Source organism: Haemaphysalis longicornis, unplaced genomic scaffold (assembly GCF_048455015.1).
Source record: "Haemaphysalis longicornis isolate Haplotype H1 unplaced genomic scaffold, Haemaphysalis longicornis Haplotype H1 scaffold_1, whole genome shotgun sequence".
NCBI lineage: Eukaryota > Metazoa > Arthropoda > Arachnida > Ixodida > Ixodidae > Haemaphysalis > Haemaphysalis longicornis.
Window position 1 is genome coordinate 131851456 of NW_027526203.1, and position 128062 is coordinate 131979517.

General features: G+C 47.9%; 2 protein-coding genes across 2 annotated transcripts; both read right to left on the reverse strand.

Moving 5' to 3' along the window:
- Positions 1-17548: 17548 nt before the first annotated feature.
- Positions 17549-103735, reverse strand: LOC144165950 (protein obstructor-E-like). The gene is made up of 5 exons (XM_077695641.1): positions 103577-103735; positions 30785-31000; positions 27449-27634; positions 20068-20269; positions 17549-17805 (listed from the first exon to the last, which is right to left on the reverse strand). The coding sequence occupies exons 1-5, from the start codon at positions 103629-103631 to the stop codon at positions 17775-17777; spliced, it is 690 nt and encodes a 229-aa protein (XP_077551767.1). The 5' UTR covers positions 103632-103735; the 3' UTR covers positions 17549-17774.
- A 3199-nt stretch (positions 103736-106934) lies between these two features.
- On the reverse strand, positions 106935-112728 carry LOC144151500 (uncharacterized). Its single transcript, XM_077682606.1, has 3 exons — positions 112687-112728; positions 110478-112165; positions 106935-106968 (listed from the first exon to the last, which is right to left on the reverse strand). Exons 1-3 carry the CDS (start codon positions 112726-112728, stop codon positions 106935-106937), a joined length of 1764 nt encoding a protein of 587 aa, XP_077538732.1.
- Between the last annotated feature and the right edge of the window lie 15334 nt (positions 112729-128062).

Here is a 128062-nt window from a genome sequence, read left to right on the forward strand (position 1 = left end):
CCCGTAAGAGCACGTCCTACCACCCCCAGACTAATGGCCTGACCGAAAGGTTTAACCGCACACTTGGCGATATGATCGCCATGTACGTCTCCTCGGACCACTCTAACTGGGACCTCGTTCTTCCTTTCGTGACGTATGCTTATAATACGGCCACGCAGGCGACCACAGGATTCTCGCCGTTCTTTTTACTCTATGGTCGTGAGCCCTCCTGTATGCTGGATACAGTACTTCCGTACCGACCTGACGCCTCCGAGTACGCACCACTGCCTGACATCGCTCGACACGCCGAGGAATGTCGCCAGCTAGCCCGACCATTTACATCGGAAGAGCAGCAACGCCAAAAGGTGCGTCACGATGACTCCATTACAGCTCCAATATTTACGAAAGGTTCACAAGTCATACTTTCAGTACCGTGCCCGGCTCCCGGTCTTTCGTCGAAATTTCTTTCTCAATACCAAGGGCCTTACCGAGTACTGGAACAAACATCACCTGTGAACTATGTTGTTGAACCCGTAACGTCCACCTCGGACCGCCGACGTCGTGGTCGCGAGACGGTTCACGTCCAGAGGCTGAAGCCATACTATGACCCGCTCATCTTGTGCTCCCCGTAGGTCGCGAGGATGGCTCCTCTTTCCACCGGGGGTATTGTAGTAAGCATGTTGCGCCCATGAGAACTGTGATGAGCATCAGCCAACACGGGCGAATGCTGCGCCGTGCTGCGCCGGATGCCGCCTGAGGAAGAGGACGCGCTCGTTCAGTGTCAGTCTCGCGAAAAGCTGGTCGTTTTGGTTCACCCCGTCTGCATCGACGCCTCGTTCGTGAATAAACAAGTCCAGCCTTCTACCGGAACGCCGACTATTTCCTTTACAATGTATATATATATATATATATATATATATATATATATATATATATATATATATATAGGAAATGAGGGGCTCGTTGAAAATAACACAGAAATAAGGGTTGGCAGTCGAGAAAACCTCGGAAAGCAAAGGGGAGGATGTGGTAGATCATTGAAACAGATTAAGAATTTGGAAAGAAAGAAAGAAAGTGAAGAAAAAATGCCCGCCAGGTGGGATCCGAACCCACGACCTCCAGAATACCGGTCTGGTGCGATAACCACTACGCTACCGGCGGGGCGATTTTCCCATTCACTTTCTGGGGTATTTATGTTAGGTATGTTTGTTTCCTGTGCTTGGGGGTGGTAGCCAGCGCCATTCGGACTAATCGGGGTGAAGGGGACCTTCTTTTTAACCCCCGGGTCGTGACTCGAGTGTCTACGACATGTCCAGAGTGGTCGACCAGCTTTGAACCCTCTTAAGCTCCCTTTGGCAACAAGACTGCCAGAACAGAGGCCCTCGCTATGCATGTAGCGAATCAGAATAGGAAATGAGGGGCTCGTTGAAAATAACACAGAAATAAGGGTTGGCAGTCGAGAAAACCTCGGAAAGCAAAGGGGAGGATGTGGTAGATCATTGAAACAGATTAAGAATTTGGAAAGAAAGAAAGAAAGTGAAGAAAAAATGCCCGCCAGGTGGGATCCGAACCCACGACCTCCAGAATACCGGTCTGGTGCGATAACCACTACGCTACCGGCGGGGCGATTTTCCCATTCACTTTCTGGGGTATTTATGTTAGGTATGTTTGTTTCCTGTGCTTGGGGGTGGTAGCCAGCGCCATTCGGACTAATCGGGGTGAAGGGGACCTTCTTTTTAACCCCCGGGTCGTGACTCGAGTGTCTACGACATGTCCAGAGTGGTCGACCAGCTTTGAACCCTCTTAAGCTCCCTTTGGCAACAAGACTGCCAGAACAGAGGCCCTCGCTATGCATGTAGCGAATCAGAATAGGAAATGAGGGGCTCGTTGAAAATAACACAGAAATAAGGGTTGGCAGTCGAGAAAACCTCGGAAAGCAAAGGGGAGGATGTGGTAGATCATTGAAACAGATTAAGAATTTGGAAAGAAAGAAAGAAAGTGAAGAAAAAATGCCCGCCAGGTGGGATCCGAACCCACGACCTCCAGAATACCGGTCTGGTGCGATAACCACTACGCTACCGGCGGGGCGATTTTCCCATTCACTTTCTGGGGTATTTATGTTAGGTATGTTTGTTTCCTGTGCTTGGGGGTGGTAGCCAGCGCCATTCGGACTAATCGGGGTGAAGGGGACCTTCTTTTTAACCCCCGGGTCGTGACTCGAGTGTCTACGACATGTCCAGAGTGGTCGACCAGCTTTGAACCCTCTTAAGCTCCCTTTGGCAACAAGACTGCCAGAACAGAGGCCCTCGCTATGCATGTAGCGAATCAGAATAGGAAATGAGGGGCTCGTTGAAAATAACACAGAAATAAGGGTTGGCAGTCGAGAAAACCTCGGAAAGCAAAGGGGAGGATGTGGTAGATCATTGAAACAGATTAAGAATTTGGAAAGAAAGAAAGACAGTGAAGAAAAAAAAAAGTGAAGAAAAAATGCCCGCCAGGTGGGATCCGAACCCACGACCTCCAGAATACCGGTCTGGTGCGATAACCACTACGCTACCGGCGGGGCGATTTTCCCATTCACTTTCTGGGGTATTTATGTTAGGTATGTTTGTTTCCTGTGCTTGGGGGTGGTAGCCAGCGCCATTCGGACTAATCGGGGTGAAGGGGACCTTCTTTTTAACCCCGGGTCGTGACTCGAGTGTCTACGACATGTCCAGAGTGGTCGACCAGCTTTGAACCCTCTTAAGCTCCCTTTGGCAACAAGACTGCCAGAACAGAGGCCCTCGCTATGCATGTAGCGAATCAGAATAGGAAATGAGGGGCTCGTTGAAAATAACACAGAAATAAGGGTTGGCAGTCGAGAAAACCTCGGAAAGCAAAGGGGAGGATGTGGTAGATCATTGAAACAGATTAAGAATTTGGAAAGAAAGAAAGAAAGTGAAGAAAAAATGCCCGCCAGGTGGGATCCGAACCCACGACCTCCAGAATACCGGTCTGGTGCGATAACCACTACGCTACCGGCGGGGCGATTTTCCCATTCACTTTCTGGGGTATTTATGTTAGGTATGTTTGTTTCCTGTGCTTGGGGGTGGTAGCCAGCGCCATTCGGACTAATCGGGGTGAAGGGGACCTTCTTTTTAACCCCCGGGTCGTGACTCGAGTGTCTACGACATGTCCAGAGTGGTCGACCAGCTTTGAACCCTCTTAAGCTCCCTTTGGCAACAAGACTGCCAGAACAGAGGCCCTCGCTATGCATGTAGCGAATCAGAATAGGAAATGAGGGGCTCGTTGAAAATAACACAGAAATAAGGGTTGGCAGTCGAGAAAACCTCGGAAAGCAAAGGGGAGGATGTGGTAGATCATTGAAACAGATTAAGAATTTGGAAAGAAAGAAAGAAAGTGAAGAAAAAATGCCCGCCAGGTGGGATCCGAACCCACGACCCAGGAGGTCGTGGGACCCAGGAGGTCGTGGGTTCGGATCCCACCTGGCGGGCATTTTTTCTTCACTTTCTTTCTTTCTTTCCAAATTCTTAATCTGTTTCAATGATCTACCACATCCTCCCCTTTGCTTTCCGAGGTTTTCTCGACTGCCAACCCTTATTTCTGTGTTATTTTCAACGAGCCCCTCATTTCCTATTCTGATTCGCTACATGCATAGCGAGGGCCTCTGTTCTGGCAGTCTTGTTGCCAAAGGGAGCTTAAGAGGGTTCAAAGCTGGTCGACCACTCTGGACATGTCGTAGACACTCGAGTCACGACCCGGGGGTTAAAAAGAAGGTCCCCTTCACCCCGATTAGTCCGAATGGCGCTGGCTACCACCCCCAAGCACAGGAAACAAACATACCTAACATAAATACCCCAGAAAGTGAATGGGAAAATCGCCCCGCCGGTAGCGTAGTGGTTATCGCACCAGACCGGTATTCTGGAGGTCGTGGGTTCGGATCCCACCTGGCGGGCATTTTTTCTTCACTTTCTTTCTTTCTTTCCAAATTCTTAATCTGTTTCAATGATCTACCACATCCTCCCCTTTGCTTTCCGAGGTTTTCTCGACTGCCAACCCTTATTTCTGTGTTATTTTCAACGAGCCCCTCATTTCCTATTCTGATTCGCTACATGCATAGCGAGGGCCTCTGTTCTGGCAGTCTTGTTGCCAAAGGGAGCTTAAGAGGGTTCAAAGCTGGTCGACCACTCTGGACATGTCGTAGACACTCGAGTCACGACCCGGGGGTTAAAAAGAAGGTCCCCTTCACCCCGATTAGTCCGAATGGCGCTGGCTACCACCCCCAAGCACAGGAAACAAACATACCTAACATAAATACCCCAGAAAGTGAATGGGAAAATCGCCCCGCCGGTAGCGTAGTGGTTATCGCACCAGACCGGTATTCTGGAGGTCGTGGGTTCGGATCCCACCTGGCGGGCATTTTTTCTTCACTTTCTTTCTTTCTTTCCAAATTCTTAATTTGTTTCAATGATCTACCACATCCTCCCCTTTGCTTTCCGAGGTTTTCTCGACTGCCAACCCTTATTTCTGTGTTATTTTCAACGAGCCCCTCATTTCCTATTCTGATTCGCTACATGCATAGCGAGGGCCTCTGTTCTGGCAGTCTTGTTGCCAAAGGGAGCTTAAGAGGGTTCAAAGCTGGTCGACCACTCTGGACATGTCGTAGACACTCGAGTCACGACCCGGGGTTAAAAAGAAGGTCCCCTTCACCCCGATTAGTCCGAATGGCGCTGGCTACCACCCCCAAGCACAGGAAACAAACATACCTAACATAAATACCCCAGAAAGTGAATGGGAAAATCGCCCCGCCGGTAGCGTAGTGGTTATCGCACCAGACCGGTATTCTGGAGGTCGTGGGTTCGGATCCCACCTGGCGGGCATTTTTTCTTCACTTTCTTTCTTTCTTTCCAAATTCTTAATCTGTTTCAATGATCTACCACATCCTCCCCTTTGCTTTCCGAGGTTTTCTCGACTGCCAACCCTTATTTCTGTGTTATTTTCAACGAGCCCCTCATTTCCTATTCTGATTCGCTACATGCATAGCGAGGGCCTCTGTTCTGGCAGTCTTGTTGCCAAAGGGAGCTTAAGAGGGTTCAAAGCTGGTCGACCACTCTGGACATGTCGTAGACACTCGAGTCACGACCCGGGGGTTAAAAAGAAGGTCCCCTTCACCCCGATTAGTCCGAATGGCGCTGGCTACCACCCCCAAGCACAGGAAACAAACATACCTAACATAAATACCCCAGAAAGTGAATGGGAAAATCGCCCCGCCGGTAGCGTAGTGGTTATCGCACCAGACCGGTATTCTGGAGGTCGTGGGTTCGGATCCCACCTGGCGGGCATTTTTTCTTCACTTTCTTTCTTTCTTTCCAAATTCTTAATCTGTTTCAATGATCTACCACATCCTCCCCTTTGCTTTCCGAGGTTTTCTCGACTGCCAACCCTTATTTCTGTGTTATTTTCAACGAGCCCCTCATTTCCTATTCTGATTCGCTACATGCATAGCGAGGGCCTCTGTTCTGGCAGTCTTGTTGCCAAAGGGAGCTTAAGAGGGTTCAAAGCTGGTCGACCACTCTGGACATGTCGTAGACACTCGAGTCACGACCCGGGGGTTAAAAAGAAGGTCCCCTTCACCCCGATTAGTCCGAATGGCGCTGGCTACCACCCCCAAGCACAGGAAACAAACATACCTAACATAAATACCCCAGAAAGTGAATGGGAAAATCGCCCCGCCGGTAGCGTAGTGGTTATCGCACCAGACCGGTATTCTGGAGGTCGTGGGTTCGGATCCCACCTGGCGGGCATTTTTTCTTCACTTTCTTTCTTTCTTTCCAAATTCTTAATTTGTTTCAATGATCTACCACATCCTCCCCTTTGCTTTCCGAGGTTTTCTCGACTGCCAACCCTTATTTCTGTGTTATTTTCAACGAGCCCCTCATTTCCTATTCTGATTCGCTACATGCATAGCGAGGGCCTCTGTTCTGGCAGTCTTGTTGCCAAAGGGAGCTTAAGAGGGTTCAAAGCTGGTCGACCACTCTGGACATGTCGTAGACACTCGAGTCACGACCCGGGGGTTAAAAAGAAGGTCCCCTTCACCCCGATTAGTCCGAATGGCGCTGGCTACCACCCCCAAGCACAGGAAACAAACATACCTAACATAAATACCCCAGAAAGTGAATGGGAAAATCGCCCCGCCGGTAGCGTAGTGGTTATCGCACCAGACCGGTATTCTGGAGGTCGTGGGTTCGGATCCCACCTGGCGGGCATTTTTTCTTCACTTTCTTTCTTTCTTTCCAAATTCTTAATCTGTTTCAATGATCTACCACATCCTCCCCTTTGCTTTCCGAGGTTTTCTCGACTGCCAACCCTTATTTCTGTGTTATTTTCAACGAGCCCCTCATTTCCTATTCTGATTCGCTACATGCATAGCGAGGGCCTCTGTTCTGGCAGTCTTGTTGCCAAAGGGAGCTTAAGAGGGTTCAAAGCTGGTCGACCACTCTGGACATGTCGTAGACACTCGAGTCACGACCCGGGGGTTAAAAAGAAGGTCCCCTTCACCCCGATTAGTCCGAATGGCGCTGGCTACCACCCCCAAGCACAGGAAACAAACATACCTAACATAAATACCCCAGAAAGTGAATGGGAAAATCGCCCCGCCGGTAGCGTAGTGGTTATCGCACCAGACCGGTATTCTGGAGGTCGTGGGTTCGGATCCCACCTGGCGGGCATTTTTTCTTCACTTTCTTTCTTTCTTTCCAAATTCTTAATCTGTTTCAATGATCTACCACATCCTCCCCTTTGCTTTCCGAGGTTTTCTCGACTGCCAACCCTTATTTCTGTGTTATATATATATATATATATATATATATATATATATATATATATATATATATAGATTCGTGTTCACTCCTATCCTTTTCTCGTTTTTTTTTTCTTTTTCTTACTCTCTTTTTTATAACTTTGGAAACATTTTCTAAATCTCCGTCACAATCTTACAATTAAGTAATGTTGCTTAGTGCCGGTGCTGTTTCAGCAATAACTTCTGTTTACCTTCTTCCCAAACCACGTGTTCAAAAATTGGTTGGGAGATTTGGACGTTTGGATATGGCGCGTAACCCGGAAAATAAGCAATACAATCCTGGGGTCTGCGTTATTCCTCGAGCGCACATATCTTTGTCGCTGTTATCACTATTCGCCCCCGCGGACTGGTTACATTTTTGACGGCTTGCAAATCTATTTTTCCCTCCCTTGCACCTACAGTCGTCTTCTCAGCCCAGCTACCGAACCATCGGGGTTTATTTTCTCCGTTTTCCCCTCCATCCCCTTCAGCAGATTGCGTTCTGGTTTGGCTGTTTCCTCCCTCCCCCCCATCACCCACTCAGCGGAAGGGAGACACCGATGACGCACGGGTTGTCGCTGAGCTGCAAAGTGGCAGCTCTTAACAAAGACCTGAAAACTCGGCCTAGCGCCCCGTTCTCGGAAGGCGTCCGTCCGGCGAGGGAACGTGGAATGGTGGCGGACCGTTTCCTTCTGCACGACCACAAAACGTCCTTTAATTGCCTCATCTCCGGAACGGGCCCATAAACGGGCTGTAAAATGTCTTCTCCGCAGTTTCCGAACATATGGCGGGACACTCGCTTTCAATCAACGGAAACGCGATCCCTCCGAGCGTCTGGGCGTTTGCATAGTGACGGCTAGTGGCGGAAGATATATTGCCTTCTCACCTTTGTTCTACAACCCCACTTTCGGACGCTGTTCAGCTTTTCGCGTTTCCGCCACCACTCGAATTCCTGTTCAGTGCTCTTTCTTCTTCCTTTCTTCCTTTTAAATGCGAATGCATTTCTTAGTCGAGCCAATGTAGGCGCCGTGCGGCGTCCACGCGCCCGCAGGTGTTATCTCTCCGCTCTCACCCCCTCTCCCATAGCAACAGCTGCGAGCGCGCGCGCTCCTCCTCTCCCCTAGCAACCGGAGCAGGTGGTGCGGGCGGATCAGCGGCGAGTGAGTGGAGAGGAGGAGCGCGCTCGGGCGTGTGAGGGCGCTCGCATCGCGGGAGCTCGCCGGAGCTCCCGCGTGTGTGGGAGAGTGTAGGCGAGGGTAGGCGCGGTGCTTCGGTGCTTCTCCTCTCGACGCTCGCCCCACTCTCCCACGCCCGCATGCTTCTCAAAGACCCTTTGACTGTGCACTTTACCGACCACAAGGCAGTGATCGTGGCCGTCAAGTACAACGACAACACAAACAGGTGTTAAATAAATGGTTACGCTACAAATCACCGTCTCCTCATTAATTATAAATTCCGCGCACTCTCGCGCAAAAGAAATGCTTTCGCATTTCCTCACGATTCCCTTCGGGGAGGTGGGGTGAATTTTTTTTTCCCCAACTATCTTGGCGTCTCTCTCTTCGTTGTTCATTTTTTGTTCATTTTTGTTCATTCTTCTAATAAGGAAGATTCCTGCTTCGTGTTTGTGTTATTCACGTATGTGTCTGTGTGGGATCGTTGGCCATTCGTAAAGCCGCTTCCGAAGGGACTGTAGAAGACTTGTCTGTAGAAGACTTGTCTCGAAGTCGAAACGTCGAAACAAACCCTCCGCTGTTGCTGTTACCGAGGTTTCTTACTTTGTATATATATATATATATATATATATATATATATATATATATATATATATACATGATTCCTTATAGCAGCGGAATATAGTAAAAAAAACTATATACATCTATATACAAACAATATCCACGATGTGACACACATAATTTCGCCAATATACATAACACCCTTGTGTGTTTCCACACCCATTCAGAGGAATGTGCACGCAAAATAGTGGTCGCACATATTCGTCACTTGAAAAAACTCCCTTAAGGCAAGGAAGGCTTTCATTTGGTTGCGTACATTTTCCCACGGACCCAACAGTTTCGGCAAAGATAGGGGTGTCCGAGAAAGCAGGCTAAGCTTGTCACTTAATTTTTTTCCGTTCGGTCGCATATAGAGGGCACTCAAGCAGGACATGATTCACATCTTCAGTTTGGTGCCTACAAGCACAGCAGGTGTCATCAGCGAATCTAATACGGTAAAGGAATTTCTTGGTGTAGCCCACGTCAAGACGAAGGCGATGTAATAACGTGTCGACCGAATGACCGAGATGAGACGCACACGGGTATGCAAGGTACGGGTCCACTTGGTGTAACAGCGATGAATCATACAGGTCGTGTGATCCTTAAAAAAGATATGATCCTAGACAAAAATAGGTGAAATCCATTGCAAGCAGTACAATCAAACTACGATTTTAGGTCTGAAGGAACTCATAAAATTCCATGCTGCACATCATGTTCCAATTCCTTGCAGAATGTGGTGTTTTCAAACTCCCAACTGTTTTCACCTACATGCACCAATGTTAGCCCGATTTCAATGCCTTTCTCTGTCCACGCAAGCTAGAAAGTGTCTCGTAAACTTCACGACATCTGTCCACCTGGTCATGTCGTACAACTAATCATGGTTTTTTTAGTCCCTCGTTTGAACAGCTGTTTCACACTTGCTCCAGGATCATATGTTGTTTCCGTCAACATGTTTCTAGGATTGTTGTAAGGCACTCACTAAAAGTGTAAAATTGTGTTAGTAAAGGGATCACGAGCTGCAACTTCTTTTCCAACTAACAGTGCTAACAAAATACTGCAACATTTGAAGCGCATGAAACACGTAGCCAATATTGTGAAAATGGTTTTTTTCACAAGCTCCCACATAGTTACAATCCCAAGTGCGTTCACACACCGCTCTTTACAGCCGATATTGCAATCAATTCAAAAGCCTGTCATCCCCCCCCCCCCCCCCTTAGAGCTGGTGATCAGGTCCCGCTGACCGTGCTGTTGATGGTTCATGCAGCACTTATCAGGCAAAGGTCTGCAAAACACGACAGGTTGGGACAAGGGCAGTACGTAAAGCCCGCTTATATCGAACAGCGCAAGGATTGTAAAATAGTTCGATATATAGCAAAAATTCGATATAGAAAATTAAGAAAAAAAAACCTACATGAGAGCAATCCTGCTGACGGAGTCACGAGCTAACGCTGAGCTCTTACCACCCTGCAGTTCACTATTGATACGGCACTTTCTCGGAAAGAAAACAATCATTTATTTGGGCGGAAGAACTGCGTGAGTGTAGCCTGCTTCTTGGAGCGCAACTCGTTTCTGGTGACTGCCTGCTCCACGGTATCCAAACAGTCGACAAGCACAAGACCGCTGCCCTCAATGACACTGCAGTATCGCCGTAGCAGGGCCACGGCAGCGACGGCTTCGCTCATGCTCGGAAGCGGTAAGGAGTCCTCGGCGTCTTCGACAGAGCGGAGACAAGCATGGATACAGGCGAATAACGGCGAAGCCAGCGAACCGAGTAAGTGCGGACTTGAAGATCGGTGACACTGCAGCCCGCAGCACCCAATGCGTCGCTTTCGGCGCCAACGGCAGCATGCGTGGAGCTGGTCCACTCTGCCAACTCTGCCACGGCCGGTTTAGACGCGCCCGAGCTCGCGCGGGAGTCGCAAGCGGCACCCGCGCCACCGCTGCGCACCGATGTATTGCGGTAAAGCCTGCCGCATGCCTATGGAGAGCGAAAAATTCGGCGCGGGAGAGTTCGATACATCCATTGTGAGCAAAATCGCGTTCGATATAAAAAGTTTGTAATGCATGTAATTTTACCAGAATTATACAAGGGTTCGATATAGGCGATAATTCGATATATCCGTGTCCGATATAAGCGGGCTTTACTGTATACCTAAGCGACGCCACATACTTTTATACAGGCGCTGCACATACAGGATGAGAATCCACGCACACCACGGTATCAACATCATCGGCGTCAACGAGTACTGTGCAGCATTATCAAAGAAGGCATGAACACAGCTACAGCGAATAAAGCACCTAAATCTTTTCCAGCCGTGAGCGGTGTGCAGCATTCATAAGCAGAATGATAAAAAAACACTATCGCCATTAACAATGGCCCAAACGAAACCCAGACAATCAGACGGCCTCGTACTCGAGCGAAGCTGCGGCGCATAGAAGAAGACGCCTCCGACCGGATGTTCTTGCAGACGTCACCGAGAAGCGAGGCATCATGGACAGTCACGCTCGCGTGGTGTGAGTATGCGGGCGAAACGAGGGAGAATCGCGTGGGCGAAAACGCAATGTTTTGATTTGCAACAACTCCATCAATACTCCATGTGCAGCTTTCTCGCTCATGGCAGTCCTTTAAACAGTAATAACTCTGCAATTTTTTAGCGAAATGAAAAGTTCTTTCGCACAGCTAATAATTGGGGTGAATACTTGCTTTGTGCACAGTTTCAAGTCGCGCACATTGCGCGACTGGGTTCCTGAGCCATGGGAACTATTCCATAGAAATGCACGGGGAGTTAGATTTGACAGCGAATTACACAAAAAAATATTCAGAAACCTGAAATATTCTTTTAGCGTTTTAATCTTCACGTTGACTTCTAGCTTTAGCCAAATATCATTTTCCTAAAGTGGTTTTTCTAGGTTCCCGAGAGGTTGTAATTTTGAGCGAGAAAGCTGGGTATGATCACTTCAACAAAATTTCTTCAGGAGGTGACTATTAGCATTTTTATTTACATGAAAATGCGAACAACCATATATCGGCAAAATCTCTTTTAGTGCCCCTTTTTAACTACCCCACTTCCGCACAACCCCCCCCCCCCCCCCCCCCCCACACACACACACACACACACCACCGGAACTCCCTGCCTGGGCCACTTGCGCTAATTTACGCGTCGAGTCTTTGACCCGCAACATGAACCCTGATCGACACTGCTCGTTGGACACTGCACGTTCAAGCCCTCTCCAAACGACTTCATTTTCTGCTACCTCCCGGTTACATCTTTTGCTTTACTGACGCCAGCGACATCCCCTCAAACTCAACAGGCATGGCTTTATTTCTCCAACTCTCTTCTTTAGACACTTCCACAATTTCCTTTCTTTCCCCACCTGATTCAACCTGCATCGAAGAATACGCCATTGCCCTTGCAATAGAGCACGCTACTCTCACTGTCCCTACAAACACACCAGTATACATTTTCTCCGACCGCAACCGTCGTCAGTTTCGCTCGCCATGAGACCCCCATACACCACTGACTTCGTCATTGCGATTCATGCTTCGAATCCTCTGTAATGTTTCACACTTGTTTGGGTTCCTGGCCACGCTGGCATGTCGGGAAACCCCTAGCAAACGCGCTGACCCGAGTACCTTTCCCGGTCCGCCCATGTCCTGGCCAACCTACCACCCGCCGACGGTTCGCACTCAGCACCGCGCTTCGGATCGTTATCACTTACACGTCCACTGCCTATCACGCACCCTGTTCCCACCACCCAGTTCCGGTCTAACACGTGAGGCAGTGGGCCTCATTCGACAGGCCCAAACCTCATCATTCCCTTCCGATCACATTCTTCTTCACCGCATCTATCGGCGCTCTCGTCATCGTTCCTGCCCCACCTGTTCTTCCGACCCATCTCTCTCTCATTCTTATTGGGAATGCACCCCACCATCTCTTGCCCCATGCCTCGCCTCGATCCCTTTCTGGGAGCTCTGGCTGTCTCCTCCGCCGACAGTCAACATTCAGGCTTCCCAGAAAGCTCTCTATGAACATATGAACCTGATCCGCACGAAAATTCTCCAGTACTACGTGGACTCGGTTAATTACTTACTGAAATGAGAGCCTGCACTTAGGCCCTGCGGACAATATAGTTTTTTCCCTCTCTCTCTCAACGGGATGAACATCTTAAAATAGTGCTACTTGGATGCATAAATCGGGCGGATCATTGGCTATGTTGACCTTGGATAACGGTTATCCGCCGGGTGACACAGATGACGTGCCACTCGCGACACACACTTGCATTCATGGTTTTGGACTTTCGGAAGCCTGGAAAATGCCCTTTGGGTAATCGTCTCTAGGGAGGCCCCCCAAAACCTGCGACTTGAAGCGATTCACTACGTGCACGAGTGCAGGTTCACTGCCATAGCTATCGTGACCGACTGCCTTGGGGCTGACGCGGTGATGGCCAAGCTTCTGTGTTGTTGAATGTATGAACTAACTTTTGACGACCTCAAGACACATTTCCCCAACCGGGTGGATGACCGACCGGACAATTTTATGGTATTCGACGCCTGCCATGGCATCAAGCTGCTCAGGAATTTAAATATTGACACGGGGCGCTTCCTCAGCGCCACCTACGAGGCAAACAAGACATTTGCTTAATTAGGCACGTAATTCATACTGCAGAGGTATTGTAAACGTAGGTCAGTGGGTGCGAGTGCCTTTGTGCCAATCACTTCCACCACATGAATTATTTTAATGAAGGCCCACTGGTTTGCGACGTGGTTTCAGGACACCTAAGCCCTTACAATTTCCGCTTTCATTTATTTCAAGATAATCACATATTTTGATAGTTCCCGCACGAGTATTATGGTTTAAATGTGCCAGAAGTAGCAATACATTAACTGTGGCCCTACTGTGCAGAGCTGTTATACGGGTCTGTATGACAAATAAATGCACATACCGCCACAGGTACTATACCGCTCAGCGGGTCATCCACATTCCTAGGGTGAACTGGCCATGCATTTTCAAAGTTACAAATAATAACCAAATCTACCGCGGTGATTGGATCAATATCTGTTTATTTGCTCAATTGAACAGGCGGATATCGCTCTCTATACCAGGGGATGCAAGAACTGTCTTCACATTAAACGATATAGGGTGCTGCTTTCGGGAAATTCTTGTGATTTGCAAGATGAAATTCAAGGTATATATAGCAACAATGCATGTAGCTTTCTCCTGTGCAGACCTCGAAAAAGCCGTCACGGCAAAGTGTGAGTTGCAATGCGAGAGCTTGGTAAATATTAAGCACAGCTGCCGGCATGCATACCTCCGTTTCAATAGGTCTTTATACTGGGCCCCGTCGATTATCAGTCCCGGACCATCCCTGGACTGCCCGGAACGCTATCCGGCGCTCGGTATCCTGTATACTTTTAAGGAACCTCCGGTACGAAGGTAGTCCTGGGGCTTTCCGCGGACTGCACTGGTAAACCAACTATGTCCACTGTTACCTCAATATGAAAGGAATGCAGACAGTGGGTCGTTTTGATTTGGATCGAAGGAAAACAGACTTCTTCACGTTCGAACCAATCAACGTATGCTTGTAAGCTCAGTTTCAAACGACTGAAAACACGTATACAACTAGCCGTGGAAACGTCGCTCGAACACAAAAAACTGATGGTCTACGACATTGAAACAAATGGAACCATCATGGCAATCAAAGGGATATTGTTATTATAAGCACAGAAAGCTGAAGGTAAGAAAATTGCGAGAACTTGTATTGAGACAACGTTGATCACTTGAAAAGTTGTGCCACTCATATATTCGTTCTAACGTTAGGGCAACTAACAGCCCGAGACATGTAAAAGTTTCAACTCCTTTTACCTCCGTTGGAAGAGGTAGCTCGACGGCTCTGAATATTTACATTGGCCGGAGCTTATTCGCAAAAACATGCAATGCCAGACGGAGCTTACTTCACATGGCATTCGCGTCCACGGGTGTCCATCGAGACAGTACTGACGAGTGGCAGGAAAAGCTGACGTCACGCTGCTTCGACTTGCGCATGGCTAACGTAATGCTATGTTCAGACTAACGACGCAAAATCCATATGGTGAGCTATGAACATAAAAAAAAAAACTGCGTATCACGCAGTTCGGTTGACTAGAACTTGATATGACGTCATTCCTTAAATTTGGTACGACAGTTGCGGGAGCAGTCTGAACCTGGCATTAGGCGTCATCACGCGCTGTTTCACTGAACACGTCGTGAATTGGCTATCATACCTCTACCACAGATCAATGCTACCAGTAAAGAGGAGGGGCGATATTGGCGTTTTGGCGCTTTCGGCTACCTCGGGGACATAGCAATACATAGTGAAGAATGCAAGCCCAAGAGGACGCTTAAGAATCCAATAGACATGTCAAGCCAGCAGCTCTGATCTCCCAATAACCCCTACGCCGACATGGATTCGCAGGCGCAGTTTCCTCTACTAAAAAACTCTATGGTGCTAGCTACCGCCACCGCCACCTAGGCCGCCGGCTTGGCGCATGCGCTATCCGCTGCCGGGTTGCCACCTGACCACGTGACTCACCACACGCCTGGCTGCCTTCTCTGGCCGTTTTTTTCTGGGTGTTGAGCGGCAGTGGGAGCCTTTGAGCCATCTTTGGCAAGCGATGTCTGACAACCCCGTGCATATTGCCCGGCAAGCTGCTTCACCAGAGAGTGTCCTGAATGCCGACCACGCGAAGGTAGAGTCGGAAACTGAGGAAGAGAGAGCCATTCGGCTCGAAAAAACGCCGGAAGCGGGACCACAACAAAAATAACAGCCGTCACACCTGGCTCAACGATGCGTTTATACCTAGGTATAAAACGTACACCTAAATCAAACGTTAACCAAGTGAAACTAAGACTTAACCAGGCTAAACCAAGCTTTCGCTTTCTGTATCCAGGGTTAGCCGAGCAAAGCCGCACCATTTTTTTCATTTGAAGGGACCCTGCAACACTTTTGGATAAGAGCTTTCACTCTTTTCTTCGCGTCTGAAACCAGTATACGAAAGATATTTATCGCCAGAACGGAGCGGCCCTGCGTGAGTTGCTTGTCGCACCAGATACACCTTTCATTTCTGCTTTGTTTCTGTGGCTTTTTTTGTTTAACTTGCTATGAAAAGCGTTCATTGCTGCAACTTAAGGAAAACCGGCCAACAGCCGCTATATGGCTTGTGACGTAATCCGAGCCGTCGAAAAACCTCAAGACCGGGAAAGTGAGAAAAAGAAAGGACGCTCGCCGCCGAGTCTGTACACAAAGCAGCCGCGTCGGCGGATTGCCTCGAAATCGCGTCATCCCTATTTCATATTTGCCGCGCTTTCGAGGCGCTTTTTCAAAGAAAGTGCTACGAGTTGTGCCGCGCCTCCACCAGATGGCGCCACGGGTCCCGCGACCGAGAGAAGACGCAGTGAAACATCCCCCTCGCGAGGGGCACGATCAAATGCAGAGCATTTCCGGGGGCGCACGACGTTATGTAGTTTGCGTTACGTTAATGTTGTTGCACTTGTGGCAACTGCTGACGAGAGAGCGCTCGTCAGCAGTAATTTGAATGAGTCAACGATATAAGGCGCGTTCGTATCGTCCCATTCCGTGTCGGCTTTGTGGCGCAGTGGGTAGAGCACCATGTACATTGCGTTCCGCCCGCAGGGTCGAGGGATCGAAACCGGGCGCCGGATAGTTTTTTTTTATATATATATAGTAGGGAGGGGTGCGGTGCGGACTACGGACGTCAACGCGGGTGACATCGTGAGTTACTGAAATGCTCTGCATTTAAAAATCTTTTGAGCGAGTGTACAAGTCATGTGATGGGCACACAGCAGTAATTTTTGGCGGAGGTACCTTGCGACCCGCTAATCTAAGTACTGGGTGTGTTGGGTGACTACGTCCTGCCAGCATTTAGGTGATGATGAATAAACTTTATTGGAGAGCAGGTGCTGATGTTAGGGCACCCGCCCGGTGGGAGGCTTCCTTAGTCTGGGATGGCTTGGGCTATGCTGGCCATCCGTGCCCTCCCCACCAATCGTCGCTGGTGTGGAAGGTCGGAGCTGGTCAGCAGCTCCACCCACTGCTCATAGGTAGGGTTGGGGTTAGGGGTGAGTGAAGGGGATTGCTTGCACCCCCATACAATGTGGTACAGGGTGCCTGGTTGGGGGCAGGATTTGCACAATTTGCAAACCCTAAATTTGCAGCATTTAGGATTTTAAAAAAGTTGAAAAAAGTGTTGCAAGGCCCCATTGACCCATGAGGAAGATGTCTGCTTACCGAGATGAATCAGCAAAGTGGAAAATAATTTGGCCTTAATTGGCGAGTTGATATGAGCACATACAAGATTTCGTTTTTACCCTGGGTTTCGATTGGGAGTTTTCTGTGCGGAAGCTACACATGGGCTGTTAGTGTCTTTGTTATGAAGGTGGGCTACAGAGGGCTAGTTGGGGATATTCAAAGTGCGTTGTTGTTTTGGTACGTGGGCGTGTTTGTTATTTCCGGACACCGGCACGGCCGGGAGATGACACTCGGGTTCTCGTGCACAGAAGGATGACGCCACAGTTGTAACTTCTAACAAGTTGATACCGTTCTGATCAGCGCTTTCTGCGGTTGTTCCGTAAGGAGTGCATTAAAAATATTCCAAGACAGGCTACCAATATACGGTGCCACGTTTGGTGCACCGCAATCTGCTCACTGATTGAGCAACAGCTTTGGGGGACTTCTCTAATGGAGGTACAGAATTAGTAGTCACTCTATTTCTGGTCACTCTAAAACCATTTCTAGTAACTCCAATTAAAACTGTTCCTCGGACACAGGAGTAATAATTGTTGCGAAAGATAAAAAAATTGCTGTGCCTTATCTTTTCGAGCGGGCCTTAAAATTGGACGTCGCGCTGTCCGTACGACATGAGAGCTGTACAATAACGTAAAGGAAAACTTCAATATGCGAAAATCGGTTTTTTATTTGTCAAAGTGTCTCCCACATGCGGGCCGTTCTGTGTACACAAGTTCCACAGAAGCGGGTATAAATATATTAAAGATTATTCTCTGGAAATTTCAAGCATTTTCTTCTACGACTGGATTTTTCGAATTGCATGCAGTACAGTGGGAGAGTTTCTCAAGAAAACGGACAGCGTGGTTGCACGTGTTGCTCTCCGCAGTGAAGATCGCTGTGACCTACTTCTTGTGATGAGCCAGAACGATGGGGCTGCGAGTGAGAAAAAGGAAAAGGAGTACTTTAGAAACGTGCAACTGCGGCCACCATTGCCGAGCAATGTTATTCGTGGAGAGCGGCAGCGCGGAAGCATTCTAAATGCGGGTAAAGGTGAAGTTCAAAAATTATCTTTTTTTTTTTTTTACACAGCGTATAAATTCCCCTCTCTGCTTGCTTCGATGCAGGCGACATCCCAAAAGCATTTCAAGGACAGAGCCGCACATTTATTTTCTATGCTTATCATCAGCCGGCAACTTCACCTCGACGTCATATCCTTTCTACCTCTTATGCTATAATCGCCGTATTCTTTATTTTGGAAAGTTAATGAGCCCTAGCTCTTTCCTCCATCGCATGGCGCCAAGATAACGACAATTCAAACTACATATACTAGTCCTGAAATTAGTTTGTTTATTCGTTGGTTACATTTATTACAGCAGATACCTAGACACTAACACGGCGTTATTGTATGGACGCTGAAAACTTGAACGTTTTCAAAGAATCTTAAAATTTCAACACACTGCGACAGGAAAAAGAAATGTAAAACAGTGGAGTATAAGCAACTGATTTATGTGGCATAACAGCAAAATCACCACTTTACTATGCAGGAGATCCCAATTATAAATTCCGTTAGGAAAGATGTGAGTGCCAGCTCGTGCGGCTGCCGGACAAGCGTTGCTGAGGTCGCGTAATTAGACGCCATTTACTGGGTCTACACAGGGCAAAGTTCGTTTCTGTTCACATTTTATGCCTTAAGTTGGTTGTAGTGGCGCTAGCGTTGGCTTCGACCACTTTGCCTAGATATGCTGCGCAAGGCACTTGGGTGTGATAGCGTCAGTTCTGACAACTGCTGGACACCGCGCCTGCGAAGTGACGTGTGTGAAGCGACATGGGGAGAACGAAGCTCGCTGAGCCCGCGCGGCGACTGCTGACATCCCGTATCCCTCATTTCCACGTCGCAGTATCATTATCGGCGAGCCCACCACCGCGACTCCTCATTTCGACATTCCAGTTGCTCGCTGCGCCATCCCTGCAGCTCACGGCAGGCGCCGCTTTTTCTCGGTGGCAGTGATGACGGCCTCCCGCAGACGCTTGATAAGCGCAGCCGGTAACGGACGCCTGGCGCCACCAAAAAATCCCTGAATGACCCAATGGCGATCTCGCATTAACAAGAATATTTTCATAAGTCATGCGGCCCTTGCACGGCCCCAATTTCATTGTGTTTTCCCGCCTAAAGCGCTCGTCTCTGTGCACGTATTTCCAGGTCCTCGTTTGAGTGCTGTTTTCGCCGTATTATGGGTAATCGGCTAGCCCAAGTTGCAACCTTAGTTAGATGCAACGAGATTCCTTTGGGTACATTTTTTAGCTAAATATTTTAACCTCTTGACCGAGGGCTTTTCGCCTCACGATCTTCTACACTCGACCATAGCCCAGCCGATTCACCTTCCGATCAGCCGTGTAAACGATATGTCAACTGTGTAGGCGAGCCGTATGTTGGTGGGCTACGGATTAATTTCGAACGCTGAAATCTGGGCACACGTGCGCTCCGAATTTTCTCCTTCATCTGGAAAGGAAAACAGTTAACGTAGCGTCCGGGAGCGGAGCCGCAATGTCATTGGGCTCAGCAGCAGCACAACAGCGCCTGAGACACTGCGCGATCAGTGCGGAGGGTGGCGGGCACGAAGGGCACGGCGCCAGGTTATCCTGGGCCGCAGTGCAGGCCCACCACGCATGACCGTCGGCGAGCTCCCCGGCATCTTCTGGCTCAGCAGTCTATTGCTGAGGCAGACTGGAAAACTTCGCGTCTTCGATGTTTCCAGGAAGGGTGCATCTCTCACTGAAATGTTACGACGAGTGAAACCACCTGAAACATGTGGCCGACGTTGGGAAAGGCCTGTTGTACCTGACAAGTCCCAGCCGAGCCCTTACCTGTGGGCAGGTTTAGGGCATCGCTGATTGCACCAGTGGCGTAAAAGGTAAGCACACCCTTCGTGAAAGCTTAAATGCGAGATATTGCAAGTGACGTTCCAAAAACACGATGTGCCCTGTGTTTTGCTGAGCCAAGTTTCACAAATGAAACTACTTCTTTTGGTGCACTCAAGGGAGGATTACAGTGCGGTATACGGGGCACAGAAAGCGAAATAACAGCCGTATGCGCGCGAGACTACTTCATAAGTACTTGCAATGATGAAAAATATTTCAATTTTCTGGAGCGCTCCCCTTGTTTTCTGTTTTGCGAGCATTTGGTAGTGTACGTACCAGTCGGGCACGTTGGAGGCGTCCTCGCAGGTGTAGCTGTAGTGGCTGAATGCCTTTCCGTATCCGCAGCTGATGAGCCGGGGCTTGTCGTTGACGCAGGTGATGAGGCGCGTGCAGTCAGCCGGGTGCGGGTAGCGTGGGTACGGGTAGAACTTGGCGCCAGGTCCGGTCACCTTGTCGGGGCACCGGAAGCCCACGATGGCTGCACGAGTATTTTCTCGCATCACGGTCCAACTCACAGTGCGGCCAGCACCACTTTTGCTGCTTCTGGAGCAGCTAAGCTCTACTAACCGTTCCCGAGCAAGCTACATCAGGGGGCGCTAAACAGGCGAACATTGTTTTCGCCACTCGAAAGCCACGAAGAGAAAAATAACTTATTCAGCTATTTTTCTCATTGGAACATATAAGGGCGCAACACTTCTTAGTTTCATTTTTTTATAATAAACAAACAAGTTTACAATAACACGCAACAGCACGTTCCTCGCTGTAGGAAAGACTAGAAGGCTCTTGTTTCGGCGACTACTTTTAGCTCCGATTTCTCTGGCTTCATTAAGGTTTCCCACCATATTTCCCGCCATCCTTTTCCTTTGCCTGTTACATCAACCTGACATAAAGCCAGCCGGTTTGCTTGATGAACTCTCTATTTATTCGCAGCGATACTAGCTAAGGCATCGTGCTGCTGAGCCCAAGGACAAGGGTTCACTCCCCGACCGCGGCGGCCACTTTTCTGATGGAGACGAAAAGCGAAAACGCGCGTCTGTTCAAGATTTCGGCGCGCGTTCAAGATCCCCATGTGGTCAAAATTAATCCGAAACCCTCCACTACGGCGCGCCTCATCGCCTGTGAAGCGTCGGCGCGTTGAACCTCCTAATAAATCAATCAGCTCCACCCAGTGTGAAATCTTCTAGAGCAGCGGGGCTATGGTTCTCTAGCGTCGGCTCGAACGTCAACGGGCAGTTGCCCGATAACAGCAGTGCCGTCTCCGCGCAAATTCTATTGTTCCCGCAAGGGAATAAGCAGCTAAACGTCAGCAGCCACACGTTCCATCCTCTCTTCCTCACCTGGACGCAGTGGTCTCAAGCCCTTGCGAGACCACTGCGTCCTCTACCGGGGCGCCTGGCAACCGGTTTCTGTGAGGCCGCCGGCGGCGAGACTACGGCGCCCTCTATCGCTGTGTCTGGAAACCTGCTCCTACCCCTCAGTGACGCACGACTTACTGCAGACAGACGAACAGGCTTGACCATCGGGTGGCCACTTTATCATGTCATGTTTGAATGGAAGCATCGCTCTGCCTGCTGATGTTCGCTAAAGGCTTCTTTAGCAGAGTTTATTGGCGCAAGGGCACCTATGACCAAAAGGGCCAGTGCTACCGTCGGATAAAAATGTGTTAAAGGTTGTATTACTTCAAAGCAGCCACATTAAATTAAAGGTACGAATAAAGTGTCACTATGGGTAGAAAGCACGAGGAAAGGTAAGAGTAATGCGTAAAATAAATTAAAATTAAATGTTCATATAATTACAGTGGTCAAAGGACCACTTGAAGTAGTTGGTTCTGCTCTATGAAGATTACGAGGAGTGATTTCAGCAAATGGTGTGTAGGGCTATAAAAAATAAAAAGCGTTGCTAACAACCATTGCAACGGGTGTCAGATGGGTAGCTTCTGCTCCCTTTTAAAATAATCCTGCTTCAAAAAATGACGTCTTCAGGGAATTCTACAACTCTAGTACGCAAACATTTAAGACTATCGGGTAGAAAATTTACAGTGTTTGTTGGGATATGCTTACTCTATATTTCCGCGAAATCTCGCCTACTGTCTGGTTTTATAGCTGAACACTAAATATAAAACATGCATGACTGAGAGACCCTGTCAACATCGAATGAAGTTCGGTAGCTGGTCTTTGAAGGTGATCAGCTACCTTTTCCTATTCTTAGAGCTAAAAAATAAGAACCATTGATGCAGATGGAATAACCATACGACTCGTTCAGTTTGTTCAAGATGTAGTTTTTCCTTGCGTAACACACATATTTAATCGCTATTTACCCCAAGACGTCTTTTCGCAACGAATGCAACTAGGAAAAGTTAAGGTCTTTTTACAAAGGGAGTTCAAAATCATTGGGCAGCATCAAACCTTCTTCGATACTAACAGTTGTTTCTAGACGCTTGGAAAAGATTATTCTGTCTAGGTTGTTACACTTTTGAGATGAGCATGGGGTACTGACAACAGCACAATTTGGTTTTCAGAAACAGCGCTCACGGGGCATTCTCTGTGAGAGCAGAAGTAATTTATCCTAAAGGCACTTGATAAACGGGGACTAGCACTTTACATAATCGTTGACTTTACAGAAGGATTTGATTATTTGAATCGCACGTTGTAAATAATAAAGCTGGAAGCCTATGGTTTTCGCGGAATACAGTTATCACTCATATCATCATACCTAAGCTGCAGACAACAGTATGCTCATATTGCCGCGAACTATACGCTCTGATTGGTTTATTCGTGTGTTATGTTGCTAGCGTCTGGCCGCGTCCAGATTTCCTATCTTAGAAGTGTGGCGCACCTTTTCGTCACGTTATTTTGTATGCGGCGCAGGCTATCTTTTCTGTTAGGGAGAGGGTATCGTCTGTCGTCAGCAGGTAGAATGCTCGCCTTTGGTCGTCAATGTTCTCGATGAAATTGGATAGTATCTGGAAGGATTAACCCCGAAAGATAAACGCTCGAAAAACAAACTCCGCTGCATTCGATTCTTCGACGCAGTCTGCGCACGTCACTTCGTTGACTCTGATGATGAGTTGCTAGGTGGGATTGGCCAGTCGACTAACAGTTACGAGAGAACGATGACTCCTGTGCTCACAATACAGACGATAGCCATTTTCTTGATTTTTGGATTGACTGTTATTATTTATTACTTTCAGATGTACAGAAATCAAGAGGTCCCTTGTACAACTCGAGGAATGGACTGTATTTGAAATAAACCCGAATAAGACGAGGACCATAATATTCCACCCAAAAAGCACAAATGTATACGTTGATAAAAACATTTTTGAAAAATTTGCCCCCCCCCCCCCCCTGCAGTTTAGATGCAAAGACTGAGGAAACAGCGGAGGTGGTGGTCTTCACTAGCTTTAACTTAATTGGCTTTTTTTAGGTCTGCTCCTTTCTTAAGAGGAAGATTGTTAAAAAGCGAAGCTTTTCCATGTAAACTGCGTTATATCAAAGAACACAATCCACCCTCCTCAAGTCCAAATCCAAACTGCCAAAGTCCAGAGCCAAATTCCACTTCAACTCAGCCAAAGTCCAAAGCAAAACACCCGTACTTAGAACCTAAAGGAAATGCTGAGCACCGAGCGTAATGGTAGCGCACGGTAAAGAAAAAAATGATTGCTCAATCGCATAGACTACGGTTTCATAACGCCAGGGAGACATGTTCGATTCTGACCACGGGAAGTGTTTTTTTTCTGTCTTTTCATTTCGCTTACAAGTTATTGTTCCCCGGGGCTGCTGTTTCCTTTGCAGAATTTGATTGATTGATTGATTGATTGATTGATTGATTGATTGATTGATTGATTGATTGATTGATTGATTGATTGATTGATTGATTGATTGATTGATTGATTGATTGATTGATTGATTGATTGATTGATTGTAGCGTTTAACGCACCGGCGCAACGCAGGCGATGAGGCGCGCCGTAGTGGAGGGTTCCGGATTAATTTTTATCACCTGGGGGTCTTTAACGTGCGCTGAAATCTCGTATAAACGGGCGTGTTTGCTTTTCGCCTCCATCAGAAAAGCGACCGCCGCTGCCAGGAATCGAACCCGCATCCTTGTGCTCAGCAGCACAACGCCTGAGCCACTGGGCCACCGCAGCGAGTCTTCGCAGAATTTCAAGCAAAAAAGCAGAATAGAAAAAAATGATCAGCCAAAAAATCGATTGTACGGCTAGAATTCATGATTTTTATTTCAATCCTACGAAATTTCAAACACCAACTTCAGTAAAAAACAACAAGTGTGCATGAAGTGTACAAGTTGACATCTCCCGTTGCCGGAGCATTGCCGGTAAACTGCCGGCAACTTTTCTCTGGAGCTAATCTGCCGGCTGCCGGCAAAATAGCACCGACGAAATTGTGCCGGCAGAATAATCACGTGGTCTCTGGGCCAGCCAATAAGAAAAAAAAACTGCCGACAAAATATCCATATCAAAATTACTCTTGCGGCAGCTACGACAGCTTCCTCATAGCCAAAGTGGTAGGTACTGTAATATTGCTATAGTTGTTCTGATCCCTATTCAGCTGCATGCAGGGAGCGCGTTAAGTGCTGGGTTGGGGTAAGCCTTTGCTGTTCACGGGTGTTGGGTAGCGGTAAGTCTTTGCTGTTCACGGGTTGATGACAACACTGCGGGCGACAGTATACACAACACACGCTGTATTCTACTTTGGAAAACGTGGCCTCACAGCCTGATATAGTCCGAGTGTTTGCGCTGTATATATGATATTGTTTTTGTTCATTTTTTTTTTGTGATGCAAGTATGCTGTCCAAGAGTTCCACAGGCTACAGCTGATTTGGTCTTTGATGCGTCAGTGAAGAATTTAGCGACATTGTACTCGTTTAGGAGGTATAAGATTTTAACTGCCAACGCTGATCCTTTCCTGCGTGTGTGTCAAAATTAGCTGTAGCAAATGTAAATTTATGCACCTATATTCTAGGGGTGACATTTATTGTTTTTAAATTGTTATGGACAGTCTGGAGCGATGGAGTTGATCATCACTAAAAACGGCTGAGCTGAGGAAGGTCGATCATTCTTGCATGATTCTTGAGATGCCTTCTGTTAGGGGGTGACACTGGGTCTCAAGCTGCGATGTAAGCTACAGGGCGTACGTAACACCAACAGAAGTGCGCTGCTACTCTGAACACCAATAATCGGATTCAGTATAAAGGATCACCAATAGTTTAATAGTCCCTGTCGCCGACCTGATGGTTGATGCATCGGATCAAGCGTTTTCAAGGGTGTTAAAAGATTACCAGTATATTCCCCCCGTAATCTATAACAAAATTAAGGCTTTCGTATAAATCTAGTAAACACGTCTTGTGAGGCGCCATTTCGATTGATTTTAAGGTTTAGCGCGCCTACGATACACAGGCGATCAGGCGCGCGGTAGTGGAGGGATTCGGATCAATTTTGACCACCTGGGGATGCTTAACGGGCGCCGAAATCTGGGCTTTTTTGCTTTCCGCCACCATCAGAAAAACGACCGCCATTTCCGGGATTTGAACCCGCGTCCATGTACTCATCAGCACAGCGCCATAGCCACTGAGCCACCGCGGCGGGTGCAAGGCTCCATTTTGTGACCATTAATATATTAAGCACACAAAGAGCACACCTAGACTTCAAATATTTCTTTGAAACGAGAGCCTCGAGTCAAAGATCGGGCCGAGAAACTTCTGTTCACTCTTGATACTGTAGTTATGTCATTTTAGGTAGATTTCTGTTTCGTGAACAATGCGTCTTTGAACTTGAATCCGGTCTCGTCTACCCCTTTGTAGGGCATGTTCACTCATGCTGGATCTCGTGTTCGCCCGATCTGAAACCGATGTGCACATCGCCAACATACACAGACTAGGAAATGGTCGGCGTAAGTGCACTACGTAAGGAGATTATTATTACGATAAAAAAATGTGCAGCTCAGCCCAGCTCCCTGCGGTACATCTGCCTTTTGTGTAAACGGCTTTGACACACTGCTACTTTTTTCTCCAAGAAATGTACATTCATAAACGTAGCGTCAGATGGTTTTTAGCATATCTTCTTGAAGGTTAAGGGAACAAATGTCTGCTAGTATACCAAGCTGCCAGGTGGCATCATATGCTTTCTTATGTCAAAGAATACCGACGAAAGGTACTGTTTATCTGTAAACGCATATGTTTTTTGGTAATCCAAGCGGACAAGTTGGTCAAGTGTCAATATTTGTTCTGGAGGTCACACTGGGAAGGATCTAGGAGCCGGTTAGCATCTAAGAAATTCATTTATATGCGGTTCACCATTTTTTTTCTAATACCTCTCCGAGACAACTTGTTAGCGTTTATAGGTCTTTAGCTTGAGGGTACACATTGATATTTTTTTTCTTCAACATTAGAAAAAAAATTCCCCCGCATTTCCCCGAGGGGGAGAATGTGAAAGTGCGAATGCACGGTTGTCGGCCCGCTTCCGGCGCTTGCGCTCGGCCCCCGCAGCCCACCGCCTTCTCTTCCATCTCTTCCATCGGGTTTGTAGTATCACGTGTACACCACGCAGTTATCAAGCCGCTATAACGCCGCTGAGTCGCCAACGCACGCCGCTGACGACGTAGTTTGAATGCGTTAAAGATATAAGGCGCGTTACTCACTCTGATATCAGCGTGGCTTCCGTGGCTTAGTCGGTAGCGCGTCGCGCTGCGGCCGCAAAGTCCTCGGATCGAAACCTGGCGCCGGATGCTATTTCTTTTTTAAATGTAGAGGAGCACTGCGGACGCCAACGCCGCCGACGCCGCCGCCGCCGCCGCCGCCGGCGGTGGATGGTTTGGGGTCGCTTATAAAGAGCATTCGCTCTTAAAAATGGCCTGTTTCAGTCTTGCGGGGCTGTATGCACTGTTCCACATTTTATTTAAGAGGGATTGTAATGCAATTTGTGCTTCTTGGTGTTAGTTTTTAACCATTTGATACTGAATATTATTGGCCCAGGTGCGGCTTTATCGAAAGGGTTCGGGCAAGCTTTGAATTCAGCGATGAAAGATCAGTGTTATATGATTGCTTATGATAACATTTCTTCGTATTTTTTGTCTTGTTTTGTTTGTACTTCAAGAATTCGCTAGAGTAGTGCGCTGCACTTGATGCAGATTTGAAGAATGCTATCAATTGCATCTGGGCGCCTGACAGACCAGATTATCGCCGACGTAGTCAACTAGTGTGCGGGGCCGGGTTGGCTGCCCTTGCAGTCTGCGTATCCTGTTCCATACCTATTTTTGGCGAGTCTTAGAATATATGTCTTAAGTTTACTTCTGACAGCTTTCTTTTTTGGTATTCGCTTCGCCTTCTCGACTGCGATTGGGTGTGTTTCAAGTTTATGTGGCTCTCAGCTGTACGAGAGGTACGGAAAAAGGCACCATGCTGATTTTGTTTCTCCCTAGCACTTTGGCCGAATGCCGCCTTAATAAACGATCGATCGCTTTTTTATCCTGATCATTTATTTTTGGCCCCAAACTTATACGATGTGATAACACGTCTGGCATGGTCATAACAAGTTTGGAATTGCCTCGCTTTCATGACCAGCTCGTAAAAGCTCTGATATTCTTGTCCGTCATGACAGGTGGAACATTGTTATGTGTTCTGCGTAAGGAGGAGAAGAGCGCACCTTCCGAATCGCACCCGTCGACCAGGTCAGGCCAGTTACATGAGTGGGTGGCGTCGTCGTAGGCGAGACCCGGCTCGCAGTTGGTCAGGTTGGCCAAGCCCCACTCGCACTTGAAGTATTGCAGGCAGCTGCCGCTCGGGAAAATGCCGAACTGCCAGGGACAGTCAGGCGAAGGAATGGGGCCGGCTGCACGAACATGAGACGCACGATACACTCACGATGAGCACAGGCTCTAAATGGCTGCGCGGAGGCTGGGTGAGCCTACAGTTAATTTCAATGTTGCCTTCAGGAGCGTTCCCGAACGAGCATTCCCCGTGCCCTCATGATCCCGCCTGCGTTCCCGTTTTATTGCTTGTTCGCAGAAGAGCACTCCCGAGCACAGATTGGCAACCGCCACCATAGGCTCTGAAAAATGCACCGCGAAAAACTGCAGGACATCCAAACAACCTACGAAAGCATCCCAGGTGCGAGGACGGGTACTGCACCGGCTTTCCAAGTTGCGGCAACAGCGAACGCCACGGGTCACGAACTCGTCAACAGTCTATCCAAAGGTATCCCTAAGGATGCAATATGCTGGAGCTCGGCGGGGCATCTTTCACCATGCGAGAATTTACACATCAGGTTGCTTTATTTTGAATTTAGTTTTTACATACAACTACTTATACTACTAGGAATACTCCTATTAATACTACGTTTACTATTAACAATCAATCGTTCATTCGCACCCGAGTTACATCCGATACGGTTCGGCTTGGTACAAATAAACAAACAGGACATTTCAACAGACCCTTCAGCATAGTCAATGCACAGACTGCATAGACTGAAAGACGACACAATGTCCCCAAAAAACTTAAAGAACTCAGCCAAAGAGATCAAGACGGTGATGTATACACTACAGCCGACAGCCAGAAGTTCTAAATACACTCCTTAAAGCTGATTTCAGGAGTGCGAACAAAAATTGTTAACATGGATATCCTACAACATGAGCAGCAAAACAACTGGCTAACTCTTAGTACAGAAAAACAAATTCTGTTCTCAAGAACAATGAAATAAAATTGCCAGCCCTTTTGTCGGTCCTTGGAAAAGCACGAAGCGCTTTATGGTAACTGAACAGGTTGCAGATGCTCTTAAATACGTATTTTGGACGCCGTAGTACTCCTTCCCGTCTCGCTCGTTCAGATGGCCGACGCTACTTCAGCTTGGTTTTTCCGGTAAAATGACGTTCTCGTTTGATTTTCCTTGCATCCAACCGTGCTTTTTGTGTCCGCAGCTTAATAGCCATTCGCGATGGGGGAAATCAGCATCACCGAGTTGGTCCCCCATCTGTCTTACGATTGCAGAATCTTTCTTGTCGTCTTATCGTTTCGCGGCGTAGCAGCCCCGTAACAGGGTTTGCTCCAATCGGTATCCCGGCAGCATAACACCAGCTTGGAGAATGCTTGGACGCTGCTTCCTTCCATGGCCCTCACGAAGTGGTAGCGCCGCGGCACCCGCTAAGGGTACGAACAAAGCAATGCATTTGTTAGTACGTCTATTAAGCCTTGCTCGCTTTTGTGTCAAGACTGCTGCAGGCAGACACTGAAATATAAGCTGTGTCCGAATCGACGAAAACGTAGTCCTTCTTGTGTGCGCGTCTGTGAAACATTCACTCAGTGTGTTTGGCGTTTCTTTCAACTGCTGACAGCACTTTTGTGAGAAGTCAAGACGCGTCTTGCGCGCTGCTGTAGAGTTCATGTGCAGGCTGTTTATAAGAGAGGAATCCCCACTTCCTCTTTGATCTGGAAAAGGAAGTCCTGGATCTGGAGGTGGGACCTAAAGAGGAACATTATTTGAGGCCAAAACTCTGCATGCTGCAACAGTATGTCCTGTTTTTGAGCTGTTTATTTTTTATATGCACCAACCAGCGCAACTACAAACCCGACTAAAGTAAGCAACCTTGTTACCAACGAAGGCATTGACTCCTTAGTTAGCCTAGTCCGTGCGACGTGCGTCCAGGGCAATTTACATGTTCATGCATCACTCTCATGAATTCGGTTTTGGAGTAATAGTCAGGAACGCTGTGAAAGCCTTCCTTGACAGAGTCGACGGTTGAGGGTACGTATTCTGTGGCAGAGCAAGTAGGCTCGCCAACCTTAGCAAGTATCAGTGCCTTTAAGGCCAGTATGTTGTTTTGGGTTGGTTGATACGGTGTCTTCATACGTTTGAATCGGCTTAAAAGTTCGGGGCTCGAAGAACGTTGTTTCGAAGCGAGGTATCACTCAGACGGGCCATATTAAATTCCTCACGTGCATGGGGCATAACTGTGATGCCCTCCGGGGCACCTAGATCGTTCCTGTGAGCTTTGAAAAGAGCGCTCACGTTCACGAGGAGATCGTGGAGGAGATAGATCAGGAACGCTTCTTTTCAGCATGATGATGCGGAACTAAGGTTGAGGTATCTCGCTGGAGCTTCCCTATGTACAGCTCTTCCCTACGTGTGCTGGTAACAGAGTGGCTCGCCTAGGGTGGTGTGATGGGACAAAATAGGGTTAACTTAAATTAAAGTAAATATGCACGGACAAGGAAATGGGCTGTGGTGGTGAGAGCAGCTGGCCGCCGTCGATATCCACTGCTATCCACTGCTTCCTCCCGTCCCGTTTATGGCCAGGGAGACCGACCGGGCTGCCACATTGCCAAGTCCTAGCGAGCCGGATTGGCAGTCATCAGCTATAAATAACCCCCTCCCCTTTCTCCTCGGACCTGATGAGGTGTCGGCACGCAAAGCCAGACAGTTTCGGGTCCCTTTCTCCTCTCCTCCCCCCACCCCTCAAAACCTCGAAAGAAAGAAAGAAAGTAGCCCGAAAACCGGTGGGACTCGTTTACAACTAGGTCCAGCTTGCAAGCTTCAACTGGAAAACAAAAGAAACAAACACCGGTTGAAGTGGCCGCTACGAAATGAAATTGACGGAGTCGATGGGAGGTGCGTTCGAGCCGTGTGTCCCCGTAGCGGCCTCCATCAGCTGACCTTCGCATCTTGGAGAGTACGGATGGTAAATGCAGGAGCTTTGTTCAAAAACACCCCCGCGACAGAAAAGTAACGCTGTCGCTTCACGTATACTAATAGACAACCGTAGATGCGCTTTGTAAATTTCCCCTAGACCAAATAATGAACAGCGGTAAATGCACCCTTTATTTCAAATGATCATGCTTCGACGGAAATCTGTAACTTATGCCACTTACCCTTCGGACGCCTGCAGCACACTTAATAATGCTTGTTACGTTAACAAAGAGTATCTGGTAATTTTAATCACAGTTCTCGTGCTGTTAAAATACGAAGGTAGGTAGATACGGCTCTCACGTTTGTCCAGCCTTTCACCGCAGTCTATGCGCCAGTTGTAGTTGCAGAAGTCGTAGATACCGCCGTTAGGGTCGAAAAGCAGGCCGTTGGGGCAGACCTCCTCGGTGACGGTGCCGTTCTCGCAGCGCGTATAGCGGTCGCAGGCCGTCGGGTGGGGCCAGGCCAGCAGGCCGGGGTCGGGACAGTGGCGGGGCTCCACCACCAGGGGCACCGCTCCTGCAACAGCGCTTGGTCAGCGGATGGGGCTGCAAGAAAATGGCTCGCACATTGACACCGGACGCTATTCGTGACGCTCAAGCTCCGCGTGGCTAATAACTATTGGGATCATTCAGAGAAAATGCACCACCATTCGAGGAGAATATAACAATATTCTCACAAGGCCGCTATAATATGTATAATATAATCAGCCGAGGACATTATAACATGAAGAATATAATATAATAAGGCCGCTGTGGTCTCTTTAGCAAGTACAGGCGCATAATCTACATATTACACATTCAAATGGCGCCCAAGTCATTGTTATAGTTTTCGCCGTGAAGAGAAAAGGGAAAACAGAAGGCAGCCCCGCTCTGTTCTCCGAAAAATAATACAAGTCACAGCGTAAATTGCGGAACCACATACGAGCCGGTTACCGGCAGTCTTGGGTGACGCAACGGAAATAGTCAGCAGAAGGTGACCAGAGCAGTCCTGGTTTGTTTTGCTTTTGGTTGTTTTGTTTTCTTGACCTGCTTCGGATCACGGGTGTTAGGTTGGATTCCATTCGCAAATCCTGAGCGGTCGCAGAGGTTCGCCGCACGTCGCGCTGCTCCCTCGAAGAGCATGGTCTCCAAAAGGGCTTTGTGAGCGCACACGCTCCTACCGGAGCAATGTGCCGAGGCGTGACGAGACCGAAAAGTTTTCCGGTAGCGTGTACTTAGGGCACTTGAAACGCGTCTGCCTCCCTGCTAGCATTTTCTACTTTCTCGGTCTAGACGTTGCCCAACACTGCCCATTACGAAGGTTTATTTAGCGTTTTCAGAAGCAGAAGAAAAAAACAAAAAAAAACGGCGAAGGCATGTTTGTACGCCATCGTCGTCGGAGCTGAGATCCACAATGCTTGATTCCGAGTTTTAACTGCTTGAATCGGACACGCTTTCCTCAATAGCAAGAGCGCGAGAGGGCACGCAGCATGAATGAATGAATCGCTTTATTGAGCAGGAGGCCGTAGGCCCTGGTTGGGGATTGGGTCAGGAGAAAAAAAAAAGTTTACATTTAAAAGATCACTGTTCAATGTTCAAGTCATGGCTATAGCCCTAGCTCCTTTCACATCTGTGTCCGGGCACATAGATTAGAAACACGCATCACACTGCCTTGAACAGGCCACTCACAATCGCGTAGTTCGCCACACACTCAAGCGCGGAGGGGTCCGATCTAAGTAGGTCGAGGTGATCTTGCTCTGAAGATGGCGGGGTGAATTTCTGGATGAGTGTATCACGTCCTTTGGGGAAGGCAGGACACCTCCAGATTAGGTGACACAAGTTCGGAATGGTGTCCGTGTCACAAAACGGGCAGAAGGCCGACCAAGTGACGTTTGGAAAGTGCCATTTCCTAAGAATGTCCGGGGTGTGGGCCACGTTCGCGTGGGCTTTGTTTGCGAAAATTTCGGCCGATCTTGACAGTCCGCTTATGAGGGATAAGAAGCCAGGCGGAGACGCATCGTGTAGTCGCCTACGGCTCTCAGTGTGCAGTTGGCGACGCTGTTGGGGCCAGGTATTGGAGGGTTGCTCTTCGTGCGAGTGTGGGTCAGTGGGAGGTGAAAGAGACTGAAGACTCTCCCGGGCAGCGTCGTGTGCCTCCTGATTCCCAACAGCACTGGTGGAATGGCCAGGTGTCCAAGCCAATCTAATTTCCAAGTTTTTCTTCTGTAGCGTTTTAATTAGTGAAAGAATCTGATTAGCAACGCCATTGCGACTGTACGACTTGTTCAGTTCTTGAAGGGCCACGTGGGAGTCGGTGATGATCCTAAAGCGAGTGGTACTATGAGCAGTGAGTTGGGGTTCCTGCTCCTGAAGTCTTCGAAGGGCGCCGAAGATACCAAGCAATTCCGCTTCTTCCACTAGCCCGAAATGATTAAATACACGATTTGATCCATTGAGAAGCGGAAGGTCTGGGCATCCTTTTTCTTTTTGTGACGCTGCGCGCACTTGCCGGAGCAGATGCGTATGGCGGTTAGAAAGGGAGAGCAGAGCGGAAGCCGACGGCGACAACCTCACGAGAGAAAAAACGCGTCCAGCGAGTTCCAGCCCAATGCCCGACTTTGGGAGCGTAAGTTTTCTTTCCGGGAAGCGACCTTGGCCGCGACAGTGCCCTCAATGTGCCGTTGGAAGTTGATTCTGTTACTCCCAATCGGCCATTGGAACGTGTTTGCTCCAAACGTAGCAAAAACGTTGCTCAAAAGGCGCTCCCGGTGTGTCATTAGAATTTAACATTAATTTCCTTGTCAACAGCGGTGGCAGCCAGTAAACTATTTTAAAACCAGCTGTTTTCGGCCAGCCGTGTTTTTACTGCGAAGCAGTATATCTCTACTAGCCAAGGGTTCTGTCACAACCGTCGGCGTCATAGAAAACTCCTGCGAACAAATAAGAGCCAGAAAAAAAAGAAAGAAATTACTGGGACCGCCAGGAATCGAACCTGGACCCGAATAGAGTAACACAGTGACAGCCCGTCGTCATCTTATCGACTAAGCTACGTTTACACGAGGGCACGGGAGAAACAGATGGCACACTCAATAACCACAGCGGCGGGTCTACAACCTGCGTCATTCAAAGCCCTCGTGTGAAGTGCAAACCCCATAATGTATGATAACGGCGTTCGCGTGATTTGTATTAGCAGCGAACGGAACAGGGTCTGGGGAAAATGAGGTCGGGGAGGGCGCTCTCTGGCGGCGACGCATTAAACAGGAGGGAAGGGGAGGCAGTGAGAGAGCCATGGCCGCGCGTGCCGCCTTCCCTTCCCTTTCCTTCCCTTTCGCAAGACGGTACTCTCCGTTTTCTCTCCGTTTTCGCTGCTGTTTTCGGTCGTCTCTGGTTTCACTCTTTGTAGAGCTAAGTGGGGGATTTGAAGTGACCTAACATGGGTAATCGTTGCGGGTGTCGTTTACAGCTTCGCAGTCCCTCCACCTTCACAGCGTGGATGGGAGCCAATTTTTTTAACTGCTGAGCTAGCTAGTTTGCGCTGTGCAGTGCTTCGGGGTGTGAAAAAGTTACGTATAACTGAGACATAAAAATTTGCAGTGCACGTTCTTTTTTGAAAGGAACATGTTTCTGCCTGTAGGTAAGGTCCTTATTTCTTCATTTTGATGACCATTGCGCATTGTTGTGCATAGGGAGGGGTTCATATGGTGTTTATAGCTTGCAGTACCACCATCAGTATGGGATGGAGGCGAAAGCGAAAATGCCAGTGTGTTCGAGATCTCCGCGAAAGTTAAAAGGGGCCCTGAAAGGCGTTTTGACTACCCTAAATGAACTAGCGAAATCGTTAAGTTGACTGGTCAACGTTGTCTGTGCCAGTAGAACATTTTTACGTGCAGCGGAAAGCTCATACCTTCGTTGTAAAGTTTGTTGTCCCGTTCCCACCCTTTCCTGCGTGTTTTTGGGCTCCGCCTATCTTCTTCTACGTACGTCATCAAGTCTACCATGCGCGTCACGAAGAAGGAATCTGCAATTGGACGACTTTTTCTCGTACTTCCGGCGAAAAGAAGCGTCGTCTTCTCAGCTTCGACGGGTCGCGGCGGCGCCTATGGTTAGCGCTTCCGCAGCATGCTTAACGCAATCGTGTTCGTCTATATTTATTTTTTATTACTCCATTATCACGCTTCTCGTTAAGGCGCGTTGGCTGGGCCGACACGGCGATGACACGACGACGGCGACGCCGACTTCCAAGTTGGCAACCACCTTGTCACACGACGCCAACGTCGGCACGAACACGTTGGCCGATCGAATGTCCGCGATGCGTGACTGGCTCGCCGACTGAAGACGCCGCCGACGACCGATCCGCCAAACGGTCGTCGGGAATCGATCGAAAACTACACCCCTACAACAATAGTGCCATTATGAATGCGGCTCTGTTCTGTTAGTTCCTAGAGTGGAAAAACATAGTCAGGCAGATGAAGTTCGTAGAGCTCAACACATGCGATCCGTATTTCGGCTTACGACGTTCCATCCATTCGCTTTGGCAAGAATTCGTTCCCCGTACTGCCTATTCGTGAACGACCAGCAACGCTTGTAGAAAACATAAGCTCAGTTAATAGCAGCAGATGAGTTAAAATGGTTTATTAGGTAATAAGGAATGAATATCCACCAAAGTTTTTAGCGTAAAGCGTAATACAGGAGGAGTACGACGAGCACAATTCCCCCAGGGCGAAATCGCAGTCGCAGCCGGAACAGTGCTGTTGCCGCAGGTCAGCTATGATAGGAGCTTTACGGAACCTTACTGCGCAACTGTTATTCAAGAAATGTTCAGGTAACCAGGCAGAAATCCTCGAAAGTATGTACAAAACAATAATGTGACACAAAGGGTGGGTATCAGTGTAGTATACAGGTTATATCTGCGTCGTCAGCTGTTATTTTGCGGCGCAGTGGACTAATGCCTCTCGCCCGCTCAATCAAAGCCGCTGGTTCAAATCCCGGCAGGCTGTCGCTTTTCTTTCTGCCTTTTTAAGTGGCATGGTTTGCGAATCGTATTAGCGAATGGAAAAGAAGAATTTTTCGTTGAAGTGGGGAACTACCATGTAAAGCGTCAATGCATAGTGTAAGTCATAGGTACGCTTCGTTCAGCTTTTAGCTATGTTTTGTATATATAAAAGGCGATTGTACTTTCAGAGGACGAAATACTGAAGCGGGTATTTTGTAAAATTGGCATGTCTTTAAATAGAGTAATCATAGTTTCCTCCCATCCACTTATACAAGACACAAGGTAGGCTAGGGGGAGGAGACAGAGGGGGAATAAAGTGTCACGGCCAGCCACCAAACCCTCCATGTATCCCAATTGGCAGTCCTGAGCGCGTAAAAAACGAACGAACAGCATTTATAGAGATAAAAGTGGCTTCAGGCCATCAGGAGAAAAAGTGAGGGTGGAATAATTGTTTTCGTGCAATTATATGCACAGTCCAACAAAAAGGCAGGTGCGCGCTGCCCCACAACTCACACCACTCTTCCGAGACCACTCGTAATATATCTGATCCGATAGGTATATTACCGATCCTATCGGGATAACGGAATGGAATCGGCATAACCGATCGTGATAATGGAATGGAATACAACTGCCTGTGTACGTGCGGGCATGGCGTCACCACAACACAACGAAGCGCTACATTGGTGCTAACGAGCGGCCAATTAAGCAATATATAAACCGACGTCGGTTCTGAAAGCCCGTACGTGCTCCCTCTTACAAATTTTGAGGCGATTCTTAGGCATTCGCTTAGATATTTTAGACTCCCGTATGTCCCGCCCCCTTCCTTCCATCACCTTTTCCGGCCGTGAGCGGAGCGCATGATTCATTAGCAAAATGATAAAGAATGGCCCAAACAAAACGCAGAAAGTCGGACGGTCCATCCCAGAGCGAGGCTGCGGCGCAGAATATCGCAGTAGCAGACGACGCCCTCAACCGCTTGTTCTTGCAGACGTGACCGAGAAGCGAGGCATCATGGCCAGTCACGCCCGCGCGGTGCGAGGAGGTGGACGAAACGAGGGTGAATCGCGGCACGGGCGAAAATGCGATGTTTTTATTTGCAATACCTCAACTAATTCTGAACGCTTTAACGAAATTCTTGAAGGAGGTGGTTACTAGGAAATTGTTTTACCTGAAAATGCGAACACCCATGTATCGGCAAAAGCTTTTTCACGTCACCTTTCAGATCCCCGGGTGGTCGAAATTACTCCTAAACCCTCCACTACGGCGCTGCTTCATCCCCTGTGTTGCGTCGCCGCATTAAACGTAATAATAAATCAACGAATCAGTAAGGGAGACGGGATGGCAAAGAATGGAAGCGCTAAGACAACAAGGACAAGCGACTAGACACACACAAGCTGCTGCCTTCCAATACTGTTATTAGCAGAAATCTTCATATCTATAAATGAAAACTCGCCAACGTCATCATGCGTATTTATTTCCGTCCCACTTGATTAAGAAAAGCACCTTCTTTCTTTGATAGGGCCACAGAGGCAGACATAACACACTGGTCTTCCGCGTTCGCTGTCAAAAGACCCTCCAATATATCTCGCGTGAGCTGACTCTTGTGTTTGAATACAGTTGTCGAACAGTGGTTTGCAACCATGTTGCTTGCAGTTTGACGCCAGCCATTACCCCGTGCTGTTATTTACATCATTGCTGAGCTTTCAGAGGCGTTCGTTGAGGCACCGCTCAGTTTGGACCACGACCGGCTTTTTTTGTAAAGGCGGCCGTGATTTGGGCTTTGTACAGTCTTCGTCAAAATTTTGTAGGCCAAGCTGGAAACGCACAGGCTGCAAAAAATTGAATGTACAGACTTACGTCCCGCGCGAGGCTGAAACGTTTTATGCGGGATAGCTAGAGAAAATACCTTTCTTTCTTACTGACTTAAAACATTTTTCTCACAATTAAAGGTAAAGCCCATTCTTTGAAGTCTTTGTAACCGAGAAGGCTTAGGATTGGCCCACAAAGTTTGACAACGGGTGTACCTTTTCCCACACTCTTACGGAGGGCTGTGCACGATGCCTTCTGCGCATGCAACCAAGCTATTTTTGTGCGTTTTGTTGCACGAAGGTCTAGTAGATAGTCTATGGTTTGTCAATCTGCACAGCGCGCTCAGTTTTTTAGGTGCAGAAAACACACCCTTGCCCTCAACCGCGAAGCTTCTTTTTCAAATTGTGGGACAGTTTGTGTACATATGGTATGACCGCCGTCTTTCGCCTTTCAGTGGGGGCTGCCTCAATCTTGCTTTTACCACCTTTTTTCACTTCCTTGAGCAGTGTTTCAGCTGCCAAAACTAACAAATGTTTGGTATAGCCAGCTTCAGACAAACGTATAACCAGATTTTCAAATCTCTCGTCCATCAAATGGGGGCAATATTTATTTCAGGCATTCTTGAAGCATAGATTTACGATTCCTCTTTTCACCAGCTTTGAATGCGCCGAGCAGAAGGGGAGGAGCGGGTTATTTGTTCGTGGTTCGCAACACCAGCAGAGGTGTTTATCTTTACATACAAGGCATATATCCAAAAAACTGTATTGACAATTATCGGGAGGTTCATGTGTTAGTTGAAGCGGTGCGATGCACGGCCTCTTTTGTAAGCACATTACAAGCCTCTGTCTCAAGCGTCTCACAGTTGCAGTTAGGCGCAATTAAAAAAAATCATCCACGAACCTAAAGATCTCAGCAAGCGGTGTCCACTCAATATTAATAAAAAATGATAATAATAATACTAATAATATTAATAATTATTATAATAATCATAATTTCATCTTTCATCTTAAGTGTACAATACGGGTCTGGCTGTACCGTACTACCGGGGCTGCCAGCCGATAAAGAAGGCGGATTTACTGTTTTTTCTACCGCGACGCTTAACTCGAACGCGTGCGAGGCAGCGTCTGCAGTGAACTGTAATGCGGAACAACGTTCCTAAAACTAGTTCCTTTTGGGAGGAACGGAGGAACGTCACCGTTTCGTTAACGGTCGGTGCAACTGAAACGGTAACTCGTTAGGTTTACGAAGGAACGGCAGAGGGGACGGCGTTCCTTCGGTAAGCATTCCGTCCATAGGATTTGCCTGTTTTTGATGCCAAGTCTCTAGGGCGCTGAAGCTGGTACAAAAAGCCGCAGGCCGCTACTGTGTATCGCTTCCTATAACCTGTCCAATTTTCCCGCCGTTCCACCGGACGTGCTTCCTCTCACGTCAAAGGTAGCAGAATGACCACGCAGAGGGCCGCAGACTACCGGGCAGGCTGCACCGGGTGAGCACGGCCTTGTCGCTGCGGCTGCAGATGCCAATGAGACAGGTGCTTCGGCGCCGCTTTGATTCGTCTTCCGCTGCGACCTCTTCTTTTGTACAACCATGAACACAAAATCTTGGAGGGCGCGTAAGCTTCGTTTTCAATAGTGGAACACGAATGCGGAGCAGGAGCAGACGTGGATGAATGAATCGGTCGGGATTGCCGGTTTAGGCACCTCGAAGGACAACGCGAACTCGTTGTCGCCAGTTGCTTAATCCCAAGGTTTACGCAAGCATTGATCCCAGATAGAGCTGGCCGCGGTGACCAAACCAGCCAGCGCCTATTTGGCCATCTCTTCCACCCCCGAAGATTTCTTCTCGCTCGGGCACTCAACTCTTCCAGCCGAGGCACAGGATGAGCTGTCGCGGTGCCTGCTGGTACGAGTTGACTACCCGCTGTCGCAGATAAAGAACTTCGAGGGTCTGAACCAACTTTTCCTCAAGTACAACACGGCAGTACCCTCAAGCGCTTCGGTGGAACGGCTCTTCAACACTGCGAGTGAAGTGTTGACGAAAAAACAGGTTCGTCTGTCCGACTCCAACATGAAGATGCAACTCTTACTGAGTTGACAATATGAATTCTGGGCACTTTTTCCCACTCATACTCTAAATTTTATCACCAGCGTTCATTAGATGCCTATGTATTGTTTCTTTCGATGCGGATTTTGGGCAAGAAATTTATTTCTGTTCGTGCATGTGAGTAACTTTCTATTTGCCCATTTGAAGAGCAGTATGCTGACTGCGCATTTGAAGACAGAAGTGGGAAGTGCCATGTGGGTTTGTGGTAGACTAGCACCAAAGTGGCAGTTAGACATGTCTGGAGTATGTCCGGTTCTCCGTGAAATAATTCGTGTTAGAGCGTTTCCTTGGATACTTTTCATCTTAAGATAATCTGCTGCTGACGGTGTTCATATTCGTATAACATACGTAGTTCGACGTCAGTTTTATATTGCGCGTTTTATTTAGCTGGCACTACATTCCAATTAAAAAAATCAAATGTAACGTTAACGTAACGACACGTTCTAATGTTCGAAGTGACTGGAACGCGCCCCTTTCGCATGAAAACAACTTGTAACGGGAATGCATTTCAAAATTGGGAAGGTACGAGGAACGAGCATTCGTTGCTGCTTTAGAGGAACGTATACAACACTGACGCAGTATATAAACCCCACAAATAAGTATGCTTGTCCGCTGTAAGATGTGCGTGGATAAACTTTGCAATTCGCTAAACCTCACCAGTGCGGCCAAAGTGACAGATAAGCGTAAGCGGGCTACCTTTAAGTCTTCTTTAGCGCCAAGACTCACAAGGTTGACGTCCCTTTAAGGGCAATCGGTTCAAAGAACGAAACGTTGCTAAAACCACTTTCCTCGTTTTTGCAAGAAAAGTTTAGTATCTTGCTTGTAACTGACCCATACACCCTTAAAATCTCTGAACAGGCTTTCAAATTTTTCACGCCACTTTCGAACGAAGGATTCAACGCCTTTTGCAACGACATAAAGGACATGTATTTGAAGAAGGCATTGCTCACTACGACCCATTACGTTTCATCGCGTATGCATCATCCCCCCAATGTGGGCGCTACCTTTTGTCGCAGTGATTTATTCTGTTTCATTCCAAAAACGTTATGAGAGGAACCACCTTTTAGCATCATTGGTTGATACTAACAGTTTCTAAGAATTCAAAAAGCAGTGTGCGCGCCTTTGGTGTGGAGGCTACCGATTATTTCCCTGCTTTGAATTGTTGTAATTGTGCAGGTATATTTAGGGTTTTTGTACGGTTTGAAGTGACTGGCTGTAGTATTGCTTGTTATCAAAAGTTGTTTCCTTTTCTGCTTTCGTTGTGTAAGAAATTGGTAACGCCACTCTCTTTCTTGCTTGTAACTCGTGTCTCTAAAAAAGTGTTAAACATCGCTCTTTGTTAAAAATGCAGGTTGTACCACTACCCTCCTCACAGCCCTTTGTGCCATGAAGTTAAATAAATAAGAATAAATGAATAAATAAATAAATAAACAAATAAATATAAATAAATGCTGATGCATTCTCGAACCACTTCAAGATTTTTTTTTACCGTCGAGTTTCTGGCGTTGCTTTTTCCAGGCCAGTCTTCACCCACACACAATGCTTGCAAAAAACCAGGTGTAGGGCATTAAGGCCTATGAACAAGTTATATGCATATCGGTACAGACGGTCATACTACTAGCGCTATGGAATATGTTCATATAGCAGTATTCTCACAACATATGAACTATTTAGCAGAGTCGAGGCCAAATAAAGGTGCCTAATTGAAACTATCAGCTGTATAGTGTTTAACAAACCCACAGCATCTGAACCCCTAAGGCTGACTCCTCACAGTACCTCCGTGCGGACCAGTCACCGTTCAGGTGGTGACAAATTTGCAGCATACCATCACGCGTCGCTTTCCACGTGTAGCCTTCAAAGTGCCTTGGTACCCCAAATCACTGCGGACAGGTGCAATACGAGATGGCGTGAAATGCAAGCATCGGTGGCCTTGTTGCTCGGAAAGGAAAACGGTCGCGCAAGGAGACCGTCCGATGTGCTGCGATGGAATGGCCGTCAAGCAGCAGTGCGGGAAAGAAGGCGAAACGGCTGAAATGCATTCATTCGCTGTTCGCAAGGGACCCTTTCGAGTGCAAGCACACAGCAGGGAGGTGCTCATGAATCGTGGAACCGTCCATTTACCTCTCGGGGCAGAATTATGTCAATGTAGCGTAACAAAAGAGGCCAATCGGGCGTCTTGAGCGAAAAAAAATTAAATTGCGATGGAGAATTAGGTCTTCTTAAATGCGACAAAGCGAAAGCGTAGGTGTGCTGCGCGATGTTTCCGTTTGCGATTCAGTAGGGGTGACGTTTATGAAATACGTTGAAGCTTCATTACTGTTTGAGCAACGCGTTCTTGCAAGTTCCCCAGTGCCACCCTCAAAGGGCCCATGAAGACAAAATACAAATTAGTTCGATGTCATAGAACTAGCCTCCGTTAACTCGCTTATGTAGCTCTGTTCCAGCCATGAGAAACGTGTTTAGTTGAAACAAAAAAAAAACACAAATACTGAAAAACTCCCGACTTGCGCGATATAAACATTTATCAGCCTGTTATCGGCACGTTAGGAGCCAGATGATTCAATCAGACCAAAGTGGAGGCCCAAATACAATCGTCCAGTCGTGTTACGTGGCGGTGGTTTACGTCCGCGGCCGCCAATCAGACGAACAAGTCTTTTAGGGCGCAGCCCTTTGGCGGCCGTCTCTGGGCTGGGCCGCGTTGTAGGGATAACCAAGTGAACGATGGCAAGTGAAAGAAAAAGCGAACGATGAAAGAAAGAATTTAGGGGGGGGGGGGGGGGGGGGTTCGCCGTGGCTGCGCGACCCAGCGCTCTCCGAAAGTGTGCGGTGGGGGAGGGGAGGGGGCAGTATGCTGTGCCCGCCCGGTGTGCTCGACGGCGCGACCCTTGGCGAAAACGGGAGGGGGCCGGGCGCTTGACTAAGATGGACGTTCGCTTAAGACGCACTTCGCGGTCCCTTCCTGACACTCACTTCCCGCCGCCGACGCAGAGGCTCATCATCGCTGCCGTCGGGAGTACGTGCACGAGTGAGTGCTGCCTCAGCGCACTGCTTCTGCGCCCAAATATCGCATTAGGGAGTATCGTAATCGCTAGCCAATTTTTTACCTGATAGATTGGCTTCGGAGTTGCTATGGCTGCACATGTTTTCTTTAACGTCCCGGTGAAGTGTTTGAAGTTAGCAATACAATTTGTATCGTTGTTACGGAGGCAGAGCAGCGTATTGTATTTTGTCTTCGCGGTCCCTTAGGCTGGCCCGCGCACACCCGCGTCCCTTCCCAGTTGGGCTGACTGGTTATGCAGTAACTATGATGTCGCTTCCATTGAGCCATGTGACGTGTCGAAGCCAATGGGAAGTTAGGTCGCGCCAATGGGAGATTTTGTTGCCCTCGAAACCGTTTATCGCTCCACCTGTGCTTTCGCAGCAAACCCCGCATTATTCATGCCCTTCCTGTGGAAATATAACGCGCGTGCCTACGACGACAAGGAAATCCAACTGGCTGAGGCGTGCCCTCAACCGCGTACATTGCCGCTCAAGGAGACAGCTGCAGTGAGGATGACAGCTGCCATCGAAAGCTCGCGGCCCATTGGCCAATTGCCGCTTATACGTCGACATACCCCTTGCTTCAGGCGTCTATATCAGCGCAACTTGCGACGCGCACGGAAACGTGCCTCGGAAGAACTCTGGCAACACTGGAAGCTAGGGCGCACTATGAGAAGCTCACCACGCGTAAACACACAACCGCCAGCAGCAGCACGATGACAAAGGAACGCTACACGAGGTTACCATGGATGTGTGCGACGACAGGCAGACGGAGACTTAGGACGACATGACGATGAAGCTTGACTTTGCTGGCTTCACATTTGTATAGTTTTACGCGCGGAAGCTAGACCGGGGCTATTAGGCGTGCCGTAGTGGAGGGTCCACCACCTGGGGATCTTTAACGTATGCCGAAATCTCGACCCGCGGGGTTTTCCCTTTTCGCCTTCACCAGAAAGCAGCCACCGCGGCCATGATCAAACCGCGCCCTTGCGTTCAGCAGCAACACGGCGACACCCGCGGTGGGTGAAGCCAAACGTCGCCGGCGTAAACGGGATGCAGAACCGTGACAACGTGAAGTGGCAGCCAGAACGTCGTGAGCGTCAACCAACATATCAGGCATTCGCTTGCAACGCAAGTAAGGAGTCGTAAGTGTTTCTCAACTTGAGACAGATCTCATCGAAACGATTTTGCGGGCAGAGAGGACAGGGGGCAAAATTGCCGGCACGGCGGCTGGCCTTACGAGCGTTGAAATGGAATACGCCTCTGAAGCGTAGTGTTCAGAAGGGCTGAAAGTTTCACGCGTTCCCTTGGGGTGCATTGATATTGCTAGGCACGATTCCTCGTTTGCCCGCATCGGGGTGCATTCTCTGGCAAACAGCCACATTCCAGCACTCCCTCGGTAGAGGCTGACTGCCACTTGGGGCGCTCTTAATATGGCGGCTGGCAAAACCTGCGCGCTGAATACGGAAACTGCCAAAGCGAAAGCGCTTGTTTTCTTCTTGCCATCTTGGCATCGGCCTCACGGACCTGTTTGCGGTGACGCGGCCTCCGAAGGGGTCTACGGGCGACAGCCGCCATCTGGGTCAACGCCGGCGGCCCCGATCCGCACCGGGGCAGATGAAAGCAATTGGCTGTGTATCGTTTCCGACGAGGTCGTGTGGCCTCGAAAGCGTCGTCGCGACGAGAGGCGTGTCCATTGGGCAACATAAAGACCACGATCACGCCAGGTTACGCGACCTGTACAGCTGCGCGATCATTCCTTAACGGCAATACTTTCTACGGTACACCCAAAGGTTTCAGCGTTAAATAAAGCATGTGGTGGGAGGATTTACTGTGCCAGGAAGGCGCTACATAGTACGGTCCGTCCTCCACGTTGACACGTGTCCTCTGTGTATGATTGAGAACCAGAAACGGCACGCACGAGCGCAAAAGGCTTTTGTGCACGTGTTTCCGTGGGAGGTTCGCATAGTTTACAGCGGCATTCAACCTATACACAAAGAGACCACACCACAACAAAGGCGTGACGCCCAAAATAAACAAGAAAGAATTGTCCTGTACCGTGCTCAGTCCCGTATCCATGGCGAGGCAAAGGTGGCACCGAAAAGTTCACCGACATTTGCGCCCAATGAAAATGAAAAAAAAAGAATGACCAATCCACTTGTAATTGCAATGGGATAATGCTTTATTTAGCAGGAGGGTTGCAAGCTGGGCTAGCTGGAATTTAGACATTCTTGGATAAAAACCAGCGCGAATTCAGACGAAGACAGAAAGAAATAACCACAAGGACAGCCGCTGGCTGTCCTTAAGGTTACTTCCTTCTGTCTTCGTCTGAATTCGCGCTGGTTTTTATCCAAGAATGGCTTTATTTAGCATCGATTTTTTATCACCACGTATAATAAAGATGTAATATTTGGACCACCGCATTCAAGTAAGTGGCGCGGTTCAAATGGGTGTAAGACGATACCAGTGCGAAAAATAAAATTCCATTTTTATTCAATGAGCGATTTGGCTAACTTTCGTCAGAATTACAGTAATGAATCTTGGATGGATGAGTCGACCTGATTTAGGGTAAATCCCCAAGGTGGAGTAATTTTTTCTTTCGATAGATCCTATTGTCCGTTTAGTGGAGAAACCTGGGGCTGTTATGATTCGTTTAGCGGCGTTCTTGACCATGGCTGCTCGATGAAAAGAAGGTTTTCATCGAGCGGCCGTGTGTTTCCTAACCCGACGATGCTGCTGTAATAGCTTATGAACCGGCGGCTTATATTATACCAGCTCAGATGAATCTCCCTATGGGTATAAAGTGGTCTGAGCACACGAACGTCATTTCGGAACAGTTGCTGGGAAGCACGTGTCATTGCCTTTTCTGTTACCGTACTCACCGAGTAAAAGCCCATCTATTGACAGCACCCGGGAATCGCAGAAAATGTACGGCTCAACTTTTCACGAGTGAATGAAACACGACCTTGCGGCACTACGATTATTTCCAGTACTTCAAGATGTGTGGAGCTATGGACTTGGCCGCCGAGCATTTTCGGCTGACCAACTACACTTACAGTCCCGAGCAAAAAGGACGAAAGATCGCTGCTGCATTCGCCACCGCACCTGGGCCCTATCTGGAGGCGGCAAGGAGGCAGTTCACACGATCCTGCAGTCTGGGCGACAGCGCGGCTCCATCCGCAAACGCTGCCCTACGCGCGCATTCCTCAGTAAGCAACGCCAATCGGAAGAAGCATTCAAGCAAGAAATATGCGAGCAGGGCAACCCGGAACGAATAAGTACGCGTTCGTACAACCAATACGATGTTGTGTGTGAGGGCCAGGAGACTGATTTTGGAGCATTACTTCCGCGTCACAGCCTGGGCTGCCGTGTGGCCATCGGAAGCGTGTAATAAGAATTGGGATAGACTTCTCACGCGGTATTTCAATGCGCCTGAGGCAAGACTGTTGCGTTGGTATTCAGAGCTATATAAAAGGCTATAGAGTTTACGGCACAGGAGTGTGTTGTACTTAGATATGCTTGTTGTTGGGTGTAAGCGTGCCTCAACTAAACTGGCAAGATGACCATTTTGAGGGATATGACGAGTGTTAAGGAGTGTAAGTGTCAGAAATGGGTGTCAAGTTAAACACCCTGTAAGAAGTTAGAACGCCACATTGGATCAGCCGTAAAAACCTTTATGTGAGAACTTACATTCATCGGCAAGGAAGTGCGCTCGATGTAATAAAACGGGATATTCGTAAAGCCCGCGGAAATATTTGTGGATTTCTCGGCGCTGTCCTGCCCATCCGACCAAATGTCCACTTCTTGCGCAAGAGCGCAGTGCGCCCTTTCGAAGGTATGAGCACGTCCCGCGTGTGCGTACTATTCTCAGTCTGCCGAATCCAATTTCTTTGAATTGATTTCGTTTTTTTTTTTTTTTTTTTTTGCTGTGCATCTGCCTATTTTTGGTTTTCCCGTGTGAAGTTCGTTGTCTTCTTGTTTGGTTTATCCTTGCTGCTAGTGCTCACGGGCCTTCTGTTTGCGACTTCCCAGCACGGTGTCGAACCGGAACCGGAACCGAACCGGAAACCTGAACCAAACCCGATTTTTCGCCCGGAACCGCAACTGAACCGAACCCGTATTTTTCCCACAATTTTGGAACTGAACCGGAACCGGAACAAATCGAACGAACCCTTCCGAAACGGTTCCAGGAACAGCTAGTGAAACGGTTCTGAAAACGGTTAGAGTGAACGGGAAAATATCGATGCAGTAGGGCCAACCTCGATATTTAGGGTGTCCTTGACATTTGCAAATTTTGCGGCGTTCTTCCTCTCAACCAATCAGAAAATTTAGTTGCACACAAAAAAGTGGGAAAGTTTTTGGACGCCGACAATGTAAACGCAATAAAATGTCCTTCTTTATGCACCTATTGCGCTGTTATATCATTTCTATCGTAATATAGAAATCTCGCCCTGGAGTTAGTACATAGTTGCCTAATAAATATTTTGTATTCATGCAAAGCTTTTCGATACAAGTATTTATATGGGGTAAGGCAGTAGCAAGCCAATAAAGTGAAAAAAAAGAGCGATCCACGGGTTTGACGCGAAGGAAATCTGACAGAGTTCTTCAATACCTTCTCTCACCTTGTGCTACAGTTCTGGAGCCTCGGAGTACCAGTGACCACTACCGCTGCTTGTGAACTCACTAAGCTACTGTTTTGCTCGAACCCCATCGCTATTACCTGTCGCTGAAGTGCCATTAGCAAGTTGCTATCGCCGGTGTATCCCTGTAGACAGTGAGTTATTATAGCCGTTCCTTCCTTCTAGCCCGTCTGCTAGGACGTGAAAGGTGGGGATAATGCTGTTGAAATTATAGGTATATGAAAAAGTGCTAAAGCATTACTTGCCTCATTTCGTGAGAACACGTGCGTGCGTGTTTTTGTGTGCGCGTACATGTGTGTGTCCGTGTGGGTGCGCGTGAGTGTGTGCGTGTGCGTGTTCGCGCGCCTGCGTGCGCACGTGCGCGCGTGCGCATGTGTGTGGCGACATTTGATGGTAACAAAAACATGGCGGACGGGCAGGCTCTGTGCTGTCCAGAAAGTGGCCTGCCCGCCAAAGAGGTTGCCCAAGGAGACATTATTTGGAGACAAGATGCTGCCTTTCACTGGTCGGCGATGGGAGTGGAGCCCAAGGCGGCACCGCGGCTACGTAGAGCCATCGTTGTTGTTTTACTCAAGAAAGTAACTGCGGTCAATGAAACTGTCGGTCTAGTAAAATTACACTTCATTGCAGTTTTGAACTAAAAGAAATGAAGTTGCCGCCATAAAGAGTAAAGCTTTCACTCTTACACACTTAAGCAGCCTTAAGTGTCCCTGCGTGCGAAACTTGCATTTTGCATGAGTTAGTATTGTCATCATTAGCATCCCACGGAAAACATATTTCCGTGGGTTGTACAGTCAAGTTAGCCTAGTCCATATTTACGAAAAAGCTACATTATGAATTTGTTTTTACACAGACATGACAGAAACGAAGAAATGAAAAAGGAGCACTAAAAAACTAAAAACAAAAAAAGCACTCGTCTTTTCTCCGAACCCGTTTCAACCGGTTCCAAACGGTTTGCACCGGAACGGAATGGTGCTCGGGTACGAAACCCAGAACCGAACCCGAAAGGCTTGAACGCTAACCCGAAGCAAACCCTAAAAAAATCCGGTTCGACACCCCGTGACCCCAATGGGGAACGCTAATTGGTCAGCCGTGCTGTACAGGGCGGCAGCAGCAGCGTTCCTATCATGTAACCAGGAACAGAACAGCCCTAGTGCGCATGACGCATTGTAGGTTTAGTAAGGCAGTTGAGTAGTTCACGTTTGGGGGGTTTGCTTAAGAACAAAGCTGCGACAACGCTTAGGGATATCTCTGCAATAGCTGGTTTGAGCGTCTGGATTGTATAATCTGTATAAAAACAACCAACTTGATACCACGTGATTCCCATATTCGATGTTGTGGAAGCTAGTACATTGGGGCTAGCTGTGGTCGGCACAGCGTACCAAACCAGGTTTTTGAAGCCTCTGTGTACAGTTTTCCCCGACGGAGCCGTAAGAAATATTGGTGAATAAAGCAGTATAGCAGCGCTGTTTTTGCTTGTATCCGCGGACAACATATCACAAGACACTTGTAGTAGTCTACAGTGGCAGTAAGACCCATAGCGCTGCTTTTGCAAGTGTCGTTAAAGTGAATTCCTCTATCGGAAGCCAGTGAATCAATTCGTACTACGTATAGCTAGGCAAGCTCGGGGCATTTAGTGAAGAGATCTGTAGTCCAGGCGTTATGTAAAAAAAAATGTACTTGAGGGGTGTTGTCTAGGTAACGCTGTTATCGAGGTTTAAGTTGCAGCTGTTAGGATTGCGGCCGAATGTCAAACCAGGACCGAACCTCAACTGCAAACCGGAATGGAACCGGTATTTCTACCAAAACTGAACTAAAATCCGAACCGTTATTTTCAGCATGCGGAACCTGAACTGAAATTCAACCTAAAGTGCAAATAACGGTTACCAGTTCACTGAGAAACGGTTCAGCCATGTGCTGTTGATGTTTAACGGTAAATGTCACTGCCAACCGTTCTCTTTAGTTCACTCTCTCTTTCTTTCACGTACCGTAAACCTTTTAAAACGTAGCTCCATTTGCTAAGCGAAAAGAAAATCGTGCTGTCCCTTGTATGCAAAAAACTCACCTGGGGCAACCACACGGTCATCGGCGGAAAAAAATCATGTTGGAGAGGAGTTAGGAGTAAGAGCAAGGACATTACCTGGGTTTATAGTGACGCATCTACGGACACTGGTAAGTGGGGAAGGTGCATCGGAGGAAACGAAGAACAGGCTCTGTCGCAGCAGAGCGCAGGCTCAGCGAGCTACCGTGTGAAGCCCAGCTCAAGTGAACAGGGCAGGCCCGGTTGGCGGCGGTGCTGGCGGAGCGGCGTCTACCTGGCAATACCGGCCGTACGTTACAGCTTCGGAGTGCATGGGCGCATTTAAGCTAAGTCATTCTCAGTTTGAACCTAAGACACTTTTCTGATTACAAACAATATAACGAGTATTGGCGCTTGGTTTTTGGTCACGAAACGGGGTAAAGGATGCGCCCTCTCGCCGGTGCTCTTCAGTGCGATATTCCCAGCTTTCGCGCCCCTCAAAGCGACGCCCCAGCCCAAGATTACATACATTTGCGTGGCCCTACCGTGTCGCTTCAAAACGGGGCCCCTTTTTGGAGAATTCGGCCCCTGGGGTACACTTCGATTGCCCTGCTCGGACTCGCCGCGTTTAGTGCTCGAGTAGCGCGTTGAGGCCCCGTGCCATGGGAGCATGTGTGTGAAAACCCAATAGCGGGTTGCATCTGAGACAGACCGCGGTGGGCGCGGGACTGGCTGCAGTGTTTTCAAACAAAGGCTAATCGTACTTAGGAGGAGGTCGGAGCGGCACTGCTAAACGAGGTTGCACATCCAGTAAGTATTGAGCAATCCCGACAATTGCGGTGTGCCCTATGAAATGACAGACCCGGACGTTGTCCTCTGTCATTTAAACTAGGGGTCGGGGCCGCCCTACGCTCCAAGGCGCACGCTCGGTGGGACAAATTTTGGCCGCACCCTTCGACCAGGTAGTCTGTGTCATCAGCTGCGCGCCCAGTGCTTACAGACAGCGCAGCGCACGCGGCATCATTGATCATACCGTGGTAGTTTTTTGCACAAGTCGCAAAAAACTACCGTTGACCCGTCATGTGACTAAGGTGCCTTTACCCCAGGTTCCCCCTTTTAATGCGAAAGCGACAATCTCCCCCATACGCGAAAATTCCCCGTCCGGTGTCGGCGTGGCTGAAATATGGCCCTGAAAATGGCAAACAGAAGAAAAGGGAGAAAGGAAAACTGAGTGAATTCGGGTCTGCGATTTGAACCAGGGTTCCAAGGAATGAGAGTCCAACACGCATTTGCTGCACCTCAGCCAATCTTGGGGCCTTGCCAACGACACGTGTCCACTTGGCAAGCGCGATGCGGCTTTCTGTTTGTAGTAATCTGTACAGGTATGCCTTACGGTATGTGTTACTATCCCGACCGCTTTATTGGCGCCGCTAGGCGTTTTGTGGCTCGCGTCAATTTTTCCCTAACGGTGGAGGCCGCTGGCGACGACGCCCGTTCTGCGACATCGGGACCTTCACCCTACGCGTTAGAAGGAAACGCCTTTTCGGCTCGGCAGCTTTTGTGCGGGTCCCGCGTCACGCCATGCTCTGGGCTGTAACTGCTGGTAAATAGAAGCCAGGGGCTGCAGGTTGATTAGGAAAAGTGCCGCGCTCAGAATGCCCTCTGTATAGTGTATGGCGGCGATGGTGTCATGCCCTACTAGCAGGAGGCGCCCTGATTCACCTTTCCTTATTTTTCACGACGACGAAGCCGGGTTCTGCTGTACAAAACGAGTGTGAAGTCAGCTTTTGTCCTCTACTGGCGGCCTCCCCATTATCGGTCAACTTTCTTGGTCAGCCTGCGAGCGTCTCTTCATTCCGCTTAAGATAGGTTTTCCACTGCGGTGTTTTTTTTCTTTAGCAGTTTTAATTTTTCATATAAAACGGCCTCTGATGTTGAAAAAACTAAGAGTTCATTATATAATTATTCGGAACACCTTAGCAACTGGACGTAATCTTCCTTTAGAACGTAACATTTCTCAAACGTGGCCAACTGTACTTGACCGGCTATTAGAACCAAGTTCTTACGACGTAAAATGGGGAACCACACTTCCTGGCTTAACTACCTCCAATAATTTCTTTCGACTTTGGAAATGAAACCTAAACCCCTCGGTTAATACTTATTGGGAAATTTCCAAGAACGTGATCATAAACATAAAAAAGCAAGACGCCTGTTCAAACGGCGAGTGAAGTGAAGTTAACTATCTTAATGCCTGGCAACGGTGCCAGTGATGTTAAAAACACAAAATTCAAGAGGTAAATGTCGCTAAAAATAAATACAGTGAAAGCTCGTTATTTCGAATTACGTTAATTCGAACTTACAGTTAATTCGAACTGACGCCCTGGTCCCGGCACAGCAATGTACATTTCAATGGGATAAAACTCCGATAATTCGAACGCATTCGAATGTTTAAGTTGCAGAGTGATTACAATGTGTTGCAAATACATCGATAACCCCGCCACGTAATAATCGCGTTTTCGAGCATAAACAGCAACATTATTTCGACATTGCAGCTCGCTGCTCACATGAATGCATGTCGGGGCCTGTTTCTGCTTATAACTGACTGTTCAATTAATTTCGTTTACTGTTCGAGCTCCATGAACATTATTTACGAAATCACCTGCCACAAACGTGTAGTAGCGTGTGCTTCGCGATAACGAGTCTATACTCGGTGACAACTTAAGAACAGCACCGGAAGTTGCCGCTGTGCCTTATCACCGTAGCCGGATGTTTCTCCGCGCGGCGCAAGTAGAGCGTTACTGGGAATATTTTTGAACATGGCGTGAGCCGTTCCCGGGATTTTTTTGGTTTAATATGCTTATAAACGACTCCAGTGACGACAAACAAACTGCGTGAGACAAGGCAGACGATATCACGCATTCATAGCAAACCCCTTTCAAAACGCGTGCGCACTGACGTCACGAGTCCGGCGCATTGGCGGAGTGATACACTACATGAGGTGGTGCCGTTCTTGAGTTGCAACCGAGTATAGAGGTGGCTTCATTGTGTTCTGCCCGCGCAGTGTGGCGCGATGTCTGTTCATTTCATCGCCCGCCCGCTAATTCGAACTCACCTTAATTCGAACAATTTTATGATCCCCGTCGAGTTCGAATTAACGAACTTTTACTGCGTTCTACTGACTTGTTAGCAATTGTCAATTAAACCTACAACTTCTGGGGTAAATGAGCAGCATCGAATGTAATACAGGCCCTGACGATGTGACAATAATTGATGAAGAATTCGCTATTGCTCCCAATGATTATTGCTGTTCTGCGTATCCCTTTCCAGAGCTGCTATCATCATCCCCGCGGTTATAGTGTATCTTATTCAGATCAGTCATCAGGTAATTTCTAACCTTATCAAATCACAATGAGTATCCTCTGCCGGTCTCCCTCAAATCTACAGAAAACTACTAAAAACACCTTGTACTTCTCTTGTAAGGTGCTTTAAGTCATATCGCACAATATGTATATCCCAACATCGTTCGCAAAGGACGAAAAATAGAGCACGTTCTGTCACTTTTAAATCAGGTAATCATGTAGTCCCCTACCGCACCATATCCTTAATAAGAATACTTTGCAGGGTATTCAAACACATTCTATAACAGAACATAGTGAAGCACCTTGTATCATTGAAGTCCTTTTACCCTCATCAAGACGGTTTCCGCAAGCAGCTGCCAGGTTAGACTCATCTAGCTGATCTTAAACACGACAACCTTTACTGCACGTATGATACGATAAAGGTCGACATATCTTTTTTCTGAAAGTCCTTTGATCTCAGTCTCCGTAAAGTGTCCTGGTAACTCTACACACTTGGTATCTTCTATCATTGTTGGTTGGACTGCGCTGGTTATAACACAAAACGGGCAAAACAGCACACATACACTTGACGTATAGGCTGCGCACTGACGACTGTTTATCTATCGCATTCCGCTTGTTTAGGACTTCCGAAATAGCAGCATGCCATTTACCTTTGCCTATTACAAACACACGCCGCTTACCAGCGTAACATCCAGATTCCCTCAGCGCCATGTTTAGGATCACTACTATTTTTCGTTAGCATCACACCTGCATAAATGTTCGGGTATGGGGTTGTGCTGCTGAGCCCAAGGACGCGGGGTCGATTCCCTGTCATGGCGGCCGCTTTTGTGATGGTGGCGAAAAGCAAGAACGCGAGTGTGTTCGAGATTCTGGTGCACGTTGAAGATCCCCAGGGGGTCAAAATTAACCCGGAGTTCTCCACTACGCCGCCTCTCATCGCCTGTGTAGCGTCGACGCGTTAAACCCCACAATCAATCAATGCAATGATCGGTACAATATCATTACAATGAAAGTGTGTTATTTCCCCGCGACGACGTTACATATGACCCTACACAATTCTCAGCCCTAAATTATACCCTTGCAGCAAAACCTCGGCATCGCTTCTTCGCGGTTCTTAAATCGCACATACCACTGCATTTAGTAAAATGTAGTGATGGCAGTTTCCTGCGAGCACAACGTAATGAAGACTTCGTACAGCGTCCCACCGGTCGCTGTCAAGAACTAAAATGTGCTATCGCGATACATTGCAATGCGAACAACTGAGCGCGTGGCTTTCAGTATGCATGTCGCGTACTGGGGTCGGGCCGCATATATGCGCAGAAGGAAACAAGTTACGAGAGTGCGTCAGCAACCTTGGTATGGAAAGACCATCGTCTTTTCTATCGCATGTTGGGCGCTCGGCACGAAATCAACATTGTGTAGCTGCGTGCGCTGCTTTCACTCAACCCAGCCACGAAGTCGGATAACGTTCGCGTGAGCGGGCGACGAAGGTGCGGGAAGACAAACAAAAATGCTCACTCGTCGAACGATGGTCTTTCCATACCAAGGTTGGCCACGAAATCTTGTAGCTTGTTCCTACCGCACATACGCGGCTTAATTGTCGCCAGGATGCGCGGCATGTACTGAACGCCCCGCGCTCCGTTGTTCGTATTTCAATATATCACGAAGGTGCAGATTCCCGGTGATGCACCTTACGTCGCCTGTTTACGGCGAAGCACTATAAGTCCCCCCCCCCCCCCCCCCCCCCTCGTTTTTATTCCGGTGAAGGCGATTTACTCGGCGCCGCTCCGGGGCTCCTCCCCGCCATCGCCGACCCCTCTTTCACAATGGTTATCGCAATGGTTAATCCCTTCGCCCCCACCGATGCCTCTTTCACAAGTTGCGTAGTCGGCTGACAGCGGCCGTAGAGCGGTTACCAGATGATTGCGAAAAATCAACAGCAGCGCGAATGGGTGTAATAACGCCGGAAAGCGGCCGCCGCCGCCGCCGCCGCCGCCGAGAATGTAGCCCCGCCCGTTGCTGCCTCAAATTTCACCTCGCCCACCAGCTGCGGCGGGCGAGGTGAAATAACAGTTTACAAATTGGTGGCATTGACAGACACTTGAGGCTCCTGACGTGTGTTATTGGCGAAAGCCCCTGAGTTCTGCTTACGCTTGCCACCTTCGGCCTCGTGTGGTCTTCATTCTTCTTCCACCTCGCACACTTACCTGGCGTTCCAATAGGGCTCCCGGGAGTGGCGTTTCCACGCGTCTTGCCACTTCCGTGGGCTGTTGTGGACGCCACACAGTTCACCCCACGAAAATTCGCCGTGGGAGCGCTCCTTTGATGGTGGTGAGAATGGGTCGAATCCCAGTCAAACGGGAATTGAGGCCTTGAGTTACTGACGGAAGTTGTCATCCTCACAGGCTGATCACCTTGAGCTGGTATGTGAGAACTGTGGGTCAGTGAATGAGCTTTTGGCACCACAGGCGGCACGCCGTACACCGTTTCACACACCAGACCATGCGAGCCTTTCACTTTAAAACTACATACCTAAGTTCTTTCGTACGAAACCCGTCATCTATTTGGGACCATACGTAGTAAGACCTTTCTATGAATTTTAAACTGATACGAAATCGTGCCACCCGTTCTGTTAAGTCGCAGTGTATGTCAGCGTCGCATCGCTCAAACCACCCCTCTGCATTCGAACGCTCGCGTCTCCACGTATTGGTTCTAGCCTGTGCCATCGTTACACATTTTACTACACCAGAGACGAGACGCGTCACTCACAGCACCACAAAGACTGCCCTTCCGCTGCCCCAGAAATCTGTTTGCAGGGATGAATGCCACGAATGAGCACTTTTCAGCGCCCGCTCCTGTGGTTTCACGGCACCGGCGTCCCTCGTTGTAACCGAGCGAACGAAACGGGGAGCAGGAAATTATGGCGAAAGTGTGAAATGAAGGGCGGTATGCCGAAACGGCGCGATACATTCTCCCGGCGGTGACACTCTGCGAGATAACCAAGAGGCCGAAGAGGCCACCGAAGACAGAGCGATCAGGAAAGTGGAGTATGAAAGTATGGAGAAGGCGGGAGACATGGTACCCCGCGGCAACGCGCTACGAGACAATGCGAGACTATATCGTCCGCCTGCGTGCGTTCGCTGATGTCGCGATCACTTCGTCAGACACAGCAGGTATACGTCGTCCCCCAGAACCCTGCGTACAAATTTCCCTTTCAGGAGTACCATAATCGTCAGCCAGACTTTTTCTTCACTCGTTCAATGGCAGTTTGTAATGCGCAGCCTGATGACATATATCTCCATGCTTTAATAGAAAATATTTCACTGAAAGGTAAGCGGTCACATGACTTGGATAGTGGCATTTGCATAGTTTACTTTGCCATTTTAATCTGCATAACATCGGTTGCTCGCATAAGTTTCCTCCGTAAGCTTGGTGCGTGTTTTTTTTTTTCTGGTCTTATCTTTTGTGTGGCACGTACACGACAATTTCCGTGAAAAGCACCTACCCCCCCCCCTCCATTTGTAATTCTCTCCTGCGTTTATGCTGAAAATAAAGGAAGTAAATCAAAGGGCATAAAATAACCGTGCGCTAGAGAGCACAGGCATAAGCGGAGCTTTTTGAAAGCGCCGAAATGAGAACTTTTTTTTTCAGAGAGAGGGAAGTTAAACCTGACAATAGTGTGATAAAAAACACCTTGCACAGCAACTACACATTGGAGAGTTCTAAAGGGGACATATTGAATAGGAAGCCCAAAAGAACACACGCCGAAGGGGAAGCGTCGTTCTGCGCCCTTGTACCCTTCGCCCTACATGTGTTCTTTCGCGCTTTTAAATGTGCCAAAATTGTTCGTCACTTCTTCAAACGGTGGGCATTAAAGGCATCCTTCGTCGGTTGCGACACAGTGTTTTGTAGCCATGCCCTTTGGTGCGAGAGCAGTTTTGGAGGCCCCACGAACTGGTCAGAGCCGCTCAGCTTTGGCAAGTAAAAGGGGCCCCTTTCGCCCCTCTGCCGTCCTGGCGGGGGCCCGTCTTTCGCGTGCTAGTTGGTCGCTTGGCTGTTTTGAGCCGTGCTTCTATGTCAGTGTCCTTTTGTCGCGTGCAGTTGTGTCTCTCGCTGTTGCGGCGCCGCCCCCAGCGACTTTACCGAACGTTATTTTATGGAGGCGTGTATACGGTCCTTTACTTATCGATAAAAGCTGGTAACTACTTCACACATATATAGCCAACCGGACTTCTTGATAGAGGTGAAAGTTTGCTTTTTGTATATTCAAACTAAAAAGTTCCAGAGGACATCTACGTTCAGTTCTTAAGATGTATGAGGCGCTAGCGCTACTTTGGCGGCGAGGGAGCGTTTTGAAACGGAGTTACTGCATTTATCATCTGTGTTTAAGGGCCGTATTCTGAGTTCCTCCTCCACTCCATTTGCTTCCTCCACTCGGCTGAGGAGAGGATTCCGCAATGCTAATGTATGAGCAAATCGATTTCAAGGATCCCCTGCACTGGAGCGTCGGGTAAAGGAAGGACTCAGAATACCAGGGTAAGAATCACTGAAGCTGCGTGGTGACAGCAAGGCTAGCCGCAATGGCTTTAATCACCGCGGCACAGGAAACTCAGAGAACATCTGCGCATGCGAGACTTAAGATATGGGCGTAGCAAGTTGCGGATGCGGGGTGTTGGTCAGTTCGAAAGAGAGCAACGGTGTCAAGGTTTAAAAGGGTTTATCGGGGTGGCCTGACTGAACGTCTGAATGAATTTTTATAAGACAAAGAGAGAGAGAGAGAGAGAGAGAGAGAGAGAGAGAGAGAGAGAGAGAGAGAGAGAGAGAGAGAGAGAGAGAGATAAAGGGGGAGAAAGGGAGGGAAGAAGGGGGGGGACGGAGCGAAATATCTTTGTTGAGAAGGATTTATAGAAAGTTTTGGAAACGGGCATAAAGAGATTCTAGAACCGATTGGTTGGACCGGACTTTCAGGGACCCAGAATCAGGCCACGCTGATCTTCAGGTGACAAGCTGGTCAGGGAAGCCTGTCATGTGTTGATATAAGTTAGATACGTAACGTTTCAGTTGTTCATTCCTGATCATATCCTTGGGTATGACCAGGTTTTCCCAAAAAGGTTGGGTGCCTGGCCGTGTTTAAGTTAATTCCTTCCAAAACATGAGTGCAAGCTTCCCTGATTGTTTTTTTTTTTCGGGAGGTGTGCCTACATTTTATAGGATGACTAGTCCTCTTTTGCTTTTCACAGACACTCCTTTTGCGCTAGCAGAGTGGCTTCTCCGATTTCTTCGAAGGTATTATAAGACATCATTTAAAGGCCCTTGCCGTGATTGTGAAAGTCGGAACATTAAGGGCTGCCCTGTATGCCGCCCAGACGATGATGTTTATTTGGCCCTGTTCAGTGGGGGTGAGTAGTTTCTGGAACTACCGGATATGCGATATCCGGCTCATGATCGGTGCCTGCACAAGCTTTATCACTTTTTGCTGTCACTCCTGCACTTCTACTGTAGAGGCGGTTTATAATATGAGCTAAATGGCCAACCCTCATGAAAATTGACGTTGAGTTTTAATAGACCTCCTTTGTGTTTCTGTAGAGTCAATAAAAATTCAATTAAAACTCATCGCTTATAGACTGTGCTCGTTAGAAAGACAACACATTTTTTATTGCACAAACTCAACCAACATTTTGTTGCCTTCAAGACATAAGGTTTTAATACACTTCATATTGCGTTTCTGTGGAGTGAACCAAATCTTCCTTCCTGAACACTGCGGCCAATATAAAATCAATAAACTTTTTATTGCAAGAATGCAACATGCATTTTATTGCCTTCACCATATTGAGTTTTAACAGACTCTGTATTGCCTTTCTCTAGGTCGATCGAACTCTTATGTGTGAACTGTGGTCATTAAACAGGCAATAAACATCTTATTACTAACACGCAGCAAGCATCTTATTGCCTTAATAATGTTGAGTTTTAATAGACTGTATTGCGTTTCTATAGCCCACCCACGGAAGTCTGGTAGTTTATCCGTGGGTATATGTGGGGCGCCATTGCGAACCCTACCCCGCCGCATCAACAAAGATCGCACGATGGACGTCCCATCACTTCGCCTTGAGAGCATTTGGAAGCAGTGGCGCCTGGTGACGGACATCACCGCCGGACAGTTCGAGCCCCTTCAAAGCTCCTCTGTTAAAACTTGACAGAAAACCTGACTCACAGGCAACAGGATATTACGACTATAATCAATAAGAATTTTATAGAAAGCTAATAAAGATAAATTTAATAAAAACTAATCAGAAATTTTATTCAGACTTAGCTCATATGCAACAGGTTGTGATGACTGGGCACAATAAGAATTTTACAGAAATCTAATTGAGATAAATTTAATAGAAACCCGAAAGAAACTGTATTCAAAGCTGACTCACTCGCAACAAAATGTTACGAAGACACTCAATAATAATTTTAAGAAAGCTAATTCAGGAAAATGTAATAAAAACTCATCAAAATTGTGTTCAAAGTTTATTCACACGCAACAGGATGTTACGACTATACTCAATAACAATTTTATAAAAAGATTTGCCATAAATTTAATAAAAATCCGCCAGAAATTATATTCAAACCTGACTCACACGCAACAGGCTGTTAGGACTATACTCAGTAAGAATTGCATAGAAAGTTTATTGAATTTTTTTTTATAAAAACCCGATAAGAAACTCATAAGAAACTACACTGAAAAGCGATAAGGTCTATTGAGTTGGCTCTATAGACTTTTAATTAAAGCGCGGTGGCCAATTTCCCTCCTGAAAATTTCCGTATATACGGAATTATGGGAATGCGGAGTACATTCCTAGCATGACATAAAGCCGCCACAAAACAAGAACGATTTTTGAGAAGCACATGACAATGAAACAGTGCATGCCTATTGAAAAATTTGACACCAGCTTTAAGTCCGTATTATCACTAACACTGCAAAATCATTGTCCGTATGAATTCCGTATATACGGAGTATACGGAAATCATACGGAGCGTGATTTTCGTTATTATTGAAGATAAAAACACGAAACCTGTGCCAAAATTTTACATTGTACGAACTTATATCATTCCCGCCTTTGTGGACATAATATCTACATTCTTTACGCTTGGGGGCGTAACACTCCGTATGAACTCCGTATTCTCATAATTCCGTATATACGGAACTTTTCAGTAGGGTTGTAATAGAAACTCAGTACAAATATTCTATAAAATGTTGTAAAATAGTTTATAGGATTCTATTGAGCAATCTCTATAACAAGTTTAGTAAACCTCGGTAAATATTTTTATGAGGGCAAGATTTCGTGTATTTTGGCGATTGTGAGAACGGCTCCCCCGCTTCTCTGTAGGGCCACGCCGAGGATTCTTACGGGACTTTTTTCGGGTACTACACGCTGGGCGATTTTTAGGATTTTAAATTTGCCAGGTAGTGCCATTAACCGTTTGCCAGACAGAGCTTGCGATGGTGACACCACCGCGAAAAATTGTAAGGTATTGGAGAGTTATAGCAGAGCAGAGAAGCGGTCCCGGCACGGTGCCCGGTAGGCGAGTGGCGCTAGTGCGCGTGCGCAGAGGTGGAAAAACTGGCTGTGCGCATGCGCAGGTGTACCGGGACCGTTTCTTTGCTCGTAATTAAACGCCATATACACGATTTTATTTCATATTGGGGCACATTTTTAAGCTTGGTAACATAATGTTGGCGCCCGCATAATTTTAGGTTTTCGGAGAGGCGCTTTGATGGTGGCGCAAGATGCGGGCACGGCTGGCGACCGTGTCTGCTCAACATGCGACTATACACACGGCGTGTAAAACGAACTTCCGTGCACAGGCGCGGCGCCTGCTCAAATCCAGTATCTTTTCTTTTACCTCGTCCTCCTTTCCACAGTCTAATCGGCGCTGCTCTGTACTACCAATTCGGGCGAGCCGTTGTATCTGGCTACGTCAGTTGTATGTTAGCACCGATGACGTACATCCGTGGCGCTTGATGTGCACGGCTGATAGCGGGCGGCGAGCACCCACGACAAAATCCAAGAATGAGCCTAATAACGCTCGCGAATTAAAACCTAGTAAATGGCCGCAGAGCGGGGCGGTATTTCATAAGAGTGGTAGCGCATAGAGTAGCGTGTACGCCCCCAATATAACGATGCCAAGGCTGATGACCGTGATATCACAATAATGTATTGCAGAACCTTCACTAGTATTCTGATTTTATAGGGAGCGTGCGACACCAAAAGAGGGCGCACTGCCCCGCCGAAGCGGCGTCACGACCGGGCGCGCCGTCGTCCAGTGGCAGCCAAGCTGCGCCGCACCAGGGAGGCGTTCGCCATGGCGAACAGTATAACCCAGCGAGCTGGATTTCGTCCCATTCTTAGCTCTGGATTTTTTATTGGCGCAAATAAGAAAAGGGGCATGAAACCTTTTAAAAGAGATCACGTTTTTTACGCATCTAAACAATGCGCCGACGCACAGAACTTCACTGTCAGAGGTCGCGGCACCGTCAAGCAAATGCAAGCCCTCTAAACAAGTAGTTTTACGCAGCTTCAAATCACTTTTTATCAACTTCAACTTAACTTAAGCGCCGTATACTTGTAAAGGCATGTTAGTGCAACGGCTCGAAACAAGACCCCGTCTGACATAAACAAAACTGGGCGAAAGGGAGCGTTAACCCAGGCTGGCTCATTTTTTGCGCCCCGTGCACCTATGAATTAATACATGCTAACGGCAGAAACAAATTTGCCGTCCCTTCCTAAATAAAGTTGAGAGAACAGCGAAAGCTTTCTAACAACAAAAATGCGTCAAAAGTGCGTCAAAATCTTCTGCCAAAAGTGCGTCCAACCTTCCCTGAATGTGTGTCCAATCAATCGTCAAACATTCAAAGAACCAGATCGCAAGCGAAGAATGAAACCATGCAACGATTCTTCACACAATAAGTAAACGCATCTATACGGACGATCTAAATGCATACCCCGATTCGTGGTTTATGAGATAAAGGTATACTATCGTGCTCGTTCTTCGTGATCGATGCGTGTATTGCGTTATGTAGGACCGTTCCTTTTTTTTTTTTTTGAGGTTTTCAAGTCACCATTTTGGCACAATGGAAGTCAGGCACGGCCCACGACCCACGCGCCGTGTGTGAGGAGATCTTGTCAGAGTTCTTCGGTTGCCAACCGGTCTATGGGAAAATGGATTAGTTTTGTGACAGAATGTCATCGGTCCAACTACGAAAGCTATCGCTTTAAAAAAAGGGCATGTTCATGTTTTGAGAAAATTTTCTGAAAAATTGACCAGTTTACATGAACGACATTGTCAGCGAAAACTTCTGCAGAAATTCAGAGAATTGTCTACAAATGCGCAGCATTCTCTTTGTGTTGCTTGTCTTGAGTTTGAGTTCTTGATAACAACGAATTCTTTTGTTTTTTTTATACTCTCCGACCAATTATTTCAATTTACGCGGTTATAACGATTGCAGGGGAACTTTCATGAAATATGCACTATTATGGAAAGGCAGAATGCTACACGTTTCGCCATTTTCCGTATTTTTATATATATTTTTTTTATTTTTTAGTTGTTTAATATTTAAATCCGCCAATTACCTCGATTTACGCTATTATAACGATTACTGGTGGAACTGTCGCGAAATCTCTACTATAGCGGAAATGCAGGGCGTTGTAGGGTTTGCCATTTTCTGTTTTTTGTTTAAATTTCTTTTTTCTTGCTTTTCCAAATTTCGCTCAACAAGTTATCTCTATTTACGCTGTTATAAGATTACATTTGATACTTTTGTGAAATCTACATTACTGTGCAAATGCAGGGCGTTAAACTGTTCGCCATTTTCCGTATTTTTTTACATTTTTCTTATGTTTCAGTGTTTCAAAATTTCAATAAACCAAAACTATCTCCATTTTAGCTCATTTAACGATTACATGTGGAACCTCCGCCAAATGTGCAATATTGTGGAAATGCAGGGCGTTATTGGTTTGCCATTTCCCCTGAATTTTTTTGTATTTTTCTTAACTTCTCAGTTTTTCAAAATGTTGTTCGGCCAAATATCTCCGTTTACAATGTTATCACGATTATAGGTGAAACTTGTGCGAAATCTGCATTACTGTGGAAATGCCATTTGCTACACTGTTCGCCATTTGTGGCAATTTTTTGTTTTTCTTGTTTTTTATTCTTTTCAATATTTTGTTCGTCCAATTATATCCATTTACGCTATTATAACGATTGTGAAGGAACTTTCGTGAAACCTTCATTGTTGGGGAAATTCAGGGCGTTACAGGGTTCGCCGTTTTCCCTAATTTTTTTATATTTTTCCTTTTTTTTCAAAATTTCGTTAGACCGTTTATTTTTATTTACACTGTTATAATGATTACAAGTCCCGATACCTACATTTTTGTGGGAAAGCAGGGCGTTACACAATTCGCCATTTCCCGTATTTTTTTACATTGTTGTTATTTTTTGGTTTTTCAAAATTTCTTGCGACCAGTTATGTCCATTTACGTTATTATAACAACTAAAAGTGGAACTTCTGCAATACCTGCATTTATGCGGAAAAGCAGGGCCTTACACGGCCCTCGCTGTGGGGGTACTCGGCAAAGACTGCTACGTACGCATTAAAGGTTGTTTACTAAGCGCACAAGTAACTTTGAAAAAGGTGGCTTCTGTACTGCGTGCTACGTCTGTCGCGAGCTCTTCGCACTAAAAAAATTGCTCCAATCCACGCTGTGAGGGTGGTTGGAAAGCAAAGCTATAAACGATACCCACAACAATTGCCCATGCGACGTCACTTGAATTCACACACGTGGCTTTTCATAGAGTCAAACCAGGGATTCTGGCTGCCGTTACCTAGAAATCACAGGGGCGGAGTCGCGAATGCAGAAGCGTCGGCCACGGCCGGGCTAGAGCTGCGGACGCCGCCGCTGTAGCCCGGACGTGCGTCGGCAGAAAGAAAACGGCGAGGAGCGTCACTCGTAGGGTGAGACAGCGGAACCTAGCCATCCTGATGTGCTAGCTCGGGACTACAGCACCGCACGACACAAGCGCAGACACCGAAACAATTTGGCATGTGAGCTTAGTGATTCCCATTTATACCCATTTAAACTAGTTAGTTTAGTAATTTTCCGAATTGCGAAAAGTTGAGGGAGCTTTTATAATCGCTATTTATCAGAACCAGTTGCTACTTTCGCCTTCTGTAATACCTCTTATAACACAACCGAATTGGCATTCACCAATTTAGAAAACGGAGTCCCATTCGTGGCAAGCAGTGCGCAAAACGTAGCTTTTTTCTAGCGGCCATATGTCTGTATGTGGTTTTCCCGCCCTGTAAACCAATCCTTAGCGCATGTTTGCCGTACGACCACTCAATTCCGTCGTGTCCGGGTTACCCAGGAGAGGCTGCCGAACAATTTAATCAAGCCTTGCGACGGAAAGCGCGGGATAGGCGCGAAGCTGCGCCTAAACAGGCCCAAAACAACTGTCGCTAAAGCAGACGACAAACGCCGCGCCGATGCGCCCGCCGGGGTGAGCTCGCGGGGAACACTGGGTAAATTCACCGCGCCATCTACCCTGTGCTCCGTGAGTGAAAACCACCCTTCCCTCCGCAGCCGTGTTGGGAGTTTCTTGTCCAGCACGCCACGCAAGAACCGTTGGCTTGTACAGCTACGTAGAAAGGTTTGCTTTAAAACGAAATCAGTGACTCTTTACCACCGTTCGTGTATTTGTTAAAATGTGTGCAATATAGCTGTGCTTGCTGTCCTGCTTAGCGCATTGCCCTTGGGAAAAAGAATATTCGATAGACAGACACCAGGACAGGTGACGACAGCTGGGATCGAACGGTACTTTTCAATTGCGCACGAATGAATTTTAGCAGTGAGTTAGTTGAACTAAGATGTCGATATTGCTCATCAACAAATAGTTCTCATGATGGTAATTTTCGTATCCGCAGCGAGCGATGAAAAATCGCGGCATATCCAGAAACTCTCCGCGCTGCTGATCCAGCACAGTTATGATAGAGCAAAAAAAGAGAAAACAGCGAAGGTAGCAGATCGCAATACTCAACAAAATACGCGCACATCAACGCGTATAGGTGTTGATCACAAAAACGTTGGCTGCAGGAAGGGACAGAAAGCCACGATGGCTAAATGAAATCCCCGCAGTGCACAAGAGAAGAAGACGACATTAGTGCTCGTTTTCGTAAACAAAATACTCTCGCATTTCCACTGTTCGGAATGGCTAACAAGATTTCAAGGCGCGAAAAGGATGACCTGAAAAATAGTAAAACGGAAAAAAAAAACTAGTTTCTGATCGGATCTTCTGTCTTCAGGTATTCCGGCGTTTGGCGTTAGCTCGGTGGGAAAATCGTAGGTACGTATGAAGCAAATCATGGATCCGTCAGTTGTGTGTACCCCCGACTAAATGTGCACTGTGCACATACGACGTGCACTGTGCAAATGTGCAACAAAACGCGCCGGCTCTCATTTGGTTTCATGGGCACCATGTTAAAAAAAGAACAACTGACATCCATCCTCCGCGCACGTAATACAACAAAATGTAAAAAAGCACTTCCATCACGCCACGCATCTGTCGGATTGGCTGGTCATGAAGGAAAGAATATGTTAAAACCCTAATGACTTCGTTTCGATATGAGAATAAGAGTAAGTTTTTGCACAGCTCAGAACGTAAAACGTCTTCCGCACACCACCAAGTAACCGCCTAAGCGTAACTACACCTGCAGTGCTGTCTTCTTGGCCGCCTCCCGCGTAGTTTGGGAAGTTTTGTTGCACGCTCCGTATAGCTGCGCTAGCGTTCAACTTTTTCTACGTTCACGTGGAAGCTACATTGGACAGATTCTCGATGGTAAGTTACGGTTTACGGTCTCGTAGTTGCGAAATCGAAAAAGACCGCTATCTGAAAACAATCTGCCGGCTGGCGCACATTTCCAAGTTTTGTGTTCCATTGACAAAACGGATTCTGTGTCGTGCTACCGCGTGTAACCGCGGGAAACACAGTGAAACAAAATAAAAGCACGCAGTGCGTGTAGGTTGATTTTTTGTTGTTGTTGTTGAACATGTTGCCGGGGGTCCCTCCTTTGTGCTTTCCCACTGACACGTTTAGTGTGGGAAAATATGATATTGCAGGATAACAACAAGCCCGCAAAAAACTTTACAATATTTATTTTTACTTCCGTTGTAACAATTGAATTCATGCGCATAAAACTTTCGAAATATAAGCAGCAGATTTGATGGAGTGCAGAATGTTCATGGTGAGCAGTGGTTTCGCAATCTGTGGCCGCAAGCGGTAACGAGACAACACGGATTGCCCAATCGAATTGTGTAAACATATTTACATTGACCATTAGCAAATCAGGAGCATGGATCATTAGCAAAAATAAGCACATGGGGTGGTTCGAGCACTCGCTCTTCTTTCAAGCCCATGGAGAGATTCACTCCCCCGACGTTCTTTTGTGGGCAAGACGTCTTCGTCGCGTGACTCTCAGCAGCAGAATGCGGAGCGCGTGATATGGAAAGCCGTGCCGCCAACTCGGCTGGTAAGCAGTCCAAGTAGCCCAAGGTCCCTTGTGTAGTGTGCTGGCGTTGGCCAATCAGCCTCTGCAGTTATGCGCGACGCCCGTAGCGAATGGCTGTTTCAGCTGTGCGAGAATTTAGGCTGACTATGTCGATGTGGGATATAAACTGGAATGTTGGAATCGGCCATGAGCGTTTTGCGGCAGTTGTCACCACTATTTGGGAATACCCTTAGGATGACACATGAGAATTCTGGGTGCTGTAGTCCAAATTAAATGTGAATAGGCGAAACGGTCGTTTTCTTCTGACCGCCGCAGTCATTGTCACTGGCCAATCCAGCTAGGCGGGTGTATTGCTACGTCTATATGCAGCCTGAACGTGTGGTTACCTTAGTATGCGACGAGCCAAGAAAATACGAACTGCATGTACCGCTTGCCGCCGTTGTGTATTGTAAAGTCGACACCGCCGGCATTAGATCCACGTTTCGTAGACAACAGTGATTAAGTGCAGTAGCGTGGGGGAATGCATGCTTGAGATAAAGTGCACTAAAGTGGAGAGAAAGAGAGAGAAAACATTTTAATGAGCTCAAATGTGAGAGTGGAACCCTAGTCCGGGAATCCATGCGTCGCCTCGCCATCTTGGCCCGTATCACCAGGAGAGTCTGGTCCTCCGGTTGACAGCTGGTCAACAGTCTCCCACAGCTCAGGAAAGGAACAGGTGGAGAGGGGTGGTAGGGCGGGGTTGTGAGCGCATTCCACAATTATATGCTGGAGGGTGCCTAGCTGGGGACAAAATTTGCATAGAGCGGTTTACTGTGTGGGAAATAATAAATTCATTCGAACCGGGTGAACGTACGTCCCTGCTTGTAATTGTCGGAGTGGTATTTCCTGAGTTTTGCTGAGGGATGTGTGAGGGCACGGGAATTTTTATCTGGTAAAATTGAGTAATTTCTTGATAGGTGAGAAGTGGTGTCACAGCTGCGATGACCTCTGGGGCTCGGTGTGCCAGTTCACGAGCCTGTTGGTGGGCGAAGTGGTTGCCCGTTACAGAGGCATGGGCAGGTGTCCAAACGATCGACACTCGGTGAGATGGACGGTATCGCTGGAGTAACCGTAGGGTCGTTGGTGCCCCCCTTCCTGTCAGGAATCTGCGGCAGGCTGCTTGAGAGTCAGTGATGATGACTCTGCTGGAGCATTGGATGAGGGCTAAGGCAATGGCGAGTTCTTCAGCGTCTCGAGTGGATGTCGTACGCATGGATGCGCATGAAATTAAATGGTTTTTGGTTGTTGTCACTGCTCGCCGCATCGGTGTAGGACACGTCAGAGCGATTGCCATATAAGCGTTCGTGGGCTTGGCTGAGGGCGGTCCTGCGCTCGGGATGGAGGTCGGGGTTCATATTCTTTCGTAGGGGTCGTACAGAGATATGTTTACACCACTTGCCTGACAAAGGGGCCAGGTGGGATTGTTTTGCCCACGGCCAGTTGATGCATTGCAGAACAAAGCGGTCTGCTGGAGTGTGTGTCAGACCGAGGCGCTGGCTTGCGAGTTGACCTTCAAAGAGTTCCTCAATGGTGTTGTGAAGACCCATTTGAAGAAGCTTGGTTGTCGATGTACTCATGCGGAGCCCGACTGCTTGTTAAAATGCTTTCCGAATGATCATGTTTAGTGTTTCAATGTCGGATTTGGTTAGGGCCATGTGTGGGGCGACATACGTGAGGCGAGAAATGACGAAAGCTTGAATTAGTCTCATTGTGTCCTTTTCTTTCATTCCTCGATGTCGTTTAGTGACCCGCCTAATCATATGCGCGACTTGATCTGACATATTACGTAGTTTTTACAAGGCAAAGTCGTTTCGGGTATTGGCTTGTGTGGTAAAGCCTAATATCTTGAGTGAGTGGCCAGGTTTGATCGAATGGCCGTCAAGAGATATTTCGATGGGCTCGGCGTAGTGTCGGGGAGGGGGGGTGTCTCCGGATGATGACCAGTTCTGATTTTTGCGGTAATCAATGTAAGCCCCAAGCCTGGCCGTAATTATTGACTTCTTCGGCTGCACGCTGCAATGTGTCCTGCAACCCACCGAGAGAGTCTGTCAGTCCAGAGGGTGATGTCGTCTGCATACAGTGCGTGGTGAATATTCGGCATCTGCTCTAGCTGTACTGGTAGACCCAGAAAAGCGATATTGAAGAGGAGTGGAGACAGTACCGAGCCTAGCGGTGTACCGCGACTGCCAAGAGAGATTACTTTGGATTTTATATCTCCAATTTTGAGCACAGCCTGGCGGCCTGTGAGGAAGTCCGAAACGTCGGAATGAATTCGGTTGCCACAACCAGTATTATTAAGACGGGAGAGAGTCGCTGCGTGCGCCACGTTATCGAAGGCCCCTTTTAGGTCGAGGGCCAAAATGGCTCGAGGGGAGTGGCGAGTGGCAGGTGGAATTACCCCTTCTTTGAGTCGCAACATAATATCCTGCGTGCTCAAATGTTGTCGAAAGCCGAACATTGTTTTGGGTATTTGGTTGGTGTCTTCAAGGTATGGCTGCAGCCTTTTGAGTATAATGCGTTCCAGTAGATTCCCTACGCAAGAGGTAAAGGAAATAGGCCGGAGATTGTGTATGTGTGGGGATTTGCCCGCTTGAGGAATGAAGCGGACTTTGGCGGTTTTCCATTGAATAGGTAGGCAGCCAGATGTCCGAAATTCATTGAGGTGTTAAAGAAGGATGGCAAGTTCATCGTCACCTAAATTTGCAAGGAGCTTACATAGGTTACTAGGTCAGGACCCGGGGCACTCCTTTTCTTACATTCAGCCAAGGCTGCTTCCAGTTTAAAAAGTTGGATATCTCGGTCCAAGTCTGCGTTGGGAGTACCAGAGTGGATAGGGCATATGAGATAGGATCTTTGTTTGGAGGTATTTAGCCGTTACGTCTTGAATGAGCTGTTCTGGAGTGCCGGGGTAAGCTTGAAGAGTGCGGGCCATGTTTCGATTTGATTCCCCCTTGCTTTTTAGGGGGTCAATAAGGTACCTAAGAGGGTTCCTAGTTTAGCGGGAGGTCAGAGTGCCCTGGAGGCTGTCGCAAAGCTGCAGCCAATTTTCTTTGCTTAACTACTGTGCATACTCCGCCGCCTGTTGAGTGAGAAGAGATATCCTCCTACGGAGCTTCCGATTGTGACGCTGGCGTTTCCATCTACGGGTAAGGCTATGGCGTGCTTCCCAAAGGTGCAGCAACCTCGCATCGACACAAGGGGTCTGGTAAGTCGTGGTTACAGCTCGCGTATGAGCATGAACTGTCTGAATAAGGTGTCTATCCATGCAGTGTAGAACTGATCGGGATTTGGCGAGGGGCTGCACAGCGCCTTCCGAAAAGTATCCCAGTTCGTAATCCCAGCTTTTCCCAATCGTGCCTTGTATCCCGGTTACGCAACAGGAGGTGAATGATGTCGTGGTCTGAGCCTAAGTTAGCGTGGGTGGATGACCACGTGACATCGAGCTGGCCCGCCAACAAAGACAAGTCTGGGGTGATGTCCCTGCAAGTACTGGTGCCAGTTCGGGTCGGTGTGTTTGGGTCGTTCAGGATGGTGAGATTAAGCTGCTCAGTGGTCGAGGCAACTTGCCGATCTTTTTTCGTGCGGTACGTGTAGCCCCAAAGTTGATGGTTGATCTCCTAGAATAAGTACCTGACGGGAGCCAGCTAGGGCGATAGCATCCTGTATCGTAGATTGAACGTCTGGTTTCTTAGTGGAGGGCCGGCAGTAGATGTCGAAGATGAAGAGATTGGATTTAAGTGTGGCCGATGGTGATAAAATTTCTAATAGTGTGTGTTCGCACCCTTTTTTGTGGCGTGGTATGCTGTATAGAGGCTATTGAATTTCGGATGAGTGCGGCTGTGGCTCGTTTAGACGGGTCTTCATAGGTGACATAGCCAGGAAGCTTGGTGAGGCCGTTCGTTTCTTGGACAGCGATGATATCAGGTGGGGGATCGAGAGTGTTTATATGTTGTTGTAAAGACTCTGGTTTGTTCTTGAAGCCTCGATAGTTACACGGTAGGTGTGCAGTGACGTGCTTGTTAAGCTGTGTCGTAATCATCAAGGGATGAGTGGGAGGGTTTGGGTCCGACGGATCTGGCATAAGGGGCGGGTCGGCGGTGGGAGCGAGAACCCGTGCTTTCAGGTCTATCTTGACGGATTAGGCCGGTATCAGGTCGGGTCTCTAGCTGGCCGGACAAGGCATCAGGTCGGGTCTCTAAATGACCGGACAGGGCAGGAAGAGTCATCACCTCTTGCCGGAAATTTACGTGCTCGGTTCGTAGCGAGTTAATTTCTTGCTTAAGGAGGTTGTGTTCTTGCCTGAGGTGGCCATCTGGGCGTAATGGTTGAACATGGTCAGGGGAAGGATAGCGCAGCTGGCGCGCGGACAAAAAGATGACATGAGCGCAGAACCAACGCTTTATTTAAACAAAATACACACCCCTACATATGTGCCGTAGTCACAGTGTACTCTGCTTGTTAATCGGCGGCGGAGGTGTAGGAAACTCAATTCTTTCTTTGACAGAGCTATGGACGGTGAGCTCACACATGCTTCTACCAGCCTATTTATCATTTCTGCCTCAATTAGCTTCCCCGTGGTACGGTTACAGCATCTTCTAATAACTCCTGTTTTATGAAAGAGGTGCACACATCCGCATGTGCATTCTATTCGCGTGCAGACCTAAATTTACATAATTTTGTTTGCCCACCTCATCTGCTTGCATTTGTTACATCGAAGCCGTTAGCCTCTCGTTGGTCGGAGCATTTCATATCGTAAACAAAAAACGCAGGCAGGAACCAGCAGTTCTCGCCCACACGCCGAGCGCATGCTTCAGGCTAATCGGGCGTGCAGCATAGAATTCAGTATTTGTGTAAAGAAAAAAAACACAAAACAAGCATCGAAACCACATGATGAATGATATGGCGCCGGTAAACAATGGGAACCCCCCCCCCCCCCCCTATGTTCTGGGTTTGCAGCTGCTCTCTCTGCAGGACCCAGCAGTTCTCGCCAGAGGCGCGGAACGCATGCGTCAAGACCCAACATTTACCGCCATAGAAGCCGAGTGGAAGCGACAAGCCCGCCGAGACAAGGAGAAACATTTCATACCTTGCCCCACCAGCATCCGTAGTGGTTTACAACAGCTCGCTGGACATCCATTTTCGCGGAACGGGATGACGTCCATTCTCCTTTTTTGGTGGCGTCTCTCATTTTCGGGGTCATTTCTGTACTACCGACTCCGCACGCGTGGTTTTTCCTTTGCTTGGCTTTTCTCTATCCCATTAAAAACAATACCTGTCCGCGCGGCCCTTTCCTTTTTCCAGATTTCATTCTGGCTTGCGGCACTTCTGCTTTACTGATGCGTGCATGGGTGGGCCGAGACGGCCATGCTTTGCTGTAGTGAAGAAACCATCAGTTCATCGTTCATTGAGAGTGCCCGAAAGCCGCAAGATGGCGTTTTGTGCTCGAGCACAGAACAACCAGAAGTGAACGGAACTGAACACATAAGGAACTTGATGCTAGCGTCTAATATACGAGTATAAAGCATTTACACTACCCACCAGTATTTCTTTTGGTGCCTATAAATTGAAGCAATAAAGATATTGCTGGGAAGCATGCCTTATGTTTTGTAAATTTATGCTTTGCTTTCAGCCTCTGGCTGCGCCCCGCCTTGTAATCTGTGCTCGAAGCGAGACACGCGTTTCCTTTCGTTTTTTTTTTTTTTTATGCCGGGCAGGCTACATCTTACGTCATATGGAGAGTGTATCCCCTATCGTCACTAGGGTAGAATTGGGTAGAATGTTCAACTTTGATCACCAGTGTCCTGGACCTAATTAGACTGCTCAAGGAATCATGCTCGCCGGGCAAATGCCCCAACATTCGATTCGCCGACTCTCGCCTGTGCACGTCACAGTGTTGACTGTTCCCTCGCCGCTTGTGTTTTCTTGGAGTTATTAGCGGAACATAAGTCCGCTCTAATAAACTTTGTTTCGAGTAAGTAACCAGCGCCTTCCTTGGCTATGTGACAATATTAATACTATCACGATGGCAGCGGGCCAGTATTTGCCATGGGCGCGTCAGGCCCAGGAGTGGGGCTGAGTTTTTTTTTCGCTCAATGATATTTTGTTGTTTCTGGCATTTGCATGATGCAGCCAGACGCGGCGTCTAGTGCCACAGCATCTGTAACTGTGGCGGAACGAATGTAAAAACTAAAAACAAGTTGGGTTTGTTTATACATGACGAATGTTTACAGCACAGAACAATATGGGGGAAAAGACATATTTTGTCTAACGATTTTGTGTAGATTGGTGCCAGCGTTTTACGCATCTAGTCCCAAACAGGGTCCGTTCTTTTATAGGAATCTTCCTCACTAAGAGATCTTTTTAGCGCACATTGGTGCGGTCAGCAATGCTTACTTCATGCTAGTCCGTAGAGTGCCTTGGGGTCGATTATTTCACCCCTCCTCTTTAATGTTATGTTGTCACTGCTGCCATCTTCACTCCATACCTGACTTGCCCTTTCTCGTGTACGCGGACGATGCTAGGATATGTGCGGACCATCCTCCCATACCTGACTCAAGAAACCATGTGCCTCCAACAAGTTTTGAATGACACGTAGAAATGGTGTGAATACACTGGTCTTGCACATCCAGCCGAAAACACAGCATTTTTACTGTATCTAGTGTTTGGGGCCGTTGTTTACCGAGTATGACACCGATCATAATGCAACTCTCCGGTCAACCTGTACGCATTGCTACCTACCTCCACGTGCTTGGGCTGGAGATTTCAGCGTCTGGTCAGCTGTCACGTAGCTTCAACCTGCCCGCCAAAAGGCAAGAAAGATCCATCCGATCCGATGCATGTCGCAGAAATCAGGTGGCTTCTGCGGCAAAACGGCCCGTCCCTCAGTGCGGTCGGTACTTACGCCACGACTTTTCTACCAGGCTCAATTCCAGTATATTATCGAGAACAAGTGACCCCGGTTTGAAGCAATCCCACAGAGCTAAAATGCACACCGTCACATAACTCTATACCATAACACCAATACCATCTCTTTAAACTGAAACCAGCCCGCCGTCCAACAAGGGCACCCTGGCTGTACCATGAGGCGACCAACAGTTGCTCAGTCTCTCGACTCCATACTCGATCGACAGGAAATACAGATGCAAATTTCACGGGCCCACCAGTGCTGGCGGCTGATATCCACACCCAGGTAAGACGTGCCTTTGTGAATGCTGGGGCCAATTATTTTTCCCTCAGTACAGTGATGCGTTGTCTCGCCTACCAAGATGTCACTCAAGCGCGCGTCTGTCAAGCATTTTGTTGCCTGCCTTCTATGCTGGCGAAGATTACAGCCCTCGGGAGCGCCCTGCAGGAGCTGACGCCGGCCCTTGTTTAAGCTCTCGGAGGTTCCACTCTAGGAATATATACGGACTTTCATGCAGCAATGCCAGGTTTACGCCTCGTAGCCCACAAATCGGCTGTTTCAACGTACCTCTACACTATACTCGACCCTTTATTTCACGCGATGTTCGTAGATTCCCCGCAATATGCTCCCCGTTCACAATCCCCGGCCACTACCGCTGTTTAAAATAGCTCCGCAAGAAAATATTCTCCAACAGAAGGAAGATATGCGGCGCGCCACGTGCGCCCTCATCGCAGCGCGTCGAAGAGACTTCTCCAGCAGACTTACTTGCTGGAAAGCGGTCATGCTGAGTAGCCTGTGTGCGGGAGTGGCCTTCTCCCCTACGGTGCCTCAGGCGTGGTTTCCACGCTACCATGCTCCATTCACGGACAACTGCCCCTTCTGCACTGCCCCGCCGAAGTATCTGGACCGAATAACTTGTTATGTATGTATAGTCTTCATCAAAATGTTCTAGACCAAGCCGAAAGTGCTCAGGCCACCAAAAACTCAATGTACAAGCTTAAGTCCGAGCGAGGCTGAAATGTTTTATGCCGGAAAGCATGAAAAAAAAAAACACGTTTCTTTCCTACGGTAATGAAATCATTTTGTCACATTTAAAGGTAAAGATTATTCTTTGCATTCTTTGTGGTCCAGAAGGCTTAGGATCGGCCTAGAAAATTTTGACAAAGGGTGTACATGCCCTTCGTTCGAAACGGCGAGGAACCCACATCGTTCAGACACGGGCATCCATCCTGCGAGACCTCCAGCGGTGGCGCTGGAGACCTAACCACCCCATCCCTATGGCCTTCCTTCACGAAACGGGTGCCATCGTGTATTTGTAAAAGACGCCGATTTATGCCCAAGGCATAATATCGAAAGCTCTGTGGTTGGCTCTGTTGGTGTTGTGCTGCTACGCCCGAGGTTTCTGTGTGCTTTTAAAGGCTCTAAAGGTTCCGTTGCAGCTCCTTTGTTCGAGATATTCGTATTGTATTGAGGGGCAAGGAAAAGAAACACATGTTTGAGCGCAACCAACAACTTCTTCAATGGACGTTCGTCAAGCTATTCGTCAAGTGTATGTATAGTAGAGGGCAAATGACATATTCTCTCAGTGCGTTAACGGGTCAACCTTTCCGACATGTGGTCGACCTTTGTGGTCAACCTTTCAAGTTAACCACATATTTACCGAAACCCTACATCACACAGGACTGGGGCTCGGTACCCAGTCTCCCATGGCAGTCTAATCAAGTGCGGTAACGATACCAAACGACCGCATGAGGAGGCCTGAGCCAATTGTGTCTAACCAATCGCACAAACGAAAAGCGACAAGTGTGAGCCTCAAGGCCGCTTTGATTCACCTCGCTTTCCTCACACTGCGCCAAACGCCTGTGACCTGCAGCGCCACGCGTCACAGTAGAGTGATTATGAAATCGTGCAGTAATATTTGCTGGCTTCGCTGTTGATGGCGGGGTGGCCCCGTTATTCCCACGGCTGTACAGACCACCCTCAAGGCGACATTCAGCGGCATTGCTTAGAGACACTCGCGGGCAGGGCGTCGGCGCTGCAAATTAGGCTGCCGCCGACTCGACCGCCGGCAATGGGCGGGGTACGCGACAATGGCCATCTGTGAGCGATTTGTAATGAGTTATTGCTAATATATAGCGCCAATTATAGGTCTGCGATCATGCGAAATTCGGGACACAAGTGCAAAATTAATTCATTAGTATATTCATAATATGATTTCGTCTTCTTTTGAATAATACCGGATTTGGCGTACGGTCTGCAGCTGCAGTAAGACCTTGCCTAAAGCGAATGTTGAAGTGCCCACAATGCCTAACTGGAAGTTGGCGAGACCGCTTCGCAGACTGTAGCCGACATCGAGGAAATTCCTTTCAGCAGATGTGCGCCGGCGAAGTTCTTAGTGTTGATTTTTGTTTTTTCTAGAATGTAAGGAAGATAGCCCCGTATCTGAGCTTCAACAAAAACTCTAGCTCTACCCTCATAAAAATGGAGATTGAGTTTTAATAAGCTTGGAGTGAGGTTCTATAGCGTAATTAAAAATTCAATTAAAACGCATACTTTATGGACAGAACTCATGAGGAAGTCAATAATCTTTTTATTGCAAAAACTTCACCAATATTTTATTGCCTTCAAGTCTTTGAGTTTTAATACACTTCATAATGCGCTTGTATAGGGGGAACCAAAACTCCCATCTTATAGAAGTTCATATAGAAATTCAATACTATATTGCTCATCGCGAAAATGTAACAAGCATTTTATCGTCATCAATATATTGAGTTTTAACAGACTCGGCAATGCCTTTATATAGGATCACTCAAGCTACACATTTGTAAAATGTGGTCATTATAGAGGCAATAAACTTTTTAGTAGGAACACGCAGAAAGCGTTAAGTTTAAATAGACTCTGCATTACATTTCTATAGCTGACCCACTGAAGTCTGGTAGTCTATTGGTTATTATATGTGGGGCGCTATTCCGCCGCGTGCCGAGATCGCCCGATGAACGGCCGTCACTTCGTCTTGGGAGCACTTGGGAACGGTGGCGCCTGTGGTGACGGACATCACCGCCCAGACTTTGCGAGCCCCTAAATAACTCCGCCGTTAAAACTCGCCAGAAAACAATACTCTCAGGCAACAGCCCGTTACGACTATACTCAATAACAATTTTATAGAAATCTAATTGAGATAAAATAAAAGCCGTCAGAAATTCTATTCAAACTTTACTCACACGCAACAGGCTACTACGACTACACTCAGTATAAATTGCATAGAAAGCTCATTGAAGTTTTTGAGAAAACCTTACAAGAAAATCGTTAAAACTACATTCAAAACCGGTAAGGTCTACTGACTTGTCTCTTTAGATTTAATTAAAATAATGTGGCCAATTTGTAATAGAAACTCAAAACAAATATTCATCCACGTTAACAATATTCTTATAGTAATCTTTTGAGCAATCTCTATAACAAGTTTATTAAATCTCGGTAAACATTTTATGAGGTACGTCCGTCTTGTTGCTCCTGAACATCTCATCCGGTGGCAGATTCTCCTACGTACGCCGAATAACACCGAGTAAGCATACACAACAAGCAGCGCTTTGTTCGTTCCCTATGGCGTCCGCAGGGAAGGAAATATTGCATACGGGAGACAGGGGTGGGTGATTTTGAAGGCTGGACCATACTCACGAGCCGTTCGGTCCCTGAATAAAACAAAAATAAACGAAACAGTCCGAACGCCAAGGGGAGTACTCCACAGCACGCCGAAGCTATTTTTAAATTTTAGTAGCTTGTAGTGGCAGCAACCTCCCCTACTGTCAGCGCCGCATCATAACCATAGACGGCATTGTACCATTATCATGATCAGTGCGTGGCCTGGCGCGCAGCTATGTCAAGACAACTGAAGAGAGCCCAAGCTTCGATGCTGGCTTAGCAACCATAGGCACTATTTGTAAATTGGGCAAGTCACTGCGTGTGCGATGCATCCAGAGTTGCCGATATGAGGAACTGCAAGGGCACAATAAGATTTGCTTATTCTTTCGAAGGTCTTCGGTCAGAAGCACGATGCTTGTGATTAAGATTGGATTCATTTGTCTAGAGTACCGTAAGAAGCGGCTTGGGTCCCTTTGTTAGACCAGATGGGTGGAGAGGCGTGGTTTTATCATGGCCACTGTCGAGCTGCTGCAGCCGACTGTTGCCGCTCTCCAGCAGTTGAACGAGACTGCAACTTCGGAAAGCGCTTTGCAGGCACATATTCTTTGCTGTCCGTATCATACGACAGGGTACTGATCAGCCTGCAAACAGTAGCAAAAGCCCTGGCACTGACATTACTTTTATCAAGGGGACTGCATGCTGTTCCAATTGATTTGCATCGGCTCTCTTCTGTGAAAGATGTGGACGCATTATCACGGAAATGCGTCAGAAAGGGAAACATGACCTCAACATTGTATCTGGAGAAGGCAAGAAAGCTGGGGATATCTTTCATGCCGAAATGTGGTTGCCAAGGCGCTGGGGTACATAAGCGCCGCGATCGACCATGAGACATCCTGCCACCGCATTCAGGTTTGCGTGCCTTTCTTTGACTGACTGTTTATGCAGCCAGCTGAGAGAGAGATTCACAAAGCATGAGTCAATCCTGATGTCTTTCGGCCGTGTGCTTCTATTGCAAATAGCGTCCAACAGTCGAGACGATGTTGTTGAAGACACGTTTGTAGACTTCCACGCGAAACACTTTCACAGGAACCAGGCGAAGAGCCAGCTTAGAGGACCCCTGCAACGCTTTTCTTGCAGGCACTTTTCGTGCCCTGCGCCTGTTATTCGTGTCGTTGAGATACCGACGCAAAAACAATTATGAGGATTCGTGCGGAAATAACAAACTTATTCCATTTTTACACCTTCAAATATCAGCAAATAGAGCGCTGGCTACGTCACACCCGACGCCTCAACATACTACGACGCAACCCGCGGACCCTGGGAATCCTACGAATGGCTTAGCTTGCACTATTTTGTATAGATCATTGTACCGACTAAAAAAGCCCAAACAATGCTTTTTTGTCCTTAAATGAAGCATAAAGCAAGCCATTGCCACTTGCCGCTGTCGCGCCAAGGAACTGGGACCAGTCAACCTGTTCAGCTTTTTTCCCAGTTCCCTGTGGGTGAATATATTCACTTCATGCAAGAATAAACATGGTAGCCCTCTATAGCTATTTATCCTGTCATTCAAATCTATCTATCTATCTATCTATCTATCTATCTATCTATCTATCTATCTATCTATCTATCTATCTATCTATCTATCTATCTATCTATCTATCTATCTATCTATCTATCTATCTATCTATCTATCTATCTATCTATCTATCTATCTATCTATCTATCTATCTATCTATCTATCTATCTATCTATCTATCTATCTATCTATCTATCTATCTATCTATCTATCTATCTATCTATCTATCTATCTATCTATCTATCTATCTATCTATCTATCTATCTATCTATCTATCTGCTTTATAGTGCGCTATTTATTTATTTATTTATTTATTTATTTATTTATTTCAGATACCCTCAAGAGCCAAGGCATTGTAGAGGGGAGTGGGCAAAACAATACATAGTTGAAATATCACGGCAAATTAAAACAGCATTTTTTCGCTGTGGAATACAAAACAAAGCAAACCATCAAAATAACAACGTACTGTACGCATATATACAGAAAACTATGACAAAACACACAGTAATCGTAAAGGAACTGACCAACAAACAGCCGATTGGACATGTTAAAAAAAAGAAAGAAAATGGTAACCGCGTTTCACATAATCACATAGGATTATCGTATTGCATAGATGCAGACAAGGTCTGGCGAAAAAGAGAATGATTGGAAATGGATACGATCTCTGATGTAAGGTGATTCCAATCCGTTGAAGTATTAGGTATGAATAAATGGTAAGATGCATTCGTCCGACAAAACGTATATCCAACTTTGTTATGATGGTCCACGCGCAAAGAACGATAAGTGGGCAATGTAATTAGTTGCTCTGTCTGTTTCCTGTCTGCCCATTGCAGTCTTCCGGCCAATGGTCCCGAAGTTTCTTCCGTACATACGGTTATTATCCTCGTAGGGGACGTATCGAATACCTAGGTCACCCCGAAAAGCAGCAGCTACAGCATTTCTGCCTGCTTGCACATTTCCGATATGCCGCGGTGGCCTGGGACCCAACAGATTGTGATTTAAAGTTTGTGCTTGTGTGCTGAGCAGATCAGTTTCAGCGGTTGATTAAAGACTAGATTTTTCGTAATATCATGAAGCTAAATCCTGCCCTGCACTTTGAGAATCGGTGAATTTCAGTGACTTTTGGACCTTACCCTTAAAGGAGCCATGAAGAGAAAATGCAAGTTGGTTTTATTCGAAAGATTTCGTGTTTTATAGTGCCCCCAGCGCTTGTCCGGATACAAACGGTGCTTTATTCACTGAGAAATTAAACACTTTAGGTTAAAATTTTGGTTTTACCGCTCAATCGTGCGTTTTCGTGGCCCCAAGTGACATCACGGGAACCGACCGCTCTGCAGCCTAGAATACCTTCATTCACGCATCCGCCGTACAGGGTAGAGACACGTAACGCTGGCGCCGCCATGTTCGGTTGCTCGCTCGCCGCCGAAGCAAGTCATTGTGTCAAAACCGCGCTAAAATTATCGCCGCAACGCGGTTTACTGAAGAAGTTTGAATCATATTGTCTGTTTCGCGTTGCTAGGTCTCGTGGGAAACGAAAAGAATAACGCGTTGAGCCCGTTGGCCCAATTGCGGCGGCACGGGACCGTTCAAAGGTTGTCTCCACCCTGTACAGCGGTGTTGGTTTGTTACCGCGTTTCTTTACGTTCCGTAACCTAGATGGCGCCACCATACCGTGGCAAGCGTTTGGTTTGTTTTTGCCCGCATTTAAACCTGGATTGTTTTTGTTCTGGGAGAAAATATTCGTTCCCTGAAACAGTGCTCGCTCGACAAATGGGGTCACGTAAGACACCGTTGCTTGCGTCAATCGGCCAGTGTCGTCTGAGACAACCCCAAGCCCCGTAGTGCTGTGCAGCTAAACCAAAGCATGCTGTGCGCAGTACGAACTGCAGAACGCATCAGTACTTCTATGTTTACATGTGCTTTCGTAACTTCCACTGTTTGTCCCATCATTCTTATTGCTTTGTAAAGAATGTGCCCTAAATTTAAGCGCAAATCGCTCGTTCGTCTAGTTTGTAAGCTCTACCTAATTTGCGTCTGCTTCTGCCAGCCTCCGCCAATCGCAGAGCTTAGCCCATGTGACATCACAGGTTCTGTTGCGGGAAATGAGCTGGTGGGTCGCATGACCATTCCCGTTTTTCCTAATTATGTAGCTTATTTGAGCGAAGTTTACGTTAAAAGTGGTGTCAGTATGATTCTAACGAGACAATCTTTTGAATGAACCAAACTTGTGTTTTCTCTTCATGGCTCCTTTAATTATATGTTCTATAGCCATGACAAGACCGTGTGTTTCAGCAGTGAGTATTTATGTTGCTTTAGGCCCAGTCTTAGACGTAGAAAAGTTTGGACCATGTTCAGCACATGATGCTGCACCTTAGACTTGGAGTCATCTGTGTAGGTCTAATTCAAACTCGCCGCACTTGTTTTGTAAAAGCAAAAAATGCTGCGTAATAAATTACATTGAAGCTGTTCTTTTCTCGATTTCCACAAAATACAAATTAAAAGAGATAAAGAAGAGCTTGCACACAGGAACACAGTCCGCAAAGCTGGTTTCCTGAGCGCCAGCGGGGGATATTCTGTGTCCCGTGGCTGGGCCCTCACAGACAAAATAAATGACCTATCCATTGCATGTCGCTTTTCAAAAAGCTTGACAGCAGTTGCCTAGAGTGCTATTGGGTGCGCAGTCAGGCAGGTTACTTTGAGAGCATAAGTCAGCCCAGTGTACTTCTGCTGTGTCTCAAGAGAGCAGTGATTGGGTTCCAAATGCAGGCTTAAAGCAGGGCTCGTCCGGAAAGCGCCGGTAGCCAGACGTAGACAGGGTCAAACATCGTTAGTGCTGTTCTAGCGGCGGACTGATAAACAAGGCACCAGTAGTGGATGCGTGACCTCAAAAGGCTATTGAATAAGGCCAATAGGCACTTAGTGTAAGTACCCCATGACTGCTGTGAATGGGCTTTCAGGATCCTGACTTTAAACATTTCACCCTAAGGCGTCAGTGGTGCCCGATTGACGAAAATTTGTCATGAAGCACAACCCCTATGAACTTCAGCCGTTTTTTACTGCTATGAATGCTACATTGAGCTTAATAATGGGATCTTGGCCAATAACACGCTTCCTAGGTAAAATCACACACGTACTTTTTTTCTGTGTTAAAACAGAAGCCATTCTCATCTGCCTATGTCGTATGTTTGGTTAAAGCTAGCTGGACCTGCCTCTGTCAAGCGGACATTATGCGTGATTTAAAGGCAATGTGCGAATCATCAACATATCGTGAGTAAGAGACGGAGCCACGCAGTGTAGTTCCCAAGGAATTCATCTTGACAATAAAACGAGAGCAGCTCAGCACACCAAACTGTGGCCCTCCATTTTTTTGGACGAACTTCTCGGAGAGGACATTTCATCCCTCCGAAAGCTCTCCGAAAGGTACTCTCTCAAACTGTTCACCATGTTTTCACAAATGCCAAGGCGCTGCCGATAACAAAGAATACTATAACGCCACGATGTGTCGTTAGTTTTGACGAGGTCGAAGAAAACTGTTAAACAATGCTGCTTGTGCACAAGTGCATCCCTGATGTAGGACTCGATAGCCACTAGGTGGTGTTCTGTGTATCTACTACAGCGAAAACCTGCCTTGCAAATGTCTATAATACCATGGCACTCATGAAAATACACAAGCCGACGGTGAATCCTGTTCCCAAGACTTTTCATAAGCAACTGGTCAAAGTGGCATGCCTAAATCTTGTTGCAAGTCTTTACGCTCCTTTAGAATTGACAGAACAATAGCTTCTTTCCACGCTTTTGAAAACTCCCCTGAGCGCAAGATCTTGGTAAACAACAGTAAAAGTGCTTCAAGCCTGTCATCCTGCAGGTGCTTAATCATGCTATATGTTTTTCGGTCTGCACTTGGCGATGATATCGGGCAAGTAGCAAGGGCAGCTTTGAGCTCTTGTATAGTGAAGGGGCAATTATACCCCACATCAGAGTGCCTTCTGTCGGGTATGATCTTTTCTTCCACTGGCTTCTTTTGTCTCAGGAAATTCATTGAATAGTGAACAGAGCTCGCTACATGCTTAAAATGCTCGCTTAGAGAATTCGCTTGGTCTTGCAAAGTGTCTCTACCTAGGCTGACCAGGGGGTGCGTAACAATGTTGCTTCCTCTGAGTGCTTCAATTATTCTCTATACTTTCCCCGCGTCAGTATATGATGGGATAAATGACACATACCGAATATAGCTTTCTCTTTTTGCAATACTCCGGATCGTTCTGCCGTTGGCCTTCACCCGCTTGGAAAGTAAGAGGTCTTCGGTATTGGGGCATTTACGCAAGGCATCGCACGCCTTATTCTGGGCTCACGTACCACCCTGCGATCATCATTCCGCCAAGGTACTTGCTTAGCATCCTTACTATAAGTATGCGGAGTTGAGTTAAGTGCAGCTTTGATTATATGGGTGATCAGAGTCTCCTCAGCTTCATCAATATCAAGGTGGTCTATAAGTCAATAGTGAAGCTCAGGGGGTTTTTTGAATTTTTTCAGTCTGTGGCCTCATCCTTCAATTTTTAATGCGCGGAGTGTTGGCCTTGTTTATTGTCTAAACGTTTAAGGCTGATTGGAAAGTAATCACTTCCGTACAGGCTGTTAATGACCTTCCACCCAATTACTTGAAGCAGAACTGGGGATGCTATGGCCAGATTTATACAAGATTACTTGGCGTGTGTTGTGTTGTTATGGTGGGTCTTGTTCAGTATACAGGCTCCTGATGGTAGCCGAAAAATTTCAAGAAGGCGCCCTCGAACTTCAGTGCCTGCAGGCCCCCAGAGTGGTTGGTGAGCATTAAAGTCTCCAACTAGCAGATAGGGCTCTGGCAACTGATCAGTTAATGATTTCAAACTCCATACTGGAGATTCTGTGTTTTGTAGGTATGTGCAATGAGGATACTGTTACCAGTTTATTAAAGATAATGGCTCGTTCGGCTACAGCCTCTAAAGTGGTCTGTGGAGGTGGACACTGGCACGGGACTGATTTATTCACTACAACCGCAACTCCCCCAGAGGAATGCATACAACCGTCCCTGTCTTCTCTAAAAACAAAATAGTTATTTAAAGAGTTTGTTTGGTTTGCTCTCAGGTAGGTTTTCTGGAGACACATAATACTTAGTTGGTGTTCTGACAGCAATTCATAGATACCGTATAAGTTTTTCAAAGGCCTCTGCAGTTCTGTACATTTGCGACTTTTGTACACTTGCACGTGAAAAATGAATAATCTGCGAAACATACCACAGTTTTGCAAATCTATACCCATAAACGGAAGTACCCGGCTTACTGATTCATCAACGCCCAGCCGAAACTGCTGGATCTAAATATTTGAAACCTTCTAAGTATATCTGTTTCGTGGCGTAGGGGCTCACTGTGGCGGGATTTTAGGAAAAAATTCTCCTAACACAGTAAAAGCGGAAATTGTGTTTTCACAAATTTGTGATTACCTAGTTTCGCGTTCAGATGTCTAAGTGCTTTTTGCTGATTATGTAGCCCGTAGGAATCTCTAAAAAGTAGTTTTACGGTTTTCCCTAATTAGCACTCAAGGCGCGAATCGGTATTTCGAAGCAAACGGAGTGTTTTAAAAAATCCCCCAATATATGTTTGACAGCTTGGTACATCAAGTTGTTTTTGCTAATTAATTTTATTCCCACAAATGCACAAAACCAATTTTAGGGATCTCGCCCCGCGGACCCTCTAAAAGAGCCAAAAGGATTACTTTACATTACAGCCATCTCGGGCCAAAAAGGTCTAATATTTTATGTAAACGCCAAGCCAAACAGCTAGTAATCGCAACTTCAAATTTGAGGAGCACATTCCTATTGAGATGAAGGAGTGCAACATAGCTGTTTTTTTTTTAATACAGCCGTGAGGAATTTAAAAACGCTAAAAAATTGTGCCGCAAATTTTTGTTTTTATGGTAGTTCCGTTGAGGTATTGAACATGTTCTTGTTGACATAGGTAACCAATAAACATGTGTAAAAACTGTTTTTCAAGATTTTTTCTTAACAGCCCCAAACAATCAGGGAGAATCAACATTTTTGGTAAACCACCTGTTTTTGCAGATTGCTGAATAAGTATTCAGCCCGTTTATACATGCAATTCATTTTTCCTTATAAATGATGTCAATAAAATTGTCCAAAGAACAATTTCAGGATTTTCTCCCAACAACCACGTATGAAAAGGCGGGCGGGATTTTTTAAATTACACGTCGTTCAATTTTCAATTTTCCCGCGTAGCATAGCGCTCGCCATCTGTTACGATTTTCTGAAACCACACGCCTCCCGCAGGACCCCATGTCATTTATTATAACACTGTGACTACTGGGTATCCTCCATACCTACCACATAATACTTCCCATTGGTAACAAGTCATTCTGAACACACCATCTTTGCAGAATTTGTTTCGAGATGGCTCGAATAAATTGAGTTTCCCTCGACCACACGCTTTTGGGAGCAGCACATGTATTGACAGCAGGTTGGAGTTCCTAATTTTGCTTATCTCCATGGTGAACTACCTAATTATGATAAGTAATACTGGTATACCAATTCGTGTAATTATTATAGGGCCCAGCCGGCATCGCTGGTTACTAGTGCTGGTAGAACTATATTGCAAACGGTCGGCCGCTCAAACACAGTCAACGCTCTACCCTTCCCCTCCAACTCTTCTGCTCTATCTCGCAATACCGACGTCGGGCGCCGCCAGTACGGGTCGTTGTCTCGGTAATTTTCCAGCGGAACTCGTAAATATTTGGCCAGTCTAACCTGACAATGGATACATGTACACCTGGATGTAACGAAGTTGACAAAAGTTTGCAATTTTTCGTTACGTGCAGGTTTTCATTACATGCAGGTTTCTAGTTAAGGCTCGCCGGAATGAAACAGAAACGAAGCCGAAATGCTAGACATCAGTAAAGGTGAACTCACCCTTCATGGATTGATTTTAGAGTGAAAAACTGCTCGACTCCCGCAAGCAGCTTTGACACGTACACGGCGTTCCGGAGAAGCAACGCCAACGATCCCCGCATTCACAAACGCAACTTAAATATCACTTTCACCTTTTGACACTTTTCGGTGTTTTAACGCGTTTTAAGAACCAAAGGTGAGCTGAAAGGGCTTCTTTCGCGAACTTGATCATTTTTACCGCACTCAGAATTGTTGAGAGGATGCCAGCTTTGATACTGTACCAGACGGCGACATTCTTCTTTTTCGCCGGCGAAGAGGGAATTTAAAGTAGTGAGCTTGTCTTGAAAAGACAACTTTACGTTTTCTGGCAGCAGAACTCATCATTGACGAACCGATACCCCAGATAGCGAGACGCGCGACTACACGGCGACAGGACGCTCTAGCACCTCAAAACTTACTCTCGAACCAAAGCCGCACGCACACGTTTAAACGAACGATATTTGCTGTGCGGGCGAAAAAAAAAGTGAAGTTTAGGTACTCTTGCTGCCTGGTGGAGTGTCACGCTACACAAGCAAAAGCAAAAGCGGGTGCTAAGTTAGCCAAGAGATGGCGCTAGCCAATCCGTTTACTATCATCATCATGAAGAATTTGGTTTTTAGGCGATTCTAGACGTTTTAGTTGCTGCTGGCGCAGTAGAAAGTTCATTTCTCCGTCCAGTTTTTCAGTAAAAGTGAAAAAAAAAGAACGATCAGCATGCCGACTTCGTTAGATCAAGGTTAACCGCCGCCACGTTTCGTTACCTAGAGGTCGCAAACACATGGGCTTCAATTGAGGTGGCAATGGGGAATTGAAAGGATGCTTGCTGCAACGTGCATGTAATTCGTTATGCACTTTTCCTTTATACCTCATGTTTGCCGCTCACCTACTATGTCTTTGATAAAAGACTGTAATCGCCCTTGTAACAATTTCCTTGATATTTTATAGCCAGCGCTACTTAACGTGATTAACCTATTCGCTGTGACACTTTTCAGGTCGTATGTTTCAGTTGATTTTGGAATAAGGACTGTGTGGGAGCATGCGAATAATGGTGGCAACGTTTCCTGGTCGTATGCTTGCGTGTGCAACTCACACAGTATTGGACTGAGATCATTCCTGAAATAATTCTAAAACGCCGATCAAAACCCATCAGCGCGTGGGGACTTGCCAAGATTGAGCTCGTCGATTGTTTTCGAAACTTCCTCGGCGGTAGTGGACATTTCGAGACTGTTTATATCGTCTCGTCATCGACGCCCGCCTAAGAACTCAGAAAACGCTGTCATAAAACTCACAAAAGGCATTGTGAATTGGTTGCTGGTAATTTGACATGCACCCATTATACTTAGGGTTGTTCGCTTTCGGGTTTTATATTTTTCCAAAATCGGGGTTAAAAATGGGGTGCTATTTCTCGAACTGGTATTCGGGGAGAAATCGGGTGCTTTTGTGAAACCATTCCGAAACTCGGGTTTTTTCGGGTTACATAAATAGGTGTACCCAGTTTATTTCAATACACTCATTTATATTAGCGAATATCACTAGCTGTTTAACTCTAACGCGTTAAAATTGGTGCTTATTTCAAGCTGGTAATCGGGAGGACTTCAGGGTTCTCTTTAAAATGCTCTCCGAAATGTGGCATTTCTTTGAGAATGAACAAATAACGACAGTAACTGCCGTTGATAACTTCTAGCAAAGGAAACATTTTATTCGCGAAAATATGGTCATCGATTGTTCCCTCATCCTTGTCTACACACATTATTGCAATCTGCTTGCTCAACTTGTCGGTCTTCATTCGAGGCCTGTCTGGTCGTTGAACGTATCTCAACTGGGAAAAGGTTCTCTCGACAATACAACTTCCATTAGCTAGGCAAAACAATGTCAGTATAGCATAACTGCCAGCCTGAGGTTGCGGGTGGTAGAGTCATTCCAATACTCAATGAGTTCGGAAGGTGTGTTTGTGCGCTTGCTTCCAGCAAGTTCTAACTGGTTGAGAACGACGGAACGTCAGACCACAATTGTTCAGATCGCTCCATTGAAAAGGTATAAATCGGGTTTAACCCGATTTCTACCTTTTCTACCCGAAAGGTAGAAATCGAGTTTAACCCGAGTTTCCTGCAACATGTTCGGAGTGCAAGAATCGGGTAAACGAGCAACCCTAATTATACTCTATCATTCGAATTGCGTTTCGGTAGCAAAACGCCAGGTTAGCCTTCTGGTTTTCCCATGGAGAGAAATGATGCATCCTTTTTCTCTTCCTCTTCCGAGTCGCGTATGTTTTCGCCGAGCAAGGAGCCCGCTTATAGGTGCTTCATCTAACTAAAGTTTTTCCGCTCGCGCTAGCTCTAGCGCTTCACGAAATCCTTCTTTATCGAAGGTCTCTCACTGGCGTTTCAAGGTTTAAAAATTATCCTTGAGCAGTCCAGACGACTGACACCGAAGTGCTGAGAGCGTCTGTAGGTTGGCTCCAAGCAAAGCTTCTTTTTTCTTCTTATTGTGTTGTATCGCACTTCACCGAATTTATTTTAATGTCTTCCTTGAACTCATCCCATTATTAACCACAGCTGCTTTCGTCATTATTCAAACTCTTTATCTTTTCTTTGGCGTCAGTTACAAACTGTTCATCCTTCAATAAATTGCAATTACTTTTACACTGTCCCCAATTAAACGTTTCTCTGCTTTCCTTGCGTCTACTAAGCACGAAGGCACCATAAGGTGGTCTCTGAACGACACTGCCTAAGCCTACACTCAGAGCAGTCTGGTATCAGGTCTAGTGATACATGGGCTCTGCCTCTGGCCTGGCTCCCGCCATGAAAATGCGAGTACTGAATCTGCGTCATATAAACCAAAGCATCGCCCCTTATTTCTAGACCAAAATCTGCGATTGTTTTACTCAATGCAATTGTGCTCCCATCGCGGTACGGAGCCTGACTGGATTTACCTCGAGCCAAGCGTACACAATTAAAATATCCTTACAAAATAATAACGTGTTCTGTTTCGAGCTGTGGCCACAAGTCTTCGGGAAAGATGTTTTCTCGTCGACCTTTATGGGCGCGTACCCACAAATAATGTGTCGTTCTTGTGTAGATTAAACACAAACATGGGGCTGTTGGTTTCCCTCCCGTGGAAGCCTCCGTATTGAGAGCAGACGGGAATTCTACAGTATTTACAACTGCATTCTGAACTACGTAATTATAAAACGTAGAGGAAACTCGCCCTCAAGTTAGAGACGTTTTACCGGCGAATTGTGACTGCGAACTAAGGAAATGTGAAAAACTAGATGAACTTTGACGTAATGTTCCAGTCGTCTTAGAGGCTAATTGTGATAGAATTTGTCTTCCTACATTTTCGATAAAATCAGGCTTACTGCAGTTTCCTATAACCATGCATACTCCGTAGAGGGCCACGAATTGACAGCAGACCGGAATCCTGTGATGTTTTAAAACTTCCCTCCGAACTAATCGCTACAAGTAAACGAAATCTGCGTACTATCAGAGGCGTACTAGCGACAAATTTTGGTATGATATTTTTACTGCGAAGGAGTATATGACTGACCCTCCCTCCCCAGTTTTCGTCCCGTTGAAGCAGCTGTACTCGGCCCCACTCCGGGGCCGCCCCTCGTAACTGCCGACCGACCTTTCACAAATGCTGTTCGCCTTGCCACCACAGATGCCTCTTTCGCAACTTGCACAATCGGATGACACCGGCGGCAGCAACGATATCAGATGATTATAGAGGATCAACAGAAGCGCGAATGGGTGCAAATACGACCGAAAACCGCCGGCAACCTTACCGCCCGTGGCACGCAAAAGTCTAAGGGCCGGCCTCTAGAAAGCACAGTCTTTGCATAGTGCGCCATTCGCAAGTTTCCTTCTTGTCACCAAAGTGCTGATCTTTAGACCTTCACAATAACGTGGTTCCCGATTTACCGGTGGTGTGGCGGGTGTGTTTCGTGATTGCCCAGCAGGTGGTACTCGCCGACCACTGCCAAGGGGCTTGTCTTGTTAAAGCGGTACTGTGGCTGAAGTACTACTGGGGCTCTGTAAAAATGAATAGGCGTTTCGTACTGCCGAAGGGGCTTTTTCATAGCTTGGCGGACTTCATTACCCACAACTGCTTGCGCAGCTCAATGCAAGGCCTTTTGCGCCGTAGGGCCGCAGCCTCGAATGAGCAGCCACGTGCATGCCGGGCAAAACGAGAGGAGACTGCGAAAACTTCCCGAGGTAGCCGGAAACTGGGGCCGATCGGGGACTCCTCGCTAGTCTTGAAAACAATCTTCCGTCTGTGGTAGTTAGCTGCCTCCTGTATTTCGTGAACGGTCAATGGCCCGGTGGTCTGTAGCCGGGACGCGTGGCTCGAGGATAGTTCAAATAAAGCAGCCATCGCAGTGGAGTGGCGCCTGGGAGCAGAAATGCAAGGTGACATTTCTCGTGGCGAATATACCACCGAGAGTTCCATAAAGGGCAGGATTTTCGTACTTGCGAGTGAGATAATCAGACTTTGAGCACAGCATCCTGGGTGATTCAGGGGTCGTAGCTGATGCTCGTGTTCCACTGGTTGTGCTAGCGCCTCCTGCTCCCAACCTCATGCCTGTTCACTGACTATACACCTCAGCACGTGGATCCACACTGTGCCTGGACGAGTGCCATAGCGGGGTTTTAGAATTGGGTTGTTGAGACTGCCTGCCTAAAAATGCCAAACAAGCTTGTTGATGGGTTAATTTTGCGCTCCTGCTACCAGAAAAAGTTGCCGTACTCACCACAATGTTCATTGCGAGAGGTAGACGAAGAGTAAAAAATAAATTGCGACATTGTGTGACACCAACGCCACAAAAACAAGAAACATCGTAATGCATCAAGGAACAGCAAGTGTACGTCATAGGCATGATAATAAAAAAACCAACAGAGGAGACGGAAATTTCAATGGAGGCCCGCTGTGAAAATGGAGCACTAATAGGATGGTGCATTCTACGGGGTCACCAGGGCAAATAAAGCATCCCCAACAGTGCACCGAGTCCTTGATTTTGGAAACAGGATCAGAAAAGCGAACGAAATAAAGAAAAATATCCAGGCAGCCGACTAAAAACGCACCCTTCTTCGTGGTGCGCACTAAAAGAAGGAAATCGGTGCCCGAAACCGGCAGACAAACGGCACGAGTACCAAACGGACGGGTAGGGAGGAGATACAGACAATTACAGCCATGTGCTTTACAAACGTGATAAGCTATGCACGACCAGGCCGGTTTGCCGAAGATGCTGCCTTTAAAGGGGCCTTGAAAGGCGTTTTGAGCACACTAAATGAACTAGCGCAATCGTTAGGTTGGGCCGTCAACGCCAGAGGCGAGAAGTATACCATTTTACGAGCAGCGGAAAATTCACACTATTGTTGCAAAGTTTATTGCCGCGTTGCCACCCTTTGTTGCGTGTCTTTGGGCTCCACCATCTTCCTCTTTGTACGTCATCGATTCCACCACTCGCGTCACAAGGCAGAAATCTTGAAATTGGACGGCTTTTTTTCTAACTTCCAGGAAGAGAAGCGTCGTTCAATCGGGTTCAAATCCCGTCATAGTGTTGCTTTTTTTTTTCTGCCTTCTAAGTGGCATGGTTTACGAATAGCATGCGTGAATCCAAATCAAAACTTTTTGGTTGAACTGGGGAACTATAATATCAAACGTCAATGCATCATTCAAGTCATAGGCACGACTTGTTCATTTTTAAACTCGTGCTTTGTATATATAGAGACGCAATTGTACTTTCAGAGGACTAAATACTGATATGTGTATCTTGCAAAGTTGGTATGTCTTTATATAGAGTAAGCACATCTCCTCCCATCCACTTAAACAAGATACAAGGTTGGCTTGGAGGGGGGGGGGGGGATATAGGGCCGCGGCAGGCAAGAAAACCATCCACATGTGTCAATTGGCAGTACTGAGCACGTAAAATATGAACGAACAGCCTTTATAGAGTGAAAAGGAGCCATCAGGGAGAAAAGTGAAGGTGGAATGCTTGTTTCCTGTTTTCATCTGCATAGTCGAACAAAGAGGCAGGCGCGCACGGCCCCAAAGCTGACACTACTCTTCCGAGACCGCTCGTAATGTCTGTTACGGTGTGCTTGACCAGTAATTGATAAACACAGCGTCGCGTAGGGGTTTCCCGGAAGTAAGCGGGCGGGGGAAGGAACTGGAATGCACAACGCACTCTAAAAAAGTCCCTGTGCCGTACCGCGTGCAACCCTCCCGTTGTTTTTTGTTTTTTTTTGTTATGTGTTAAATTGTAACCGATAGAATAACGGAATGGATTACTACAACTGCCTGAGTACGCGCGTGCATGGCGTCCCCACAACACGACCAACCTCGACATCGGCGCGAACGAGCGGCCAATTAGGCGGTATATAAACCGACGTCGGTTCGGAACGCAAGTTACGTGCTCACTCTAACAAATTTTGAGGCGATTCGTTAGTCATTCGCTCACATATTCTACTCTAATATGTACCAAGACATGTCGTCGCCGCGAACGCACGGTGACAGGGTCGTTCTCTATTAGCGTGATCGTTCTGCGTCGTGTGGAGGCGTAAAAGGCCCGCCCCATTCGTTCAGTCAGCTTTTCGGGTCGTAAGCGGAGTGCAGGATTCGGAAAATTTTAAAAATGGCCTAAACGGAACGCCGACAGTCGGACGGCCCCGTCCAAAATTGATCCTGCGGCGCAGAATATCCCAGCAGACGACGCGCGCCACCGCATGTTCTTGCAGACGTCACCAAGAAGCGAGGTATCAGGGGCCTTCACGCTCACTCGGTGCAAGGAGGGGGACGAAACGAGAGAGAATCGCGGCGCGGGCGAAAATGCCGTTTTGATTTGCAATAACTCCACTAATACTCGTCGCTTTAACAAAATTCTTGAAGGAGGTGACTACTAGGACGTTGATTTACCTGAAAATAGGAACACCCATGTATCGGTAAAACCTTTCAGGCCCCTTTAAAAATATTATAGACGGCTCTCAATACGATCCAACTTGAAGCATTTTTTTTTTGCTTCTACTGTGCACTCAGGCTGAAAGATTGAACATTTGAAGCTAAGCGTCATTGAACGCTGCGTGGAAATCTCGCGGTGCACGACCCCTGTAATGAAAGCCGCTGAGTAAGGGTTCGGTTGTTGACGGCTCCGGATTAATTTTGACCTCCTGGAAATCTTTAACGAGCGCCGAAATCTCAGCACACGGCCGTTTTCGCATTTCACCTCCATCAGAAAAGCAGCCACCACAGCTGGGATCGAACCCGAAACCTTAGGCTTAGCAGCCCTGCACCTTGGCCACTGAGCCACCGCAGCGGGTCGTTTTGTGTAAATGAAGAATGAAATTGACCTGAGGAAACTTGAAAAAAACGTAAATAAATATAATCCACGAAGTGTGAATGACCCAAATCAATTTCAGCAATTAGTGAAAATATAATATTTCGCACAGATTATTCCCCGCAAAAATTTTCATTCGTACCGTTATGGTGCTACTAAAGTTACGTGTCAAATACTCCAAAAAGGCGAGCATATTTGGCGCTGGGAAGAGCGACCGAAATAAGCAGGCGCGGAGGACACGTACATGCGTCCGCTGCTGTTAACAGCGTATTCTCAGGCGGGAACAGCCGCGGGTGAGCCTCGCGAAGCTTTAAAGATTCTATCCACCAGATGTCTTCAACGTGACACGCTTTTTTAAGCTTTAAAACAAATTATACAATGAGGCAATGCTTGCTGCACCTACTTCTTTCGTGTTTTATTTTTTGACGCTCTAAATCTTTGCACTTGAAAATTGTCGCCTTTATTCACTAGGTAATAGTAACATTCTGTTTATTAACTCCTTTAACCGAAAAACAATTAGAATAAAATGGTCTCTCTATGGACCGCTCGCTTTCAAGTTGGGCGAACTGTGTTGGAAAGCCAGGATCCCGGTCAGCACGATAGAAAAAACTTCGCTTCTAATCAGAACGAACAAAAGCAAAAGCCGTTGAATTGAAGCCGTCAAATGAAGCGATCGACTGCTAATCGGTAAGAATTGTTCGTTCCGATTACAATGCTGTCTGGTACCAACTGCGGACAAGCGTGGTGGCTCGAATGCGGCTGACCGCGCCTTTTCCAACGCATTAGACGCATCACGCTGACGTTGTGTAGGCCATTGCAAATATTACGTTCGGTCGTTGAGCGCGTAAGGCTGAATTATTCGGGTAGTTTCCGTACAATGTCATTGGGACAGTTCCCTATATGGCCGCGCAGCTAGCGATAATGTCTTCATTGCATCAAAAGGGAGACCGAAATTTTCTATTCCTGCACTTCCGCTTTTAATGCGCAAACATTCTTTGCCGTATCCGCGGAACGGTCAATCCCATGCATTTGCACAAAAAACCGCGTAGTTGGTGATATAAAGACACAGTTCTCCGAATAGTGTCGCGTACTTTTGTTGTCAAAGAAAATTCACAAACAAAAAAGCCCCAAATTGATGCAAACACTTCACAAAATAAAATGAACTAACGAAACCACAAAGGCGTAGGTAAAATATTTAACAAATCGCAGGAACGAACAGAAACAAATAATATTTTTTATATGCATCAACGGCATCACACTTTCACCTGCACGAAAATGAATAATTGTAAAGACAAATTTTCCATATTTATGTTATTGTAATGCATATCCTTATTTGGAGATAATAAACACGAAGAACCAAACTCTGCAAAATGTAAACTTGAACGAGCGAAAGAACAAAAGTCATCGAATCAACCGCCTCACGTGATATATGCATGTGGAAAAACAAAAACAGAAAAATTGGGAAAACACAAACTGTTGAATGCCGTATACCAGTCCAAAAATGAATTATCGGAGAACTTGAGACATATAATTTTTACGTTAGTCTTGATATAGTCAATCAGTCAATCATAAAAAAAATTACGCCCATCTTCCCGCGAGGGGAACCCGGATGTGATGCGACGCATCGGGGGGTTCAATTGGTGTTTCCATTGGGTTGATTCTCTAAATCACGTTAAACGTGTTGTGAACGTGTAGGATGCATTCGCTGAAGGGACCGTCGCTTCCATCACGTCTTCATAGGAAGAATCAAGTCAAGCACGCAGTCGTCAAGCAAAGTGACGCGAAGTCGAACGAGAGCGAGCGCTGACTGAACCGCCGCAGCGCGCTACCCGCTTTATATTCACAGCGCCTGAAGGAGAGGACACAGCGGAGAAGAGTCGCGCATGCGCGCACTTGCGCGACGGAAGCGGAGCGAAGCGAGCGAAGCGCGCGCACGCAGCTGTTTATGATAATGAGACGGAGTGAGAGTGTTGCGCACAGCTGTCGGTGAGAAGAGCGGAGGAGAGTCGCGCATGCGCAGGTGGCGCGCGGACGCCGCCGACGCCGACGCAGGAGGGACATGCCTCAGAGCAAGAGATGCGTCGCATCTAACAAAAATAAAATTCTAGGGCGTTCAGGCCTGGCAGTGCAAATGAGAAGCGGTTGTGTGCACGTCGTGGTAAGAAACTTTGTTTTAAGACTTTATTGAATCACTCATCGTTGTTCAGTAACCATGGTCACAATCGCTTCGTGATCGCTATAATATACACTGATCGACATGCTTGCGACTGCATACACGCTCCTGGATAATGTGAAATCGATGCACGTATGCCGCTACATTGTTGGTTGGGCCGGATCGGAGTGGCATGATGATAATCATGATGTACTTGTTGATTTTGTTATTGAAACAAAACAAAACGTCTAGCCTGCCAAATCCACGTATGGCTTGAGTGGCAGAGCCTGCCAGTCATAGAAACCAAATACACTAAGAAAATACATGGCAAAACAAAATCGAATAGAACAGCAAATTCGGGAAATCGAAGTGTATATACACGTCCGTGGCAAATACACACAGGGCAGTACAGGCTGGCAGTACATTTATGATCTATTTCTCAAAGGCTTCCCTAGTTTGCATCTTGAATTGTTGCTAGAGATATCACCGCGGAAGTGAATGTTTGTTGTTCTTCGCCTGGCACGCCTACCGTTGGTTGGGGCGGCTTTGCAAGTTCCGGGTGCAGGGCTTCTCGTTGTCAAAGAATGATGGACTTGACGCATTTGGAACTAACGCATGTAGGTTTATATATGCCTAGGCACAAACAAGGAAGACAGCATCGGAACTGTGTGTGGAACTGCAAAGCCGATAGTGCAGCCCGCCATACTGCAGTACAGAACGCTGTAACCGGACTTGTCTATGCTGTTTTAAGCCCTCGGAGTCCGGCGCACCTCCGCCAAACATCCAATAACAATGCTTAACCGACGCGACTGGCTACAACTCCTCAACCAGCACCCTCTACGTCACAAAAACGACACATATACACAAATACTCAAACATCCTAGCACTCGCGGGAAAGGGTATTTCACCGACACGTGTATACGCCCTCGCGTCTCCCAGAAGCTCGTCATTGCCCCTGCGATCGCCTTCGTTTTTGCTCCTTCTTTGAAAATGGGGAAACCATGCAGTTTCCTCCCCGAATGGGTTGCATTAGCCAGCGGCCACGACGGCAACGCTCCGAGAGGGCACGCGCGAGCAGGTGACGTCCCTCCTTAGTTCCCGGGCGCCGCAACCCGACCCCCTTGGCCGAACCCCTCGGAAAACGTCCGCCGCGATTCCTGGTATCCCGCCGATCCCTTACAAAGGAGTTGGCTGAACGCAGCAGGAACATCGTACAGTCTCATCCTACGTCAATACCTTGTATAGGTTACCAATAAAAAGCGCCCATACCTTGTATAGGTGACAAGTAAAAAGCGCAAAGGCTCATGACTACGTCGTCTGCTACCGCCACTTCCGGGTCGAGATCTCCACTGACCTCCCGTATGCCGGCAGCTTTCACGCGTGTGTGTGTGTGCTGTTGATTTGTCACAAAGTGCTTACCTTTCAGAGGAGACCCTAGTAGGATCAATCATTGTTATTCATTGAATGCGGGATGCTTGAGCGTCTTTTTTTCGGTGGAAACAGAAAACACGGACACACGCGCGTGAAAGCCGCCGGCGTACGGGAGGCCAGGAGAGCTCTGCGGGACTCCGCTGGAGGGGACCCATGAGCCTTTGTGCCTTTTAGCGGTCACCTATTGCAACGGGGAATCATGTGGTGGAAGATCACGCGTAGGGATTTTCAACGGCTTAAAATTATCAGTTCATAAATATTTGAAAACGATTGTTTCGCTCAACAAAAATGAAAGTTCGGTATATGTATTTGTTCTAAACCCATCACTTTTACACTCAACAATTACATCGTAACTTATGTTCGGTAAAAGAAAACGGGGAATTGAATCGACCCTATTTACCCAGCGCATGGCTCAAAATCCATACACTGTGATCCCGTATAGAAGTAAGCCAGTAGACCAGAAGCATGTATTACAGTTTTGCGAACAGCAAGAGCATGAAGTATCTGATGATGTACAAAATACAAGTCACCGACCGAGATTTTCGACCAATGTACGCTAAGTCAGTGTTGCAAGATAAGTCACTATCAAAAGCATACAAATATATTTAATAGAAGGCGTATATGCCAGGGGAAAACAAGTGCAAGGCGAGCAATGAGCACCGTGCTGAAACAAAGGGTGACCGAGAATAACTTTCGCGGTGGGTCATGGAAACAAATCAGGCAAATTTTAAGAGGGTTGACAGAAATAAGAAATCACCAGCTAAATGCGCCCAACACGAAACGTGTGAACCCCTCCTTCTCGGTCCAGACACGCAGGCATCGAAATCACTGACTACGACCAGAGTAGTGTCCTACTAACTAACCAATGTTCTAAGGACACTTAAAAAAGTACAGACACGAGATTTCCAAGCTGAGATAACGATGTCAAAAGCTTCCTTTGCATATGGAGATAACGCCCACGAAGTTTGAACCGTAGCCGTTCAGTATAACATACTTTAAATCAATTTCAATCTAGCTGAGAACGGATACCCTTTTGACACATGCATCAGCATGGCGCCATCGGCTCCACGTTCCAACTGCCCACGTGAGCGCTTGCGTGACATAACCAAAGCGCTGGCTGCAGTTTGTGTGCGCTGATTCCCCTTGTGCATCACGTCACAGTTTTGTAACTGACGTGATGCTGCCCGGGCGCATGCAACCACGGCGCACTTGACGCCACTGTTCCCGCCGCACCACGGGCGTCTGGAAGCGTGCTCGCGCGAGTCCAGACCGGCCGTGGTGCGGCGGGAACAGTGGCGTCAAGCGCGCCCTCCCGTCATGGCGGCCGTCTCGGTGCTTGTTTCATCGAAACCGAAACTGACACTAATAAACGACTTTATAAACAATTATTTACGTGGCGATAGACATTATGATGAGCCTTTGTATGATTAGTGGGCTGGCAGGCACTCACAGCAGCCAAAAAAAATTCACATGAAAAGTTCGCGTCAGTAAGCACTTGTTCTGAATGCGAAAGCATTATTGGGGAATTGGAAGCTATTGTCTTCCGCCGTGAAGAGCAACTCCAGGCGGCAGCATATAGAAATGAAACGATGTGGCCAAAAACGCCCAGCGGTGGCCGCGCGGCTATCGGCGTCCAGGAAACAGCTGCTCGAAGGCGGCCCACCAGATCTCAGCCGTGCGGTGGCCTGCGTAAGGTCCCTTAGGCCTGCGGCGCCGATTGAATATACGCCCAGAGGCAGCGACCACTCAGGGCTCGCTTTTCAGGATCTACCTTCGCATGCGCAGGCATCTTTACCGCGGCGGTGTCCGCCGCTTCTGTTCAATGCAGCTTGGATTCGACGGGGCAACCGGCGCAAGAAATGCGGCGTCACACTTTTCTGTATGGAGGTTGGTTGGCGTTTTAATCTTTCAAATGACTGTTTTTCGGGCGTTGCGTCGCTTCCGGTCGCTTCCGCCATGTATTGGGATAGCTGACCTTGTTTTGGGGCTGGCGCTGCCTGTCCACTTATTCAGCTGCGTTGTTTCGCTGCATTACTAAATCAGCGATGAGCCAGCGTTGACGGCCACCTTTCGCTGCTGCCGAGCGTCCTAGACAAGTGGGGCCTGGGTGTTTTATTTGTCAACTTCCTTGAATAACCACACAACACGAAACTAGAATTCGCAGAATATCGCGGCATTTTTCAGTGTAGGCCACCTCGGGGTAACAACGACGATATGCTGCCCAATTTGGCTCCTTATAGCCAAATCTGTGGTTAAAAAAACTGCAAGTGAAGTAGCCAAATCAAGACGTTTACGTAATCGCACAACCACAATCAATTAAAAAATAAAAATACAAGGACAGCGCCATTCAAAACAATGCTTGTGAAAGGGAAAAACAGCGAAAGAATGCTGACGTGTTAGTAGAGATATATTAGAATCTATACATTTTTTTTTCCTGAGGCACTCGAACTGATCATTCACCGCTCCGTCTAAAATTTTTACGGAAACACTGTTAACCGAGTGTCAGTATGATTTCCCATCAGATAGGTGTATAGAACCAACGCTACATATTCAAATTGCTTAATTTCGATCGTCAGCGGTGAACACTTGTAATTCTTGTTGATTTAAACAACGCTTTCAACAACATCAACCACGACGTTCTTTCCGCCGAACTTGAACACTATGGTGCCCGTGGCTATGACTTTGCAACATGGAAATCTTTCTTGAGAAGCTCGCGCCAGTATTTCCAAAATATTAAATGATCGCAAACATTCTAAACATTGTAGCGGTTTTCGGCGGGGCTGTATTTTGGGAGCGCTTTCTTACGAACATAAATGATATCACTGGTATCCCTACAAAGGCAAAGTGCGCAGTATACGGTGCCAGCAGCAGCATTTTCCTGCCTTCACCGAGTGACAAATGACGTTTTATGTTGTCTGACCCGATGGTCGTTCGCAGATGCCTAAAGGAAAAACAAAGACAGCAAAAGCTATTTTTCTCCCCCCCCCCCCACAAAATCTTGCAAATATCCCACCACTGATTATTACTGTTACACTGATTGGATATGTGGACGCTTTCACGGGCCTCGTAATATTCTTTACTCAAACTTTATCACGGGGCGTCCATTTTGACTCGAAACACGCAGAAAATCTCCCGCCTTATTGGCGTCATTTCGAATAAAAAGTACGATGTGCCTGTCAAAAATAAAGTGGCTACACGTTTATTTGCATTTTTGTGCGTGCTTGCTTCTCATTTGGGATACAGATTTCTTGTATGGGCAAGCAGGATGGCATCAAACATAATTAAGATTTTAACATTATAATATAAAATTGGGCGCGAAGCAGTAAACATTCTCTTCAACTCACCTTCGAAGCCTTTTTTCTTGAACTTAGATAATATCTGCTGAACGGATACTTCAGAGAGGGCTAGCATGCATTAACAAAAAAAGACTTCAAAAATGACCCTCACCTTTAGCACCTTGTGGTGTTGGGAGCACGACATATTCCCTTAGAACGCAACATTTGTCCGTGTTCTCCCGGTGCGGAAAAGAAACTGTGGCTTTTCTGTCCTAACTACTATACATCCACAATTCTTGAATGTGCTTTTTCGTCAGATGTTGCTTAAATGTCTCTTTTTTGTCTTACGTGGCCATCCCGTGCATTTAGAAGGACGTGATCGCCTCTCTGAAAGTTGGTTTTAGTTCTTTGCGAACCACTTCCGACATATCACGGGTGCAGCTTCGTTAAGCGGGGCATACCAGCGCTTTTTAGAGCGGAAGTTTGACGGCAATACAGTAACTAAGTTATAAGCTGGGGCGTGTTGGTATAGCATTCTCGGAACAGCGCAAAGGGACGTGGACGAGGTGTAAACGGGACACAGCGCCGACTAACAACAGATTTTTATTGTACAAAATTACTTAAATACAAAATTCTGTTGCAACAAATGAGAGAAAGAGGGAAGCCCATACTCTCGTATCATTCTGCCCATTCTAAATTGGCAAAGCTTGGGATCATGAAGCTGTGTGTCTCGAATGCACTTAACAAATGTTGCATTCACCTAATGCAAGCCAGCCTTCATGGACAGGCGGCTCGGCTGACTTTCGCCGGCTATCCGCTACGATTACAGACTTCGGTAGCTGAGAATGTTCTAAAACAGGTGAAGGATGAACTACACAGGCAAGATGCTCCAAAAGAGAGAGATTATAGAAAAATCGCTACTATCCCATAGATTCACACGCTTTCGCATAATCTGAAGAAGATTGGAAAACGCGCTAACGTCAACGTCATATTTTTCTGCTCCTAAGAAGCTATCCAAGCTTTGGAACAAAGTTATTTGGGGGCACGTCAAGTCTGATACGTGTAGCACCAAACATCGCACGGCGTTCGTGGCCTGCTCGGATGGCGTGGTTTATTCACTACCGCTGAACAAGTGCAAGAGAAAGTACATAGGACAGACAGTAAGATGCGTGAATGACAGATTGCGCGATCATCGCAATAACGTGGAAAAGGGAGATAACGGACATCTAGGCGCACATTTTAAATATTGTGTTTTTTTATCCCGACCTCAGAAAATGCTCCATAATTTATAATGGTAACAATCAAATGACACGGGAGATTGTTGAAGCGCACTAGATATATTCTAACAAAGACACGTGTCTCAGCTACCCTTCGGTGTTGTTAACCGACAAAGAAATTGCCTTTTTATCTGGTGACAGCACGTGAGCTGCAGTGACGGCTTGAAATTTCTATGTGTTTGTTTCATCTTCCCTCTTTCCCGCATTTGTTGCAACAGAATTCTGTATTTAGGTAATTTTGTGCAATGGGCATCTACCCGCCGCGGTGGTTCAGTGGCTAAGGCATTGCGCTGCTGAGCACGAGGTCGCGGGCTCGATTCCCGGCCGCGGCGGCCGCTTTTCTGATGGAGGCGAAAACCGAAAATGCCCGTGTGTACGAGATTTCGGCGCACGTTAAAGATCCCCAGGTGGTCAAAATTAATCCGGAGCCCTCCACTACGGCGCGCCTCATCGCCTGCGCTGCGTCGGCGCGTTAAAACCCTACAATCAATCAGCAATAGGCAGCTGTTGTTATTCTGCGCTGTGTCCCGTCTGCACCTCCTCCTCGTCCCTTTGCGCTGTTCCGAGAAGGAAATGCATTCTTCAACGCCATTCCTCGCGTCGCAAGTGACCTTGAGACGCCAACGCCGAAACTGCACCTTTCTTATCGGTTCGCTCAGCGCCGGCTGGGCTGTGTGCGCGTGCGCTTCGGCGCAGGCCAGGGTTGAACGCCTGCTTCGCTGCCGCTTGGTTTCTCTCTCGAACGATAGATTACGCAAACGAGCAGCTGAAGTCAATCATTCATTACGTATTGCTAGATGGCAGGCTGCGAAATCTTCACCCTGGCGCCACATAACAATTGTTTGAGCACAAACTAACTACGGGTTATTTCCGGGACAGCTCTGCGTGAAATAAACGCCTTTGTAGGTTTCATTAGGGCGTGATGGTGCACGTGAAATGGGTCAAACACAAACGTATCCAATGTTCGTTTCTGAGCGCGCAATGAAGTTTAAAATTTGAGGATCGATTTCTGGAGGACACGTACAACGCGGAACAAGTTAGGAAGTGGACATATTACTGGCAGCCGGCACATTAGCCGGTAGGGATATTTTGCCGGCACTGTGTTGTGATAGGCTGTTCAGGCTTACTTAATTGTGATTGGTACGTCTGCCTCTGCCAGGCGTGGGATCAGTCGTAAAGTCATATTTCCGTGCAACTGCGGCATTTGTACATAGTGTGTATAATTCGCATGGCCAACCACCTGACTGGTTCCCTCTTTTGAGCGCTTGTGTGTGTTTGCCTAAATTTTGATGTATTTGTGCTTCTCCTCACGTCAGTGTATTCTTTTGTTTGCTTGAATATGTAGTCCTTGAATATGTAGAATATGCTACATATTCTACATGGAAGAATATGTAGCATATTCTTCCATGTAATAAAGAAAAAAAAGAGCGTGTCGCAGTGGCTGCCCCTCTGGCTGCTGATCGTGAAGTCGCACGTTCGATCCCATCTTCTTCCACATGTCGTTTTTTTTTTTTCATTTTATAACATTCTCCCATGTGATTTTTTGTCTGATATTCATTGTTTTCCATTCAGAAACTCGTTTATTTTTCGGCATTCATTTCTAATTGTTTATTCTAGACTTGTCCTTATGTGATGGGTTAGGTTGAGTTTGGGGTAGGACCTGCCTTTACAGGTTTCGTTAGGTTAGGTTGGGGTAGGGCCTGCCTTCACAGGTTTGGTTAGGTTAGGTTAAGTTAGGTAGGATTGGTTAGGTCAGATGTTTCCTTCCAATACATATGCCAATAAAGCATACGCGAGAAAAAAAATGCATCTGCGCGGGAGATGGAAAAAATACCGACTGCCGGCAAAAAATGCCGGCAGGACGTTCGCACGCTCGCGACCAGCAAAATACAGCGTTTTGCCCCGCCGGTAGCGTAGTGGTTATCGCACCGGACCGGTATTCTGGAAAATACAGCGTTTGTTCATTTTTCGACACATTAATTTCTAACTGTAATACAGCCGGCCCAGCATCCGGACAGATAAATTTCCGGCTGCTGGCACAATACCTAAGAAAGGTAAAATGCCGGCAGTTGGCACATTATCAGCGACCGCTAAAATACCGGCTGCCGGCACAATATCCCCCCCCCCCCCCCCAAAAATAAAAAAAAAACATTTATGGGCCATGTTTGTGTGATGGTGACCCATGGGTAAGCCCGTGGTCTTTCTGAGGAAGGGTGTCAACAAGAAATGACGCTGGCGTATGTTAAGGATTACTAGGTTGATCAAAATAAAAGATGTGTGATTTCGGCATGTAAAATTCTGAATGAATTTAAACTGTAAAGGGTTCAGTGCTTCTGGTACTCGTCTGCGTAAATTGAAAATGTACCACACTAATACCGGGACTCTACCAATGCTATGAACACATGAAGTGCTATGGCGTCTGCACGGGATGGTATGTGTTGACGCAGGATCAAAGGCAGATGATTTGATGCGGATGGAACAAATCTGCAAATGGACTTTCACTTGTCACTGCTACATTACGCCATTAAATGAAACTAAGTATATGGTAACAGCACCTGTTATCCTTGAACGTCCTTGGAACACGCTGTGATCTGTTTTTGCGATCAAAGCGATTAACAAACGGTACTCTCGAAACTGTGCTCGGGGTAAAGTTCTCGGCCGTCCAGACATTTTAAGTATATGTGCATTGCGTCCGTCGAGAGAACATCATAAGAAATTTCAGCTGCAATTGTTCGTTATCCCTTCTGTCCATAAACCACGCTCAAAGCCGTAGGATGGTTCATCTTACCTTCTGCCTACTGGATCATGAATTGTTACGACAGCTGGATGAACTAGCACGGGAGGCGGCAATTCTCCTGACCACCACGGAGGTGGTCATGCCTGGCCGCTGTGCCTTGTTCGATACGTCTGTAGGCGTGGGGCGACACTGCACTACTATCCGTGAAGTGTCGCCTCATGCGTCGCGTTGGCACGGTGGTGCCGCAGCAGGAACAGTGCGCTCACCCGACAGTGGGACGAGGGCCGCCAACAAGGAGAGGATGGCCACGCTTGCGATCATCGTCGTTCTGTCCTCTGCCCTAGTTCTTGAAACGGACGTCTGCACTGCCTTGCTGCCAAGCGTGCTCTGATCCGTTCCTTTGCCACGCACCCGAAAGGCGAAGGAGGGGCGCAAGGCCGTAAGCCACGTGACCGGTTCACCTGGTTGTTGGCGTCTTTCGCTAACCCACATTCCTCCTCCTCAGCGCGCTAACCCTCCGGGCGTCCGCCGCGGTATCTCGCTTTGCATCAGTCGCCGTTTCTCCCTTGAGCGGCCCGCCGTCTGACGCTCACGCCCTGCGCTGAAAACGAGAGCGCCGTCATGCGGTCGTCACGATTCAGCGGAACGCATGCTGACTGTTCGATCGCGAGCCGAACTCGACAGGCCAGCTGTCTTGGTGAAGACGTCTGACTCAACGAGCTGATTTTTATCTGACTGCATTTTACTAGCGAAAAATAGACACGGACGAAGAAGAAGTACACAGGACACTCGCTAGTGTCACAGGACACTCGCTAGTGTCACAGGACACTAGCGAGTGTCCTGTGTACTTCTTCTTCGTCCGTGTTTATTTTTCGCTAGTAAAATGCAGTCACATAACCAACTAGCCAACCTTTATGCCTTAACTGTGTCATTTTTATCGCAACTGCAAACGCGACTGCCCTCCCAACCAAAAAGCTTTTCATTCTCTTGGAACTTCCTGGCCCCGCCCGACCAATAGAGCATGAAAGTCAGTGTTCGGAGCCTTAACAATAGAGAGTTGTAGCTGACCGTTTTCTACGGACAGCTCCGGTGCCCGCGGCCCGCTCAATGTCGTTCGCAGCCAAGCGCGCAACCCATGCGCAATGGCGCTCCTGCTCGCTATCGGAGCGGAGCGGACCATAAAGCACAGGTACAGCCCGTTAATAGAGAGTTTTAGCTGACGTTTTTGACGGTCCGCTATGCTCCCGGCGGCCCGCTCAGCACAACCGGAGCGTCAGGAGAAGAAGGGATTTTAGCTAAGAAATAACCGTATCTTCCTCCCCAGGGAATCATTCGCGTCACTGGTCGTGCCCTGTGCGTGTGTACACGAAAACGTAATCCCAGAGTAAAGACCCGAATCGGACTTCGGTCCTTCAAATAAAGTAAAATACCGTGTTTAGAGTCTATTTCACCTTTTTAATGTAATCTAGTCGCTGACACGGTATAATGGTCCTAAACAATTTAAAAAAAAGCCGTTCAACGTTTCAATAGCCAATACAAGGCTGCTGTCTCGGCGCCCCATAGAAATAGGCTCACGCTTCGGTAGACGTTTTTTGCTTCCGTTCCAAAGCTCGTTGAGATGTATGGCGCCTTTGCCTATTCGGAAGCGCTTTCGCGGTTTCGTCGCTCGTGTTTCAACTGAAGAAACGGAGTTCGCCGTAGCGCGCTCGCCTCGCGGGGGCAGCCAATGTTGAAATTCCGCGCGGTAGCGCAATCTACCGCTATGGTCCGCTATGGCTAGCGGAGCAGGACCCCGCTCCGGTATCGCCACTACCGCCCTAGCTCGCCACGCATGCGCAATGGCGCTCCCGCTTGCTATAGGAGCGGAGCGGATCGTCAGTAACGGTCGGCTAAAATTGTTTGATTGATTGTAGGGTTTAACGCGCCGGCGCAGCGCAGGCGAGGAGGCGCGCCGCAGCGGAGGGCTCCAGATTAATTTTGAACACCTGGGGATCTTTAACGTGCGCCGAAATCTGGCCCACATGGCCGTTTTTGCGTTTCGCCTCCATCAGAAACGCGGCCGTCGCTGCCGGGAATCGAACTCGTGACCTTGTACTCAGCAGCGCAACGCCTTGGCCACTGAGCCACCGCGGTGGGTAAAACTCTCTACTGTCGCTGCAGTAGCAGGATAGGGTCTGTGCTATACCTGTCATCGTATACCGAGGCTAAAAGCGCATAGCACCCGCCGCGGTGGCTCAGTGGCTAAGGCATTGCGCTGCTGAGCACGAGGTCGCGGGTTCGATTCCCGGCCGCGGCGGCCGCTTTTCTGGTGGAGGCGAAAAGCGAAAACGCCCGTGTGTACGAGATTTCGACGCATGTTAAAGATCCCCAGGTGGTCAAAATTAATCCGGAGCCCTCCACTACGGCGCGCCTCATCGCCTGCGTTGCGTCGGCGCGTTAAACCCTGCAATCAATCAATCAATCAATAAAAGCGCATAGCAAATGGCACGAAAATCAACAATACGTTATCGTAATTTCGCCGCCAGAAAAGCCAACTGCGACGGTTCGATAGTACAAGTACTCGAAGTCAGAACAATTCTGATTTTTTTATTTTAAAAATGGACTGAGCGGATGAATTGTATATTTCATACGTTTTGGCAAATGACCATGCTTAATTGGATTATTGCGTTGATACAGGCTAGTCGTTATGCCATTATAGGAATTAGGTTTAAGCGCCAAGCACGACTTAAGGAAAAAGACATGAATAGGGTAGAAGCGCACTAACAACTACGCTAGAGTCGCTAGATAAAGTATCATAGCACCGCCAATGAGGCACGCAAGTCAGCAATGGTGGCCATTTTGGTTTTTTATCAGTGTTGCAAGATTGCTGCTTCTCCGCCTTATCGGCTAGGTTCGACCGGGTCGTTTGTTAACAACACTGAAGAAGTTGCAGCGAAACGGCAGCTTGGAACACACGCCTGCTGTTTAAATGCTGCTACACGCGTTATCTTTGATTCGAATTCGGACGATGTCAGTCACGCGCAGTCACAGAGCAGAGATGACAAGCTAAGTCTACAAAAGTTGACCGAATAAAACGCATAAACAACAAAATGGCAGCGCCCATGAACCGTCGCAATGTAAACAAATGTCACGGGATGGGGACTGACCAATGATCATGGGGACAGCACGGAACAATAGGAGAAAAGTGTGCCGATACTCTGCAACCTTACCCAGTGACACTGAACTGCACTTTATTCTGCATTGACGGCAATAATAAAGTTCTAAAAATACACCATGTGATACGGCATTAAAGACACGAGTAAAAGCATGACGGAAGCTGCGCACTCAACAGTCGTGATAGTATATCTGTCAAAAATATAGATCCACCGATGGCTTGCCTACTCATCCATTCCCCATCTTGTTTGTCACGTAGGCCCCCAAGATTTCCCTTTATCACTGTTTTTCGTGCGTTTTAAATACTCTTCTCTGGTCCAATTCAAGTTCGCAGGATTCAGTGGAGCATTGAGTCTTGCAATGCAGCGCCAAGTTGCTTTCTGTTCATTGTCGCACCGTGCTCAGCCATCTTCGCGATAGATGTCAAAGCGGCGTTTCATAACGTGACGCATGCACCGATTCTCGGCAACCTCAACCACACTGGCTGTAGACGATGGGCACACGACTGCGTCGCCGATTTTCCCACGGGCCGACAGGCAATCCTCAAACTCAGGCGACATCAAATCAAAGCCAATCAAACTTGGCAGCAGGAGTCGGTGTTATCCCCTCTTCTCTTGAACATCGCCTTCCTGGGTCTGCCAGAGAATCTCTAGGAGATACCCAACCTACGGCATGCCTTTGGGCAGGCACGGACTCAGTGGGTGGTGTTGCCACCGAGTGGGGGCACCCGATCCGAGCTCCGTGGCCTCCGACATACGAGTGGTAGCGTGTATGATGCGAGCGGCCAGCCGCTGCTGCAGCCGTGAAGAAGTTCAGAAGCCGTAGGCTAACGTAACTGTTTACTTCATAGCGAGAGGTGAGCCGAAGCCAAAGAACAATGCCCCGACGGGCGAGGTTACAATACAGGACTCGAGCAGAGCGACAACATCGATTCGCTGCTCTAACAGGAATGAGTTACAACGCTTGGGCAGCTCTATTTATACCCCAAAAGCGATAACGGTCCAACGCAACAAGCGGGGACACGCCATGAACGTCACAGACACACACAACACTCTTTCCAGTGTTCGTTAGTCGTCGGTAGCCTCCGCGCACGTTCGTTGAGTCCGAGAGAGGGGAGAGAGAAGGACTCCGTTGCGATCGACGGGGCCTCTGTGTCCTTGAAGAGCGTGGAGACGAGCCTCGCCGCCAACCGCCCAAGTTTTGAAATGCGCTGAGAGCGAAGCGTCTGACGCGGCTTGTCGCAACTTGTTACTGACATGGTTGCGCTTGTTTTCGAAGGCGCACGAGTAGCTTCGCCGCACAGCCGAGGAGTGATGCGGGGAAGTACGGCGGCGCTGGCCGATTCGTAACAGCTTCTCCGCCGGGGGTCCGAGATCCCGATGGATAAGGGTCTTCAACCGTTGTCCGGAGGGATGCTTTCGAAGTGAAGTGCTCGACAGACGTTCGACTCCAGGCCTTGGCTGTACGACACCGTGCTGGAGCTTCACCGGGCGGGTCACTGGACGAGTAGTGGCTCCCCAAGAACGTCTCTGGCTTTGTCAGGCAAGCAACAGAACACAGGAAGACACAACCGCATCGCCGGCAAGTGCGAAGACAAATCAACACTGAAGATCTACCAGGCTTTTAGTTGCGAAAAAGTACGCGGATAACTAACTACTCTAGTTATATTTTTGCCCAGCAGTACTTTAGACAAGTGACAAACCTGAAAGGTTACATTTCGCGTGATTGGAAATGTCCCACACAAAAAGAAATGTAATCGTAAAGAGCGAAACCTGCATCAGGAAAAACAATGAACTTGAGAAAGTCACGCGTCTACAGGCCACTTCTCGCCTTAAGGACTCCGACTCAAGCCATCAGCATTGCCATTCAGTTTCCCCTTTTTGTACCGCACTTCAAACGTATACTGCTGCAGAGCCAGACTCCAGCGTAGGAGGCGACCGTTCTTTGAGGACATCGTGTGCAGCCACGTGAGAGGGCAGTGGTCAGTCTCTACTATAAACTTCGAGCCTGCGAGGTAGCAGGCTAGTTTTTGCACCGCCCAGACGAGACACGCACACTCCTTTTCGGAGGCGCTGTACGCTTCTTCACGAATCGTCAGCTTACGATTTGCGTACAATACTGGGTGCTCCTCATTCTCGTTAGCTTTCTGACACAAAACTACGCCCATCCCACGGTCACTAGCATCACACTGGACCACGAAGGGCTTTGTGTAGTCTGGCGAGTTCAGTACAGGGTGGCTAGTTAGAGCATTTTTCAGGTCGGCGAACGCCTGCTCTTTTGTTTCGTCCCACGCGACTGTTAGCGGTTCGTTTTTACGAAGCGCGTCGGTTGAGGGCTAGCCAGCTCAGAGTACCTCGGAATGTACCTCTGATAGTAACCTGCGATTCTCAAGAACGACCTAATGTCTGTCTTGGTTCGGGGCTGCGGGAAGTCTCGGATTGCCGCTACCTTAACTTCAGAAGGACGGCGATGACCCCTACCTATAACGTGACCAAGGTAAGTGACTTCCGCGCGGGCCATTTGACATTTAGGTGCCTTGATCGTTAAGCCAGCTTCACGCAAACGTGAAAGCACGGAGCGCAGGGGTTCCAGATGCTCCGGCCACGAGGCGGAATAGATAGCCACGTCGTCTAAATAGGGCAACGCAAAGTCGTCGAACCCCCGTAACACTTTGTCCATGAGACTTGAAAAGCAGTATGGCGCGTTTTTCAGCCCAAAACTCAAAACCTTTGGTCTGAAGGTCCCCATGGGTGAAATAAACGCCGCGTAACGGCTAGCTTCCTTCGTCAGCGGAACCTGCCAGTATCCCCGCACTAAGTCAAAAGTGGAAATGAAGCAAGCGCTGCTTACTTTCTCGATACGTTCCTCTATGTTAGGTATCGGGTAGGTTTGGTCTCAGGTGATAAGGTTTAACTTCCTATAGTCTACACATGGTCGCGGATCCTTGCCAGGAACTTCAACCAGTATCAGGGGTGAAGTATAGTCGCTTTCGCAAGCCTCTATCACGTCGAGAGCCAACATTTTCTGGATTTCAGTTTCCAGAATTTCGCGCTGTCGCGGCGACACTCGATACGCCTTTGAACCCACGGGCTGGGAAGACGTAAGTTCGATGTCATGCGTTAGGAGGGAAGTTCTGCCGGGCTTATCCGAAAACCGGTCCGAGAACTCTTCCAACAGTGCCTCCAACTCACGTTTTTGGTCAGGCTCCAGCTCCGCCTTCGTTACTTTGTCGTTAACGAGTCTACTCGTGCCGTCATGGGTAAGTGGACCCAATTCCGGAATCTCGGGGGGAATCTCCTCAGGTATGTTAACTAGCATCTGCACCACCGCTTCCCGCTGCCTGTAGGGCTTTAGTAGGTTGCTGTGGTATACTTGCTGGAGCTTGCGCTTTCCAGGTACGCTCACAACGTAGTTTGTTTCAGACAATTTTTGAAGGATCTTTGCCGGGCCTTCCCACTGAACTTCTAGTTTGTGGCGTTGAGACGGCCGCAAAATCATTACCTGGTCTCCCACCTCAAACTGACGTGCCCTGGCTCCCTTGTCGTAGTAGGGTTTTTACTTTTTCTGGGCTGTGCTCATTGCGGTGCCCCCTATAGCTGCTGTGCCCTATGCAAGCGGTCCATCAGCGAGAGTACGTATTCTACAACCATCGGGTCTTCGCCCCTACCTTCCCACGATTCCCGGAGGATGCGGAGGGGGGAACGTAACGAGCGCCCGTAAACAAGTTCCGCTGGCGTGAACCCGGTCGTCTCGTGAGGAGCCGTTCTCAAAGCAAAGATAGCGGCCGGCAAACACAGCTCCCAGTCAGTCTTTCGTTCGTAGCACATGGCTCTGAGAACGCGCTTCATTACTGAGTGAAGCTTCGCGACAGAGTTCGACTGAGGATGGTACACGGAACTATGAATGAGTTTTACTCCGCACTTCTCGAGAAACGTCGTCGTTAGTACGCTCGTAAAAACTGTACCCTGGTCTGACTGTATTTCCGCCGGGAAGCCAACCCTGGCGAACACTGACAGTAGGGCGTTCACAATTTCCACTGAGCTCAACTCCTTGAAGGGCACGGCTTCGGGGAACTTAGTAGCAGGACAGAGCACTGTCAAGATGTGACGGTAGCCAGAGGTCGTCACGGGCAGTGGGCCAACCGTGTCGATCACGAGACGGCGAAAAGGCTCCGTGATAATCGGCACAAGTTTCATGGGCGCTTTGGTTTTGTCTCCTGGCTTTCCCACTCTCTGGCACACATCGCAAGTGCGCACAAAGTTTTCGACGTCGCGAAAGCATCCTGGCCAGCAGTACTCCTGCAATAGGCGGTCTTTTGTTTTTCGTATGCCTAGGTGCCCTGACCACGAGTTGCCGTGTGCGAGACGCAACAAATCCTGACGATAGACCTGCGGGACAACTAATTGGTCATACTCCACCCCTCTCCGGTCTCGATACTTGCGGTAAAGTATCTCCTCCCTCGCCTGGAACCTTACGTTCTTTTTCGCAACCCCTTCAGTTACATTATCCAGTAACTTTTCCAGCGTGTGATCTTTTCTTTGCTCCGCGCTCAGTGCCGTACTACCGACGTGCAGCAACCGCTCTAAACTTTCCGACGTAGGTGCTACAAAAAGCTCTGCCAGAGAATCATCTGTTTCGGCGGGCTGCTGCTGCTGCTCGACACCCGCGATCTGAACCTGCAAGGAGGCCGACTGGCCGCGTTCGGAAGCAACGTCGGCGCTAGTCGCAGCAAGCTTCCCCACCTCCTCTCTTCGCGAATCGTTCCTGCTTTCAACCGCCGCCTTCGCTCCGAGTTCGCGAGCCTTCGAGCGCGTCAGCGCGAACACTATCCCTTCCCCGAAAACGAGTCCCCTTTCGCGCAGCAGCTGATCGGACCTGTTCGAGAAAAGATACGGATACTGCGCCGGAAGGCTGGGAGAGACAGCGGCCTCGGTTTCGAGCTTTCCGAAGGGACCATCGATGGTTATCCTGGCGATCGGAAGACACAGGCTTTGCGCTTCTACGGCCTTCTTTATCCACGCGCAATCGCCCGTGAATTGGTGCGGTTCGACGTAGGACGGGTGGACCACGTCCATTGTTGCTGCGGAATCGCAGAGAACTCGGCACGGTTTGCCGTTAACTGCAAGCTCGCGTACGTAGGGCTCTAAAAGTTGTCTGCTCTCCTCATCCTGGTCTACTATGTGAAAGACAAGCTTGCCCTTTTTGCAACTAGCTGCGAAATGCCCTGTCTCGCCACAATTGTAGCACGCGGACTGCTTGCGCGCTTCGAAAGCCTTTTTTCGGCGCTGTGCCTCTGCGTTTGCGCTCTTTTCGTTTTCCGAGCCCGTTTCATTATTCGCGGATTCGGTCACTTTTGCTCCGCTCTTTTCGTAGGGAGCTCTGCCTTTCGGCCCTAACTTATCAGGCCTCGGCCTGAACTCTTTTTGGCCGTATTTCGGCCCCTGCGCACCTCGACGTGCGATGAACTCGTCGGCTAGTTGAGCTGCCTTATCCACAGTATTTACCCCTGGCCTATCTTGCACCCAGAGTCTCAGGTTTTCAGGTAGACGGCGGTAAAACTGCTCAAGACCGAAGCACTCAACTACCTTGTCGTGCTCTCCGAAAGCATTTGCCTCTTTGAGCCACTCTTCCATGTTTGCCCTCAGCTTGTAGGCGAACTCAGAGTACGACTCGCACCTGGCTTTCTCGGCTTCACGGAACTTCTGGCGAAATGCCTCTGCTGACAGCCTGTACTTACGCAGGAGGCTCGACTTGACTTTCTCGTAGTCCTCCGCCTCCTCCTTTGGCAAGCGGGCCATCACGTCGGATGCCTCACCTGGCAAAAGCGTAAGCAGCTTTTGCGGCCATGAGTCTCGGCTAAACTGGGCCCTCTCACACGTACGCTCGAAGTTGACCAAAAAAAGACCGATGTCTTCTCCTACCTCGTAGGGTCGCATTAGGTCACACATTCGCAGCGTAGGCCGCTCAATAGCCGCAGACTGCACGCTTGGCGCGCTGCTGTCACTCTCACGCCTAGGTCGAGACGCCTGGACGTCTAGACGCTTCATTTCCAGCTCATGCTGTCGCTCCTGTTCTCGCCTTCTATCCTCACGTTCCTGTTTCTGCCTCTCGAGCTCCTGTTCTCGCTTTCTATCCTCGCGTTCCTCTTTCCGCTTTCTTTCCTCGCGTTCCTGTTTCTGCCCCTCGAGCTCCTGTTCTCCCTCTCTTTTTTTGCGTTCCTCACGCTGGCACTCAGCCTCTCCCTCTGCCTCTGCCTCTGCGCCATGACGTTTCGCGATCTCCCTGCCATTGATCAGCTCAATGCATTCCGACAGCTCGTCATCGTCAGCGCCAACAGCGAGGATAGCCTGTATCAGCTCTGGCTTTCTCAGCGCGTCCGTAACATCCAAGCGCAACTCTTTTGCAAGCTCCAACAACTGCGGTTTTTTCAACACTTTCAAATTCATGGCCGGTCTAGAGTACTGCTTTCCCACTGCTCCAAAAATGTTTTGCGCGAATAACCCACGCGACAAAAACACACGCCCTACCAGCTATCCTCAGAAGCCTGGTAAAACTCAGTGAAGAAAAGTCCCGCACTCACCATTGACCGCTGTGAATTCTGCGAAGTCCGAAGCCGCCTTGACGTCCGTGGTGTTGGGTCTCGCACCGCTGGCTTCAGGTGTTACGAAGTTGCCATCCGACCGCTGCCAACCAGTTGTTGCAACCGAGTAGGGGCACCCGATCCGAGCTCCGTGGCCTCCGAAATACGAGTGGTAGCGTGTATGATGCGAGCGGCCAGCCGCTGTTGCAGCCGTGAAGAAGTCCAGAAGCCGTAGGCTAACGTAACTGTTTACTTCATAGCGAGAGGTGAGCCGAAGCCAAAGAACAATGCCCCGACGGGCGAGGTTACAATACAGGACTCGAGCAGAGCGACAACATCGATTCGCTGCTCTAACAGGAATGAGTTACAACGCTTGGGCAGCTCTATTTATACCCCAAAAGCGATAACGGTCCAACGCAACAAGCGGGGCACGCCATGAACGTCACAGACACACACAACACTCTTTCCAATGTTCGTTAGTCGTCGGTAGCCTCCGCGCACGTTCGTTGAGTCCGAGAGAGGGGAGAGAGGAGGACTCCGTTGCGATCGACGGGGCCTCTGTGTCCTTGAAGAGCGTGGAGACGAGCCTCGCCGCCAACCGCCCAAGTTTTGAAATGCGCTGAGAGCGAAGCGTCTGACGCGGCTTGTCGCAACTTGTTACTGACACGGTTGCGCTTGTTCTCCAAGGCGCACGAGTACCTTCGCCGCACAGCCTAGGAGTGATGCGGGGAAGTACGGCGGCGCTGGCCGATTCGTAACAGGGGCTTCATGAGACACTACAACTCGCGGCAGAAACAGTCAGCGAATATGCCCACGCAAGCGGCCTTCAGTGCACACCCCAGAAGTACGAACTGATCGTCATAAGAAAAGGAAGATCAAATGAAGGAAAGGAAAATACTTCGGTAACTCTGGATGGCTACGTTTTTGACCCCAGCTCTTCACTCAAAATTCTCGGACTCACCATCCAAGTTAATACCAAGACTGGCGATACAATCAGAAACCTCTCTAAAATTACCGATCAAGTAACACAAATTATTCGCCTTATTACCAACAGGCATCCAGACATGAAAGAGAAGGATACAATGCGCATAGCTGAAGCGTTCGTTATATACCGACTCACCTACGTCGCACCCAACCTAGTCTTATACCTGTGCTACACGAGCGTTTGAAAGGACATTTGATTCGAATGACCTTCCAAATTTCAAATGCCATTCGAACTGGAAGGAGTTTCGCCTGTATACACGACAATTCTCAACGGCAGTTGAAAGTTTCCGCATTCGCCCGCCATGTTTTGGTGTGGCCACTGCTCCCCTGTTTTGTTCTTGCCAAACATTTAATTGAACGTTTAAAAGGAGCAAAACAATTATCAGTGACTTAGCTCGGCTATGCCAGCATATACGTAGCGTGAGCTAAGGTTCAGCAATCCAGTCCAATCCAATACAGGCCAGTCCAATCCAATCCAGTCCAGTCGAGTCCAGTCCGGTCCAGTCCAGTCACTGTTCCTCGCGCATGCACAACATGGCTCTCCAGGAGCCACGCGAAACGGCTATCAAGCGGCTCCGGCGCAGCGTCAGGCTTGGCTGCTGCGCAACGGAGGCGCACAGCTGGGCACGCGCCGGCACCAGTGCGTCTGCCGCGGCTATGACGTCACTCCTCTGGAATGCGCAGACCGGCGAATGGGCAGACCCAATTCTCTACACACCTGTATTCCAATTGGATTGGATTTCCAATCCAATACAATACAATCTCATTTAATCCAATTCAATTCAACCCAAATCCAAGTCCAATCCAATCCAATACAAGTCTAATCTAATCTAATCCAATCCAATCCAATCCAACCCAATCCAATGCGCCTCGCGCTTGCGCAGCACGGCCCTTCAGAGTCCACGCGAAACTGCTCAACCTCGGCCAGTGTAGCTTACGCTACAAAAATATATTAGCGATCACATTGATAACAATCTACAAGCGCTCACAAAACGTGCGCTGACAGCCAGTTTTTTTTTTTTTCTTCAGGCCACCTTGTGATCGAACAGCGAGAGATATAAAACAAAAGCAAGTGCGACATTATGGAGATTGTGCATTCTAAACCCCATTTTTTATTCGTAACTAATTGTTTGTAATTATGGCACGCAGAACCTGCTCCCGAGAGAACGACCGTTCGAGTTTAAAAGGCCTCTGAGAACCTCAAAGGTCGTTGGTGGTGCTCCTTTGACTCAAATGGCATTTCAACCAAAAGCCTTTGAGAAACATCGTGTAGCAATTAAAAGGTGTCATTTGAGGCAAATGACATTCGACTCAAAGGTCTTCCAAACGGTCGTATATAGCGGGTATTAGCCAAAGCAACCATAGACAAAATCAACCGTCTCATACGCAAAGCCCTCCCGCAGGCACAAAGTTTACCTATAAGTACGTCAACAACAAAGTTACAGGGTGTAGCATCGATAAATTGAACACTAACAAAAATTCCTGAGGGCCCCGTGGCACCGTTCGCGCTCAAACTGCACAAGAAGGTCGCATTTTGCCGTCTATTTTGTTTGACTCAGGGAAGAACGACGATGATTACCCGTTTATTCTGAAAATAAATAAAAAAAAACACTTAGCCTATGGGAAAATGTCGGCCAATTTGGATGTGCAAGCTCATCTTAGAACGACGGCGACACCTGGGGTATGTAGAACGAAGCGCACTATGGCGATTCACGGTTGGAAGGAGCCAAATGAGCTAGCATAAAATCACAAAACACATTTTTGTTGATAGTTTATGATGGCCACAAATAGTTACACAAGAGCTCATACGAATCAAAGTAAAGTATTCCCGCGGTTCATCGTTGTCAATACCATTCATCTTGCCTCAGGTCGTCTGTCGTCTGCTGTGCCAGGTTACCCCACCTTCCGAAATAAGGCTCCAGATTCTTTGTTTACGTGTGTTGCTTTGTTCTCGCTTTAGTTTTATTATTTTGTGCGTGCGTGCCTGTGCTGGTGACTTGTCGTCATGAGATCATTCACTGCAGGTGAACAGGCTGCCTTTTCGTCTGCAGTGAATGATCTCATGACGATATGTCAGAAGCACAGACACGAAAGCACAAAATAATAAAAGTAAAAAACTAATAAAGCAACAAACTGAACAGGGAATCTTGAGTCTTATTTCCGAATGCGGGATAACCTGGCACAGTAGACGACAGATGATCTGAAACCAGATGACTAGTATTGGCAACGATGAACCACGGGAATACTTTACCTAACGAGTTGCGGGCATCATACTCTCGACAAAAGAGGTTTTCTTATGCGTCTGCTAGCCCATTTGGTTCTTCCTACCGTGACTCGCCGTTGCGTGTTTCGGTGGCGCAGTCGTTCCAAGATCGTCTTGCACGCCCAAATTGGCACCCATTTTTCCAGACTAAAATTGTTTTCTTTTTTTGCAAAATGAACAGGTAATTACCGTCATTGTTCCTGGCGTCAAACAAAAAAACTCCCAAGCATTTCCCCGAGGGTGAACATGGTTAAGTGCGAATGCACGGGGTAATGCTATGAGGGGGAGTAAAGTTAAAATCCGTTGGCATTCGCCCGTGAGCGCGCGCGAGCCGACCCACGGAGGTCTGGCAGTTTATCGCTGCATATATAGGGGGGTACGCCGCGCCGAGCGCGCCGAGCCAGGTGGCTGAGAGAGGAGGCGAGCGCAAGGGGAGAGGGACAGCGGCGCACGGCAGCTGCAGCCGAGCGAGGGGGAGAGGAGAGAGTGTGACGTCACGGTGGAGAGAGAGGCGCGCGGCAGCTGCTGGGGAGAGGAGGCGCGCTGTGACGTCATACCATGACGTCATGGCGCGAGGAGCGGTGCGGGGAGCGGCGCGCACCCGCGCAGCCACGGCGAGGAGGCGGAGCGAGCGCGGTCACGTGGTGAAGTGACGTCACCGCGCCGTTGCTACCGACGCTCCTCTCCGCTCCACGCCGTTGCTAGGGAGAGGAGGACTGCGGACGCCGCCGCCGCCGCCGCCGCCGCCGCCGGCGGTGGAAGGTTTGGGGTCGCTTATAAAGTGCATTCGCACTTAATAAACTCAAAATGCAATCATCATGTGAAGTTTCAGCGCGAACGCAGCAGCGCTTCGCTCAAGAAAACTTTTTAGTGTCCCATTTATCTATGTAACACACTGTACTTCAAATGGGTCTGTTAAGAAATAAAGATGCGCAGGCAAGGGGCGACAGTAGGAGAAGAGGAAGAGGAGGATCGGGGGGGGCGGGGGGGGGTGCTCACTGCCTCGCTAATCGACTCGATCACCACATCGGAAGCCAGACGCTGGTCTTCTTTCGCTACACATTTCTCTGGTACCGTGAAACCCGGGAACCGGCGCACGAGCGAATCTACGTTCGACGGCGCAGCGGCTCCGAGGCACGCGAGGCTTGAATACCTTCCCAGGCGGCACAGAAAGTGTGCCCGAAGACCGGCCCGTCTATGGCCGCTTTCTGGCATGTCCGGCCAGCATCCAGGTTCTGGCAGCCACTGATCATGCGTTGAACGGCCAACATCCGGCAACCAGCGCTTCGGTATTTTTCCGTCCGCCCGTGTCCGGACGCACAACGGCAGCTGACCGCTGCCAGATATTCAGTTCTCTTACGGCTGCCGATGTTGAGAAAGAGAACGGCCGAAGTACGGCCTTAGGGCATCCGTTTTTTCTTCGGGAAGCGGTAATCGGCCGAAGCACGGCAAGCGACCGGCCACAGAATATGCGTATTCTTGCGGCAGTTGGTGTTCGAAAGGGGACCGGCCGGAGCGCGGTCGCCGTGCATCGTTGTTTCAACGGTGAACCGCGCGTCCGGCGGTAGAATATCCGGCAACCAGTGTTATGAAGGATACCGGCCGACGTACGGCCCCAGAATATACGTTTTTCATTCGGTTAGCTGTCCTCGGCCGAATTACGGCAAGCGAATGGCCACAGAATATTTGGCAACCGGTGTTCAAGAGGAGACCGGCCTACGTAAGGTATCTGGTTATACGTCATTTTTTCGGCAAACGCCATACAGCCGAACAACGGCACGCGCCTGGGCGCCGAGAATTCATGCACAAAGGAGACCGAGCGGTTTTTTCCTGGGGGGAGAAAAAGCCGTTAGTGAGCCGAACGACGGGGACGCGTTTTTCATCCGCTCCGTGTTTCTACGTTTTAAATGAACACAAATCGTTTGTCAAACAGTAATGAGTGTTCTCGGTGAACGGGCAAGGTGCAAGGACTCACTGGACGTTAGCAGGGAACCTTTTTCGCCAGCGAAATGTCATTTATTGCCACAAGAAGACTGTGCCACACCGACGGGTGAGCTAAGCCTCACCAGTCATCGCCGCTACCACGCCTCTGCCGCCGGCTTCGTCGACGCATCAGCTCGAGGCTATTCGCCCCCTCAAGAAATGGAGAGCATTGGAGACATCGACCCGGCAGAGATGTCCGATCCGAGATGGAGATGGTTCACCAAAATAACTGGCCTTCAAGGGCGTCGAGCAAGCGGCCACCACGCAGGAGGAAAACCGCCACCATGTCAAGGACTCCCCACCAAAGAAAGGCAAGTGCGAGCAAAAGCGCAAGTTATTCTGCTTACAATTAAACTGCGACAAGCAATGTTGCACAATGTTGTCGGTGATAAACGTAGAAGAGACTCGCTCGTGCATTGGTAGGATCAACTTCATGCCCTGCACTATGTTACTTGATGGGATTTTACGACTGCCTATTTAGAAAAAAAATACTTTAAATTTGCGATAACAACAGAGCCTTGTCACTGACGAAGCCTAGCTGTTAATTTAGTTCCGATGTTTGAAGGTGAGCTCAGCTACCCTTGGGATATGACTCATTTGATTAAACATAATCGCCAGCATCCTAGGAAACATGGATTTTGTCAGGATTTTCTTGCTCAACGAAGATTGTTGAGTTCACGTACGATTTGGCTCTTGCAATAGATAAGCTTAAAGTGGTTGACTGTATATTCTTGGACTGCAAAAAAGCAAATGATGGTGTCACAAACTCGAGCGTACGACGTCTAAAAGTACCTTATAAATTTTTCATTTCATTTGTACAGCGCCTAATTCTTCTTGCAGTCGTTCGATTCATTCAGTTCGGTTCCATTCGCCCCGAGACAATATGGAGCTTTCTCGAACGAAGAGACGGTAACACGATCACTCGCCGGCTCGCCGGCGAGAAAACAACAAAAATAAAACCTCCGCCGCTCCGGTTTCGTCGAAGCTTCCAGTACTTTCGAGGAGGTGCGCGTGGCCTTGCCAGTGCTAAAGAGCGTCGATGATTCTAGAAGGGAGAAGAGTGAAATTATTCGCTGACGGCGGCGGGCGCGTTGTGTGTTGTGCTCTCCATCTCCGCGCAGGCACGGTTATAAAAAGAGAAGCCGCGCCTAAGCAAACCAGCTACGTTTGGCAGTCGTGATGTGACAACGGCACCTGTCAGTTTGTGCATCACACCATCGGCGACCCGCACCCTGGAGGACTCCAACGTACTCCCGGGCCTCGAATCACCGTGATCGTCCCGGACGGCCTGGCCTACAACGAAGCCGCGCTTCCCAGGTAGCCGAATCGCCTCCGACAGCGGTGCATCGTCCGGCCCGGTCGGTGAATATGCTGGGACTCTGTCTCTCATAAGCATCGAACTGTTCGTTTTCTTTTTTTGTTAACTGCTACGCTTCGTAATATTAATTTGTTAGCGCTCCTGTTTGTATCATTTTGTCTAATTGAACTGTTTCTTGTATTTGAATTCCATCTAAGTTGTCTGTCATTATCGATCCGTTACCTCGGGCTTGTGTTTGTAACTTGCCTGTCTAATTATAAGTCTTTGTGCTGTTTTTCGTTCAGGGCTCTCTCTCATTCTTGCCGCTCTGGTCGGCGAAAGCCGCACATCAGACGGCCACCCCCATTGTCACCTGTGCCCTGTGGATTCGGTGGGGTTTCTTGGCTCTCTGGAGTCGACTCCCCATATCTTCCGACAGTGCACCCTAATTTAAGGAACCGGGTGACAGATGGTGTTCCATATCACCTTCTGCGTAGTACATTTCATCCTATGAACTGAATGAATCGGTTTTTGCATTGTTATTACTATTGGCCCTATAGCTTTGTTCAAAAGTACTGTGTAGTTTACCGGACTATAGCGAATGAACGTGATTCCGTATACCTGCAGCTTTATTCGAATTTAATAATATCCTGGTGTGCTGATTCAGAAAAGTTTTTGGGTGTTAAACAGTGTGTTAACGGCACCTTTACAAGAAAACCTTCATTCCAATTGAATAAGTATATCGTAAATTATGCTGCTGTGACAACGGCCGAGGAATATATATACCTAGGAGTTTATTTAGGGAGTGGTTAGAGGTTAAATAGGCAGGTTCACACCATAAAAGTTACGGCTGCATATGTTTTTGGCTTTCTGAAACGAAATTTCAGTGAACCTCCATCTAACTGAAAAAAACAACCGTATTTCACTCATGTGCGCTCAATCTTGGAGTACGCATGTGTTTTCGTGGATCCCTACACCAAAGAGCTGGTTGATACGCTCGAAAACATACAGAATATGTCAGTGCGATTCGTATTAGGTAATTGGCACGCTCAACTTAGCATGAGAGAAAGTAAAAGTAAACTGAAATGGCAGGACGTGGAAGATCACAGACGAAACCACAGGTTGAACTTTTTTCGTAATATCTATCATTCGAAAACTGGAGTAGAAGGGGATAAGTATGTCCAAGCGCCATTCTACATATCGCAAAGTGGGACCGCTAGCTTAAAGCAAATTATTAACTTTCCTGTAAAGGTGACGCCTTGCGCGATTCATTTTATTTTACATCAATGCTGCAGTGTAATTATCTTCCACGTATGATTGCATTAACTGTTTATATTGACGATTTTCAGCGCGCTTTGTAGAATTATTTTGTTATTTTCTCTCATATTTAATGCTTAGTGTTATGTATCTCCCTTCTGTAATGCATGCAAAGGCAAGCAGACATCAAATAAATAAATAAATAAATAAATAAATAAATAAATAAATAAATAAATAAATAAATAAATAAATAAATAAATAAATAAAACAATGAATAAATAAATGAATAAAAATAAGTAAATAAATAAATAAATAAATAATAAATAAAAAATAAATAAATAAACTTCCAGAGGCGCAAGTCTGCCTCCGATAGGTTGAGAACCCTACGCATTCAACCTTGACCAATAAAATATTTATTGCCCTATTTGTTGCAGTATGCAAGGTTACCTATATGCATGCTACCATTGCTATGTTATTGGTTTGAAACAAATTATGTAACTCTAATTTTACGCCTTTCCTTGCGTGAACACAGAGGGATACAACTGCAGCCGCCTGAAGCAGGGCGTCATTCGCAACGCGTCTAGAAATTTTGGAACGTAGTATGACATTAGAAGAAAATTAAGTTCTTTTGTACTATTAAGTGGTCTGGACGTAACTCATGAAAACAACATTAAAATAGATTGAAAATGAAAGTACCTGTTTGCTCCTTCTTAGGATCAGCCCTGCGCAAGATCATCAGAAAAGTTGATCGAATAGAAAATGTCTTTGCAAGAAAAATGGACAAGAAATAGACATACTTTTTTGTGAAGGAGTTATATTAAATGCTCCTGTGTGTTTTGTTGAGACCCAAAACGCTTCGTAAAGGCATTCACACCGGTTTTATATACATCAAAATTGGACAAGCAACTGTGATAAAATAGTTTATGTAGTCATAGCATGAAAGTGTTTCGGAATATTGCCCTAAAAGAAATTGGCTAAAAGCGGCGCAATTTATCTCTCTGAAATTCAACCCACTTAAGTATGCGCCCTCCGCCCGCCCCCCCCCCCCCCCCCCCCCTCCACCTCCTTTCCCCGTTTATTACAGGTAAGCCGCCCCACAGAGGATGTCAGGACCTGGACAATACATCTATTCAAGCTCTACAAAGAACTGAATATTTTCTGTGTTCGGCAGTAAAAGAGGCACAGCAATTAAAGGAACGACAATTTGTGAGCACTGTTTAATAAACGAATTTTGCTGTCAACTGAGGCTGGTAATTAAGCAAGGCTGCGCTGAAAGCTTGGCGGCTGGTGGTTGCGCGCGAGCTCACTTTGATGTGGCTGCATTGGACCCAAAATGCTGGGTTTGTGCTGCTTCTCCACTGCGCGAATGAGTCATCTGCTTGCGCGACATGCAGTGACCGGCCTCAGTACAGTTAACGTACTGTGGCTGAACTCCAATGCCCGTAGCACGGCCGTATTTCCGGCAGCTTTAGTCCGGCTGGAGTCCGACGACCGTATCTCGGCTGTCCTCCGGCGGCCGTACTTCGGCCGTACACGGGTGGCTTTGGAATGGCCGGAGCCCTACGGCTGGAATCTGGCCGTATGGCCGTAAGCCGGTCGACTGGCCGACGGACACTGGCCGTTGGACAGCCATGGGAGTACGGCCGTATACGGCCAAAAGGCCCACATTTGGACATGGGCCGAACATGGCTGCCGGAAAACGGCCGGACAGAAAATCACCGGCCAAAGTACACCGGCCTGTTTTAGGCCCAACAGTCCTGTGCTGCCTGGGTTCGTACTGCTTTATCCTGGAAGCCTTGCCCTCGGCCGCCGCCCCTTTCGGCTCGTGCTCAAGCCCGCCCTTGTCCCCTTGGTATTCGCAACCCCAGCGTCTTGCTTCATCGACTGGTGCCATGGACGCTCTTCGTATTCGCCGAGATGACCTGCGAGCGACCGTCTCTGGGACCATGACAGTCCTCGACGTCTTTCTGCGGAGCCAGGCAGCAACGGCCCATGGCAGACAAAATGTCCTCGACCTCATCTTGCATCACCAGGTGAGCCTTCACAAACTCGACGCTCAAGTTAATGAGAACCTGAAGGATGAAGAATTTGATGCCGACGTTTTGGAAGCGATCGATTACGACGAGCGTATCTGCGCCCTGCGAACGCGCGTACGTTTCTCTGCGAGCCAAGACTCTAACGCAAGCCCCGTCCTTCAACCTCACGCGGCCCTGTTTACTACCTGCACCGCAACCTCGACTATTTGCTCGATCCCCAAGGAGGCCTGGCGGACAATGGTCCCGGGTGACGTGCCGCCCGTCCGGGAAATGGCTGGTGCGGCGGTAGAAGAACAGAACAATGACGACGGAGGCGCTGCGGCCTTTCAGGACGCCAAGCAGGACACCGAGGTGCTCAGCCAGGGAGAGAGGCTCCAGCAACTGCGCAGTCCTGCTGCTTCCGTGACTGCCCTTTCGGGGAAGTCTCAAGAACACTCCAGGGACCTCGGCATTGCTGACGCGGCTATCGTTGCTGAGACGGCCCAGCGGCCCTGCCGTGAATCTAGCTTCGCCGACAATACTTCTACTTTGGAGACTTTTCAGTGGCCTCAGGCGAACACTGGTGTCACAGAGGCAATTCTCACTTCGGAGACGTCAATACAGCTCTTCCACAACCCTCGCATCGATGACTCGACTTGCGCTCAGGACACTTCTGACAGGCCCTGCCATGAACTTGGAATCACCGATTCGACTCCCGCTTTGGAGGCGTCCCTGCGGCCCTGTTGCGACCGTTTCGTTGGCGACGTAGCTCTCGTTTCTGAAACATCTCAGCAGCCGTGCTACGATGGGAACAAAGTTTTGTTGCATTCGTCAAGAAAAACTCGATTCGTGCAGAAGGTGGACTCGCTTCAGGGGATAACGAAGCGCCTGCTCCTCCGGCTCTCCGTGAGCGAGCTTCGACGCCGGAAGCGAGCTTCGGCTGCGCTCGTCCAAGCCCGGTGGGGAGGCATCCTCGTGGCGAAGCAGAACAAATGCTTCGATGGTGACGACCTCTTCTTCAGCAAGCACAAGTCGACGCTGTACGCGCCTTTATACACTGCTTATGGGTCCGACGAGAGGGAAGTCCCATGGTTCGCAGAGAAACCGGATGTGCTGCTGGAACCCACCGATTGCTTCACAAAAGCAGTATCAAACATGGACGCAACGACAATGCCATTACGTTCGCCGCATGATCGCTACAAATTTGACCGTCCGCATCAGCTGTTCCCATTCGATCCCTGCGGCTGCCTTCTGGTCGAAAACCTGGAGCATGGTTTCTCTTCCCGGGTGACCATATGAACATTCACAATCTTTCACAAGCCCCTAAGTCACTTTGATTCATTCACAAGCCCCTAAGTCACTTTGATCCAGCAACCCAGCGAGCGCTCGTTGCCCGTGACGCTGGCATAGACATGTACCGAGATCGACGGCACCGAGACATCCAGCCAAATGCTCCACTGAATCCCCCAGCCAGCCTACAAGCATCGCTACTGCGGACTTATGCGCCGCCAAAAGTCGAACAACTGGTCGTAGTGAGGCCCGGACTTCGCCACTTCCCGTGCAGCTGCCAGCTAGCTCCCAACCAACTTGGCGGCGGCGGGAGTATGTTAAGAAATAAAGATGTGCAGGCAGGGGGCGACAGTAGGAGAAGAGGAAGAGGAGGATCGGGGGGGGGGGGGGGCGGCGCTCACTGCCTTGCTAATCGACTCGATCACCACATCGGAAGCCAGACGCTGGTCTTCTTTTGCTACAGGGTCTTCATAATAACATAGAACTTATCGAATGACACCTCTCGAGTCAACGACTTCGTTTGGATCAAACACAAGCTGGACGTACAGCCACTCAAGGGCCCTATTCTCGACTGCACAAATTCCCAGGCAATTCGCCATGTTATTTTGCGTAAGCACGATGTAAGCAATCAGTGACGTGATGCACATATAGATATGACGACATGCAGTGTAATTTGACAATTCACTCATAAAGATCGCAATCAATGTATCAAATATTGCGCAAGAAAGTATAAAAACACTCGGCAGTACTGTAAAAATTAAGATGGTAGCTGAGGCTAGAAGAGAAATACATTTCTGCAGGTGCAAATTGGCGTCAACACCACAAGGCGATCGAGTAACGTTGACCCAAGAGTGAGCGAAAGGCGGATGTCGAGCTAAAGAATATTACACAATTTTTTACCGTATCTATTTATTACTTTCAATCGCTTTTAGTAGATAGTTGGGCTCTCTGCTTCAATGCAAGCTTTGTTACGTTATCACCTTCCCACGGCGCCACGCTATCATCTGCTGCTATGTTACAGGTTTATGGCATGACCACAGAAAAAGACGGCGGCGACCATCGCTTGTGTGACACATAAGAGCAGCATAGCGCTACGCCTGATAACCGCGGAGCGCAGCGATGTCGCCGATTCACTCATTCGTCAAGCTTGACTTCAATCTATGCTGTAATGAACAAACGAGTCATTTTTCTTTGGTATTTTTCTCTTGAGCTCGATCATGTGACCCAGATTGATTGATTGATTGATTGAACGGTTTAACGCGCCGACGCAACGCAGGCGATGAGGCGCGCCGTAGTGGAGGGCTCCGGATTAATTTTGACCACCTGGGGATCTTTAACGTGCGCCGAAATCTCGTACACACGGGCGTTTTTGCTTTTCACCTCCATCAGAAAAGCGGCCGCCGCGGCCGGGAATCGAACCCGCGACCTCGTGTTCAGCAGCGCAACGCCTTAGCCACTGAGCCACCGCGGCGGGTGACCCAGACACTTACTAGGAGGTGCGTGGACAAATACCATACATTGGGTTCTCTTTGTCATGGGGAGACTTGTACTGCCCTCTTATGTTGCGGTTACGCCAAACAAATAATTTGTATCTTATTGCCAAACATAAAAGCAACCTACGGCACGTTATTTGTATACTGCCTGATCGCTGACTTGGAAACAGTCGAAACTATTAATTCTTTCTGTAGAAAACATGCTTTAAACCACGAGTCATGCGAAACTGCGCCTGCTGCAAATTCGCGGACATTTCGCGGCGTCGAAAGCCGGGCAATTTTTTGCCCTATTTTGCTTGTATTTTGCGACAAAAACAGCCGCCATTTTCAAACTGTTACGTAACATCACGTCACTTTTACGCAGCTGAAGTTGCCAATGTGTGACGTAATCGTTCGCGCCAACTGTTTAAGTTACGTCATGCCTTCTCAGCCAATCACAGAGAGGGTGTGTATTACAAGCAGTACTGTTGTTGAATAGCAAAGACAGGCTTACGTTGTCATGTCCGGTGCATTTAGTCTAGTTTTCATTGGCGGTCAAGAATTATGGGCTTAGTAAATAAGGCAAACTTTAGAACTGGTGCCCGTAAACGTCATGAAACGTCAAAATGGCTACAGCACACACAACCAATTTGTCAACTAGAAACACGTGACCAAAATTGAGAGCCAATCAGGAAAGACTTCCGGCAAATTCCCAGATTTGCCGGCAATTTGTGCAGTCGAGAATAGGGCCCCTGATCACAGAAAAAGACGGCCGCGACCATCGCTTGTATGACACATAAGAGAAGCGAAGCGCTACGCCTGATAACCGCGGAGCTCACCGATGTCGCCGATTCACTCATTCGTCAAGCTCGAATTCAATCAGCGCTGTAATAAACAAAAGACTAACATTTCTTTGTTATTTTTCTCTTGAGTTCGATCATGTGACCCAGCAGCTTACTAGGACAAATGTGTACAAATGCCATGCATTGGGTTCTCTTTGTCATGGAGAGGCTTGTACTGCCCTCATATGTTGTGGTTATGCAAAAAAAATGATTTTTATTTTATTGCCAAACATAAAAGCAAAATACTGCACGTCATTTGTATGCTCCGTGATCGCTGACTTGGAAGCAGTCGAAACTATTATTTCTTTCTGTAAAAAACATGCTTTAAAACGCACATCACCCGAAACTGCGCCTGCTGCTAATTCCAGGCCATTTCGCGGCGCCGAAGGTCGGCGAAATTTTTTACCCAATTTCGCGGCAAAAGCAGCCGCCATTTTCAAGCTGCTAGGTAACATTACGTCACTTTTACGCAGGCTGAAGTTGCTAATGTGTGACCTGATTGTTCCCGCCAACTGTTTAAATTACGTCAAGCCTTCGCAGCCAATCACAGAGAGGGCGTATTAAAAGCAATATCGTTGTTGAATAGCAAAGACAGGCCTACGTTGTCATGTCCGGTGCATTTTGTCTAGTTTTCATTGCCGGCCAAGAATTATGCGCTCTCAGTAAACAGAAATAAGGCAAACTTTAGAACTGTTGACAGTAAACGTCACGAAACGTCAAAATGACGAAACTACACACAACCGCTTTGTAAACCGGAAGCACGTGACCAAAACTGAAAGCCGGAATCAGAAAAGACTTCTGGCAAATTGCCCAATTCTCCGGGAATTTGTGCAGTCGAGAATAGGGCTCCAAATGCTTAATGATACAGCGGGAGCGACCACCGATCGGCATGCCAGCGCCTTATCACGGTGTTCACTGGCAAAATAGGCGGCAGTACGCGCACGCGCATAGAACTATCTGTTGTGTGAGCGTCGTCTGCTCAGCTGTTCTCCTCGTCGCAACACATCCCTTGTTTTTTAAAGCAAAGCTTTCTACCTCTACCCCCCAAGGGTTCTTTCGCGACCGTTGGTGTCACCAGAAAACTCCAGCGAACAAATAAAAGAATTTACTGGCACCGCCGGGAATCGAACCTGGAACTGATAGACTAACAAAGCGAGAGCCCGTTGTCTTACCGATTTAGCTACGAGCCCACGCGAACACGGGAAGACAAATGGTGTACTCATCAAGCACATCTACGGGTTTACCCCCTGCCTTCTCGCTGAATGCCACGTGAAAGCGTCACACGACCCCTCACGCCCGTCTAGCGGCCCTGTGCGCACCTTGCTCATGTGCTGAGAGTTACAAAAATTAAAGGAATCTCGCACCAATCCATGGAATCTCACTTTTAGTACGCCAATGTGCTAAAGCCTGTGGCCTCCAGTATTCACGTAAAAAATCCCAGCTTCTTGCCGTCCGCCCTCACGCCAAATCAAGGAATACATTCAAATACTCCTTGATGACCAGGCCATCACTCCAAGCCCCAGCATCAAGATCCTGGACCTACATCTCGAGGATAACACCAAGAGTGACGTCTCCTTGTAGCGCCTAAAAACAGCATTAATCAAATCATACACATG

Bases quoted from the DNA above. Each gene is read 5' to 3' on its own strand.
- LOC144165950 (XM_077695641.1), bottom strand. From the start codon at position 103,631: ATGATCGCAAGCGTGGCCATCCTCTCCTTGTTGGCGGCCCTCGTCCCA. The intron at 31,001-103,576 runs GTGAGCGCACTG...GCGCTGTTGCAG, and splicing joins GGCCCTCGTCCCACTGTCGG to GAGCGGTGCCCCTGGTGGTG. The intron at 27,635-30,784 runs GTGAGAGCCGTA...ATGTTCGTGCAG, and splicing joins CGGTGAAAGGCTGGACAAAC to CCGGCCCCATTCCTTCGCCT.
- LOC144151500 (XM_077682606.1), bottom strand. From the start codon at position 112,728: ATGGCGCAGAGGCAGAGGCAGAGGGAGAGGCTGAGTGCCAGC. The intron at 112,166-112,686 runs GTGAGGAACGCA...GCATTTCGCCAG, and splicing joins GGGAGAGGCTGAGTGCCAGC to AAGTTCCGTGAAGCCGAGAA. The intron at 106,969-110,477 runs GTCAGTGTTCGC...TCGGCGACGCAG, and splicing joins GAAATTGTGAACGCCCTACT to TCGTGTGCCCATCGTCTACA.